The 142,879-nt window shown below is 38.3% G+C and overlaps 7 protein-coding genes across 13 annotated transcripts; 3 read left to right on the top strand and 4 right to left on the bottom strand.

Annotated features, from left to right (window-relative positions):
- Window positions 1-7,101: 7,101 nt before the first annotated feature.
- On the bottom strand, window positions 7,102-19,489 carry plekha3 (pleckstrin homology domain containing, family A (phosphoinositide binding specific) member 3). The gene is made up of 9 exons (XM_044136669.1): window positions 19,400-19,489; window positions 16,195-16,458; window positions 12,050-12,166; window positions 11,833-11,982; window positions 11,546-11,667; window positions 10,762-10,866; window positions 10,126-10,169; window positions 9,278-9,372; window positions 7,102-8,298 (listed from the first exon to the last, which is right to left on the bottom strand). The coding sequence occupies exons 2-9, from the start codon at window positions 16,247-16,249 to the stop codon at window positions 8,189-8,191; spliced, it is 798 nt and encodes a 265-aa protein (XP_043992604.1). The 5' UTR covers window positions 16,250-16,458; window positions 19,400-19,489; the 3' UTR covers window positions 7,102-8,188.
- LOC122842626 (kelch-like protein 10) lies at window positions 18,737-23,225 on the top strand. The gene is made up of 5 exons (XM_044136668.1): window positions 18,737-19,007; window positions 20,032-20,518; window positions 20,605-21,198; window positions 22,655-22,804; window positions 22,882-23,225. Exons 1-5 carry the CDS (start codon window positions 18,874-18,876, stop codon window positions 23,185-23,187), a joined length of 1,671 nt encoding a protein of 556 aa, XP_043992603.1. The 5' UTR covers window positions 18,737-18,873; the 3' UTR covers window positions 23,188-23,225.
- Window positions 23,226-26,769: 3,544 nt separating this feature from the next.
- On the bottom strand, window positions 26,770-52,259 carry LOC122842625 (pyridoxal kinase-like). Of its 2 annotated transcripts, XM_044136667.1 has the most exons (12): window positions 52,085-52,259; window positions 51,866-52,006; window positions 44,183-44,237; window positions 37,548-37,652; window positions 37,199-37,282; window positions 36,464-36,498; window positions 36,083-36,168; window positions 34,060-34,105; window positions 33,853-33,964; window positions 33,172-33,308; window positions 33,017-33,083; window positions 26,770-32,390 (listed from the first exon to the last, which is right to left on the bottom strand). In XM_044136667.1, exons 2-12 carry the CDS (start codon window positions 51,944-51,946, stop codon window positions 32,275-32,277), a joined length of 924 nt encoding a protein of 307 aa, XP_043992602.1. In that variant the 5' UTR covers window positions 51,947-52,006; window positions 52,085-52,259; the 3' UTR covers window positions 26,770-32,274. The 2 variants fall into 2 exon arrangements, with proteins under 2 accessions (XP_043992602.1, XP_043992600.1); XM_044136665.1 differs by having other exon boundaries at window positions 51,866-52,259.
- Window positions 52,260-57,059: 4,800 nt separating this feature from the next.
- Window positions 57,060-112,787, bottom strand: itsn1 (intersectin 1 (SH3 domain protein)). Of its 5 annotated transcripts, XM_044136664.1 has the most exons (46): window positions 112,603-112,787; window positions 106,433-106,492; window positions 105,707-105,799; window positions 105,482-105,545; window positions 104,471-104,631; window positions 103,801-103,998; window positions 103,400-103,478; window positions 101,798-101,898; window positions 101,652-101,715; window positions 101,430-101,567; window positions 101,247-101,341; window positions 100,494-100,633; window positions 100,250-100,372; window positions 99,099-99,248; window positions 96,813-96,953; window positions 95,801-95,888; window positions 95,204-95,343; window positions 91,967-92,050; window positions 87,743-87,873; window positions 87,370-87,647; window positions 85,767-85,933; window positions 83,453-83,697; window positions 83,192-83,366; window positions 83,013-83,099; window positions 80,596-80,774; window positions 79,686-79,765; window positions 79,434-79,606; window positions 79,280-79,325; window positions 78,900-79,021; window positions 78,186-78,309; window positions 77,555-77,749; window positions 68,201-68,322; window positions 66,721-66,827; window positions 66,519-66,620; window positions 66,356-66,437; window positions 65,978-66,076; window positions 65,781-65,864; window positions 64,899-64,982; window positions 63,874-64,005; window positions 63,497-63,577; window positions 62,738-62,859; window positions 62,164-62,246; window positions 61,995-62,078; window positions 61,760-61,824; window positions 60,841-60,949; window positions 57,060-60,736 (listed from the first exon to the last, which is right to left on the bottom strand). In XM_044136664.1, the coding sequence occupies exons 2-46, from the start codon at window positions 106,458-106,460 to the stop codon at window positions 60,588-60,590; spliced, it is 5,394 nt and encodes a 1,797-aa protein (XP_043992599.1). In that variant the 5' UTR covers window positions 106,461-106,492; window positions 112,603-112,787; the 3' UTR covers window positions 57,060-60,587. The 5 variants fall into 5 exon arrangements, with proteins under 5 accessions (XP_043992599.1, XP_043992595.1, XP_043992596.1 ...); XM_044136660.1 differs by lacking the exon at window positions 91,967-92,050 and having other exon boundaries at window positions 79,686-79,774; XM_044136661.1 differs by lacking the exon at window positions 91,967-92,050.
- A 673-nt stretch (window positions 112,788-113,460) lies between these two features.
- On the top strand, window positions 113,461-121,480 carry cryzl1 (crystallin, zeta (quinone reductase)-like 1). 2 transcript variants are annotated; one of them, XM_044136658.1, is made up of 13 exons: window positions 113,461-113,791; window positions 114,402-114,479; window positions 115,463-115,535; window positions 115,656-115,700; window positions 116,565-116,633; window positions 118,310-118,443; window positions 118,526-118,637; window positions 118,784-118,804; window positions 119,741-119,839; window positions 119,926-120,041; window positions 120,140-120,245; window positions 120,922-120,967; window positions 121,065-121,480. In XM_044136658.1, exons 1-13 carry the CDS (start codon window positions 113,726-113,728, stop codon window positions 121,159-121,161), a joined length of 1,062 nt encoding a protein of 353 aa, XP_043992593.1. In that variant the 5' UTR covers window positions 113,461-113,725; the 3' UTR covers window positions 121,162-121,480. The 2 variants fall into 2 exon arrangements, with proteins under 2 accessions (XP_043992593.1, XP_043992594.1); XM_044136659.1 differs by lacking the exon at window positions 118,784-118,804 and having other exon boundaries at window positions 113,467-113,791.
- A 143-nt stretch (window positions 121,481-121,623) lies between these two features.
- On the bottom strand, window positions 121,624-126,138 carry setd4 (SET domain containing 4). The gene is made up of 13 exons (XM_044136657.1): window positions 126,033-126,138; window positions 125,296-125,383; window positions 125,124-125,219; window positions 124,964-125,001; window positions 124,613-124,701; window positions 124,299-124,535; window positions 124,072-124,131; window positions 123,873-124,002; window positions 123,592-123,766; window positions 123,256-123,334; window positions 122,828-122,908; window positions 122,172-122,295; window positions 121,624-122,098 (listed from the first exon to the last, which is right to left on the bottom strand). The coding sequence occupies exons 2-13, from the start codon at window positions 125,369-125,371 to the stop codon at window positions 121,922-121,924; spliced, it is 1,362 nt and encodes a 453-aa protein (XP_043992592.1). The 5' UTR covers window positions 125,372-125,383; window positions 126,033-126,138; the 3' UTR covers window positions 121,624-121,921.
- Window positions 126,139-126,886: 748 nt separating this feature from the next.
- Window positions 126,887-133,713, top strand: cbr1 (carbonyl reductase 1). The gene is made up of 7 exons (XM_044136656.1): window positions 126,887-127,022; window positions 127,635-127,767; window positions 129,501-129,670; window positions 129,899-130,006; window positions 130,564-130,772; window positions 133,002-133,055; window positions 133,154-133,713. The coding sequence occupies exons 2-7, from the start codon at window positions 127,655-127,657 to the stop codon at window positions 133,325-133,327; spliced, it is 828 nt and encodes a 275-aa protein (XP_043992591.1). The 5' UTR covers window positions 126,887-127,022; window positions 127,635-127,654; the 3' UTR covers window positions 133,328-133,713.
- Window positions 133,714-142,879: the final 9,166 nt, after the last annotated feature.

The raw sequence follows: 142,879 nt of genomic DNA, 5'->3' as shown, positions 1-142,879 counted from the left end.
GGTGTGTGTTATTGAACTGTCTTTGGGACAGATACGGTTTATGGAACACTGAAATATAGTTTTGCATATCAAAGTCAGAACCAAGGTTATCTGTTAAACGACCTTTCCCAAAGTAAACATGTGAATCATCATTTGTACAACAGGTCAGTCGGCGTCCACATCCAGTGTTGTTGACAAAAACTAGGCAACGATTGGTGAAAGACAACGGGTGAAAGAACAGAGGAATAATGACTGAAACCAGGCCAGAAGCAGTGGAGGAAGATCCAAGAGTTGGGGTTGGTGTGTAGGATGAGGTAGGCAGCTGGACTAAAGAGTCTTTCTGTCCCATTCCAGCGGTCATCTTTTTCTTCAAGATGTCCTACCAGCCTAAAACCTTTACAGATTTCTGCTAATGAGCTAATATTTGCTTCAGGGGTGTTGAAGCAGAGGGGTGACCAAAACTCATCCCTCAAGGACTTGGGACCCCTGATACTCCCAACTCAGGTTGAGGAACTGTTGAATTGAGCTTTAGTTGAACATCTACAGCTAAAGTTCAACAAGTTGCCGTTACCATAGCTACCTTAGATACCAGGGCTTCCTTTCCAGGGCGAATCTATTTCTAATCCCGGGTACTGTTAACCATTTCCATCAGAGTCAATGAATGTCAACAAAAATATGTGAAGAACTCGAGTCACGGACGTTTCTGAAGGATAGAGTTACAGCTCAAATAAGCTCCTGCAGCTGTGACCAGTTCTTCCCTGAGCACAAATGACAACAAAGAAAATGGAGATAAGAGAAGAAACAGCATTGAGATAGATGGACATTTTCATGCTGGTATGATGGTGGTGAATGTTACCAAGTGGGAGAAAGTGGCTGCAATGCCTAACAGTTTATTTCTATATCATTTAATCCAATTGGAATCCAGTTTACTATAGAATTAACATTAAGTTCAGGAACAGAAATCAAGTTCAAGCCAGCCATTTTAAATAGTCTATTTTTAAAATTTATATAGATTTAATTTTATTTAAACGGACCGGTTCCCCTCACTGTGTCCACTTCAGTCCAGGATGTGTAGCAATCCCAGTAAATTCAGTCCCAGTTAGAACCTGAAAAGATTGACTCCAAGATTTTTGTCCAGTTTAATTTAATTCAAATCATTTTAATATAGTGCACTTTAATTTAACACGTCTGATTGTCGTTACCACCTTGTCTTTGGATGGTTGGGAGTTCTGGTGCCAACCTTTAGCAGTCACTGGGAGAGAGATGGAGTACAATATGACTGGGATTCTACCGTTTGTTCTTGGTCCGGTTGGAGTTTCAGGCAGAAAAAAAATGTCTTGCAGCATTTTATTATAAAATAAATCTAAAAAAGCCAGTTCCCATCTTTTCTCTGGTCTCTGACTCTCAGCTGTTCTGTGGTCGTTTTCTATCTTCTATCCCCTGCATTAGTTCAGAGATGTTTGCTGGCACCAGTAGTGGAAACCCTTTCTTTTCAGCAGACATCTGGGGAAGCTTAATAGTTACTGTAGGTGGAACAAGCTGCTCACAGATCACACAAAGAGCCTCTTGTTGCTTCCACTCTGCTGGAAATCATCCATTTCTGCTCAGTAAAGGTGATGCAGAAAAAAACTGCTCTGTTGTCTGCAGGAAACTAGCGCCTGTATTTTCCACTCATAATAGTCGATCTCCTCAGCATGGGGTGTGACGTCACACTCCGCCAAATATGATTTTGGTGCAACTGTATACTAATAGCATGTGAGGCATTAAAGCAAAGTGATGAGAGATTCTCTCAGCCTCTTCTTTTTCTAGTTTGATAAAAAGAAAAAAGACATAATGAAACCACATTGATTTGTCATTATCATCACATGATTAAAGAATAAAAACAGTTCTGTGGTAGTGCTGTGATTCCTCCAGGATGTTAAAGGAAATGTTTTTGCTGCTGGTGGAGCTCCGAAAACACCCAGGATTTACCAGCACTCATTTAAAGCCTGGAGCTCTGCTGGTTGTAGTGACCAAAACAAATTGAATTCAGAATCTCTTCTGGCCTGGAAAGCTTCACAAAACGACAGACAGAAGCTCTAAAGACACAACCAAAGAAAAGTCGCTTGTGGGAACAGGAAGAAGGGTTTAAAAATGTCTATTTCAGGGACATCCGTTCTGACTGGAAGAACAGAACATCACACACAACTTTAGTATTAATTGGTTAATCTTTATTTGTTCTCAACATGCTGCATTCACTGTAATCATGAAATGGTATTCCAAAGTCTGTTTGTGTGAAACTAAAGGGGCTTTGAAAACCCCCCCAAAACAAACAGGTGATCTGTAATGATGAAGAAGGTTTAGCCTAAATTGTTTTCTTAAAAGATGCTTTTTAAAGTGGATGAAGTGAACTTACCTCCCCCAAGTTTACCTTACAGGTGTTTTAATCCTGTGAAGATGCTTTTTACTCCAGGTATTAATTTCCCAGTGAAAACAAATGCATCATAAAAATCTATTTGAAGAAAAATTAAACCTAAAGCTGTTGAAGTTAAAGACACTGAAAATATTAAGAAGTTTGCTCCAAAAAAAAAAAAAAAACCCTCTTAGTGGGATCTGTGTCTGGTATCCATGGTGAGTGCAGTTTGAAATGTTCACGCCTCAGAAGCAGTGAGAAGCAGAAGAAGTTTATGAACATGAACATGACAGACAGTGGTGCATAACAGAGTTGGAATATTTTGAAGTCTTTACACGAGTTAAATATGCAGAGTTCTGAATCAGCTTCAAAAACTTTATTCAGACAATAAAAATCAGATGTGATACAACCACATGTCGCTCTGTGCAGCTCTTAAGGCAGCTCCTGATATTTGGCTAACATACCCAGGCTGTAATAAATACATAAAAGGAATTCAGGAGATGAATTACAGTTTTCTACTTTATAAATATATAAATCAAAAACCATTTACTTCAACTTTAGTCTGACATTGTGGAAACTGAGCCGAGTTAAAATCCACATTAAGAGGATTGTACTGATTATTTACCCAACAAATGTAAGAACTACAAGTAATTAGAATATTTCCTTTGGCTCCAAAATAAACACAGACGGATTAAACATTGCAATAAAAAAATCCCTAAGAATTAAGATTGTAACTCCAAGATGACTGGCTCATCTTGGAATACAATAGAACTTTCTCCTGATATGCATCTTCTATTTTCATACACACTCTTCACATGTTCAAACAAGATCTGGCTAAATCACATTAATGAAACCTGCTGGCATTAGCATCACTTAGCTGATGCTCTTATGAGTAAAATATGAAAATGCTGCTTCATCATGCTGTGACAAACAATGTTAGTCAGCAGCAGAAAATGAAGATTTTTAAATGTTTAAACTGATCTGATCACAGACTTGAATCTGTGATCAGATAGAAATTCAGTAGAAATCTTTCTACTGAATTTACAGAAACGTCCTGTAACAGAGAGCATCGTGAGGTTCCAGACACCAATATGATCATCAGAATAATCCACCACACTGGAAAGTTGTCACTTTAATCCACTTTCAGAGCCTCAACACTGACAGAATCACTTTAAAGTGAAAAACAACCACATTTACATACTTTATGTTGGAGAAGGTAATACATGGTTACTGAATACTTTCATTTTGCTTGTGGAAAAGTTACAAGCTGTGGTGAATTTGCATGGAGACATGCATATGACTTTAAAAAAAGAGGCTGATATTGAAGTGTTTGCCCACAAAAATATAAAAATACAACGGCTTCACATTTTGGCATGAGTTCAAATTTGAGAGTTTTCATGTTTATCCCATCAGATAGTCGTGTTTTTTTTATCGGTTTCCACATGATTTCTTTACAGGAGTGTAAAATGTGCATCTGTTGGTAACAAGCAGTAACGTTACAGCCGTCAGTCAGAGATCAAAAATCATAGTCACAGAAAAAAAACACCACACTTTTTTATTACTTCATGTTAAGTGCCACGACAGAAAATAAGCCATGAAGATGCAGCTTAAACATTCCACACCAAATCAATGCAGCAATGACCAACGATGGTGCAAAGGGCCTCCAGGACTGACCTGCTTCTACATCAAACAACCGTTTGAAACAGTTTAGGCTCCTGTGATCTACTGAGGATCACCAGAACGGATCACACCCTGCTTCATGTAGGGAGCACCGTCCTCTGAGAACCAGCTCAACTAACACATTGAAACCCACATTTTTCCCAGACATGAAAATATTAAAAGTCAGATGTCATTGATAGTCCTTTGAACTAATCAAGGAGAAATAATTTTAAAAATCTATGAAAAATCTATGAAGAAGTGTTTTATGATGATATGGTTTTCTTACTAAGATGAGCTAGAAGTGCTTTTTCCAAATAGAAAAGATCATAAAAGGTGAACATTGTTTCTTCACTTGAATATCTTTCCACAGCATTATTTTAGTGCAATATTTGTTTTGTAAAGTACAAATTTGACTATCTGTATATTCTAAACCAAGGGAAATTTGAGTGCTTGAGTGTTTATGCAGAATTATATAGAACTTCAGTCTGTTGTGTTATTTATCATGTTAACACAGATCATGAAGATAACATCTATAGTACAGGCCTTCATTTATAGTATTAAAAATCATGAACATCAGTCAGTCTCACTGTCATACAGTAATAAACTCAGTCCAGGGCTCTTCAACTCCAGGGACTGAGGGCCGGGGTCAGGGATCTTTTCCATCTGTCTCTGCTTCAATTCACCTGAACCAGGTGATTAGCAGAACTCTGGAGAACTGGACTGTATACTGAGGAGATGATCCATTTGATTCAGGTGTGTTGGACCAGAGACACACCTGAAAGTTACAGGATACTGGACCACAAGGCCAGTTGTTTGGCTCCTTCGACCATTTGGTGACTTTGCTATTCTTCAGTTTTGGGTTATTTCATCCCCTCCTTACTTTCCATCATCTTTCCTGAAGCACTCAATGTGCAATAAAGCTTTGAATTTCTCCCAGGCATGGGCAGTGCAAAAGCAACATCTCTGGAAAAGATTCCTGCATTGACTGACCAGTAAGTGTCTTGGTCACATCTTGAAGAGAAGTGTCCATCTGAGATCTATTTCCATGACCTACTGACTTTGTGCCAAACCTTTGCATAAGATTTATTGACCATGAGAAGGTCAGTAAATCGGTCGTCCCTCCTATGGAACATTTTTAAAATACTATCTAAAAGGTAAATGACCTGTACTTGGATAGTTCTTTATCAAATCCAAACACATTCACACACTGATAGTAGTAAGCTACTATGTTGTAGCTACAGCTTCCCTGGCAGTTTGACAGAAGTCATATCCTGGCACCACCAGGTCCTCTGACTACCACCGGCAGGCCTGGTGGGTGAACTGTCCTCTTGATCAAAACAACAATGTTTTGATCCTACCAACAGTCAGAGGACTGCCGGTGGTAGGATCAAAACATTGTTGTTTTGATCCTCTTGATCAAAACAACAATGACTGACGGACAACGTGGGGCTTCCAGCAGGAAACCCATAAATTACAAGATAAACTCCAACCTCCTAAGCTACAGTCATCCTATTTCCAGCTACACTTTTGAGATGGGCCACCAAGACTTCTTGGACCTGATCATGACTCTGTACCTTGAGGGGTTTTGGTCATGAAGGTCCACACCTCTCATGTGCTCATTGATCTATTTGACATCCTCTTTTCCCATGAACTGATCATATGGATTCAAAATCAGGCATGGATTATCCCTGTCTAAGCCACCACTACCAAAATCAGTAAGGATTCCATCTTTCTCATAACTACATTGTTGTATGCTTTTCTGTCCATCACTAAGTCCAACAGATCAAGAACCACAATCAAAATTAATCCTATAAAGGAAGAAGTTTGGAATTGGAAGAATATGGTATGTATTTAAATAAGAGTACCTTAGGTCAAATGTACTGTCCCACCAGTCACTATTGTGACCTTCAACATGTTCACACATCCTGCTCACACACCAAACCAAGTTTTGTAAGTTTAAAAGTGTATATCATAACTAGACACTTTAAAGATGATGTGCACCAAAAATCTATGTCATATGTTTATTTAAACATACATTGCTATCCTCTTCTTGGGGAGCTTTAGGGCAGTCTTCCTCTCGCCAAGGTGCAACCAAGATATAAACAGCTCTGGTCATTTGATAAGTTACTCTAAACATTTGATACTGTGTTATCTAAACACTCCAAACTTTCAATATTTGCTGAATATCAACTGAAAATTTAATCAGTAAGCTTTTTGGAGTCCTTGAAAGTGAAATTAATTTCTTGGTCAGTATTGTGACCGATGGGTTTAAATGGGCTAATCCTGACAATGGAGATCTGAGAGCCAATCACTGTTAGGATAGAGGAGCTATAAAAACAAAAAGAAGAAAAAATGGTTGTACAATTTAAGATGAAACCACAACCACATCATCATCAAAGATCTTCTATGTTCAGTTTCTGTTATTTATGTCCAGGATCATATTTTATAAGATACATATAGGTATCATTATAAACATACAGACGGGATGATGTGATTTATGAAGAATCCCTCACTATAATATATAATGACAAAATGTTTGGAACATTTTCTACATCTGCTGCGGTTTAGAGTTTACAGGAGCGATGTGGCTCATCTCCAGTAGTTAATGAGTAGAAGACATGAAGTGAAAGAGAAGAGTAACTTTGTCATTTAGGAAAGCAAAGGGTTTTCTCCCACCAGTCTGTTATTTTCATTTTTCCAACTGTTCTGATGAAGATGTGGACAGCAGTTTGCTGCTGAAGCTTCAGGGGTGGAAAGTATTGCTGCTCATTGTTCTGACAAAACTCAAACACTTCAACTCTGGTGCCACCTAGTGGTTGACGGATACTAAGACTCATCATGGAAGGCATCATACCTAATCACTGCAGTGACTTTAAACCCATTAAACTCCTGCTCTGTGTTTTGTCAGTTTGGTGACGTGACCTCTGGTATCTCAGTCTTATTAATCACATTTATGCATAACTTTCCATCTTGATTTATCTGCAGTTCAGTGTTTCCAAGAGTTCATCTTGGTTCTCATCCCTGTTTGATTTAGTTGATCTCTAAAAAATTAAATTGACTGTGACATCTGATTAAACCCGAATAACTGCAGATGTTGTTTATTGGAGTTGCAAACCTACATGTCCTTACAGCAGACTGCAGGTCGATGGAAGAAAATGACTTGAAATCATCAGTTTAAATCAGGTACACAAAAAAGCTGCACTGCTGGATACAAACAGTCGCGTTTGGAACAAACCTACAAACAAAATGACTTCCGGCTTTTGCAATCCAGTAAAAACATCCCAGTTAAAGTTTCACATCTAGACTCTGTAACATCAGAACAGTTAAAGACAGACTTACAGTAAACCAGCACCCACCAGTTCTACCACCTCTTCAACAAATCTGTTCCATTCATAAAAATAAACACAATCTCAGATTCATCATGGCCTCAGAGTGAGACTGGACTGGAATCCACCACTAAGATACAGTGAATGCAAAATACAAATACTACCAAAAAAAACTCTACCACATGTTCACATTGAAGCTGTCAGTAACAAGTCAGCTCCCTTCATCCAACTCCTCAGGACTGGAGCTGCTCATTCACAATGGAATTTGGGTGAATAATTGTAAACTGAGGTCAGTTTAAAGAAACATCCATCAGTTGTAGGATTCGCTTCATTGTAGCAATGAGCTGAAGCAGTCAGAAGAAGTGGCAGAGGCCAGTGGAGCAACGTCCGTTTGAATTAGTCAATGAGGTTGTTCTATAAGGAACAGCTTGAGATCAGAGCCGTCACAGATGGAGATGGAGTTCTACCGTCCAAAGAGACGCCACCATCAGAGCCACTAAAACGTCCCAACAGACAGATTTACATTCTGGGGTCTTTTTAAAGCAGTGCATGTCCAAAAACCAGCAATTCACAGTTCATCATGTTCACATAGAGCTGCCTGATACGACCAGCTGGGGTGGCACTGAAACCGGAGCCGGGTTTCTACCATTCATCTGGAACGGAGCGGCAGCACCACACCTCTCCAGAGTGGGAATGAACCACTGATAGAAAGAAACTGAATGACTCTGAAGTGCTCAGCTGGTTCTGTGGAGAAAACCCAGGAGGGACAATCCTAAAAATCCTAGACCAAGATGACCTTTCCTTCCTGTCCACCCAGTCGGGCGTCCGGTGTTCATATGGACAGGTCGGTGTCTGTGTCTGTGGGCGTGGTCTTCGGGCTCACGCTGCCTCCCCTCTCCTCCGGGATGGAGGATGAGTCGCCGTTCAGAGCCGGCAGCAAACCTGGAAAAACAGGAAAGGAGCTTGAAGATAAACGTCACACCAACCCAGAGATTTTCAGCCATAAATCTAACAGGAAACTCATCTGGCCAGAGAGCAAGACAGACGTCAGAGAGTATCGTTTTATAACCCAACTCTCCACATCTTCCTCCCTGACCTGTTGCCATGACGCTGTTTGTCCACTAACAAATGTCTGGCCAGAAACTGAATGCTCATGAAAACAACTGGAATTTATTCAGGAGCAACAGTACCTGAATATAGTGAACATGTGACTTTTCACATTTTTATTTGCAAATAGAAAATATGCCTGAATATCAGGAAACAAAACAATCACAATATATTTGCTGCACCTTACTGTCTGACCCCTAACCCTAACCCCACCTTACTGTCTGACAACTGCTAAATAAAGGCCTCTATTCTTCAAGAAGTTAGCTGTTTATATTCATGCTCTTATTTTGAAGTGGGTGAAGACTGTTTACGCAGCACTTCCTTTTCCTCTCCTCCAGTTCTCTTGTTTTCCCTCCTAATAACTTTATTTCAGACTTACAGCAACAACTAACCAAAAACACTAAGACATGAACTTAAATAGAATATCTAAAAACATTATTGATCATGTGTTAGAATTTGAATGGAAGTTAGAGCTTTAACATTAGCTTCTGCTAAACACCATGTTGGTGCAGCTCTTTAGTGTTGATAGTTGGTGTGTTAGCTAGCGGTGCTAAAAACTGGAAATAATGACAGCAAGTCAAAATACTGTGGCTCGATGTCAGAGAAACATTTCAAGCATTTTTCTTCATTAAGCAAACATTACTGGTCTGTCACATAAAATACAAACTAAATTTGCTGAAGCTTGTGGCTGTAATGTGACAAAACATAAAAAGGTTTGAGGGGTTTTAGTATTTCTCCTACTTCAACTTCCTGTTGTGGTTGTGTCTGTGGTACATAACTACTTTAAACATTCAGTAAAATGTCTGAGTCTTACGTTCAGCCTCGTAGACGGAGCTGTCGGAGGACGTCCGATGTCTGCGTGGAGCTGACCTCTGACCTCCACTCACATATTCCTTTAGTACACCCGACCTGGAGGGAGATAAAGTCTCTTTAACACACCTGATTCACCAGGCAGGATGGAACAAACTGAAGTAGTCTGACTCATTTGATTGCACTGGAGGGAAACCTGACTATATAAAAAGATACTTTCAGAAACTTTAAGTGCAAAAGTTAACTTTTGAAAAATGTATTTAAAAAACTGCTGGTGTGTTTCTATTAAAACACATAACATGTCTGAGGAGGTGGCTCTTCTCTCAACAACTGAGGTTCTGTTCATTTGAAAAATGTTTTCTTTAATACTAACCAAACAACAATGATTCATTGCAGCCTTTGTTACATTTTATTACATTTTCTACTAATTAATGCTGAACTCATGTCTGTCAACCTCTGCTAATAAAGACTTCTCTGTTTTCTGTAGTAAAAACCTCCACATGTTTTTTTTTATCATTTTGTGAAAATTCCTGAGTTGCTCCTGGTGAGAGGATTGAAGTTAATCTCATCAGGAATTTCACAGCTCAGAAAAACGTTGAAAATCACTTTGCTGCAGGAAGCAGCGAGGTGCAGCGCTACTGCCTCCTGGTGGTAGAAAACAACAAAACAAGCACATTGTTCCAGACCTGGAGATGTTTGGCCGTCACAGAGATCTGGATAAAAGTTTGAAGTTTTTTTATGCAACTGGTTGAATTTAATAAGAAAGAAGTTTCAACACATTTATTGATCAGCTTGTTTTTTTAGTCCTCCGTACTCTACACTGTGTTGCAGTAGGTTTACTGGTGAACTAACCTGTCAAAGCTGTATGTACCAGGGTGGCTGATGGAGCGCTTCATCTGCAGAGGGACAGAAACATTTATGATGCTGACATGATTAAAACCAGCCTGAAAAATTTTGTTTTTATAAATCGCACAATTTAACAGAAGAGCAGCTGGACAGGACATTTAATATTTGCAAGTTTTACTTTTTTTAGTTAAAAAATACCTTATGTATTCTAAAGGGGAAATTAATGTAATCGTAACTCATATCATCCAAGTAGCTTCCAAGGATTGTTGTGGATGGTGATGCTGTGGGCAGGAAGGATCTCCTGTAGCAGTCAGTCTCGCAACAAATCTTAAGAGGCCTCTGACTGAAGTCTGTTGCTGTTTGACATGCTAACAGCTCAATATCAGGGCAGCAGAGACAATACAGTAACATTTCCTGAATGACAAAATCAGTTCTTAGAACCTCTGCTAATCCACTTTCTTTGCTTTGCTGCTCCTTTTTATATCTGTCTGGACAAGCAGAGAAACTATGAATACCTTGTTGCCATAATAACACACCATAGCAGGTGTCTAAAAGTTGTTATGGTGCACAGCGTCCAAAACAAGAAAGAATAACTGTCCAAACATGCAGTGAACAACATAATGCATATGAAAACTAAATTACCCTTTCAGGAGGTCGGAGGTCAGGAGTCAAACTCTGGTTGGCTAGGCTCATACACTCCTCCAAAGTCCTGATGAACGTCTCACAGGTGGCACTGAGCAACGAGGCCTGAACAGAGTTAAACCAGCATATTTAACATCCACTGTTCAGGGAGAAGTTCTGCTCAGTTAAATCCATGATACGACACATCGGATACGGTACGACACGTCGGGATACGGTACGACACGTCGGGATACGGTACGACACGTCGGATAATCGGGATCTGATGCGACCGTCGGATCTGATGCGACACGTCGGGATCTGATGCGACCGTCGGATCTGATCACGACACGTCGGATACGGTACGACATGTTGGATAGGCCCATCACAGTAATTGTCCCAGAAGTTATTGCGGTAAACAATAATATTGTTACTTTGAGGCCATTTTTAAGTAACATATAGTAATGGCATAATAATGCAAGAACACATTTTCAAAGGTGAATAAACTTAATTTCTAAAGAACATTTAGCAGAATTTGGCTGAGACCAAAGCACCAGACTGAAGACTTGTCATCCAGTTTTTGGTAAAAAGAGCAAAAAAAACAATCTTGTAAATAGAAATGATCTAGCTGGTTTTAATTATAATGTGATTAATTGATTTATTGCGACAAGTTTAATGCCAAGAACAATTTCTTTAGTTTGAGGACAGAGATTCCAAATGTCTACTTTCCTCTCTACAACTAGCTTGCGGTCATTTCTGATCTACATTTAGGCCGGTTTAATTTTAACAGGTTGGGTTTTTTTTTTACCTCTGAAGTGGGCGGGGCTTCTGCATCTGCACTGTGCTGTGATTGGATCGTCTGGACTTGCTGGACAAGGAGGTCGCAGTACAGACGAAGTTCAGACATTTTGGTTTTCAGACAGTCTGAACCTGATAACACACACACACACACACACACACACACACACACGCACACACACACACACACACACACACACACACACACAAACACAAAGCGATTAAATATCAATCAGTAAATTTGTTTACAATAACAAAGCTTTATTGATCAAGTTAACTGATTACATGACAACGTACCTCTGTGTTTGTGGCTTTCCAGAGTTCCAGCTTTGGAGGATCCCAACGCCACCAGCCACTTCTGCCTCTCTGCGGCGTTAACGGCTCGCACGTAGAAATGCTGCTCACCGGGAATGATCAGCTCCAGGCGAGTCGAGTCTGTGGGATGGACTGAAACACGACGTGTGGTTGGAAACCTTTACCTTCACAGTGACGAGACCAGGCCAGGTAGACCAACCTTTAATGTCACACACGGACATCTTGATGGATCCCTTGCTGCCTTTCGCGACGTCATCCTCGCTGTCGTAGTACGAGATTACGCCATCTTCCAGGACGAACCAGCGCGGCTGCCAGCCTGCAGACACAAAACACACACTCACTCACTAGATTTCTGAAAAACGCTGACAATAAATTGACCACAACTTAGTGCAATAAACGATAATGTCATTTTGAGACTATTTTTAAATATCCAAAATAAACAAACAAAACAACAATTTAAGTGGATGATTTTGTTTCAAAAGTAAAAGTCAACTTAGACAAGGAAAACAGGAATAAGTGGAAACCAGACTTTGTACTGGTTGTCAAATGTTTGCAGCGTTTCTCAGAATGTCAACGTTTCATTAATATTAAAGGGCAGCATTTCTTTAACAACTGTTCACTAAATGGAAACCATTGAGCTCATTTTAACTTCTGATGTGATTCATTCATTTATAGCTTATTGCGACAGGCTTAACTGCAGATTTCTCTGCAGAACTGTCCATGTTTTCCAAACAGAAAAACTTAGGTTAATTTTGAAGGCAAAAATTATTCCAATAAAAAATATTGTTGTTTTGATTAATTAACTGATATAAAGATAGTAGCATAATAATGAAAGCTTGACCTGTCAAAGATTTCTAAACTTTAATTTTGTACACAACACTCCACACAGGAACTGGAAGACATTTTAAATATCCAAAATAAGAGTTAATAAAACAGATAGTAAAAACCACATACAACCAGAAACATAAATAAAGTGGATTATGATGCCTCGGAAAACAAAGTTGCTTTTCATTGCTTTTAATTTATTATGCGATTAATTGATTAAGTGCTTATTGCAAAGGGCTTACCTGTAAATCGTGTAAATAAAAGAGGTCACAGCCTTCACAGCCATTTGCAGCCGCTCTTATGTTGGATTTCTCCTTCTGCAGCTAATTTAGGATTACCAATCTGTCTTTGGAGCCACAGTTCATGGAAAATCGGCTAGAGGCCAAAAGTATTTGGCCTAGGATCAGCTTCTCTATTATTTTAATATTGCAGAAACTCTACATAAACGTCTTTGTTTCAGATACTTCCTGTAATCCTGAACAATCCGACCCAACATAAAACCCTGATTAAACAGAGGAGGATTTACAGTAAAAAAAACATTACATATACTTATACAGGGACAATACAGGAATCAGTAGCAGATTAGTTTTGAAGAAAAAAAAAATCCACCTGATCTTGTAAACCCTGACAATCTACCATTGTTATAGTTCAATGGAAGAAGAAACTTATCTGAAACAGACTGTATTATAACCAAACTGTTTATTCTAGAAGACAGAAAATCAAGAACATTCCCAAATGGGTGCATGGATGTTAAATTTCTCCCATAGTCATAACAAATCTATAAATGGGAGATCTGGAATCTGTGTGAAAAAGGAATTTATTCAGAAAACACAGCCTCTTGGAACCACAAGCTTGTCTGGATTTGAACTATTTTACAACACACAACAGCATGGTCCAGTCAAAGTTCTGACCAACATCTGGTTGCAAATTTTGTAGCAGGATCTTCACTAATGTTCTCCAATCACTGTGGCTGATATCAGTGAACATTCACATTTTCCACAGAAAAGCTGCTAGAGACAAACCATAACAAACTCACAGCTGGAGTGAAAACAAAATGTGACTCTACAAAGCATTGACTCAGCAGTAGCACACCACACTTTTCAGATTTTTATTTCTACTAAAATGTAACAATGCCACAATGTTCATTCACTTGACAACTATGCTCTTTAGTCTATCAAATAAAATCACCCAAATTACACTGAAGTTTGTGGATTTAATATAGCAAAATGTGGAAAAGTTCATGTGGTATGAATCCTTACAAAAGGGCAAAAATAAACCTCAGTCAATAGTTTTTACAGACAGATTTACACCTGCTTTGGTGACTGGAACTGATATAATATTGCTCATATTTGCCCAACATTACCATTTTTTTTCCAGTGCAGCTTCATGCTTTTTTGGTTTAAACCCTTATTATATAAAAGCTGTTACTCAAACCTCACTTAGCCAGTGACAAGCTATACAAATGCTAACGTTTACATTGCTAACATTCTATCTGTGGACAAAGTGTGAACTGTTATCCTCACGGGAAATGCGTTTTCCACTTGAAGGAACATCTTCCAGGACAGGATTAGCACCATTACCTTCATCAATATAACAAAAGCAACACATCTGCAGCACTTTGACATTGTTGTCTGTGTTTCTCTCAGAATCACCAAGTTGTCACATGAGTCAGAATTTGAAAGTATAAAGCAATAATAAAAAATCAACAAATCACAACATTTACATAATTTCCAGATGACAGAGTTCAACCTGTTTCCTGGGCCAGAATGCTGAGCATGTTGAAGATGTTTACCTGCTGCAGCACCCTGACTTTCACACAACCTGACAAGCTGCTGACAACTTACTGCTCTAGCTAACTTTTCTTTTCTTTTTTGTAGCAGCAAAAACAAAAAAACTTCAGAAACCTACAGATAATCATGTCCTGTGGATCAGGGTGTGGAAGCACGGTCTCATTGTCCACCATTGTTATTAATAGACAAGTTATGCTGCCATCATAAAGGTTAAATAGTGAACTCCTCACCTCCCGGTCCTGGGATCAGACTTTGTTTCTGCAACAGAATAGGACTCTGTAGCTATCCGCTGCTGTTTGTGTTTCTATTAAAAACAGATTTGGTTCACTAAGAGTCATATCTGTGCTTCTTAGTGAACCAAGAAACACTTGGTTCACTAAGAAACCAAGTGTTTCTTCGTGAAGTTTTAGAATAAGATTTGACATTAAAACAAAGTAACATTTGGAGAATTTAAAATGTTTGCATTCTCAACAATTTATTTTAAGCATATTAAGAAACACCTTCAAATGAACACTTAATATATGGTAAAGTTGAATAATTATTCATTATTTACTCTGAACTGTCACTATTCTATATAGATAAACAAAAATTTACTTCCTAAACAAACAACCATTTATCATAAACCCTGACTTGTTTTCATTTACTTTCTCCCTTCTGAAACCGATATTGCAGGTCTGAGTATTGGCTGATACTGATACTGATACTGACTCGATACAATACCAGCATGAATCATACATACTTGTAGTACCGTACTTATTCTTTAGTGTGGCACACTAGAAAAAGACCTGATCAAGTGATATTAATCTGAGATTTTAGATGCAGGCCAACGTAATAGATAGATACTCATTTGTGACTGATATCGGGTCAATTTTCAATATCAATACAGAATCAGGACACCCCAATCTGCTGCTATTTACCTCCAACATGTCCTGTAATTTATAGCACAGGTTCATTCAGGAACACACTTAAATTCAGTTAATGTGATTAAAATAAATATTTGTTATTTTTATCTTACTTGAATTATTAAGTAACTGCATTGGCTGAATAGTATAAGAACTGTATATGGGTGAACAGAAATAAACTGTTACAGGAACAATTAACAGAACCTAATGAACATTAAATATTACAAAAAATTTATTAAGCAACTAAATAAAGACATTTTTTAAAAATATTATTTTAAACCGGAGTGACTAAATTGTATTAAAATAGCATGAGTAATTATCACAAACTATTTCTGTTTCATGTAAACTTCAAGTCCTTCCAACTGTTAGCTGTTTATTTTTTAATTAATATTTCTCAACTAGACAATTAGTGTGGCTAAAAACGACAAAAAGATTTGATTAAAAAAAATTTATTTGTTACTTAAATATTTAGAGCCACACAGAAATGTGAAAAATATAGATTTGTTATACAGCAATACTAAATGAACTGTACAACTTTATGTAGGTAAATAGAAACTGTTCACCTGTAAATTTTACGTACATTATTTTAACATTTACGCTTATATGCATTGCTAAGTTATTCTAAATATCTTCATATTTATTCATTCGAAGTTATATTGTTTATATTATGTGTTTCTGCATCACTTAAAGAGGTATTCATGAATGTTAGCTACTTAAGAGTTTGAAAGGAAAATTTGTAACGTAATTAACATTAGCAAAAAATAAAATAAGATAAAAATGGTCTGAAATCAAATTACATTAAAAAACATATTAGCCACAGTCCTTACCTGTCATGTAATTAGTCCACTTGTATAAAATGCCCTCCATGACTTCTCCAAACATCGGGTTACAGAAAGTGGATGTTAGCTGGGAGCTAAAGCTGCTAGCTGGCTAATGGTCAGTGACTCGTTAGCAAACAGCGGCCATTCTCAGCTGCTGCTCTCCTCAGTAAGATAGAGAGACTTCCTGAAATCTGCCGATTGTTCGCCGGAGAAAATTAAGCCGAGATCAGTTTGTGCGGAGCTGTTCATCGTCTCTCAGCAGGGAGTCAGCTGATAGAGAAAAATGTCAACAAAACAGCAGATTATGTACGGAAAGCTGCGAGGGACAATTGTGCTTTCTAACTTTAAGGAACGGGTTAAAAACATACAAGGAACAAGCAATTAATTAACAAAGCACAAGTAAACTACACACTCAGTGTTTCCTTTTATTTAAAATTAAAGACATTTAGTTAGAAAAGTACTTTGACCTTAAATCACATTCAAGTCTTTGAAGTGATTTAAACTAAGACTTATTTTATTGTCATTGCACAAAGACACAAGTGAAATTGACAATAAAATGTCATCGCTTGGCCACCAGAGCACACACACGTGTGCCTATAATTACATGATATTAAAAAAAAATATATATTGCTAAATATATATAACTTAGAATTCTCAGGCAGTTTCAGTCAGTCTTAGTGATGGGATTGTTGAGCAATCCGTTAGCCAGTGGGAGACAGCTATTTCTGAGTCTGGTTGTTCTGCAGCGGATGCTATGGAATCTTCTGCCAGACGCCAACCGGATGAACAGACCATGGAGACGATGGGTGCAGTCAGAGAGGATCTGGTTTGCTCTGCCTAAGCAGTGTCTGTGGGCAGTGTTCTGGATAGAGGGGAGTGGATTCCCAATGATCCTCTCCGCTGTCTTCACCACTCTTCACAGAGACTTCCAGTCTGTGGTGGGTCGTTGGGTTGAGACCTCGTGAAGTTGACAATGATCTCTTTTGAGATGCTATAGCAGCAGAAGACCACACCGGGTACCACTCCTGTCAGCTAAGAACAGGAAACTGAGACTACAGTTCGCACACGCTCACCAAAATTGGATAGCAGAATATTGGACAAAACGTTGTCTGGTCTGATGAGTCTCGATTTCTGCTGCGACATTCAGATGGTAGGGTCAGAATTTGGCTTCAGCAACATGAAAGCATGGATCCATCCTGCCTTGTATCAACGGCTCAGGCTGCTGGTGCAATGGTGTGGGGGATTTTTTCCTGGCACACATTGGGTCAATTAGTACTAATTGAGCATCATGTCAAAGCCATAGCCTACCTAAGTATTGTTGCTGACCATGTCCATCCCTTTATGACCACAGTGTATCCATCCTCTGATGGCTACTTCCAGCAGGATAATGCGCCATGTCATAAAGCACCAATCATCTCAGACTGGTCTATTGAACACGACAATGAGTTCACTGAACTCGAATGGCCTCCACAGTCACCAGACCTCAATCTAATAGAGCATATTTGGGATGTGGTGGAACGAGAGATTCACATCAAGGATATTCAGCCAACAAATCTGCAGCAACTGCGTGAGGCTATCATGTCAACATGGACCAGACTCTCTGAGGAATGTTTCCAGTAACTTGTTGAATCTATGCCAAGAAGGATTAAGGCATTTCTGAAGGCAAAAGGGGGTCCACTGGGTGCTAGCAAGGTGTCCTTAATAAAGTGGCTGGTGAGTGTGTATATATTTATATAGACACTCACACACACCATTGATGTGCGTATAATAAATTCCCTCTGACCATGATTGAGGTCCAAAATCCAGTCTGGTAGGTGGTGGTAAATGCACGTTAAATTGGTTTACCATACACCAATAAAACACAAAAGAAGAAGAAGAACAAGTGGCATCGGGTCAAAGGAGAGAAGAACACAAGAGACTAGGAAATAAATCTAACACTAAAGAATAACTGACAACACTTTTTTTAAAGGGGTTGCTTTCAAAATTGCATTACAAGTCCAATAAAAGTGTCATTATGATACTTCATGACAACAGTCAGACATTCATAAAGACGCCTTCATGTTCATGACAGGTGTTATGTCATATTTATGACAGTGTCATATCAGTTTTATGCACACCCATTCAAATAAAGTGTTACCAACTAACTAGACTAATGAAACATAATTAAACGAGGGTAGCAAAAAATAACTATAAACAAGAAATAAACATAATTAGAAACACTAAGAACTGAACTGAAGGAAACCAGCAACAGGACAGATCTAATCAAACTGAGAAACACAAAATATCAACAATACTACAACTAAGAAAGGACTAAACAGAAGTAAAACAAAAACATAGCTAATCTAAATAAAATAGGAACTGAGAAACACAAACAAAAAAAACCCAACCAAAAACAGTTCTAATTTTTACACAACAGTATATTTAAGTATATTTAAATATACACAGAGAGTATATTTTATTCACTTCAATATACAAAGCTATGTTGATGATTGAAATAGTTTCTATAGAAAATATCATTTAAAAAGATACAACCCAGAGGTTCTGTTAAGAAGCAAATAGAAGAGTCATTCTTTACATAGAAACAGATAAAACTTGAAACTGAAAAAAGCCCATAGCAGCTTAAACTTGATATTTTTAATAAGACTACATTTTCATCCTTTAGAACTAATTCAAGGCTTTAGAGAAATGAGCACTGCATCTAATAACGTGTGGAAGGAGATGTTTCTGGAGGAAACACTGTGCGATGCTGTGATCAGAGTCAGAGATGCAGAGTTTAAAGTTCACAGGTTTGTTCTCTGCAACCCCAGTGCTTTCTTCAGGTAAATCATTCTATCTTAGCTATTTTCTCTTTAATTCCTGATCTCAGTATGGCATATTGTAAAATGGTTATGAGTAATGGTTGTGGTTATGGTTATGACAGGCACTAAATTGTGCTTTTGACATCTTTTGGGAAAGAAAAACTTGTCAGGTTAAAAATATAAACAGCCTTGCATTTCATAAAAGCTCCTTAAATTGTTCTACTGAAGCTGCAATAAGATTGGTTGATACAGCTCTGCTACTCTGGAGTTATTAAAAGAAGTTATTTCTGATCCATCTTATGGAATCAAATTCAAAAATACTTAATTGATCCAGAAAACAATCCATTAAATTCAGTAATCTTATCACACATATGCAATCATATCATATTAACCTTTCTGTTCAAATCATTTACCTGCCTGTTAAGTCGTTGACTCAGTATATTTTTTACATCTGTAACTTGACTTATTCTGGTTCCATTTGTCTAGTTAGAATGTCAATAAATGCATGGTTTCCATGGTGACGAGTGCAGTGACACTCTCCAGTAGCTTAGCTCACACCAAGCATCAGGTTTTGATATAAATGAAGGAAATCTAACATTCAGAAAGCTGAAAGGGCAAAATTACTGAAAGTTACCCTAAGTTTCTGTAGCCATTAAAGTTCATTTGGAGGTGAAAAAACAGTACAGTAACTCGTATAAGTATACCTTGTCATTCAATAACAGCATGCCATGTTACAGACCAACACAAAGTTGTGTAATTGTGAAATTTAAGAATTTTACATGGCTTTCAAGCTTTTGAAATGACTAAGATGAAAAAGGGGTCTTCCATAAAGCCCCCTTTACTCTTGTACTCTTAAATAAAATCCATTCCAACCAATAGAAGTGATCTAATTAGCAAATAGGGTCCACCTGTGTGTACTTAATCTCGGTAGAAATCTAACTGTTCCATGAAGGAAAGGTTTTTAAAGGTTCAACAATTTGTAAGTGCTGAATTTCACTGCTTCAGTGGCTTGACGTATGTTTCTTAAACCTCCAATCTCCCACAGAGACCTTTTCCTCAGTGATCAATCATCTGGGCAGCAAGTCTACAGCTTCCCCGACCTGTCACAAAATACCATGGAGCTCATTCTCGAGTATGCCTACACCTCCTCTGTTGTGGTGACGGAGGATAATGTGGTAGAACTGTTGGCTGCAGCAGACCGCTTTGCTGTCCCTGGCATCCTTCAGGCCTGCTGCGACTTCCTGCAGCAAACACTCTGCCCTAAAAACTGTATCAAGATCTGGAAGCTAGCAGATCACTACAAGATTCTTGACCTGAAGGAAGTGGCCTACTTGTACATCCTGCAACACTTTGAGGAGGTGGTGGAGTTCTGTGCTGACTTCCAGCAGCTCCCTGTTGAGGAGCTAGTGGAACTCATCAGGAAGAATGAGCTGAATGTGAGAAAGGAGACTTTTGTGTTTGAGGCCATCCTCCGCTGGGTCAAGTTTGCTCCTGAGGATCGTAAGGGATACATGGGGACACTTTTCACTCATGTAAGTGAATGTTGGGGCACTGATCTCCCCAAACCGTAGATATGCAATTGCTAGTGTCTACATAAAAATCTCCTGTCTTTATCCAGGTTCGCCTACTCCTAATACCCATTGATTACTTAGTCGAAACTATGTGCAAAGATAATCTGGTTAGAAACAATTTACAATGTGTAAACATGGTAATCAGTGCGATGAAGGTCCTCCATGGGTCCAACTTGGAGATGTCCCTTACCTCCACCCGTCTACCTTCTCATGTGCTGTTGGCCATTGGGGGCTTTGAAGACAATTATCCTTCTGACAAAATTGAGATGTACAATGTTCGAAAAGACTGCTGGAAGACAGTGTACAAAAATCCGGCACCATTCCCAGAATTCAGCGGCTGTGTTTACCTCAAAGGAAACATCTACTGTGTCGGAGGGTGCCACGCTGATCACTACTTGAGCAGCGTCATAAGGTTCAATCTCGCCACCCAAACTTGGAAAGAAGTGGGGACGATGCACAAAGCTCGATGCTACGTCAGTGTAGTGGTGCTCAATGACCAGATCTATGCAATGGGAGGCTGCAACAAGTATGATACCTTCAAAACTGCAGAACGGTTTAACCCTGACACCAATCAGTGGACCCTGATCGCACCGATGCATGAACACAGAGCTGATGCTGGGTCTGCAACACTTCACGGGAAGGTAAGTGGATTAAGTGTTCTTAGACCAGGTTTGGCCTCCTGTGGTTCTGAAAGGTCTTTTTAGCTAAAGAGTTGTCGAATCGTGAACGTTGACCTTAACCTCTAGAACGCGACGGACCCACCAGTGGGTCCAGCTGCCATGTGACCTCGGCTCGCTTAGGGTGTAAGAGGTCCTGAGTCAGATGTTGTTTTGGTTTATACAGTCATCTCCTGGACAAGTCTTCAATGCATTCTTGGGATAATTGTTTAGCTGGACAGTCCTGTAAAGGTTCATCACTGCTTCATGTTGTCTCCATTTGTACATAGTGGCTCTCACTGTGGTTCACTGGGATCCCGAAGCCTTAGAAATGGATTTCTAACATTTTCAGAAAGACAGAAATATTTAATTGACTTTGTTTCTCATCTGTTTATCAGGGCATGGTGCTTTACTTTTTGAGAACTGGTGGCCTTCCTCCGGTTCTGTTCAAGTCATTTCTTAATTCTCAGAATCTGGCAGTGCACTTCTTTTTGTATTTACTCAGATTATCTGTGTATAATGTTGAATATCAGAAGAAATCTAAGTTGGGCAAATACCTTTTCACTGAACTTTACCTCAGAGGTTGGAACTCTGTTCATTTCCAAATATGAAGAAATTGTAATTTTGAGAACTAAATGGAAAAAAATCAAATGGAATATATGGCGAATTTGGAATTCCAACTTGGAAAGTCTCAATTCTACATTCTAATTCACCGTGGCTACAACAGATAAAAAAGCCTACCCTGGACAGCTTGCCAGTCCATCGCAAGGCAATACAGAGACACACAGGACAAACAACCAGGTACACATTCACACCTATGAACAATTGAGAAAAAAGTACCTTTACCTTGACTGGTAGGTCCTAAAGCATGATCTAGTAGTCATGCTTTTGGAGTGTGGGAGAAAGCCAGAGTACCTGGATGCACAGAGAAAATTCCCATTATGCCAAGCTGAGAGTCACTGAGCTCCTAAAGGCAACTCATTTTTTCACAAATGTTTGTAGAAGCAGTTTTAATGACTGCATGCTGGATATATCCACCAGAGCTCAAGGAAGAGATAGCAACATGAACTCAGTGAGTTAGAGGGATGAATCTATAGTTTTAGCAATTTAGAATTTAGTGTGTGTTCTGGCCTGTTTGTTCTACCCGTGCATGCATGAGTTCTCTCCAGGTACTCTGGCTTTCTCCCACAGTCTTTACCTTGACCTACCAGTCGAGGTAAAGGTACTTTTTTTAAAAAATTATTCATAGGTGTGAATGTGAGCATGGTTGTTTGTCCCGTGTGTCTCTGTATTGCCTTGAAACTTTGTGCTTCTACCTCTATTAAAAACAAAGTCCAGCAAAAGTATAACTACTTTTGCTTCTGACATGATCAAATTGTAGAAATGGTACTAATGTAGGTATTGTCAAGAATGATTCCTGTTCTCCCTTATCAATTCTCAGGTGTACATATGCGGTGGATTCTTAATGGATGATGCATTATCTTCTTGTGAGTGCTACAACCCTAACACCAATCAGTGGACGCTTATCACACACATGGAAACCGCTCGAACAGCAGCAGGTGTCATTGCCTACAAAGACCAGCTCTATGTGGTAAAGAGAGCTAAAGAAACTTGTTCATGACTTGAGTTTGACTGTAATCCTACTCTAAATTCCAGTCTTTCTTCCAGCTTGGTGGGTACGACGGTAGAAGGCATGTATCAGAGGTTGCTGCTTATGACCCCTTGACCAAATGTTGGTGCATGCTGGACCCCATGATTCACCCCCGTAGCAACTTTGGGACTGTGGTGTTGGAGGACCAGATTTATGTAGTGGGAGGTTTCACAGACGATAATGACCAGTTGTGCTCTAAAGTGGAGCGCTATGACGGAAACACTAAGACATGGCAAGCTGTCCGGGACCTGGATTCTCCTCGTGGTGCTGTCAACTGCTGCGTCGTGGAGAGAATCCCTTATGCTGCTGCCTTTGTATCCTAAACACCAACTTATATATGTCAATAAATGCATTGATTTTATATCTTAGATATATTCTTGTTTACCAGGAAAATAAGGAGATTGCTATAAAAACTCCCTTCAGAATTACTTGCATACTGGTTGGTTATGTTTTTACTTCACATGCAATCTTTTCTGTTCTGGTACAGCCATAGTTCACCTTGAAGCAGAAACTGACTCATTTTGATGGCTTTCTGTTTACCTTTCTGATTAATCTTGATCATTTGGACTCGTGATCAACTTTTTTCTTTTTTCTAAACAAAAATCTGAGAAATGTTTGCATTTGGGTTCACGCTGCTTTCCTCAGACACCTGCAAATTTGATTCCACTGCAATTAACTGGTTCCACATCTCACCTGACAGAATTATCCTGCATGTAAAGTAATCTCAGCATGAATCCAGTTGTTCTTTGAGGTTTGTTGGAGAACACTGGTAAACAAATAGCATCATGAGATGATTACATAATAGATAAGATTAGAGAGGTTAGGTCATAAAACAATATCTTGGGTGGTAGAATCTTGTGTTTTACCACCTAAGACCAACTATTAGTCATCAAAAATGAATACCTATGGAATAAGAGAAGTCTCTTTAGACCCCAACTGGGTCCTTTTCTGGAATTCTGCACATTACCCTGAACACACCAAAAAGTCAAGGGGTATGAATACGTTTGTAAATCACATAATTATGAAACAAACTATACAATAATTACAAATGACAAACTTAAAGAACGCTATAAACTTTTCAGAAGTCTTATTCTCTCTTTATTGCATTAGAACATACATTTTTCATATGTATCTATATATATTTATATATATTATAAATGTGAATTTGTACACTACAATCTTTTATTGTAACATGTTAGAAAATACTCAAAATGCTCCAAAAACATAACACTAAAAACAGTTACCAAACAATGATTATTACATTTCTTTCATTTTTGTTTTGGCCACTGAGAACAGGGGGGAAAAATTACAGAGCTGCAACTGTTGATCCAGAGGAGAGAAGAGGAGAGGATCACAGGATGTGATATGTCACATTGATGTGGGAGCTTTTTACAACCCAAACAAGTGAGAGAGGACAGGTAGAGAGAGGGAAGAGATGAGGAAGGGGGGATGGATGAATATGGGTGCATGGGGTCATGATATTTTCCCCATCTGGTCTTGATATGTCTGAATCCAAGAAATGAATTAAAAAAAACCTTACTGCACAAAAAAAAAGTAATCTTGTTTTGCTAAAGCTGCTTTTTTTCTGGTAGCTCATTCAATGTTGACAATAGCGTATAGCAGTGAAGAGCCACAAACCCCATCCACTATTGACACAAATGAAGATATTAGGTCTGAATCTATTAAAGCAGAAAGAAAAGCAGCATCTATGGCTGTGTTTAAGGTACTGTTGTGCACCAGGGTTCCAGCACATTTTCAACCTCAACTTTCCAAACTTCAAAGTCAACTTTGAGGCCATTTTTGCTTTACATGTATAGAGAAACATTCACCAGACCACACTTAAAGATATATGTTTTTATTGCAGAAATGGGGACAGTCTTGTAATTCCACTTTTTTTTGTTGTTGGATTTAAAACAACAAACTTTATCAAATAATGTGTGGAAGATTTTTTTTCCAGCGTTTGTTACATCTCAGACAACTTGGACCTCAGAAACCACTGAAAATATGTTGAAGTAGAATTTGTTCATCTTTAAATACAATATTTTGAAACTAAGTCTAGGTCTGCAGCCCCGATTGCAGTTTTCTGGCTGATCACAATCTTTAAGGCCAGACATGCTACTTCCAATTTTAGCCGATATCAGATGCCAAGTAGGCAACAGTGGAGTGAATAGTGCTAACTATGCAAGATGTGACCTCTCAGCAGACCAGAAGGGTACAGCGGCTGATTTTCAGACCTCTGAAGAGGAAGATAAGATTAGTGGATTAGATCGGTTTCTCATGGAAGAATTGGCCCATCACCAATTTTCCAAGAATTTTTCCCATTTTTCAAGAAGATTTGGGCCTTTCTATTGATACCGATTTATCGTTCACCCCCAAAACACACACATACACTGACCATTAGGGTCACTTCAGAGACCAATTAACCTGAAAGTGATTGGACTGTGGGAGGAAGCTGGAGTACCCAGAGAAAATCCACACATGCATGAGAGAACATGCAGCTTCCATGCATGAAGTGCCATGGCCAGGATTTTAATTCAGGACCTTCTTGCTGGAAGGTAACAGCACTTTGAGTTCAAATTTGTTCAAAATTTCTGCCTAAGCCTACAAATTAAAACAATAATTTTAAAATTAAAACAAGAATATATGTAGACAGTAATAATTATTCTTGCAGAGGAGATAGTTGTTGCTTATCAGATTTAAATAAATATGAATATATAATGATATTTAATTACAAACAAACAAAGATAAACGGAGTATGGAAATATAAATGTCTTTCCATACTTATCTGGGGATTTTAGAAGAAAATTTCATCCTGCGCAGGAACCCCGTGTTTTATCTGCTCAAAAATGTCCAATTGGAGAAGTTTCTGAGACATTTTTACTACGTTTAAGAATAAGTGGAGAAAAATAGGTTGCACCACATAACTAAACAGTCATTATTTGGTTTCTTGGAACCACATTCCTTCAAGTTGTGTTATAGGATGGGCTATTGGAAGGTCAATAAGTTCATGTTTTCAAAGTTAGAGACACTTCAAAAAGTGCACCTCGTTTGTCAATAATCTCTTAACGAAGATGAACGTTTCTGAAACTAAAAATAACTAGCAGAGTGGAAACAAAGAGGAGGAAAAGGTAGGAACAGCAACTAATGGCCAAAAGCAAATATAAACAGCTCCCACTCATACACACTGGACCCTGTCTTCATAAGACTTTAATATAAACATGTAGGAACACTCACACACACAGACACAGAAGGCTGACAGGTTCTGATCCAGGAACAAGGTGGATGCAGAGATTCCTCACAGAACTGAGAGAGACGGTTAGCCAGAACCACAAAGACACAGCAGTCTGTTACTGACTGAACAACTAGTGCTACAGTGGCACAACATGACATCAAGAGAAACTACTGCAGTTTTAGAAAAATTTGTATTTTAATGTTGGTCAAGGAGCTGTTTGTTCCCCAGACCAGGTAAATATGATTTTGTTCTTAAAAATAAACACCTTACTTTACAAAAAGTAACAATAATGCATTCAAGTGATTAATAAAACCAGAATAAAAATGCCTTATTGTTAAAGAATTTAAACAATTTCATCCTTTTTAAAATTAAACAGTTAAGTTTATGAAAAAACAACAATAACAAGCGGGAACATTGTCCATTTAACACACAGGTGTCAAACCCCAGTCCTCAAGGGTCGCTCGCTGTCCTGCAGTTTTTAGATGTGCCTCAGGTACAAAACACTGGAATCAAATGGCTTAGTGTAGATCAGTTCTCCAGAGCCTTAATGACCTGATTATTCTATTCAGATGTGGTGCAGCAGCGACACATCTAAAAGTTGCAGGACAGCGGCCCTTGAGGACTGGAGTTTGACACCCCTGATTTAAAGCCATCTTTTACACAGCCAAGACTTTTTACTGAATTTCAGAAAATAAAAAATAAAAAATTTGATTCTTGAGTTCAATTTTCAAAGTTTTCCTTCATATGTTTATGACTTGAGAAGGGGTATTGTCTTTTAAAAGGACTACAATAAACAGTCCACTACATGGTACCTGCCAGCTTATTTACAGGTCATCTGCAAGTTAATATACTTATGTTACTTTAAGTGTAAGAACAATCCTTAAAGGGTACATATGGTACCAGCCTATTCCATATAATGGTACTTACAGGGTTCCTATTGGAGGTTATTACAGGATACCTCCTGGGTAAACACTGACTTCTTATTTGGTTCTCAAGAGCCCCTTCTCCACAACTGCAAGCTGGGTATTGCGCATATGACTGTTTTGATTGGAAGCACACTGTATTCATTGACTGGTCCTGTAAATTCCTCCTCGAACAACAACTTCTCAACCAATCCATGACAAGACTGTAGAAGTTGGCAAAGAGGACAAGTTGCAAATTGGTAATTCCATTGTAAAACCTTGAGGTTCCAACCTTTCTATCAATTGTAGCCAGAAACTGGCCGCCCATCGACAGTGGTCGATGCTCATCAGAGAATCGACAACTGCTCCTACACTGTCACGGTCCGCCCAAGTTCCCGTCCACAGAGTGAAGAACACACTGTCAAAGGAGACACACCCATCGGGGCTACAACTGAAGCAGACATTAACTGGCCAAAGGGAGACTTGACAATGGAAAAGAGGCTTTGGTTTGCCTAGTGTACCAATAGTACAGCTATCGTTCAACTGAAGTGTATCAGGTTCTTTTATGAGGCAATATGATTGTCTGTGCTTAGAATTTACCTGCAGCCTACTTAAAGAGCGCTTTCAGACTACATTTGGTCACAACTTGGGTGTATTTACAGGGTACATCAGGAGGTACGCCAGGAGGTGTACCCTGTAAGTACACCAGGGTTATGAGTATTTACTTACCACCCAGTTGCATCCTGTTCTTGTATACTATCAAGGTTGTATGCTAAAGAAATAGATGAGTTTGATTCATTCAATTCATTAGGTATTACTTTATGAATTAAACATACTATTTGTCCATATTCACTCCAACAACCACAAAGATCAAGATTTGTTTTAACTTATTCCCAGTCCATATAATAATCAAGAAACCCAGACTAACTTGGTGTTTCCATTATAACAAACACTCTCATGGCTCACAAATGTAACAGGTTTTAATGGAATATAAAACCTGAAGTACACCGTAGTTATGCATCCTCCAAGTACCCCTGTAGGAATCCTGTATGTACCAGACTATATATACATATATATATATATATATATATATATATATACATATATATATATAGTCTGGTATATATAGTTTCCCCAGACAGCAGGAAAAAGCTTTGCAGTTATATCTCCAAAATTTCTTCTCTTTAATAAAAGTCTTTTAAGAGTAAGGTAAATAATTGTGTTCACACTCCGCTCTTCTGGTGAAATTTCAGGGCCCAACAAACCTAAATTAAAGCCTGTTTTAAAGTTTAAAGTAACAAAGAAAAACAAAAAAACCACAGGACAGAACATCTTTCAGATTGTACCAAGAAGCATGAACTAAAAGAAAAAACTAACAAAATAAATAAATAAAAAATACTGACATTTAAGACAACTCATGCATACTTCCCTCCCCCCTCCACCTCTCTCTGAATGAGCAGGGCTGTGGTGTTATGATCTTAGCTTCCTAAGGCAGTATCACAGAACATTTCATAGAGACACAACAGCAGTACAGAATTACAAACCGGCCCAGAACCTTATATCCACTGGTGTGGGACTTTTCAAGAGCTTTCTAAAGTCTCTGCTTTTAAAAGCTTAACTCTAACACAAAAGAATTTACCACTCCTAAAAAAATTAGCTGTCTGATAAAATTTGAACAAGAAATTTTGGTCCTTACTCATTTTGCTACTGAATATTGATATATCACACTGATATTGATGCACTAAAACAAGGACAACTAAAGAAAATCTGCTTCAGGCTCTTGGGACAACTTGATTGTTCTTACTTGGGACTCACCCTATGCTCCTCTCCATCATGTTTCTGTTTCAAATTAATCAGAAATCTCTCATAATCGCTTGCTCAAAATCTACAACACTAGAAATGGATTATCCCACACTGCAGCTTGATGTCAGGAACAAGAAAACGTGGTTGGTGATGATAACTACCATTAGCTTTAGTTGTCAACATAAGGCGCTAAATTTTAAATGTACATGTCATATATAAAAGGAATAGGGACGCAGTGTTTTGCTACTAATTGTTAATACTACAACTAGATAAAAAGGTCTAAAGGTGTCACATTTCACAGGTTAGTAAAGAGTTCCAATTAAAAAAAAATGAGGGAGAGGGTAGTAGGCTTAACATGATGTAGATGTGCTGCAGAATTTAGTGCGTTCTGGCTCAATTAAAACAAACAAACAAAAAAAAAACCCACACCAACTCTCTAGAGCTAGAGCAGGTGTTTAAATTAGCTAATCAAGCACTGCTGTGTTCAGACGACCACTTATTATTCGCAAAATAAACATCAAAATTGAAAACATAATAATGTAACAGAGGAAATGTTCTGGACATGTGCTTTGGTGTTGAATCCTGATGCTCTTTTGGACCTGTTGTCAGTCAGTTGCTATGACAACAAGTCTGCGTATAGTGTAGTTGACATATAGAGCAAGGAAAATAAAAGAATACAAGTGGTTTTGAGTTCATCTCCAACAGTTTTTCTTTTGAAAAACTGCTGCCACATTGCGCATTGCACTGAATTAACAACTACATTTCCAGATTTCATTTAGTTAACAGAATTGTTCTACCGCGGCAACATGGCAATGGATGGCAAGTAAAAGAATGACCCTCCAGCATTGTGCGCATGAACAAAATTTCCTGAATAAGACACAACATGTCTATAGTCACTCCTCTCAACATTCACATCATCATCATCATCATCATCATAGTTATTATTATACCCACATTGTTTTCTGATGTGGATGTCTGTTTAGTTTTCTGAAATAGAACTCATTATGTGTGGACGACACCTCCTAAATTGACGTCTGGCTTTCTTCTGCAGCAGACAAGCAAAATAGCCACCCAGGAAACTCTGCAGACTCATTATATCTGCCTCATCTGAGCTGCTGCAGTGATTAACAGAGACACAGCTGATTGTTGTAGTCACACATCAATAATAAATAAGGAAGGGACGCCATTAAAGCGCCATTGTCAGTGGTTAAATCTAAAGAAAATACAAATTATTTCGGTCAAAATGTATGTATTTAGCTAAAGGCAGCATATCGAAGGTTAGGGTTGGATATAAGATATAAGGTTCTGGGTCAGAACTGGGCCGTTAAGTGGCCGACATGATATGGGGTGGTTATGGCACCATGGAAGCCGACTGGGTTGGAAACAGCTCTTGCCACCCAGTTTTCTCTTCATGAAATAAGCTCAACTTGACACTACGACTATCGGACATTAACTATGAAGTTACAATGACTTGACGTGTCCGGCTGTGCCACAACCAGCCCAGATGGTCTCTGCTTAGTGATATTGTTGTGCATCTGGTTTATAGTACAATAGCGTTAACACAATGGTCCAGCAGACAGATCAGATATCATACAGATGGTCCAATACAATTATAGTACAACATCTATACATCAACTATACATTGTGCAGTTTTTTTTCTTCTTTATGTTGAGGGTTAGACTTGGTCACCATTACGTCACTGCTGTAAGACTGGGGGAGAAGGGGTTAAAGTAAAAGGAAGACAGAGCCATAGCTAGAGTGATTAATCACTGTGGTCAGAGTCAGAGATCACCAGAGAGGTTCAGGGGTGTGTTTTGTGTTTGACTAAATGTGCGTGTGACTAACTTTTCAATTTTCATTAACATAGAAAGTTACAACAATCTTAAATCAAATTTCTTTTTCTCTGAGATTAATCAAAGAAATTTTCTTATTTTTTTCTAGCAAATGTCTGTAAGTAATCTCAGTATTTCTGAAGTTTTTGGTGGAAATTGACTCCTCTTTATTCCTATCTGCAATGAGTCTAATATGATATCTACATCAGTTTTTCTGTTTCTTTTTGTTTTTCTGCTCTGCCTTCTCAAACTCCCAGTCAGTCTTGGCAGATACCCCTGGTTCTGTGCCAGGTTCTGATTCTGCTGAAGGTTTCTTCCTGTTAAAGGTTAGTTTTCTCTCTCCACTGTCACAACATGCTTGGTCGATATGAAGGATTGTTACAAAGGTATTGGGACAATGCAAGAGATTGTCTACCGTCAGTCTGTCCGGGTAAAGTGAAGGCGGCAAGTCAATGACACAATACAATCTGCTGGGTCTCCTTAGACAGAAACATTTTAAGCTAATCTCAGTAATAAACTGAGCTTAATGAACTGTTTAATAACTGAGGTATATTGGAATCTATGTGTGATTGAAATGAAATTACTTTTCTACTCAAATGCAATTTACATAACATTGTGGTGAATTGGTTCTACATAAATAAAGTTCATTTATCTCAATGATTTTTGTTATCAAATGCTACAATAAATATAAAATTTTGTGGTGTTCACTGCATTGTGCATTATTAGAATGATAATCAACGTATAACTGATTAGAAAAAGTCTCATTTGTAGCACCTAGCAGTACCTTGCAAAGGTATGCATAAATACATACAGTGAATACTTTTGCAAGGCTTTGTGTATTATTTGTGCTTGTGTGATTAGCCTCCACATAAATGCAACACTGAGAGTGAGGTTCAATACTGCATCACTAGCTGTGTTTCCAATGACCATATAATTGCACAAGTTGACATTTTGAAAATAATTTGCTTAATGGAAAGACACCAATTAAAAAAAAACTCCACTTGTCTATGAAAGGTTTTGGCACTAGGATGAGGTGGTTTTTATGACCGTACCAAAATGTATTTATTTCACAAAACTGCAATGGAAAGTTTTTTGGCATCACTCAAATCAAATGATGAACAACTGTGTGTTGCAAATGACAAAAAAACAAAGAAGTATTTGAAGGATCATGGCATGTTATGTTTTCTAATGAACAAACTTATTTATTTGTGATTTTAAATGCGTTTCTCATTTAATGAACTGCAGAATTGTATTTTTTCTACATTAGCGGAATAGTTTTGTGGCCATTTGTAATGGAAACACAGCTACTGTCAGCATAAGCGGATACAGTCCACTCAGATCAAAGCTTCAGTCTATCCATGGCTCTGGTTCCAGAACAGGGTCGAGGCAAAACAACTTGGTAGTTACAGGTCGGGGTGGTTCTGGTTTAAACAGTTACGACACTGAGGACTTAAAGGGATAAAGGTCTCAGGATCACAGGAGGGAGGTGTTATGATACTAAAGTGTTTGAGAAGTCTGGATGATGACATGTTGAAGCTAAACGGCATTTTTAAATTTTTTTTTTACTGAGATACAGTATTTTAGAAGTCGATGGGGTGAAGAGGGCGGGGGAGTTAGTGTGAGTCTTATGGGATGTCAATGTTAGGATATGATGGTGGCCTCCGTTACTATAGCGGGATCTTCTATGTCGGCTTTACTTTGAACCATCCTGAGTTCCAGCTGAGGCGGACTGGGCCTCCGACCGGGACCTGCCAACTCTGAAGGAGAGATGGGGAAAGGAAGGGAGGGAGGCGAGGCAAAAGAGAAACAGATTTCACTGTGATGACGGGTTTCCATCAATGTATGATGGGAGCCCTGGGGCATATCCATAATAAACCCACAGTAACAACAAAAGCTCTTAATGCTAATTCTGCAGACTTTTATTGCTAAAAATACTTAGATAACATTCTATAAGTGGGTTTTATGTACTCCTAAATCAGGGTTTCTGGAGGTTTCATCAGACCATTATGACAACAGAAGTCAGCCGATGGCTGAGACGACATATTATCCAGCCAACTGGCAATAAATTTGAATTTACCCTTAATAAGCATGAAAAAGCTAACAAGCTGCTAAGACTCCATTGCTAGCTATATAGCGTGCAAAAGTATATTAGCTAGGGTGGCTAGGTTGTTAGCAAGGGTTGCTAGGTTGCTAGCTAGCTGGCAAGGGTATATTAGCAGTTAGTTACCAGTATCTAACAAAGCGCCTTCAGTCACAGTACACAGTGAAGACGTCTGTATGCGACTCAAAGTTTTGCTTAACAGTAAAGCCCAGCAAGAAACATAGCATATATGAGATTAAGTAGTCCTACCACAATAAAACTGAAGACTTGTGTATAACTTACCATGAGCATAAGATATGGTCCTCTTGATAACATGGTGCATCACTGAAAAAGTCTTTTCACAGGCCGTCTGAGAGAAACAGAAACAAATTATTCTCATTTGTAACTTGAAAGGAGTGAGTCTGAATGACTATGCATTTCCGTGTGTGTTTGTACACCTTTAGATCATTGGGGTGATGATGTGTCCATGCAAGCAGCATGGCTGCAAACAGATCTCCAGTTCCTACGAAGACGGCGTCCACTTTGGGGACTTCTATTCGAACTCTCTGTGTCGTCCTGCTTCCATCTGGACGAACTGAGCAGCAGAGGAGAGACAATGTACAGGACAGCGCCTCACAAAAGTATTTACACCTCTTGAGCTTTTTTACTATTCCACATCTCAAACATAAACTTTGATGAATATTCTTACAGTTTTTGTGACAGATACCAAGTAGAGCATAATTACGAGGAATTTCTTTTCAATTAGTAAATATACATTGTTCTACATTAAAATAAAGATTAGATTTTTTTCTACATTACTTGAAAAATAAAAATTTGAAAATTGGAGTGTGCCTTTGTTTGCAGTCCGCTTTACTCTGATACGCTTACACAATAAAATCTGAGTTTCTAAATGTACAAAGCTGATAATATACTGCGCAGTTAAACGTTGTTCCAAGTCAAATCTGAGCCACACTTCTCAGACGTTCATTAGTAAAACATTTTGAAAACTGTGAAACATTTTCCTCAAACTGTTGCCCAGCAAACTGTGGAGAAGTTCAAAGGGTGTGAGTATTTTTGAAAGCCATTGTAATTTCTACATGTTTGCAAATGCACACAATATAATATTATGTTCCACCCACCATGACGCTGGCTACCCAGTGAGACGAGGAAGCGGTCTCCCAGTCTGGGGGGAAGATCAGAGGAAGTAATAACGACTGTGTCTGGGCCCATAGCGTGTAGAAGGTCCATCACCTACAAAACAACACACAGAAGAAGAGTTCAGTTATGAATCAGAAACTCCTGCTCAGAAAAGAAAGTATATAGTTTAAGAAAGCTGGATCCACTACCTCCACAGCATCCTTCTGTGAGGTGATGTTTTTCCCTGTTAATAATCTAAAACAACAGAGTAGAAAGTTAGCCGAGTCCAAATAAAAAAGTAAAACAGCTGTTTCATGAACTAAATGTTGAGTTTTGATTAAAATGTTTTATGTAATTCAACTTTTTGAAACAAAGTTGTTTGAAGTGAAACTTGAAAGACCAACAGGGGGAGAATCGAGACAACAAAACTGGACCAGAAACATTTTCTGGGGATCTTCAGCTACATCCAACAAACGTCTGTTGCCACAACAACCAGAACAGGTTGTGGCAACCTTCTCATTTACTTAGATATACTTTTTAATGGTGAAACAGAAAGTACACCCTCCTTCAGGTGTAGTTTCACATTTCAGGACATAATTATGATCTGGACTTCCAGGTTTAAAATCAAACTACAGAAAAACAAAGTTCACTTTGGTTTTAGTCAGAAAATTAAGTCAAAATTAAATAGTTCTTGATGCAACACTAAGTGCACTCAGTGATTTAACAGCTTCTGGATGATGGTCAGTTAAATTAAGTAAAGGCCAGAGTGTTCCTTTTCTTTTCACCATGTTAACTTATGTAACCGCAGCTCAGACTACAAACCAATCCCGTACAATTAACACAATACATCATCAAATATATGAAAAATAATCTGATGATTTTAATTCCATCCAAATAAGGGACAGTGAAGCCCCATTGAAAGAGCACAGAAATACAAATATGTGTAGAGATTTTGTATGAATGTGCAAAAGGAAAAGATTCATAAAGCCTCCACATCTCTAAAGGTACTATATCTAACATTTAACTTAACTGCGCATTAAAAGATTAAATCTATGGTAAGAATTTATTTGACGGGTTGTGAATTAGACTGTCATGACACCGTCATAAACATGACATAACACCTGACAAACATTTTGAATAATGTCAACTTTGTATTAAAAGTGTCATGATTTACCGAATGACACTTTATGACAACAGTCATTAATATTCATATAGACTTACTTATGTTCTTGACAGGTGTTATGTCATGTTTATGACAGTGTCATGTCAGTCTTATTCACAACCTGTCAAATAAAGTGTTACCAAATGTATTTTAGAACAGTTACTATTCAAACTCCCAGCAGATTTACATGCATTATTTTTCATACAACCTTGACGTTTTGTTTTTGATACAAAAAAAGCAAACATTTTTGGAAAAAAAAAAATTGTTTTACTGTCCATTTGGAAAATGACAAGTTTAAAACAATTCATACTCTTCTCAGTAATTGGTAGAAAAATCTTTATTGACATGACTTTGCTCTCTGCAAGTTTCTACTGGAGTTTTGATTTATCAATTTTACTTTTTCTTTTTATTAGTATATTTTATTTTAAGTGTTCAAAGTTTAGAACATACAAATAAACAAAAAGGACCCAGATTCTCTGGTCAAAGAATTACGTAAACATTACAGTTAACAAAGAGTGCACACACAAAGCATATATATATATATATATATATATATATATATATATATATATATATATATATATATGTATATATATATATGTGTATATATATATGTATATATATACTCACACACATATAGAAATGCATGTTCACGCGATTTATAAATATTTCTTTGGTGATGAGGCTCCCAAAACTTTTGCTAACACCCTAATCTTAATTTTGTCATCCAAAAGAATCAGATTAACAGATTTCTTTGCTGTGCTCCAATTAAAATGAGAATGAAATTATGTGTGCACCGATTACAGTTTTCTTACCTATCCCCAAACTTTAAAAAGCCTGACCTGCCAATTTTGATTGCTTTACCTGACAATTTTTTTGTGTCTGAAAAGTCACTAAATATCGCGACAAAGTCACTAAGTAGGAAATCACGGCCAATTTATTGGTGCATCCCTAAATGAAATTAGCTCATGAGACAAGTTGAGTAATAACAGAGAGGATTCCATTTTTTTTATAACAAGATAGGAGTTTTAGTTCGAAACATACTGTTACATAAGAGGTAAAGCACTCACTCAGCCTCAAACTGGTTAGGAGTAATGATGTCTGCAACAGGAACAACCTTATTCTTGTAGACCGGATAAAGATTCTGAGGAACATACTGTGGAAAGAAACATACAAGTTAAAAACACTTTATCATTTAAAAACAGGCTGGCAACCATATGTCCTGAACTAGCATATGTTTACAAAGTATTAGATATAAACACTGTGAGGATTAAAATTCAACAATCCATTTAATGTTATTAAATGAACTAATAGTATTAGCAGCAACACTAGAAGATACATCAACAGCAAAATATACAGATCACAATAGACCAAAAAAATAAAAGCAACTTCTCCCACATATTCCAAACATAAACACCACTACTACTGCATTGAGATGCCTCTAATCTCACCATGGATCCATGATCACCAAGGACGGGGTCACATACTGAAAGGATAAACATACAGAGTCATGCATCCATCAGAGACCTGCACACCCTCTGAGAGCAACCGCATTAGATAAAACACAGCAGTGAGGGGAGGAATGAAGATCTGAACTCATCCAGAAATACGGAGCGCAAAAGAAGAGCCGTTTTAGAAAGATATGACAAAGAGAGAATTGGATGGCTCCTCTATAGCACAACAGCATGCTATCAGAGGAGAGGATGTTGTGCTCATAATTATTTGAGATTATGAGATGCTTCATTGGTGAAGATAGAAAGTGGACCTTTGGTGTAGAAAAGTGGCTTCACTGAATGAGGCTAAAGTAAATGAGAGTAGGAATCAGAACCAGCTCAGAAATACAGAAAGCTTCTGAAAAGTAATGGTGTACATAAGGAACAGAGAACGTGGGCATCAATGCACAACCCAATGACCATCCAAGATGAAAGCAAATATAGCAGCTGCAACATGGTGCATAATAGAAATATTTAGGTACTGATTTATTCAAGAGGTCAATGTTCTGGAAGAGCATTCCTATGATGATCGAATGAAACAAACACACGTAATACATATTTACTGGTTAAACACAATTGTATTAAATGCAAGTATCAGAATGTATGGTTATAATGAGAACCGTACGTTCTAGGAGAATCAGATTTCTTCTAGACATTTTATTTTTATTATTAAGAATGAAAAGTGTTGCTCACCATAAACCAGATTAGGATTGGCTCTCTTTAGCTCCTGAACAATGTCCACCACCATCTCTAAAAAAGACGTGTCTCTGGTATACCCTGAACACATCCCACACAACAAAAAGGACCAATGCATTTAGAAAGGCCTCTCAAAATATGCAACATCAAGATGGGACATTAAAACAGGAGAGAGGGGAAAAACAAAGATGAAATGCACAACTCTTCCAGAGGCACAATAAATCCTTAGTGTACCTCAAGGTAAGGTTGAATGAAAAACTATTTCGTCTAAGGATGAATTAGTAACTTATTTACAAATCACTACCAATGGACACACCACAGTAAAAGTAAAAAGACAAACATTCACCTGTTAATACATAGTCATATTGGTGTACGTTGTTCAGTTTGATTCCCTCATAAAGAACATGCAGCTCATCTGCCGTCAACACCTGACCTTTCCAGTGAGAATAACCTGTGAAAAGAACAAGGGATCAAATGGATTTATTAAGCTTCTTTAAACTGGATCGAGTCCATCCTACAATCTCCATGAGGAAACACCAACATTATTTCAAATTAGTTCGCCACTGAGTATGCCATCCTTCATATGCCATCCTTCATATCAATTTTATTATTCAAAGACTCATGAGTACTAATGGAAGCTTATAAAGTGCTGCCTGAAATGTGTTCAGATTCTTGCCAAAATCTGGGTGATGGCAGAGATCAGACCGTGATCTCCAGCTTTTACTGGAGAGGTCTACATCTGAGTGTGAAGTGGCCGGGATGAAAATCAGCCCCTCCAAATCCAAGAGGTGGAAAAGGCCAGAGTTATTTCTCTGGGTCGGTTACAAGGTCCTGCCCAAAGTGGAGGAGTTCAAGTATCTCAGGGTCATGTTTAGGAATGACCCCTGAGTAAGTGGATTGGTGTTGATTGGTGTGGCAATCAACACTAATCCACCTGTTGATTGCCAGACCAATCACCAGGTGGATTGATGTGGCATGTGCAGCAATGCGAACAATGTGCTTATCTGTCATGAAGAGAGAGCTGAGCAGAAAAGCAGGGCCCTTAATTTACCGGTCGAGCTACGTTCCTATCCTCATCTATGGTGACAAGCTCTAGATCAGTGGTGCCCAAAGGAGGTCCTCGAGGGCCGACAACCTACATGCTTTAGTTCTCTCCCTGGTTTAAAGAACCTGGATCAAATGATGGCTCGTTAGAAGGCCTAAGAAGAACATTGACATGCTGGAAAGGTTGTTTCTACCACCAGGGAGAGAACTAAAACATTCAGGATGCCGGCCCTTGAGGACCGACTTTGGGCACCCCTGCTCTAGATAGTGACAGAAAAAATGTGATTGCGGATATAAGCAGCTGAGCTGCCTCATTGGTTGGGTGGTCCAGATATATCCTACCAGAAGGAGACCCTAATAAAGACCCAGGACACGCAGGATGGACTATTTTTCTCAGCTTGCCTGAGAGCTCCTTGTACTTCTCCCAGAGTAGCTGGTCCAAGTGGTTAGGGAGAGGGAAGTCTGGTTTCTCTGCTTAAGGGCCCTGCTTGGTCAAACTGAACTGCTAAAATCAGTTGTCACTGTCATAGTTGCATGACAAAAATCAAGTCATTTTGTTTCCAGTCTCATATCATCCGGCCCTTTTTACTTTTTGTAAGAACCCCGATTTTAACTACCGTACTTTGGTTTCCCAGAGACCTGCATATCCTAACGTTTGAGCAATTTGGAGATCTACATTCTTCCTTCCAGCAAAGTATAATTTTCCACAAGAGGCCCAACAAAACCAAATTTTCATTAACAAAGAACCGGAGAGCAGAACATCAACTATTTAAAGCTTGGTGAGATCCTTTTGGTTAAAGTCAGAGCAGTAGGGAGGCACAACAGGCTAAGAATTATAATAACTCAGTGTTCCGGCAATGTAGGGCAAACATTATGAGGTTTTACTTCTAGCACGAGGCTAGTGTGACCAGTGTCTGTTCCAGTTCTTTGATGAATAAGACTTGCAGGTGCACAAGGACCTCAATACCTCAATACAATACCTACATATGCAGGTATTGTTGCCTCCATGCTCTCTCGTGCTTCAAACTTTTTTAGTCCAGAGCAGAGGTATCAACACACATATATGAAAAACTCACTGTGCACATGTTGGCGTCTGCTCAGATAAGGACATGGATTTGGATGTGGGAAAAAAAATCCTTCCACTAACACCTATGCTATCCCTATATGTAGCTTCTATCAGGGTCTGCGTTAACATGAGATATTGAATAAGTAGTCACACTTATGTGACACGGGCACCACCCAAACTGGGTTCATATGCAGGTGTCTGCGCATGACATGTTTGCTGCAGGGCGATGATGTCGCAGCTTCAGGTGAGTCACAGTCAAGTCACATGGTGATGGAAAATTTGGTTGCTAAGCAACAGGCCAGGAGAAAGCCAAAGGGGCTAAAAAAGACAGATGAGCATTCAGAGCACCCGAAAGAGAGAGAGAAAGAGAAAAATATTGATGGCAGGCTAACAGATAAGGACTGCCTCTGTCGTCATCAAATGTTGCTGTCGCAATTCCAACGCCTGCTGTTTGCTGCTGCGGCGCGTCACTCCCTCCATCTCCATGTGTCATTCCTTCTCCGTCTAATCGACAATGTAATCACCGTCGATTACGTTTCTCATTTAGGTTTCTTTTCTCTTGATCTCTGAAGCCTCTCATATTCCAAGCATCTACTTCAATATGTCACACCAAATTATACACTCTCCATGAAGAAATTGCAAATCATGGTTTCAAAGACAGAAGATCTGATTAAATCTGATTAAAGAGTCTGGCATCTTTATGTTAAGGTCACTCAAATTCACACAGAGGACAGATGACTTTTTCAGGCCTCATTTTCTCTATGTGAACCACAAAAAATAAAATAGCAATGTCATATTATTACATATTTGGTTGTTATAATCATCAGATTTATCAAAATCTGATGATTTTAATAATGGCATTGACAAAAATGTAATAATGTACTACTGATTGTTTCCAGGGTTATAATAGTTTTGGGTTATTCATTACATTTTAGTTTTATTTCATTGTGACTTGTTTGTCTAATTCAATTAGTTTCAATTAGGTTTTAGAGTGTGCCTATAAGTTTTTATTAGTTAAATATTGTTTAATTTTACCTTAATTTTTATGAAAGTAGTAGTTTCAGGTTTATCCTACTTTGACCTTCCTGAATTCCTACTACATTCCTAAAATCATCAAAGTGATTATGTATACATTGACTAAAGATATTGACTAAAGAATACTGAGCAGAAGATACCATTTTCAAAATATGTGTTTGAATATTGTTGAACAACAAACTGACTCCCAATCTTTGCTGTTGCCCTTTTGAAGACTAGCATAAATGCCACCACGAGGAATATGGAGTGTTGCAAATTGCCGACATCTGATATATACTGCTTGTGTGGGGAAAACTAAAATCTATTTCACATACATTCAAAAGACTAATAGTTTGTGAAGTATATCTATAATTTCAGTATGTTTTAGCTAGTTTTATAAACGCACAATATAGTTACAGTTAGTTACAGTTTTTCTCCATTAATAACTGTTATTAATTTCAGTTAAAAATGTTTTTTCAATTTCAGTTTTCATTATTTTGTTAGTTTTAATTTGTTAACAAAACAGTGCATGTTTCACAGTTGGTAACTGTTGTTTTATGGTGTAAACAAAGCACTGTGAATTGCCTCGCTGCTGAAATGTGCTATACAAATAAACGTGACAACGTGCAAAGGTAATAATATGTAATGTAATCAATTTTTAAACAATCAACTGTTTAATTCTCAAGTCAAGATTATCCCAAATAAGTTATGTTGATTGATGGTCATCTTTGTGATTATGAACTAAATGAAAAGAGGTCACAACAGAGAAATGGAGCTACAAACTCTACCTCTGCTTGCTTCATTCCTAGAGCTCACAGCAACACTACACAATTATGCTTACTCTCTGTTAGGCTACTTTACTAACATCGTTCCTGGTGACAACAGAAGTTTTAAATGAAGCAATAGGTCAGTATTTCTTGTCATTGCTGCTGCGATACGTTTTATTAATTATTGTAAAAAAAAAAAGAAAAACTTACTAAAATGTTAATTCTACTATGTTAATGTTATTTTTACTTTTGTTTTTTTCTACAACAGCATAAAATATTAGCAAATACAAATAGATTGCAGTTTAGTGGTGTAAATCACACTTCATTAAGTAAGTGGCATTCTGAAGAAACTTATTTCAAATAGGAATTTCTTTCAAAATCAGCATTTATGTTTGTAGCGCTATGAATGCTGAGCTATGCAGTAAAAAAATATAGGTAATATATAGTTTTTTAACTGTCATTTTTATCATTATCATAATAGGACTGCAAATTTTGGGGGGGATTCTGGATTATGTTTATTGTATCTTGGCACTAATGTTTATTTTTTACCAACACTCACTTTATTTTGTTAGTTTTCAAAAATAATGGCCCAAAACAATTTTTGCAAAAAGTGATTTGGGAAAATAAAAATAAAAAAAATCACTTGACAAAACAGATTTTGGCAATGTGATGATATCAAGGTCTTTGTAGTCAGCATTGATAAGATTAAAGAAATTCAAAAACATCTGGACATGTTTTGACTAATCTGAGACGAGATCATTTGATCATGGAACAAGGACTAGACGTTTACAATCTGTATATGCTCTGTGTTTCTCTGAGGGAACAGCTGAACAAACTACTTGTTTTCTTAGCCCACTGCTGGTTCATTCTTTTAGTTCTGCTGGGATGAATAACATCAGTTGAGCCCACCTATCAGTTCAAGAACACACAGTGCAGATTGTTCATTCAAAGGACTGGCAATTAGATCAAAACAAGTAAAGTGAGACAGACAGACAGACAGACAGACAGGATGAGCCATCCAACCATCATACATCAGTCAGCTTCTGAGGAATTAAACACAATTCCTGCCACAAGCCTGCCTGTTAAAGAGTCGAGACTTTCACTTTGTACATCGGTGGCAATATGCAATTAAGTAGCTCAAATGTTGTTGAAATCATATTTGTTTTTATGTTTCGGAAAAAAGCGTATTCCATCTCTACATCAACCTACAGAGTTTTTAGACTTATTCAACTTTAAAAATAATCCCAAAGTAATTAAAATATTGTTGTAATTTATTTTATCCAAAGTTTTTCAAAGTGTAAAAACATGTATATTTTGGTATGGATAACTTTCTATACATTTCAATCAATGAAGTTGATTTGTATAGCATGTTTTAGCAACAAGTTCAAAGTGCTTCACATCATTAAAACACAGGAATACAAAATCATTAAAAAAAAAACACCATGCAGTCAACAATTGAGTCAACAGTATGAGTCAGACCTTTCCTGACTCAAGGTTTCACCTTTACAGACTTTTTTTAAATGCTTAAAAAAGAAAAGCTCTGTATAAATATAAGGCAGATATTTCTATATCCTCCTGGCTTTAAATATGAAATAGGAAAGGTCGAAATGATGAAACTAGAATAGATTCAAGGAAACAAGAAAGAACACAAGAAAGGAAGGAAGAAACAAGGAAAAAGGAAAGAGGTACAGAAGGAATTGATGATAGAAAGGAAGAAGGGCACAAGGATACAAGAAAGTTCACCAGGACAGAATGAAAAACAGGAAGGAAGGTAAGAAGTAAGAACACAGAGATTCAAGGAAGGAATGAATGAAGAGCATGAGGGGAGGAAGAGCAGTTTTCTTTAACTACCATATTTGTATTTCAAGAACAATTTACTAATTTTTATACTGGATTTGGTGTTTGTGTAACAAAATAAACCCAAAAAAATCTTTCCAATTAGTAACAAGTCCTGGAGACTCTAGTCAATGTATATTTTCTGTAAAGTACGTCAAAACAAAATATCAGAGAATATTTAGAATTATGCCAGTCTAGCCTTTAACATTTTAACTCTAATAAATGCAAATTGTCAAGACTTCAAACATGAAATAGGTACATAAAACTCCACAAAGAACACAAGCTCAGGTGGCTTCTGAGCAGGAGCTGTGAAATTGACCCTGCAGGGTACAAAAAACCCACGAGCTCTTTAAAGGTGAACTGTACAGAAATAAGTTAACTATGTTTCACTAATAACAGAAATGTCTTCATTTTTTCTGGTAACAATTTTAATACCAACCTCAGTAAAATCATGTTTGTGGCATTAGAGATGCACCGATACCAATATTGAAAAAGAAATTTTAAAAAACAAAAAACCCATTTAGATCAGGTGTCGGTGACAATGTGCCCAATCCTTAACAGCAGATCTTTCAGCTTTCTGAACCATTTGAAAGAAGGCTTGTTGCAGTTTATCTTGGTCAAACATGTAAAAATAGTCAACTTGTTGTTTTCGCCAGTTTTAGTTACTTTATATTTAACATTAGCTGTTATACTCCTAATTGCTCTGAACAAATTAAAGTTGTTTTTACATGACTGACCAAGCTTGTGAAGCTATTGGTGTGTTTCAGTGTGTGCTACTGGTGCAGAGTTATCAATAAATATGTAATTTAGTTCATTTAAGTCTGTTTCTAGGAAAAAAAAACTCTTTTTCAGTTTCAGTCAGTTCAGCGATGTTTTTCTGTGTTAGACCGTAATCGGCCGATACTAAACCTCACATAGTGGTTTCAGTTTAGGAAGTGAAAGTAATAGTGACTATTACGCCTCACTTTAAGAGGTGCCACATCCACAGTTTTCTGCCACATGTAACATGTTGCATGTATGCCAAAAAATTTTGTTTTGTTTTTTGGCAAAAAATGTGAGCGAATTAGAAACTCCACTCCTTCCTGTTCTCCACCCCCCGGCTTCAGGGTGGCCCCCTGCTTCAGCAGCAGCCACCTCTGTTAATACTCTAAAATCTCATCACGACTTCAGCAGCACTGACTGACTCATGCACACCCACACAATCCATCTATACCATACACTCCCAAAACATCCCCTCAGAAAGACGGTCAGAACCTGTGTGGTTGGAGAACTGCACCGAGTTGATGGAGTCCACCTCAAATCCTAAAACCTGCACACAAAGACACAAGAAGAAGAGAATCAGAGCAGAAACAAAATGTCTACAGTAATAAACATTTCTGGGTTGATATAAGTAATAGTTTGGAGACATTTTAGCATCACAAACCCAAATGTAACCTTTACCCTTTTTCATTATTTACTTTTATAGCCTCTAAGCTTCACCATCACCTCACTGTCTGTAATTTTTGCAGCACTCAGGTGTGGGTATTTATAGCTGAACACGCAGAAAGCCCAGTGCCCTGGAACTGCTAAGAGAGAACCAACTCTAGATGAAAAAAGGAATACTACTGCACAGATAATTCTGTGAAACAAACTAAAAGAAAGGGAGATTTCAAAAAACATGACAATCCAACTGTAACATTCATGCAGAAATCTACAGAGCAGATAAAGAAAAAAAAAATGCAGTTGGTGTCTTTTCGGAGTGGAAAGAGGCAGCCTCACGGCTCATCCATATGCGCAGTCCGTCACTATCTGAACAGCTTTGTTTAATTGGACTAAAGCAGGCGGAATGAATGGGCTCTTTGTTCTTTTCAATTCACTGTGACTTTCATAGAGGAAACACCCTTGTAAACCCCCAGCACCCCTACCAGTCAGAACAAGCCTCCAAATTAACTTTGACCTTGGAGGGACGTCTGTATGCTCCTGAGAGCGCAGCGCGTGCTTTCTGCAAGGTAACCTGCTGGATGGGCACCACCAGCGTGTAACTTTCAACAAACATGTGAGGTGCTGAACAAATACATGAAGCTGTAGGTAAAACTTTCACAAAAAAGGCTGAACTGTGGATTTGACTGAGTTTTTTTTCTTTTTTTTTTGTGGTGATCGTTTAGTTAATATCTAAGAAGGACTTATGGAGAAGGAGACAACAGATTTTAAAGCATTAAGTTCTGGTAGCGGAAGAATCAATATTTCAGTATCAATCCGCCCATCACTAACGGCAACGCCAGAGATGGTTTAACTGCACTAATTAATGTTAATTCAGTTGGATTAGCCTAGCTAAGTGATTATTGACTGTACTTTTTATAGGATTGACTTTTGGCAAATTCTCTAATCTCAGTTGGACATGGATGAAGATGGAAGACCTTTTTTGTGTATAGATCCTACAACTGTGGTACTGAGAGGTAAGCTTAATTTGTAGTTGTCTGTCTTTGTAGGATAAGCTAATTCTGAAGCTATTTAGCATGTAATGGTATGCCAATTTTAAAAAAGAGCGGGTTAAAGAGCTGCTCTTGTGAATATGAGCTCTGTACAGTCATTAACCACAATAGCTATTTCTTAAAAATAATATCGACACAAGTTTTTGGTAGCTACAGTGTTTTTTACATAGCTAAAGTGGTTTCTCATTCGTAGCTTTTGATTTGGAAATGGCTAAAGGGCAATTCCGCCTAATATTTCCCTAATATTAGGCTTGAGGATGTTGCCTCTTAGCAAAGGAAGAGAAAGGAAGAGATCATGGGGTCCTCAGAAGTTCTAATGCCCTCCAATGCCTGATTATTATTATTTTATTTTTTTTACATTCTTTTTATGTCTGACGCTGTTGACAAAAACCTGGGACAAATTTCAATGGCGCTAGAAAATATCTAAAAATTATTTATAATTCAAATTATTGATACTTTTATAATTATTTATTTGAATACTTATACTTAATTGTCATAATATATTATCTTAGTATTCTTTTAATTGTTTTAAACTATTATAATATATTGAGTTCTGCTCCAGGACAAGGATTTTAAAGACACCATCCACCTACTACAATGTTTAAAATAAATAATATTCAGTAAACACCAGGAAAACATACATTGTTGTGCTCACATGGCCCAGGTTAGTTTAGTCAGGTATTTTTAAAAAAATTATATTTTGTGTATATTTTATACAAATTTTGTGCTTTATCCATAGGACCTCTTTTGTCCCTCTTCTCAAGAATCATTGAAAAGTAAATATCTGTACTGATAATGCAAATATTGAAGTTGCAACAAAAGGAGTAGAGGAAGATAAGTTTATGCTTCTACCTACCTCCTTTTCAAACAAATAAATATGCATCATGGTGTATAAGTGTGAACATATTTGAAATAAACAAATAAGCAATCCGCAATTGGAACAAAAAAACCCTCTGTTGAGTCACCCATGGTGGAAATCATCTCTACTTTCTCAGATTTTCTGTTTAGTTTATCCCCAGCAGCTCAGCTCTGTCTTCATCTTTGCGTCATCAGGAGTAATCCTGTGGCGGCCAATCAGAGCGTGTCTTCCTCACCTTCCGTCTCCGTTATGACAGCACGGAGAGAGGGATGCCCAGCACGCTTGAGGACATCATCATCATCATCCTCCCCTTCTCTCTTACACCAGCTGAATCACGGCCATTACTCTGAAAGCTGAGCAGCCTCTTCACTGACCTGACACTTGTTTTTTTAATCAAAATTCCCCACAGTGCCATATTTGACCTAATTCCTTTACTTTTACCACTGTGGACGAGAATATGTGGCAAGGAAGACCATTTGGATATATTTGGACAGTTGTATTACATACGTCTACACATGTTAAATTATTTTCTCGTGAACATTAGTTGAGAATAGTGTGCCGCAGCACATAAAAATTAACCTGAAGTATGACTCTAGCTGTTAATGTTGAAACAGCACAATTTCACAATTGCTGTGTTTCCACAAAATAGATACACAATTAAAATCAGGAGTTTGTTCACGCGATGAGTCATTAAAAGAAAAAAAAACATGCCGCTCTGCCTCCATCATCCTTCTGCGACTTCCTGTCGTCTCTTTATTCATTTCCACCAGTAGGAACATCCAGATGTTGATCCCGTGACTCGTGAGATGCAAAAACAATTTCTATTGCAGTTTTGTGAAATACACCAATAGCCTTATAGCCAAAAAGCCACCTCATCCTAGAGCAAACCTTTTTTTTTCATAACAGCCGTGTTTCTATAGGTTGCGTTTCCTTGTGACTGCTTGTAGCAGATGAGATCAGCACCAGACTCTTCAAGAATAATCAGATATCAACAATGGAAGGATAGAATTCAGTAGACTGCTTTCCATTTAGCGTGTTCTATTTGAAGCTAAATTAATATTTTGAGCAAATTGTACAACCACTTGCCAACTGTATTCCTTATTAAAATTATTAATTACAAATTTAGCTACTTCTTCAGGTGTTACTGGAAATGTTTGGAGACTCATGACAGCACTTATTGGTGTTCCCCAGATACAGCACTCAGAGAAAAGACAGACTCGCTTTGTCTGCATCCCGACTGCCAATGAACACAGGCGTAAGGCCACTACTGACCAATCCCTGACAGTCAAGGTCGAATACAGAAATGATCTTGCCTTTGTCCTAAATAAATTACTGCATTTCTATTGTATATTTTGATCTATTCAGGTTGTTAATGCAGTCTGTACTAAAAAAAACATTTAAATAATTATTGTACTGTAACTTTGTGTAAGTTTCTAAGTAGAGACACACCAATGTAAAAATTTAGCACAATATCAGTGTCAAATTGCTAACCACACCATTACTTCTCTGCTTCAGTTAAACTCCCCACAATCCTTTACTGTCCCACCATCACTGTCACATGACCAATCTTCTTCGCCAGAAAAATGGCAGCAAGATGGAAATATATATTTTATTTAGCAGACTGATACCATCCAGTCTGTTCACCCTTGTGCCTAGCGGGTCTGGGACGGGTGCTGGTGCCTATCTCCAGCAAGACATTTCAGATGAGAGGCGGGGTCTCCCTGGACAGGTCACCAGTCTGTCGCAGGGCAACACAGAGACAAACATAACCGGACCAATGTTCAAATACTGATGTCACTGTGCTACTACTACACCACGCAATGCACCTTTTTGCTTCCAACTTATTGAATAATCAGTTTTAAATACTCACAATATCAGTATTGCCCAAAATAATCCTAATAGTTTTTTCAGAATCCAGCAGCCCTATTATGCAAGGTTGAAACGATTGCAGTTTTCTGGCTGATCGCAGAAAGACCAATCTTTATAAAGTCCAACCTGCCGGTTACGATTTTGGCCAATTACAATTTCTTTTTTTATCTGAAGTGTTGATAAATACAGCAAGAAGTCACTGAGTTGGCAACAGTGGTGTGACTGTTGTTAACTGCAATCAAGCAGACATGAGCTGGTGGTCCAGTCAGTCAGTCAGTCAGTCAGTCAGTCAGTCAGTCAGTCAGTCAGTCAGTCAGTCAGTCAGTCAAACCTCTCTCACAGTAGATCAGATGAGGACAGTCGCTGATTTTTATACCTTTGTGGAGGTAGATACTATCAGGGTATAAAATCAGCTTCATAATCACCTGATTATGGGTGATCGGCCAATCACCCATAATTAAGGAAATCTGAGTCGATTTATCGGTGGACACCTACTAAACATGTGCTACCTAGCATTCAAGAAAACATGAGTTTTAGGAAGGTATCTGAATGTTTGGAGCTTGATATATTTAAGGTTGACCTGCATAAACTCCTGCTGGGTATAAATGAATGTCCTGCAAGTTCAAGAACTTCAATATGAATGAACTAATTGGGACAATGTTCCCAATATTACTATAGACTATAAAATACTGATGAAATGTAGTGTATTGGACTAACAAATGCTCAAACTAAACTGATTCGGATCAGGGACAAAAGGGATCCTGATTGGCCGATCCCATTAGAATGCTAATAAGATAAGCTAATGGAGCTTTTCAAACATTATAAAGCAAATCATCCTCATTGTACATAGCTTGTTGTTTTGTTCTTGTAACATCCAAACTGATTCTATTAGAATGAACTGGGAATTTTGATTATAATATCCATAAAAGTGGAGTTGTAGAGCTTGCAGAGTAGAAGTACATTGACTGTGACCTGGCTGAGTCGAGGCCCTGCTCCTCTGCATTACTTTACCATTAAGGTGGTACAAATGAGCCTTAATAGGGCATAGTGCTTAAAGATTACTGACTACACTGAACTCTGATGACAAGCATCAAAGCAGAACAGCCATTAAGAGAAGCACCAAATAAATCCTGGTGTGCCGCAGGCTAAAAATAAACCTGGGCCACTACTCACCACGAGCACCATGATGGAGTTCATAGTGTAAGCTCCTCACACCGACCTCCACCAGCCACCGCAGAGCCTGTATCATCAGGGTAATTATTACTAATGCACAGACACTTAGTGTAATCCTACTGTCAACAATGGACGTCGTAAAGGAGACATGATGGCAACGCTCATTGCCAGAAGGAGCTAATATTCTTAATGTCCTCTCACATATTGTATCAATTGCCTCATTTAGACAGCGCTTATTATGATTCTTAGTAAGACACTGGAAAGAAACGCCCTGAGCAAAACTTTTATTACTGTTTATGTAAGTAATGAGCCAACAGCAAAAGTTAGAAGAGTTTGCAAGACTTCAAAATTAAACAATCACTTGTTCATTCAGGGGCTTTTTTGTTTGTTTTATGAGGTTTGGATCTTTTTCAAATTAATAGACTGCCCAATAAAGTAGATCACTGAACCACTGAAATTAAGACTATTCAGATATAAAAAGACAGAATGAAATTTTAAAAATGTCAAACACTAGCATAACTACTGGAAAAGGTTGTGAGCTAGGGATTTTTCCATGATTCGGCCTTCTGATAAATCAGCTCTAATTTGCCTATTTATTATTATTATTTATGGAATTTCTCATTGAAATCAATGAGAAATTATGCCAATGGACCCGAGTGAAGTTGGTCCCTCAAACCTTCTTCAAATTAAATTAGTGTCAAATGCTTGTTCCGAAAAATGTTTTTATTTATGCTGTCATTGATTTAAAGACATTAATAAATGTTTGCAGAGGACATCAAAAGTCAATCAGCCCTTCCACATTTACAAAATCAAATGTATTCAGTGACAAACATTTTAGCTACACAAACAGACACAATTAATTAACATAAATAGTGTTTGAATTTGTTAATGTGGAGCAGGCTGATCTTTGGTAACCTCTGGAAACTTCTTTTGTAAAATCTCACAACTTATAATGGCAAAAAAATTAATAAATTGCTGCACAAACCAACAGAAATGTGTGACGTCAACTTTATTTAATTTGAAGTAGGTGAGGTGAGCCATCTTCACTCAGGTACTTTGTTGCTAAATTTAACAACTTTTCAGACAATGGGATCAGTGCACCCAAACTGTGAAAACCTTCAGATGAGTGGTTTCAACTGCATTCCTCAAGGACCAGAGTCCTTCAACTTGTGTCTCTTGTCCTACACACTTTAATTGAATGGCTAAACGCTCTCATTAGCATCTACAAGGCTCTGATAATGAGAGAATATTGGATCCACGTGTGTTGACGCAGAGAGACATCTAAAAGCTGCAGGACACTGGTTCTCAAGAACTGCAGTTTGAGACCACCACTCTAGAATTTATTCTGTTTGACAGTTTTTACAACTACTTGGATACTATGCTTCTGTCTACGTGTGTTTGTATTCAGTCCCCAAGTCAAATCCAGCTAAGTTTTTTCTAAAAAATGTCTTGCATTCTTCTAGAATTTCCAAGTTTTTTTCTTCTTATTTTTTCCTATCTACATCCTAATATACCGGTCGAATTAAACTGTTGTAAGAGTATGAAGGAATAGTTTTAAGGACCTTGGTGTACCTTGATAAAGATAACTACCTTACACCAGATAATAGCAACTTGGAGTGAGCCCTGTTAAATGTACAACGCTACAACATTGTAAGAAAAGTCACAACTATGAAGAACAGTAAATGATTGCATAGGAAATAAATGTAATCTTTGAAAATCAGCATTGTGTTGGTGTACCACGAATAGAATTTCATGTAAAGTTCATCTTCCCTAATGCTGATTGATATTAATGTTTCAATAATGCAATAGTTATTAAATCCTATTTTTTGTATTTAAATTGCTTACTGTTCCTGTTACACACGTACCCTCGTGATTTCTACAGAGCAGTCTACATTTCAGTCATTTATCTCAGCTCCACTCTGATCGTACTATTTGTTCCGTCGCTTTGGTGAATGAAAAGCGTCGGTTTTGAGGTGACGGACAACGAGACCTCCCAGAACATCATGATGACTCAATTATCAGGGATCCTCAATGACAAGTGTCGTGCCTCGAACCCGCAAGAGAAATGACATGACTTTCATGTCATTTGGTCCCCGATACGCATTCATCCACAAGCGTGACCTTAATAAACGTTTTTCACATGAAAGTATATCAGAGAGGCGGAGGATTTGGTGAAAGGAGGGACTAAATGCGCCAGGACACAACATTTTACGCAACACCTGTCTTCAAGGGTTAACCTTTATATTTAGAATATTAAAATGGTCTGACTAGCAATTAACAGAGTAGTAAAATGAAGTTTTAATTGACAAACGCTTACAAATAAAAACACATTATAACAGCTTGGAAGAGGTTATTAATTCTATTTATGTGAACTTACTAGAACGTTAACGTATATCTATTGCAAATGTATAGAAATTTGTTCTGTTTTTTGCTAGATAGTTGGAAGACAGAAACACAGGAAGTCAGGAACGTACTGTGTTAATTGGCATCTCAGACAGGGTCGTGTTCGTGACGGGTGTTGTGTCGCCCGCTGTCCGATAATGAGTGTATGCAGTTTGCATTTACCTGTAACGGGAAAGAGGCGCTCTTGTTGCCCACGTATCCCCGGACTACATGGCTCTGTATGGACAGAACACGGCATTCCATGGCGGCTCCCGGTCAGCCGAGGGGAAATGTAGATAATCCCTTATTCAAAGACAACCACGTCTACACATAACAACACGAGAAAACACCGCTTTAACTCTATAACAACAGAGAAGAACCCTCGTTAGCTAGCTTTCTAACCTCTCACACAGATGTGACGGAGAGCGCGTGCGGCGGCGACTGTAGTGATGTGTGTGTATGAATGAGGGAGAGAGCGCGGGCGAATGAGCGCACACAAACAGTTATTACGACCCTTAACGTTACTGTTACCGGTAACGCCGCTGTTTGTGGCTCATTTTCATGTGAATCCTTAAAGGGAACAGCGAGTTACAGACAAACAGGGTCGCACCTAACAAGGACATACATTAAAAATGCAAGCGCACCGGCTTTACGTGCAGGCAGTCTCTGTGACCACCTAACCAGGATGACGTCAGCACTGTACTGGATTTAAATCAATGCAAATTTCAATCATTTTCTCTTTAGCTACATTATTTTCCCCCAGTTGTATATATCCAAATCATTCAATACAATATCTAGCAATGACTTTTGTTTTAAATAGGCCTAAAATAGGATGTATTTTTTTATTGTATTTTTGGTGATGTGTTTTCTGTGTTGTGACTCACACCATTTCACTGGCAGAGTCGTGACTGAGGAGAGATTTGACTTGGTAAAGGCTTTTTATGTCACCACATTGCACAGCACAGCCGGAGCTGGTTTAGCACATCCACAGGCATACAGTACAGTGGCAGTAAATGGTTGGCGGTGAAAGCATAACGTGTTTTATTAATCCCCTGAATATGTCTGAGTTTCAAATAAAAAAACAAAACAAAAAAACAACAACCACCAGGAGGCCTCCTAAAGTTTATGTTCCAACTTGGAAAGTTAAAGACTCTTCACAAAGCCCAATTTATCAATTTGTCTGCATTAGGGTTTCTGTTTATATCAGTTTAGAAATTTTGGAATAAGTGAAGAAAAATTAACTCACCTTTGAAGTAAACTTCATTTCTTCCACTAATTTTCCCCTCTATTGTTGAGTTTATAGTTGTTAAACCTAAAAACAACAAATTGCTAAAAATTGGCTTCCAAGCTGACAATGTAGTAGAGGGAATTTTTATGTTTTGTTTGTATCTGGACCCATGTAGGTTCTGTTTTTGAATATAAAACAACCCATATATGCCCAAACTTATAGTTTTGAGCTTTGATAACCATTATTATGTTTGCAAAATACCAAAGCAATTAAGAGCTAGACAAAAACTTAAGTTGGAATGTCACAAATGAAAGATAAAGTAAATATAAATCAGTGTAGAAAGCAAAACAAAGATCTAACCTTCACAAATTCATAATCTAATTTGTTTCATAACATGATAGTATGATAAAGTGGAAACTAAATATCTTTCCACAATTAGTAAATCCTTAAATTCTATATGTTTCAAGACTGAGGAGGAAACCTTTTTCTGTGAACCAAATATTTGTTTACTAAAAAATTATGAGCTGGAGGAGTTCTGAGTGACAATGTTACGACTGGCTCAAGGTCATAACAAAAACAGGAGACCATGCAGTAATTAAAGTGCATAAAAAGGAATATTTATTAACAAAAACAACAATGGATTGTGGATGTCAGTATTAGTGGTGTAATGCAAATGCTTGGATGTGGTGTATGAGTGCATATGGAAGTGTTGAAGTGCAAAAACAAAGACAAACTCAAATGTGCAAAAGAAAGGGAGCTGAGGCCTGGCAACAAAACATCACAAGCATAAAGAGGCAGAGTGGACGCTGAAGGCGACCCAGAAGGTGCAGACGGCCAGGTTTAAATGATCTGTGCTCCAAATGAACACACCAGCAGCACCTGTAAAGGGGAGGAGCACAAAGACAGACAACAAGACACCTGCAACCGAGCCCATAAGGCCCAGGGCCGTAACAGACTAATAAATCTATGTGGAACATAAAGAAGAAGCCCAAAGAATATAATTCCTGTCCCTTATGTTTTCTTCATGCACACATCTCATGAATGTTAAACATGTTCAGTTTTCTTTTGATTGTAGAGGTTTGGATTTAACCGGCCCAATAGATCAATCTGCCTGTTGGTCCTGTGAGGATACTTGGCAGTTTTTGGAGACTTCTTTTAGTTTCTTGCGGGCTGCTTTCTGTGTGAACCTGGTATGAATGGCAACAACTGGGAATTTTAACAGACAATTATAAAAAAAGTTTTTATGACTGTTATACTGTACTTGTTGACATCTAGATTTCAGTTCAGACATGTCCAAGTGCTGGCCATCTTGTCCGTTCGCTGTTATTTTATTTATTTATTTATTTTTTTGTTTCAAATATATCCCTCTGCCACAAAACAAAAAAACATATCAACAAAGCAGTCATTTATTCCAATTGATAAATCATATCTAAAGCATGGGGTCACATAAAGGGATCAGAAGCAAAAATAATGAAAGGATGCTGTAATATGAAGTGTTCAGAAAATGATTAAATCTAGGATTTGAGAATTTTTAAGACAATTTATCTATATTGTTTATGAAAATCATAACTACCAAGATAAATAAGCTGATATGCAATGGTTTAAGCATCATCACAGGTGCTAAATAGTTTATTTGTGGTCACAACCAACATTACAGCATCTTACTAAAAAGAGAAATGGATGGAAGATTCTTCCCTTCATTATACTTAAACTATGAATGGTTGTACATGAAGTAACAAATTTCCCCTACATACATACATATATATATATATATATATATATATATATATATATATATATATATATATATATATATATATATATATATATATATATATATATATATATATATAGTGTTTCCAGCATGTGGCAGCTGCCAGGCTCTGCAGACCAGAGGGGTCAAAGGGCCAGGGAGAGCATGAAAAGAAGTAATGAAGCCAAGCACAAGGCGGTTCTGCTGACAGCTCCACCTGCTGCTCAATGAGGCATTAAGCAGAAAATAGCAGGCTTTTTCTACCCCAAGTGCTGCTCTGTTGAGCTCTTTATTGCACGTGATAATAAAACAGCCAGAAATATGTTTCAAACAAATGAGACTAAGGTAAATGGGTTCATTGATATGCTTAGTACATAGACTATTTAAAATGTTAGATTTTTTTTATTTTATTTGAATGAACACCACATATTTCTTGATGGTTAATCACTTAAAAAATGTAACAGAGCTGCAAATTGTGGAGATAAAATCCCATTCCAAAATCTCCACAGGATTGGATTATAAGGATCCTGGAGAATGAAGTCTCATTTCAGTGTTGAGGCAGAGCAGAACTACCGTACATACACAGGGATACATTCACTACATGGCATATTCAATAAATAAGAAGCAAATGTATGTCTTTTTACCAAGTGGGCATTCCTTTTTTTTCACCCCCTCCAGCAGATCTTTTGTGGGCTCTAGTGTCCCTTATATGACAGTAGGCTGACAGGAAGGGGGGAAGACACGCGGCAAATGTCAGTTGGGTCTGGGAATTGAACCCTTGACAGCCATGTTGAGGACTCAAGGCCTCCAAATGTGGGTTGCGCTAACCCCTACGCCACCACAGCACGCCCCAAGTGGACATTCCTATTGTTTTCACCACATCTTAGTTTTGTTTAAAGCTACATTTCTATCACCATTAGAAACGGACTAAAAAGAAACAATTTAACAAAAATACTCATTTAAAAATTCTAACTTAATATCTATAAAAGTCCATTTAGGTTTAGTTTTGCATACTGCAATAAACCAATTTCTTTATTTGTTGAGTTCTAAAAACCAACACTGGCTTGGTTGAATAAAAGCTTTCCTCATTTCAGCTTTGCTCTCACTCAGTGCATGTTGTTGACGTAACTTCTGGGTTAATCACACACAATTTTCTGGGTCAGACTGTCACAGCATCACCATCCTTATAAAGTATTCACACCCTCTAAAAAGATATTGCTTTCTTACTGTAACACTACAGTACACATAGTTAATAATTCTTTTAAGATATGAACTATAAACAGCAACATGTTTTTTTCTTTTAAAGGGGCATTATTTAAAAGAAATAAATAATGGCACTATATGCCTGTCTAGGCATATAGTGTTATTTTATAGTACAGTCAAGTAACTGTGTTACTTTCAGATGTTTAAAAAAATGCTAAATATATCAAATATGACTTAAAAGAAATCATACTTTGTAATCTAATGCCTTGAAATTGGGCCTCTGTCTTTTTAAGAAGCTCCTGCTCTTTCTGAAACTCCACATTCAGAAAGTCATTGTTAGATGGCTCTTCTATTAACTCTTTAGCAACGTTTTTCCAGGTGTTCCATTGAGAAGTATCTACTATAATGAGCTCAGCAGATGTACAGTTCCACCAGGTGTTTGCTAATTTCTGCTGGCTAGTCTGAAGGAGCTGAGTGGGAGAATCAAGGGAGGGTAGGGTGGAGGGGAGCTGCTCCTCACAGAGGAGCCCCACCTCCAGCAGAGGAGCTGCAGAACCTGCAGCTCTGAGGAGACAAAGTCCACTCAAGCATTATTTGGCACAGCTGAATGGTTGCCATGAAGAATAAAAAAATTTCTCAAACATGCATGAAAGAATCCAGGCAACAATACAGGTATGTTTTGGATGAGGGAATAATATAACATGATGTAAAGATAAAAAAAAGAAAAAAAAAACTTGATACTGTCCCTTTAATTTCAATTCTTGAGAACTCTTGTATGTGTACTCGCTTATAGAAATACAATAGTACACATATGACAGTGTGGCGAGTACAAGTACTCAGATAATTGTTTACCAGTTCTCAAATATTTGTCAGAACTGGTACACATAGTTCATGTTCTGGAGGCTAGTGAAATTGCCAAGTTAACCCTTTTCCTTCAGACAAAAAGAAGCTTCATCTAACCGATAGACTATAAAAGTGTTTAATGTAATGATGCACAAGTATCAGGTGCTGGCAAAATAAAAGTTTAACTGTTACACTGGCTTACCTTCATTGTTGCTCATCAATACTCACCAAAATATGGAAACAAACTTAACATCTCCCTAAAACTACTCGGATAGTTTATGAAATGCTGTAGTTGCTGCATTTCCTTTAAAACTTCCCACATTCAAACTCCATAAAACAATGAGCTTCAGTCTTGGTCCAAATGAATTTTATTCTGAACATTGAAAGACAAATACATACATCATCTTCTACAGTGATAATTAACAACAGGCTTGTTGTTATCGCTCCTCATATATTAACTCTCAGGTAACAGCAGTATTATTCACAACCTGGAAGGTAGACGGTAAGAACGGGCTCAAACTGGACTGGGTTAGTTTCAGTACGGAGTGAAGGGAAGAGAAAGAGAGGGAACAAATCGTCGTTACTGGTTTTGTCTGCCACAAACACCAACATTCGTTCACATTTTTCAACATACTTAAGCTGCTGATTAGACAGTGGCTGGTCACTAAGCTGTTTTGTCATTTATTATTCAGAATATTATTGTAACTGTGGCTTTAAATTAAAAGCACTAGTCAGATTTACTAGTCAGGCAAAGTAACTAGCTAACTAAGTATCTACAACTTCACTGTTGTCAGTTGCCCCACCAGCTAATGTAGCTGCCATTTTGAATACTCAAGAGCATTAAACTTGGATAAGATAAAATTCTAATTGTTTTAAACTCAGACACCATGTTAGTGATATGCTAAAAGTGAATTGGTTTAATTAAAATGAAGCATTTTTTTGTATAAGGCCAAGAAGTGTTAGCATGTTCATGTAAAGGCACGAGCACTGTGTAGTACTTTCTTTTCTTTTTCTTTTTTTTCTTTTAACAGGCCCATCTTCCACAAATTACAAGCTTTGATCTGAAACAATGGAAGAATTGGTTAAAATAAATCAGACATTACAGAATTTATTAGCTTTTGTTCTGCCCATTTCACACAGGCTACATGTAGCTCTTCAGAAAACCAAATTCCTTGCTAAGTAAGTTGCAGCTCAGTTTTCTAAGATTTATTCTTGATAACTGTTTGGCCAAAGTTATTATTTTGTAAGATGAACTTAAAAACCCCTGAAAAATCTAACCAAATATATAACTGGCATGTAGCTCTTTACCATTCCTCACCACACGTCAGACAGAAATTACACATAGCCATGTTTTTGATCACTGAAACCATACTTTAAAAGTTTAAGCTTACAGAAATTTTTACAGCAACTTATCAACAAATTTTGTCTTGCTATAATACATCTCAGTGATGTAGCACAGTTGGAAATACCCAAACAATAATTTGGTGATAGAATGGGTGAAGCAGACTTTTGTCATAAATATAAGCAAACAAAGATCAACTGTGGGGTTCCTCAAGGCTCCGTTCTTGGACCACTTTTTAGTTCATATCCATCTGATTCCCCACGTTTAGTTTTTCTATATCTGTGCTTCAATAGATGCCACTCACAGTATCTCAGCATTGTTACTGTATGACTTTGATACTTGGGCAACATGTTTTTCCATGTTTCTGTGGTATTTAATTAGGTACTTTTAGTGGGACATTTTCTAAACATGTCAATATTTGAAATGAATTCAATGGGCTGCTACCCCTGTGACCCGACCCCGGATGAGCAGATGAAGATGGATGGATGGTCAATTGATTACTTTGCTTGCTTAACTAATTGATCGCTTTGATTAAAGGAGTCTATAATCTTGTTTTGTTTAGAATGTACTTTTACTGTTGCTGCATTAAAATGAACAACTTGATATGTATTAAATGTGTGCAAACAGAAACATAGTGCCAAACATGAACAGTTGTTTTTTTTTAACTTCACAAATCTTAACTTTGTCACTCCAACAGTAGAAGCTTACTGCTGGAATGCTGGTTAATATTTTATCTGGTTGGTGTTTATTTTGGTGATACATTTTTCCACTGTCTTGCTGTTAAAGTGGGTCTTTTAAAATATTTCAAAGAAAACCACTGATGATTCTGAGCATTGGGCACCACAACGTCATCTTTTCAATAAGTTAGTGCAACCCTGGAGTTATACTAACAGACCCTAACCCTATCCTATAGAGATATCAGCAGAGGTATAAATACTGAGGTGAAACAGATCTGACTGAATGTTTTATCCTCCAGGCAAACTTTCTGACTGACTACTCAAAATGGCTGCTGGGTGACATATCAACTTGGATCATTTTCTGCTGAAAAATTGGGAACAGTGTCTGTTTTCAAAGTGCTAGGAGTGCTGATGTATATTAAAATGGTTTCTGTATTGAAGCTTCTGTAGGGTTAAGGACTGGAACTGGGAATATGTTTGATGGAGCTTCTTTAAAAAGCCCTGAACCACAGGGACCTCCATTTTGTTTATTTTCTTCCCCCTCTCCCTGCATAGTAATGACAACCGTGACAGCTTAACACTGCAGCAACATGTCAGAGCTGAGATGCGCAACAGAAAATAAAAGTTAAGACATTCTTTTTCACAGTACCTTGATTGAAATCAGCTTTTGTACCAGTTCACTGCATTGACTGTAACTCCGACACATTGACATGTCTGTAAGTCGGTCATTTACATTGAATACCTATCATATACTTGCTTAAAATCTGTTATTTTGTTTTCTTTTGCAGCTTATTAGCGTGGTTTTCAATACACCTGTACATATTAAGCACTTTCTGGGAAAATGTGGCAAGTGTTCAGTTGAGGTTAAAAACCAAACTGTCAAGATCCCTTTTTAAGTTCTATAGCTCTTTGCTGAAAGCTTTGAAAAATTGATTAAGAGTTTGAGAAGCTGTTCAGTGCCTTTAAATGTCACCTACCTGACTTGAACTTTTCTAGTCATACACACCCGATCTTGCACACACTCAGTCACACACAGCGGTTACGTTTGGAGGGACATAAAAAAAAGGAGGGATTGTCACTGGAGTTTCTCTAAGACTGTCTGGATAAAAGCAGAAGAGGCGGAAACAGCAACAACCCGTCTGAGTCCGGAGTTGGACCCCACAGAACTGGGACCGGAGCAGGCTGGGATTAACTGGACCAGAAAGGGGGCACTGGGATTTTCATTATTTTGCTGGTACTATGTATTCACAGCAAAAAAAACAAAAAAAATCTCATTAATATTAAGGAAAAAGACTTAAAAAGAGCTGCTATTTCTTGCTGAAAAGTTACTTAGAAATTAGTTTAGTCTTATTTCGATATCTGCATTAGAAAGCAGAACAAAAATACTATAGTTTGTGTTTTTGCAGAGTTCTAAGTTAACATAGGCAACCTCACTTCCTGCTTTCTGTTAAATATTTGCAATTTGTGTCAATCCCAGATATGTAGCTGAGGTTTTCTTATTGTTTGAAAATGTTCTCCATCTGATCCCTAGTAAGCCCTCTTATTGGTAATTTCTCCCAAATAATGGGAAAAAAAAGGAAAATAAAATAAAACTGACATGGCATTTAAGGTTGTTGTTAAAGAGGATGATATTTAGTTACTTAATGTTCCTGACTTTACCCGGGGTTTTCTTACAGAGCAAATCCTGCTGTTAACATATTAATCTCCCTAAACATTAACAGCCAGAACACACAATGAGTAACCCCAGCCCGTTCCAGGCCTCTGGTCCAGTTTATTCCAGTCCAGCTGCTCTGTCCCCTTTTCCGTTTCTCTGAGTTCATTCCTGGGCCAGTCCCATCTGGTCCAACCTGCCGCTCGTTTCACGGCTCTTCAAACAGCTGCAGGTCCAGCCTAACGACAATCTCCCCAGTAGGAACCTCATGAAGCAGCAGCCTCTTCGTGATTGGTCCTTTGGAGCCCTGGTCCTTCTTTATCTCGGCCAATCGGATCTCAGTCCTGCCGAGGAAGTCTGCGGAGACAAGACGTGGTCAGTCAAGGGGCGTTTTGTCCCTCTGTGTGGGACAAAGAGTAACGCTGCGTGCTTTAGAATCGTGGACTGAATGCGTCACACACCGTCAGGTGAGAACTGGTCTCGTTCAAACACAGTGATGCAGAGGACGTCCTGTTCAAGGTCCTTAATAAAAAACTGACAATTGGAATTCCACTTGGGATTCAAAGTGTCCTGCAAACAAAGAAAACAACTCAGATGAACTTTGAATTCACATTCTCTAAAACCCACACTGGTTGGTTAGGCAGGGCAGTAACTCCGTATCCTCTGAGGTGTTTAATGAACACATTCAATTCAAATTCAAACAAAAAAACACTTTATTGATCCCAAAGACAAATTAAATAATATTACAGGGACCCTGGGGACTATATTTAACAGTATGTGTATTGATGGATTCTATTCCATTATATCTATGCATGTATTGCATACACACTTTTTTCACCACTGCTCAGAGTAAAAAATAAACATTTAAAGGATTTGAATACTGAGAATCTTAATCGACATGAAGCTGAATTATAAATATAACCTCTTAAGGGTAAAACATTATTTTAGGAGTCTAAAATCTATGGCCCTGTCACAGACAATAAAACATATATAATACAAAAGCAGAATTGTTTTTCAGTTGACAAATATGCACCACTTTCACAACTCCAATAGAAAATAGTGAAATTGGTTCATATAAAACGTGGATATGAATAGAAACACTTCAAACATTCCTGAGTGATTTACTTTGTTCATTATTAATGTTAAAACATCAACATTAATAAACCAAGTTTTAACCATGTTATAAAATGGATTGTTTTTACTTTCACATTTTTAGAGTTGCTTATGATTAGAAGTGAGTTGGACACAACATATTTGATTTGTAGTTGTTTGATGATTTGACAAAATGTAATATTTATTACTCATTTCATAATTGTTTTTACTATGTAAAAACACAATGTAAACAATGGAAGAAAATGCTTACAGTCACTCCTCTCCTACCTGTACTGTCTTTGTGATATGGCACTGAGAGCCCATGGTGACTTCACAGTAAGGGTTGCTTTTACCTTGAAACACAGACAATGTTGCTGCTGATTATTGTGCATAAAACCAGTTGAGAGAAGCTACTGATTAGCTTCATTAGATTATCATATTAAATCATGATGCTTTGAATAAAAAAAACAATACCACAGATTTATTTGTCAAAAGGTTGACCTTCAACGGCCTCTTTACGTACCATGGGTGCGACAGGGTTTGAGCTCGATGCCCTCCACGATGTTAACCATCAGCCTGCCGATCCCGGTCGCCCTCTGAGAACGGACTGAGACGAGGAGTGGACAGGTCAGCCGTCAGCCGGAGGGGTTTTAATGAAACCACAGAAATCAGCCTGAGAGAGCCCAGCTTACCTAAATACGCTTTCTCCCTCTTCTTCTTCTCCGTCTCAATGAAAAGCTCTGAGGCAGCCTTAATTTTCTGAACCCACGCCGTCCTGTAAGGAGATGAACACAAAGGCAAAAAGTTGGATTATTTAATTTAAGGAATACGCTCTCAGTTGGCTTTCCAATGATATTATAACTTTTCTTATATTTGCATTTGTCATTGTGGTTTTGTTTTCTCTCTTTTTGTAACTTGTGTTATCTCTATGCTTCTCCTCTCCTTTCTTTTTAATCCTTTACCCCACTTTTCTCCATTTCTTTTCTCTCTTTCTTCTTTGTCTCTGTGTACATTACATCTGAAATAAACCCAAAATAAGTCTCTAAAAAAGTAAGAAGAGCATCATGGGAGACCTGTAACACTCCAGTCAATGTGATGGGCCTCACCTCGACACTCACACAATTCTGAGTGTCAAACTGCAGGACAGGACACGTAAAAGAAATAAAATAATGGTAATAATCATGAAGAAATAAGATGATGAACGGATGACCAGCTTATAAAAACAAACATCTGAAGCTCTCGTCTGGGTTGAGTGTTTTCTGTTACCGTTCGTTGATGCTTTCAGCTCGGAGGGTGTAAACTCGGTCTATGTGTGAGATGTGAAACAGAGGCTCATCCCCTGATGGATCTGTTGGCAGCTTTACTAACACTTCGTTCAGAAAGATCGGCTGAAAGAAACAAGAAGATCCAGTTGGAAATGAGGGTGGGGGATAAATGCTACATATTGTTGCATTTATCTTGATAAATTCCTTATCATGATAAGACTTTAATTTATCGGTGTCACATATTCCAGTTAATAATCTTTAAAAACCACTGAAACTGTCCATATTATCGAGATTGATAGTTTTACTATTTTCTCCATTTTTTTTGTTCAATCAGAGCAGCAGTATACATCAATACATTTGAAAATATGATTAAATATGGTTACTATGTGCAGTTTAGTCAAACAAATCACACTTCATTACATGACGGATGTCCTAAAGAAGTGCATTACAAATAAAATGGGGAAGTTTTTTTAGTTTTTGTTTGTAGGGCTGATTACTGAGTCATGCAGTCACAGAGCTAACAAAGAAGTAATAGTTCTTATAGTCACTATTCATGTTATCACAACAGTACCAGTAAATATTGTGATCAATTTTAAGTCCATATCACACATCAATGAGGGTTTCCCCTCTGTTGAAAACTACACTCGTGTTTTCTTACACTAATAGGGTAAAGTTCATTAAAGTTGAAGAAAAAAAGAAGGTAAGATTTTTATTTTCTTCTGTTAAATGAGAGCACAGGTATGTTTGGCAGTCTTCTCACCGTTTTGTACATGCGGTACTGCAGGTGGGTCTTCGAGGAGAAGACTTTGTCAGAACCTGAGGAGCCCAGAGGTTTGGTGACCTGTTTGAGGAAGGGAAAAAAAGTTTACATTTGTGGAAGTGTGTCATGAATCCAGAAACATACTGCAACAGACGAGGAGCTGCAGACGTTTTCAGTTAACTGTCAAAACAGACGTACACAAATTTCCATTTTTGAGGATGTTAATCATTTCCAATATACATTTTTTTAAATCTGGTGGAATGGCGCCATCTACAGCTTAGACCTCAAGAGCTGTAGGAGCATGTACATTTTTTTAAATAATCAATTTTCTGGAGACATAATTCAGCTGAGCCACAGGTTCTTACAGGAAGACTGACCTGTGTGAGCAGCAGGAAGTCGTTGAACAGGAAGCCGTAGAGCTCCTTGCTGCTCTTCGCTTTGAACAGCTTCCCGCTGTGGAGGAACTTCCTGGGTCCCAGACAGTTGGTGACCGAGTTGAACACCAGTTGCTAAAAAGAACAGAGAAGTTTATTTGAAATAAACAAATTAAATGATCATACAAGTGTTAATGTGATGGTGTTAAAAGTTTTGCTCTACAAAGTCTCTGGTACTTTTTATTCTATTCAAAAACATCACAAAATTGAAAGTATACTTCAAAAAGTTTTACACCACATACATATTAACAGTAAATGGATCTCAGTGCTGCTTCAGACACAGTGAGAAATAAGATTTTGATTGAATGGAGAAAGTACATTGTGATAAACTGGGTCACACCAGGCAGGAATACTTTGTCATTCAGAAATAATTAAGGACAAAAGATTAATGCTTTCATCTTGGTCAATTGACAAAAATAATTGCTTTATTATTACTTTGTACCTGCATGTTTGCAGGACACCCAAAAACCCACAATGAACAACAAACTCATTTCTAAAACAATCTGACAGGATGCTGGGAAAGACGACCGTTGTGTTCAGGTTGTGCTGAAAGGAGTCAGCCTATCAGAGAAGCTGTTCAGGCCTGAAACAGCATCTCCATGGCGAACATGTAGCAAATGACCTCAACACTAATGCCAGCGTCCACAGTCCACGTTTCGAAATAAATAATTTTTCTAATAAATGATTCATTTAAGCAAACTAAGATCATATGTGGGACGCCTCAAGGTTCTTTTCTCACACCAGTTTTTATTGGATATATAATTCTGTCCCCTCCATCACATTATTACATTTCTTCCCATATATATTCTGATGACAGTATATGTTGTGGCTGCCTAAAGTTGTGTATATGTGTATCTTTAAATTTTCTCTGTATAATATGTCAATAAAGCCATTCAGAAAAGCTTGCCTTGTCTTGAGTGTTTCACCTCTTATTAATCTTAAAAAAGCGGTTGTGGTTGATACTGCACCTCTGACAGGCCCTCACACTGAACGTGAGCCTGAATCCACTCCAGCCGGTCAGAGTTCTCCTTCTCTCTGACGCCTTCATTCACCTGAGAACACACAACAACACACACTCAACACACACTCAACTCGTCATGCACATCCAAGTACATTTTCTATCAAGATTAACTTTGCTTACAATCATGTTCGAGTAAAAAAACTAAAAACCTTGAAAGCATGAAACAGTTAAATCACAACTGGAGTTACAAGTAGTTTTTTTAAGAACAATAGCCAATTTGATACATTTACAGTATGATTTTAATTTTTTTTACTTTTGTGATTTAATGGTTAAATCACAAGATGTTGATGTAACTTTCAATATTTTGATAACTACGTTCTTGCAATGCACTTAAACTCTCATGAATAAAACACTCATTTAGATGCTGCCATTCACTGTAGCACTATTTTACACAATCTTCACACAACTGGATCATTTACGGTAAGTATCTTAGTGACAGACATTGGGACACATAAGGGTGTGTATCAGTACCGGTGCTGGTCAGAACCTTAATATGGATAGAATTGGATTTTTTAAATGCTTTTAAATCTCTGGTTAGGATGCTGGTCTCTATTTCACTCTGTTCAGGCTGGTGATTTCTTGATTAGCCACTTTATGAATCATTGATATTGGGTATTCTGTATTAACGTTGTCACTTTTTGTCAACTTTTGTCTGCCTTGTGTTTACTTTCCAGACACTTTTATCTTTTACACATATAAAACTATTGCGAACTACAGCCTGATCATAGTTCAAAAGCATATATGTCCAAAAATTAATGATAGATCCAGTCATAACTGATTTTCCGGTCCACTGCAGGCGGCTGCCTCAGTGTGCGTTTCCAGTTTTCACCTGTGAGCAGAGCTCCTCTGCTTTCTCCAGCGCTGCTTTCAGATGGCTGTGGTCTGGATGAGACTCTGGAGTGTTTTCTAAGGTCTGCAATCAGAAACGGTTCAAAACAATTCAGACTCGGATTAAAAGGCGGAAACAAATCGTCTCTGCAAATCCGGAATTTTCACGAGAATTTTATGTGCTCTAATGGTACAAACGTTTTTGATGATGAGAGGGTAGCGTGTGACTCTCTGCATTGGCTTGAGAAGGAAACTGGACAGAGGCATCCCTTTGCACCTGGGATCCATGGCTAACCTCTGATGGAAACACAAAACATCAGAATTCATTGTTTTAGATGCAATTTCCCCCACAAAAATGTTTTTAATACAATTTTGAAGACTTTTGAAGTTATTTCATGTTTAAAGGGGCAGTGCTGTGTTTTCCAGGCTCACAGTGACATTTTATAGGACAATCAAGTAACTATGTGAACTTCAGTTGTTAAAAATTGCTATGTACATCAAATATAACTTAAAAGAAATCGAAATCCTTGAAATCTTTGTGAAACTCCGCCTTCAGGAAGTGATCAGAGTTCTTACCTTGAGGAAGTCTTTGATCTCAGGATTGTCATCTGTCTTCTGTTGAATCAGTGTGGCCCCGTTCAGCTGACATGAACAGAACCTGCAAAAAAACAAGATGGCTGCTCCACTACAAGAAGCAGGACAAAAACTCCTACGGACGGAAAGCGATCCACTTCCTAACCTGATGTACGGCTGCATGTGAGGCAGCTGGTTGGTCAGGATGTCGCCGATCATCTTCACAGGCATCCGATCGCCCGACATCTTCTTCCTCACCCTGAGAGCCCTGCAAGGAAACCCCGAGTCAGCACATCTGTAGAAACTACAAGAGGCGTTTATCTAGACTTTTGTTTAATAGTGTTTATTACAGATTCTTTTTCCCTCACTTCAGAAGTTTGATGTTGCACATGATGAGCTCCTTCCAGTTCACAAAGATCATGGCCACTTCCTTCTCCGTCAGCAGCTCACACTCCAGCAGAGGCTTATGGAAGATCTACACCAACAGAGATGAAGTGACGTTTAGTGCAAGGCAGATTTCAAAGAGAGCAAACTGTTTTATGGCGTTTGATATCAATTTACAGCAAATGTCTGAACACTGATTCATGCTGAATATTAAATGTTTGCAGCGTTTCTCAAAATTCTGACTTTCTAATATTAAATTAGAGCATTTCTAACAGCTGTCCAAATGGAAATTATTGAGCTCATTTTAATTGATCAAGTAATGAATTAATTTATTGTTTACTGAGCTCGGCTTTCAGTTTGCTACGGTTGAAGACGATGTTTTCTCAAACTGCATACGGCTGTTCTAAATAAATATTTCTGAGCAGAATTCAGTGTGATGTTTAACAAAATGAGTTTTGTTTTGTTTTTCTCTGAAGAGTTTTTGTGGCACTAGTGACTCGTATTTTTGTGACAGTAGGCAGACAGGAAGGAGGGTGAGGAGAAGACATGCAGCGAAGGTCACCGGGACCGGGAGTTGAACCCACGACGTCCACATCGAGGACTCAGGCCTCCAAATGTGGGGCGTGCTAACACCCTGCGCCACCACAGCACACCCCAACAAAATGAATTATAAGATCAGATATTTTGTTCATGCAAGAATTTAAATTCTTCTGACTTACAGCAATTTTAACCTGATAATGTGAGTGAAAACAACAGAATTGTGTTCTTGTTTAACATCTAGGCAGTTTTCTTGCATAATGTGAAATAATTCTTTGATTTAAATTGCAGTATTAAATTATAGCAACCCACTGTTGAAGATGGATGAGCTGTTAGTACTCATCTCTTGTTAAATTAACTTGAGGAACTTTAGTCTCTGAGTTTAATCTTCAAGAACATTATTTTTCAAGTTAGAGTATGAGAATTATTTATTGTACTGCATAAAAGTGAAGTAGAAGGAAAATCATATGTCTACATTTATATTCACCCCCTCAACTCTTAGTCCCCTAAATAAAATCTGGAGCAACAGATTTGGAAATGACCTAATTAAACAGATTCTTGGTGTAATTTAATCTTTTTTAGCCTACGCAAAATTTATGGTGAAAAAAAAAAAAAAACACACTTGAACACTACTTATCATAATGTTGAAAATGTTCCAAAATTACATTTAAAAAAAAAATAATCGTCTTATTCTTGATTTCTCAGCTAAAATAGAGCAACACATGGTCAACAGCATTAGAGGTAAAACGAGGCATTTTCAGAGCCACATTTCTTAAATGGGAAAAAATATTGGAGACAATATCAGAACTGTCCCAAATGAAAAGAAAAACTTAATAGTGAGCTGATCTTGTTAATAACATAGAAAAAAACCCCACAGTGTCGTTGCAGGTGACCTCTAGGTGTGGCCTGATGAACCCTCATGGTTACCTCGGTGACGAGCTGCAGATCGTTGACGTAGTTCTCCTCTGTGACGATCAGCTCGTGGATGTAGCCCTGTCTCTTCCTCTCCATCGGACTCAGCATGTCCAGCAGGTGGAGGTCGGCGCACCCTGAAGGTCAAATATCACCGAAGAAAAAAAAACAACAACACACCACCGTCACCCTGGCTTTTCTCAGCAGGAACGGCGCTACATCCACTAAACATAAAAAAAAAAAAAAGAAAACCATTTTAGTTCATACATACCTGGAGTGGCATCTCAGTCAAATGTGACACTGTCAATATGAAGCTCTGTTCACTACGTTTACTACAGTGGAGTTTTGTTCTGCGATAAGGACGGCCTGCACTCATGTGTGTGTGTGTGTGTGTGTGTGTGTGCGTGTGTGTGTGTGTGTGTGTGTGGGACAGTGGATGACTTATTGTTGAAGGGAGCTGCTGCGCTGATTCAGCCAGATGAGAAGTCACAGAATGAGCTGTGCTTCAGACAACAGGCTGAACCGATGAGAAAACTACATGGACACAAACAGCTTTAACACAAAAAAAGAAAGATGGTTTTGTTTAGACCATCTCCTTACAAACAGCTGGTGCAACTTTTTCCATAAAACCTTATTGCTGAGATGGAAATATTGAATATTATTAGCTGGGAACTAGGTTTATTAGAAACCAAAAGCAAAAAGTCAGAAATGGTTCATAATTATCACAAGTCATACCACTATTGCAAAATTCACAGATATCATGACATAGATGTTTTCCTAATATTGTGCAGTTCTAGTCAAGAGTTTTAAGGTTATTGTCAAAACAACAGAGGAAACATGAGAAAAGGAATAAATTTAATTAGTTTTGTTTGCTTTAATAATGATTTCCCCATTGACTTTACTAAGAAGGGTTCAAACCATTTTGACATGTTAATTTTGGAAAAATATTTGCTTCTTTTTATGGTCTTGTCTTTAAGAACATGCACACTTGCAGAAGAGATTGCTAATATGCAATCTGCTCTGTTTCCTCAGGTTTTTGCATTATGAACTGAACTTTACATTAATGTTTGATAAATAAGATGAAAGTGGATTATGTGTAGAACAGCTGACTAATGACTAATCGTGATTTATCGATTGCTGAAGTAATTGTCAACTAATTTAGTGATGAATTCAATTTTATTCGATTAACAGTCGGAATATTTGATAGAATAATCAATTATTAAAATAATTGTTAGTTGCAGCCCTAATGTGAATGATTGAATTAAATACTTTTTACAGAGACGCCATGTGCTGTGAACTGGCTCTGTGTGGATAAAGTTGACTACATTCTGGGAGACTCCTCAGTTAGAAACAAACGTGTTGGTTCAACAAAGATTACTTGAAATGTACTTTTGCCGGAGGTCTGAATAGTTTTTGGTTTGACTGTATATAAAATGAACTAAAGTTCCTGGTTAAGATTCTAAGCAAAAGGATTGAATAGTTTTGGAATGCACCGTAGAGACAAGAAGTATTGCTTATTTTATTACTCAGTACTCAATATGAGAAGTATCTTTATGAAATGAATATTTTGTCGAGTTTTTATAATTTAGGTCAATTTATTACACTATATGGACATTTTAAAAAGCTTTTTTTTAGAACAGATGTGTAATAATGTGAATAACAAGGCCAGTTGTCTGCAGTCCATCTTACAGTATTTAATCATCAGAACAAGCAGGTTTCACTGTTTCATGAAGACCTCCACTCATAAAAACAATTCAATAAACACCATCATTCTGTACACTTTGTTCACTCATTCAAGTCTCCGGTTTCCACCCAGTTTATTGGTTTCCATAAAAACTGCTCATTTATGCATTATTTTTCGATCAAGCACACATTCATTCGTACATGCACTCACTGCCACCTTTCTAATTACATTTGGCTTTCTTAAACCATCACTTTAGCTATACTTATCCATATAAAGGATAGCACATTACAGTTTATTAATTATGAATCAAAAAGATCTCATTTATTTATTTATATTTTTTAACTAAGCAGACTAAACCAGAGTCACGCAGTAACTCAAAGCTTAGTTAAGGTTTTTCTTCCAATAAAGCCACTTTGACACATCATAAACGTTTATTCTACAAATAAAGAACTATAAATTCAAACCCTTCTGACCTGTAGTATTTTGAATTTTAGAATGATTTCAATAAATGGCGATGGAGACAAATGTAACTGCAGAGGTTGGGACACAATTGATTTTAGCCGTCATATCCTCAACCAAACCGGAGTGGAGGGGCGTGGCTCTGGTTTAGTTGGCTCCTTTCTCTAAACTCATGAGCTCCGTCTGTCAAGCCTTGATCATCAGTAACCAACAGGTAAAAAAAAAAAAAAAAACAATTAAAAAAGGTGAATGTAAATGAGACAAGTTCCCAAAACAAACAAGTCCAGTTTGCTAAACCCCCCAATGATCTTAACTCATCGACCAATCAGAGAGCTTGACTTTCAATACTGACTCAATGAGGAACAATGAGATTCAAGAAGGCTCATAATGCTAATAGATTATTGCTTGCTGTATAAAAATGTATTTGTATTTCTATAATCATTTCATTCATTTGTTTCTGAGGGTAAACATTAAAATCACAATACTGTCATCTGAATAAACAACAACAAATAACCCTAATACAAACAAGAAATGGCAGTCCCTCTAACACTAGTCTGTTGCTATGTAAAAACACAAAACAAAAAAAAGGTTCATGTCTTGACTGTAACGGGTAATACACTGTAAATAATCTGTCTCAAGTAAAAGCCAGGCAGTGCTGTCTCCCTGTGCATTGGCTGATTCAGTAAAATGACACTAAAACGTGACGCTTTCAGGATGGAATGAGGTGTGGGAAAAATGATCCACTTGGAACAAACTGATTTCACTGTGGAGATGCACCGAGAAATCTGCCTGCGAATGGAAATGAATGGAACTGAATGGAACTGAATGGAATTGGCTGATTTTCAGCTGGTCAAGTGACCAGTTGATCGACTGGTTGCAAACTCAAAACTCCAGGTTTTATATAGACAATTGGTGAATGGATCTTCTAAAGTCTACCAGGTTGTCATTAACAACTTCCACAGCCTTTGGTGTGGAAGTTGTTAATGAGAAAAGATGACTAAGTTTCAGTCCTTGTGAAATGTTTTAAAGTTAATTCAGGAAACTGCTTTTAATTACAGGAAACCGCAACTTTGAGGTTTTGATTATGCCACTCTGTCACCTGTTTCACCTGTTGGTACGTGTTTATTTGTTTTATACCAAGTTTTTCAGGTACACAAATGTGCAATTTGACTCAGGAAGTCAAGTCACTCCTGACTTTGGGATGTTTTGTCAAACTGGTAAAAAAACAACAACATATGGTTTATGCAAGATACTAGATTTCTCAGGAAATTTTAGAGTTAATTCCAACCATGCTGATACGAAAGTAAAACCCTGTTTTACAACTTCTGGTCTCCCACACATAGCATGACGTTGCATTTGCCACTTGTACTACAAGTACTGATCGCCCATGTCAGCAAAGCTAGATAAATATAGCTCTTAAAGAGGAATTGAAAAAGTCTACAATCAGTAGAAAGTCAGATATAGGAAATTAACCACAAATTTCTGATCGGTGCATCTCTACTGGAAAAATGTTTTTTTTTTTTGTTTTGTTTTTTTCAGGCTTGTGTGTCACTGATGTATTAGTAAAACAATCCTGTTTCTTTAAAATCTCAGATGGGTGAAATGATTGTGCATGGCTAAATCATGTTTTCATTCAATGCAAAAGGAGCTCAAAGTTGAGAAAACGTGTTTTACCAAGCATCAAACAGCACCTGCTTGGTAAGAAACAATAGCACAAAGCATTTTGACTTACTTTTTTTTTTTTTTTTTTTAGAAAATGGGGTTAACACCTTTTTCACCAAGTGAAAAACAGGATAAATATAACTGTGACACTATGTGTGTGTGTATGTTAATATTAATGTGCTACTTGGTTTAACCAGGGCAAGAGGAACAATGTTTACTCCTCCAACAAACAAAACCCCAGAAATAAGATGGATTCCTATGTGCAAACACAATAACTTGGGTAAGAATCTTAAAAAGTCAGATGTCTTCTTTCACTGGAATGATTTGGACATCTGAAAGCAGCCGCAGCACAACCACTGCACCCCTAAAAGGGTTAGTATCAAATCCACCTGCATGTCATCACCGTGTCCTTATCTTGGTCTAGCTCATTATTGCGTGAATGTCTCCCATCGACATAGCAACAGACAAAACAATAATAATGTAAACAAAACATCAAACATTAATGGATCATCTGAAGTTAATACACAGTCAGAATGGTAAGGTTTTACACATTAAAACATATCTGCTGTGAGTTGTGTGTGGCTGTGTTCCGTGTATCAGCTTGTTTTGTGTAATGTGGTTGCAGAGGAACTTCAGCTCCACTCCGGCTGCTCGTCCCCTTTCCTGCAGCACTGCAGTCAGATTTAAGGGGATAGTTCAGCAATTTCTAAGACAGGAAAGAATTGAATCTTTTATTTGCAATAAATAACTCGTCTTAATTTAGTACAAAACCAGATCAGTTGATATTGGGAGCCTACAGTTAGTACGAGATGGGTTAAGACCTAAATGATTTATTTTATGAGCTTTTATGCCAGTCATTTTTGATTTGGATGGTTGCTCACATAAAGCCAAGTGATTATTTACACACAAAAAGGAAGGTAGGAGGAAGTGTGCCACCAATGATCTTCCTGTGGAAACACAAACCGTAACCTGCGGAAATATGTGCCTCACGTTTAAATAAACATAATTTTATTGATTTTTAAGATGAATTACTTTTACATTAAGCACGGAATGTTTTCCATTTTCTTGTGGTTTCTGTTTGTGCATAAATAAATACTCAATGCAAACAACATATAAAGGCTCATAAAATGAACTTGTTTTAACTTGTTTTCAGCCTCCAGGATCAACTTCCTAATTCATACTAAACAAAGACTGTGAGAAAACTGATGTAGTGGATGTAAGATATTACCAGACTATAGTGTTTTAACAGAATTGGAATTCTCAACTATCCCTTTAACCGTCTGCTGCCATCTGTACTTCTCTTCTCCCTTTGAGCAGGGTGGGGAGGGGAGGAAGAAAGAGGCAAGAGAAGAGGAAGGGAATCTTTGGCATTGAGGAGAGGAGACAGTTTAACTCTGAGACTTGTCCTCCAGCAGATAGTGGGTCTTTCTGTGAAGCTGTGGGAGGGGTAGGGAGGGGCAAGTTAGTGAGGGAGGGGAGCCAGCACCTTTGTCTGACATGTGACTAAAGCGATGGAAGCAGGGTCAAAACAAAACAAACAAACAAAAAAAAAGATAAGAATGAGCTGAGTGAATAACTAATGACTAAATCTCCCATAAAGCCACAAAATGACCCACTATCCACTATCCACCCTGCTGCCACAAGGCTCTGTGTGTGTGTGTGCGTGGGTGTGTGTGTGTGTGTGACTATGAGCGTGCGTGTGTGTATACAGTCACTGTGATCCAGTAAAGACTTGTTCATTAGTCCAATCTTAAAAAGGGGAGGAGCTCAACAAGTTCTCCTCCTCTTCTCCCTTCATTCCCAATCGAAACCTCTAGCCAGATGAACCAGAAAGAGATGAAAAGCAAGAAAGGAAGAGGAGGAGCAGGAGGAGTGCTGACTACTGATCTCCCTTCCTGGTGAAGCGTGCCGTTTGGAGAGTTTGGCCAAGTCCGGTCAGAACCATGCATAGACAAAGAGTTCAGGGTGTGTTCGTTTTTTAACATTACAGTCTGTCTGTGTGTCTGCCTGTCTCTGGCTTCTACAGGTGGAGAGGCGCCATGTCCGGGTCATGTGACCTCTCGCTGCTGTCCCATTGGTAGAGTGGCCTAGTGGGCGTGGCCTAGTGGGTCTCTTTGAGGGCTTTGAGGAGAGGGGGGTTCTGGGTAATGATATGATCCTAGAGAGAGGACGACAACAACAACATCAACAAAAAAAACCCAACTAAACAAACCAAAAAAAAAACAAACAACAACAACAAGAAACAACAACAAGAACAACGTCTGGTTGGTTGCTAGGTGGGTGGAGCGTGCAGCAAGACAGAGAGAGTGTGGAGGTGCGCCGAGACATGGGACAAGACCAGAGCATCTAAAGCAACAGCAACACACAGCTAACACACCATTTATGGTTTTATTCTTTCTGTAAAATTCAATAAGTGATTTTCTCATCACAGAGCAGCTGAATTTGATTAGATTACACTCCGGTGGACTCTATTCAGTCATTAGTAGTCATCAGGGAACCTCTGAAGGCCTTTGGTTTCACTTAGAGAAAAGGGGGCTGAATACCTTTTGCACTAGGGCAATAATTCCTCAAATGATTCGAATAATTTGATTAAAATTCCTTGAGGAAAATTATCTGGCTTGAAGCTTAGTTAAATTATTTTTTACCATTTAGCACACCGTATTATAGCCAAGTGATTATTTGACTTGCGCAATGTTCTCACTTCTGCCAATAAATTGTTGATGAATGCAAAGTGCTAGCAGCAGAACATCCAATTTTCAAGTTCGATTTGGGGTATCTGGGGAGATTTTATTGAATCCTCAAAATGACTGGCATCATGGAATATGACAGCCTCTTAATTTTTACAAGTAGCGCAAAAAAACTGAACACAGCAGGCGGCTGTGCTGTAGCTGATGCCTAGCGTAAATGTAGCTTTACGGGAAAACCAGAAAATAAATTTCCTACTATCCCAGTCTCACTAAATGTGTTTGGGAGCGCACAGTGACGGTACTTAGCTGGTAGATGCTTCTGAGTGTAACGTAGGAGCCAAATGCAAAAGGACACAAAAGCCATAAATGTCTGGGCAAAGTGAGTGTTCATCTACTAACTTGACTGAAGATGAATACATAAACTAAAAACTGGAGTATAGACATTTTTATAAGTGTCTGTGAGACTGCTGCTTTTCTATTAAATCCAATATGAGTTCAGATTATTGAACAACAAGCAATACTGGCAGATTGCTGACCTCCCAAAGCTAAGAAAATTTGGTTCTGATTTATTGGTGCACCAACAAATCAGATTAGACAAATCCATCTCATCAGATTGTGAAGTACACTATTATATTTGTTAGCACCCCCAAAAGAAAAAAAAAAATGAAAAAACTACAAATACATTTATTAATTTTGGGTGAGGTATTGTCTTCTAAAACATGTTTAAAATATATGTACTATATACTGCTTACTGTGGTCCAAGTCAGTGGAGGATGTTAACTTGTAACTTTGTTCTGGTGGTTCAGTTTCTTTTCAAACAGAGAAAACTCCTAACGAACCAAAACCTGTTACTACACACCAGGTGAAGATGTTGAGTCAGATGAGTGTGTGGGTGGGAGAACCAAATATAAATACAGTGCGAAGATGATGTGTTCAGAGTGTGGATAAAATGCAGAACATTTTGTCATATTAGTTTGTCAGGACTATTTCTTTTCAAATTATCTGAACAGGAACTGAACAAATTTGAAAATACATCTTCAAAGTTGGATGGAGCTTTGTGAGTTACAAAAAAGAAGCATCTTTATTATTTTTTAGTCTGTTTATGCTACCAAGGAACAGGAATAATGTTTATGCTATTATAAGGCAGTGTCATTATAGGGGTGTTATTGAACAGGGTGGAGCACCTTTATATGAAGTGTGGGCGAATGACAGGAGGAGAGCTCCACCTAATCAATTTTCTTTATTTCATTTTTTTCACATTCAGTCACTAGTGGCCATTATAAGACAGTAATTCCATAAGAGATGAGAAGGAAAGAGGAGTGAAACATGGGGTAAAGGTCGCACAGTGGTTTTTTTCAGGGTATTTGCAAATCAGCAAGTTTAATTGATATCATTTCCAGGCATTTTTAATGCCCCCTTGAGTGACATTTAAAACCAAAAAAAGTAAATAAAATAAAAACAAAGGGAATGGCTGGTGGATTCTGCTTTATTACAATCGAGCCCAGCAACAACAGTGACATTTCTGGGGTTTGTTTGTGGCTCTTGGCAGCAGCTTTGTGTTTCTTACACTGCATATGTAAGAAACTCATATGTAGCTGAAAAGTTTTTATTATATGGGTTTGCAGCAGAAGTGAGCCAGTGTCGAAAAAAAAACTTTGTTCAGCCAACTGGCAATAACTTTGCACTTACCCACGATAGACAAAAAAATGGTAGCCAGCTAGCTATCAAGCATAAATTAGCAGCTAGTTAGCGGTAGCCTGAACCGCCTCGTGTCAAAGAATCCAACATAAGATGTTTGCATGTGACTGAATCTGTTGCATGACAGAAAAGTCTTGCCACCAAAACTAAAAAATAAAAAATTGATATGCGAGATTAAACAGTCCTGCCACAACAAAATTTAAGACCTCTGACTAATACATTTAAGGCTAACTTACATTTGTTAAAGTTTTTAAGATACATTAAGATCGTAGTTTTTAATTTACATAATTTGTATATGTATGACTTCAATGCATGTGTCGTTTGATGATTGGACATGACACAAATCAGTTTGTGATTGGGGACAATAAAGTTACCATTGAAGTGGGAAAATGAACCAGAGTTTGTAGTAAACACATTGAACAACTCGGGTGCGAAAGCACTAAGATTAGATTATTCAGCAACTAACACCCACCCAGTTGGGTCTGGGGAGAAACAAAGAATGAAGCCGTCGTAAAACCTCATGCCAACTGTTGTGTATGGTGAGGGATCTGTGAGGCTTGTCAACATGGGATTTTCATTTTGCTCCCAACAGAATGAATTAAAGATCAAGTCCTCTGGATTAATCAATATGAGAAAAGATTCATTTATTTTTCTACAAATTCCACAGAGGGTGCCAGCAAATTTACATTTGCCAGTCCCCGTGTTTAGCTTTTTTTATTTTCTTTTTACTGTATTGTGATGTTTCTGTTGCGCTGTAGAAACTCTTACATTTATGGTGGATCATACTGAAGGAAACCATGCAGAGAGGAAAAAAGAGGTGCATACACTGGTGCATGCAAATTAACACACATCTACATGCAAATACACAGCATACAAACACACACAGACACCACCCAGAGGTGGTGCATGATGGGGAGGTTATCAAAGAGGCCCAAGGAGTGTGAAGGTGAAAGGTGAAACCAGCCCGGGGTCAAAAAGACTGACAGAGAGGGACAGCATCTCCACACCTGGCTCTGGGTGTGTGTGTGTGGGTATGTGTGTGTGTGTTGGTGTGCCGGCGTGTGTCTGTGTGTTTGTGTTACACAGAATAGATTCCGACTGAACGTTAGTCTGCTCATCATAGCGCACACTGCCGGTGGAATCCACGCTACAGGTGGGGTCGTGTGTGCGCATACTCACACTGCGTGCTTGGGTCTGTGTCTGTCGTCAATTTGACGTAGTTGCTAGGAAACAGGCCTTCCCTCCCGTTCAGTTCTCCTTTCCACCAATCACAGTCGTCCTTGTTGAGCACGTTGATCACCTGGCCCTTTAGGAAGGCTAGCTCGTCGTCGTTCTGGGCCACGTAGTCATACATGCCGATCACCTGACACAGAGCTTCATAAAAACAGAAAAGACGGACCAGACATCAACATTTTCAATTTGACACAAAATCTCAAACCAAAAATGACTTAAAAAACAAACATTTCTCTTCTTTTATCTGCCCAGATTCACCTTTATTTTAATTGACCTCTACCCTAGCCCAGGTATCTTTGTACCTTCCACAGTGACTACAGGGTTTTTTCAGGTTTCACCAACTCAAATGTAAGAATTTTCAAGACCTTTTTAATACCATTACTAATAAAATTTAAGACCTGTATTGTGATAAAAATGTACAAATGAGAAATTTAGAAATTTTCCCTTAACCATGATGATAGACATAAAAAAATCTAGCTAACTAGCAAGGGCACATTAGCAGCTAGTGAGAGGTCGCCTCAACCACTTATGAGAAGTGAGGTCCACAAAGACAGATGTAAATGTGTGACGTGCATACCTGTGCTGGCAGGAGCCAGTTTAGGAGGGGTGGGCTCTGTGGGAGTGGTCTTGCTGGTGCTGGGACTCAGAAGCTTCACATAATTGGCTGGAAACCAACCAATCTGCCGCTTTTTCCCCCGAGCCTTCGTCATGAGAAACAGAGAACGACAGCAGACATCAGCTCAACACCAACACTGAGCTGTTACTTCTGAACATCCTTCAGAGCAGTGGTCCCCAACCACCGGGCCGTGGCCCGGTACCAGTATGAATATGAGGCTTTTTAAAATTGTGTGGACATTTTTAGTAATTTTGGTAAAAAATTATAAAGGAACTGGCCAATGTTTGTAAATACAGATAAGAACAAATGCAGGTTTTTAACAATTTTTATTTCTTTTCCTGCAATATTTGCACTGAAATTCCACAAGGAATGACACAAATATCTGTTTTATCTTTATTTTAAATCTTAAAAATTTAAATAAAATGCTGGTTCTTTAAAAATTAGAAGAAATGTCCTAAGGTAGATATCTGCCTAAAAAGTTGCTTTTTCTCAAAAGCTCATGTGGCCTTATTTTAATGAATTTAAGATATTTTATGGCCTTAATTTTAGATAAATGAAACAGAGACTTTTAAGGATGTGCGGGCATCCTGTTTACAGCTCCAATAAACATGTTTATGTTATCTTTGTTAATGCAACCTGATGGACATTTGTCCAGGTTGGACAGTGCTGGTGTACCTGCAGCTCCCCCTCCCACCAGCCCCCAGGATTCTTCTTCCTGATGAGGATGAGCTGTCCCGGTGCTAATGTCAGCTGCTCTGCGCCCGTTGCAGTGTAAGCAGCGATCACCTGAGCGATCTCTAAAAGAGGGAAAAGGAAGGAAGGAAGATGATGTTTTTCTTTTACCTTTAAGAATATTAAAGTTTGACTAAAAGCAGAAATCAGCATTTTGCAAACGCTCTAATTTAAATGACTAAAAGATGTGAAACAAGTTATAATATTAAGTGGACACCAGCCGAACAAATGATACACATAGATTGGATTAGATTTAGTAATCTAAGACAAGTCTGTTTTATTAGAACAAAGAGTCCAGTTATGAATAAAAAAATAAATCTCACCTGGTTTCTTCCCCAGACTTCCTGTCTTCCCTGCTGGTCCCAGGGACTGAAAAAGGGAAATTAATTAAAAATAATAAATAAATCAAATAAAATCCTGCAAATATTCCCAAATTATAATTTTAGCCCAGACTAAATCTGAAACAAAGGTTTCAACCTCTGGCACTGAGTCACGTGGTTTGACGTAGTTGGACGGAAAGACTCCAGTCTTTCCCCCCACCATGCCCGTCCACCAATCCCCTTCTTTCCTGGTCACCACGACGATGTCTCCTTGCTGGAAACTAAGGTCCCCCTGTTCATTGCTCTCATAGGTGTACATGGCCACATATTCTGGAGAAAAGCATGAGGAAAAAGTCACCACTCTCTCTAGAGAAAGTCAGGAAACGATAAACGCTCTTTATAGAGTTACCTTCTCCAGATTCGGAAGGTTTTGCCGGAGAGGATGAAGGTCGTTTCCCATTGGGTGGACTCTCCGATATTCCAGCTTCACTAGGGGACATGAGGGCAAACAAAACGAAATGATTCAAAATATTTAGGTGTAAATATTTAAAAGTTAAATAATTTCTATATAAGGAATGGCATGTTGTCATCTTGACAGGCTGATTTCCAAAGATCCAGCACAGTTTTCCATATTTCGGCAAACACTTCCAGATCTGACAAAAACAAAATGCAGCCGGATGCAGTCTGGTTAAGGTGGTGTTCACCAAACATCTTCTGTCTTTAACAATTTTTTAAAACTAAAAAAATCTGAAGGCCCTCTGTCATTCTGAGCACTTACAATTCACACTCCTGACCACTTGGTGCAGAAGAGCAAAGTAATCTTCACTTGGAGAAATGTTCCCTGATTTCAAAACACTGGCTGAAGTGCCTCTTGTAAATCCAGTCTCCATTGTTGCAGCAGAGTGCAGATGCAGCGTTCAGATCGACATCAACTTGAGATGTTTGATTAACCACAAATTGCCACACAATTCACGTCCATGCAGAAGTTGTGAGACTGTGTTCAGACCACAGCAGGTTGTTCATGATTTAAGTATCATTTAATTTGATTTTTTTTATGTCTAGTTCCCGGGGCCACCTGTATTAATTTTCTTCATGTGTGATGGCATAATGTGGTAAAACAGATTATGATGGGATTTATACAAAAAAGAAAAAAAAGAAGAAGAAAAAAAGGTCAAGTATAACCTCTGAGCACAACATGAATTTAAGATAAAAATTCCCCTTTTTTGGACATCACTGACTTGGATCAAACATTATTTCATTGTCATCGATATGTTGCCATTCTGAGAGGACTGTGGTGTGACAGGCTCTTTTAAACTTACTTAGTGTTTTTGCTGCGGACTGCAGCAGCAGCAGCAGCAGCAGCAGCAGCAGCAGCAGCAGAGGGAATCGTCATGTTGGCTGAGATGAGCTTGACGTAACTTTTGGGGAACCAGCCTCTTTGTCCGTTCTGAAGCTCACCTAACCACCACATGTCCTGCTGCTCCAGCACTGTTATGATCTGCATCAGAAACAACGTTACCGCTTTCAGACCAACTACTTCATCCACGAGTCCACAGTTCATTGCATTTCATTTTTTATTTCATTCACTCAATAAATATGAGTACTTCTTGGAACAAATAAAAGAAATCATTTATGATTTTCACATTTCTTTTAAATGCAGAATTAGCTCGCTGTCAAGGTTGTTCCATAAACTGAGACCTTTAACTGAAATGCATCTTTCTGTCATCGTCTGTCTGAATCTAAATGTTTGGAAAATCTTAGTTCCTTTTAAGTGGTATTTGCTGTTTCTTTTCATAAATCTGTTCAAAATATTGTTTGATAAAACATTATTATGTGCTTTGTACATACATTTTAAACTTTTGTACTCTCTATTCATTCAATTTTAATAATTTTAAATGTATAAACATTGGGTTTGCTTGATATCTGTGTCCACTTCCACTCTGTTCTGTAAAAGAAAAATCTCATCTATTTATGTTTTCCAGATACTGCTCCACATTTCCACATAATACGTCATACATGGAAGAATCAGTGAATTATGCAGAGGATAGAAGGCCTTTTTGTTTACTAATTCATTTACCTTAGTTATAACAGGAATCTTTTTAGATATTTTAACTTTTATATAATTTGTATAAGATTTTTATGACAAATGTTCATCATTGAGGACCCCCAACACTTAATATCGTTTGTTCTTTGTATCTCAACTACTTCAATATGTAATTGTGCATCAACATTTTTATAGCAATAAAATATGATAAACTTAGTGTTACTGGTCGTAATCTGATAATCTTGTACTGTCAAACTATTTTTTAATTTTTCCGAATTAATTTCCAATTGGGATCCTCAGATCAGGCTTTTTGCTGCCAATTCCGATATTGATCATCCATGAGGGCCGATCACCGATACTGACCATCCAGATTGGCTGTTAATTTTTCACTTTGGGTATAAATGCTACTACGTAATCTGACAAACTGGAAAAATGAAAACTACCTAATTTAGACAGAAAACATGCAAAATACTTGCAAAGACAATGCAGCAAGTATTGCTGCAAGTATTCAGTCAAAATGACAACTGGAAAACCTGCAATCAGTGAAACAATATAACACTAAGGCTCTCCGTGGCCTAAAACTATACATTAAGTCAAATAACTCTTACAACACTGCCTGTATCAAACAATGTCAAATACAAAAGTAAACATTCACTTCAAGTTAAACGCAGGTTGCATTAAAGTAAACAATCTTGTTGCTAAGTCGAAACTGCCTGTTAGCAACGCCAGCTGTATGGTGCTGGTTCAGATTGGTTGTTTCTGGACGAGCGGTGTAATTCTGCAGAACTCAGGGAGTTTTCATCATGTTAGGACAGCGAACGTATTAGAACATAGGTAAAAACATTTTTTGTTAATTTACATGCTGCAGCTTTCAGGAGACATTCAATGTCATCTCAGTAGCGCAGCGGCGGTTCAGCAGTGAGATGGGAACCCTGCGTTTTCCACTCTTGGTTATCTAACCCGATGACTTAAATTATTTTTCAGGTTATTTGCTTAGCTTTCTGACCGTCATGCTCAACTGGATGAGAATGGAGCGCTGATTTACCTGCTGTCTGATCACCCCAGTGACTTTTTTCTGCAGTGTGATTCAATGTAGCCATAGTCTGTCAGGTGCTTGTTTTTTTAAATGTCATATTAGATTCATTGTGTTGATGCATTTTGATGTGCTTCACCCTGAAGATATTTTTTTCACCGCAAGACACAAACTCCACTCCATCACTCTCTGAGCACTAAAGTCCCATATGACATTCTTAGGATTTGCTGCCGTGTGAAGGAAAGGGGGAGATACGCTGCACACTGGCTTCTGAGGGTTGTAAAGTACGAGATGTAGGTGATCGATTTTTGTGATTGGCAATAAGAGAGAGTTATTGGCGATCACCGATCATACTCATTTTCACGGTAATTGGCTGATTATGATCGGTGGCCGATCGATCGGGACATCATCATCATCATCATCACTAATGAATAGAATAAGATTATAATCCACAAATAAGATACACGTAAGAAATTTAGAAAACATACTAATATTGTTAACATACATAAGAAAAAGCAGAGGTCCAATGATTAATTCTTGTGGTTCTCCTCAACTGATACCTTGTACAGCAGATTTTCTGTTATCTTCTACAAACTGTTTTCTGTCTTTCAGGTATTGTAAACATGGGACTGAACAGCGACCACTAGATGGACTGCTACCTCATTTTTGTTGAAGTTGAGGTGGTTGTCCTTCTTGGCTCTCCAAGGATACAAGGCCTGGGCCTGAAGTCCCTCCACCTTCTCCCCCTAAAAAGAAAACATAACAGAGGTAGGATTGCAGCATATTACAACTATCTGTCTTTGCATAGCGACTGATTCATTTGATCCTTTTTACATACCTGTCCTAGTACAGGAGAAGGTGAGGAGCCTGTCGTCATTGTGGCAGGCGTGAAGGCGGAGCGTTGCCGTAACTGTGCCGATGGAACGCTGAGAGACGGATTCTGATTGGCTGAGGAGGTAGGCCAGGCGTCCCATCCCTCACTGTCCGACTGGCTCGCTGTGCTGGACGGCCAACTGAAACAAAGGAATCGGACGATGAGCCTACAGCGCAAAACTGTCGACACATTTAGGAGTCGGGAGGTAATGTGAGTCTGACTTACGTGGTGCTGAAGTCGGCCCAGTTGCTGTTAGCAGAAGATGTTGAGGTGGAGGTGTGTCCGGAGGCTGAAGGGGGAGTGGCCATTGGCTGCTGGGTCAATGGGGGTGTGGCCGAAGACGAAGGCCGCAAGCTGACTGGTGCTTCGCTTTCAGGTATCCGCTCTGCATAATTAGCTGGGAACCAACCGGTCCTGCCTCTGAGCTCACCCCCCAGCCACCCAGGCTCCCCAGTTTGAGACTCATCCACCTATCAGAACACAGAGGAAATGTTACAAAAAGGTCTACTGACACAGAGGTAGCTCTAAATACTACTGACAACTCTTCAAAGGGACAATGAACAACAAAAACAAAGCTTTGCCAGTGAGACCATCTGTCACAGTGAGCAAAGTTATTAAATACTAGAAAAATGGATGAGAAAAAAAAGTGAGGTGCAGTAATCCATTTGTTGGTTAATATTCCACCAGGTGTTCATTATATTCAGCAACTTCCTTGACCAAATTACAATAAAATAGTTGCAGAGCAACTATTTTATTGTAATTTGCATAATTAGGAGAAAGCTGTGTTTCTAGACGAAACTCTTAGAGTGTTTTCACACCTGACAGTCCGGTGGACTCGGCTGGATTAGGAACCAAAACTGCAACATTTTTTGCATTTTCAGCTGGTGCGGTTCACTTTCACTGAACTGTGTCAAACAATCCAAACTAACTGAGCACCACCTGTGGGGGCGCTGCACCAATAACCTCTGAAGGAAGCCGCAGGAAAACCTCTGAAGAAGACATGAAAGCAACTTCCATCTTTACAAACTAGAAATAAAAATTTTAGCAGTTGCAGATTCTGCATTTTTTCTTTTTAGCATTTGACTCTTGGTTCTATTTACCCAGAATGCCCTGCACTACAGTGAGTTTCCAGCTTAAAAGCAGCTCCCGGTCTGCTTGGCGTTCTCATATACATTTGAACCGCACCAGATTTAACTTTTATCAAACTGAGACAGAGGATTTTAGGGTGGACCAGTTTGCTTTGTTTGGTCCACATCTGAGTTCTATTACACATTCACACCTCCCCAGACAAACCAGACTTTCAAAGCAGACAAACTAGAGTTGGATTAAAGCAGACTAAATGTGGCTGGTGTGAATGCACCCTTAATAACATGTAGGCCTGCAGGCACTCTGGCTTAGCTGTAACTCAGATTCACATTTGAAGAAAAGAAATAATAAAACATCTTAAGTTCAACTTCTCAGAGCAGAATTCCAGTAAGCAGATTTTTTTTCATTTTCCGAACCAGACTTGCATTGTCAACAGATTTAATGACCTGCTTATGAAGTGATCCCACATCTCTGAATGTACCACCAGGTTTTTGCAAATTGCTGCTGGTTAGTCTGAAGAAGCTGAGGGGGAGAGCTGTGAGAAAGGGCTGCTCTGTTAGATTGAAGCTCATAAGCTTGGAAACTGCAGCTTTTCTCAAACATGAATGGAAGTTTAACGTTAACACTCCAGGTTTGATTTTGATTAGAGAATAACATAGCATGATGTAAAGCTCAGAGAAGTAAATTTTATATGATACTGCCCCTTTAAAAGAGACACAACTGTATTTATTAAAACACACACATAACTACAAGTCCTTTTGGTTGTGAAGTGCTCCATATCTAAGGAATGCTCACACAGATTATAAAAATACAAGAGGTCTGGCAGCATTTTGGCTGCCTATGAAAAGTATTCACCCCTTTGGATATATTTCCCCTTTTCTTAGTTTTACAAATCATTTATGGTTCACAAAATTTGGCTCTTGTGACGAAAAAAAAGACAGAATTACCAAAACAATGTCGGTAATTCTTTTGATAAATTTTACCAAAAGCACCGAAGAAAAACAGAAAACCCAAATTCAGTTGATTTTGATTGATTTGTCAAAGAAATCAAATGCTTGAACATTCAATACTTTTCACAGGCAGTGGACATCTATCTGTGATGACTTTGTGAAAAACAAAGTCAATTACATTCATCCACTGGTAAATGGAAAAACATCTAGATGGCATGAGATGAACCAATGGCAGCAAGCGTTTTATTTTGTTTTTGGCTTGTGATTGGTGGAAGCACAAAACACTGCACTGGGCGGGGCCGGGGGGACGAGGGGCAAGGACTTACCCATTCCCCCTTCACCTTCAGTATGCACAGCAGAGGAGAGAGGAAAAAGTTAATACAAGCAACCCGTCTTTCACACACAAGCACACTGCAGGAGGAAGCCCAAGAAACCGAAACAGAACGTGTGTTGAAAGCACTCTTTAAAGCTTCTTACTGAGGTGAATGGGTCAAAGTACGCACCATGATGACATCACCAGGCTGGATGCTGATCTCATCGTGACTACGAGCATCGAACGGATAAAGAGCCCTGTAGTAGACCACCTTCACTGGCTTCTGCTGATTTTGTTGCTCGAAGCCACTGGCAGAAGCTTTCTGGTCAAACAGATTTGGGCCAGGAGCCTTGTCTACTGTAGAGAGATCAGAGAAACAGAAGTATAACAAACTCAGGCTGCTTGTGATAAAAATAATAATAATACACATGATGTACCATGCTGAAGGTGACACTGTCTAAGTCTATGGACGTAGACCAAGCTGGGTGCCACTTTTCAGAACTCAGTACATAAAAGCCCACTTGGCCTTTATCAAAGCTCAACTGGGGAAAGTCGAAGACGACTACTGCTCTTCTGTTTTATGGTCAAATGAAAATAAATGTAATTGTTTCCAGTGTTCTGTTTAGTGCAAAAACACTAAAGTTGATGGGAGTATTTTTCAGCCAATGTGGCAAAAAAATCTAATTAAAGTAGTACAAAGTGTGGAAATAAGACTATATAAAGGTTTTATCATTAGGCAGAGATACTTGGTCTTGAGAAAAACGGTGTAACAGAGTCAGGTTTGTAGGCCTTTTCGCACTCATTCCAACCTTTTCTGATCTTCCCACATCTTCTCCACAGGATTGAGATGTTTTGGTGATGGCCACACCAAAACATTGGCTTTGTGGTCATTAAAGCACCTTGTCTTTGTGCTCAGGGTTATTGTCCATTTGGAAGACCAATCCGTACCAGAGATTTTACTTGATGCTGCCACCCTCATACTTGACAGTTAGGATGGTATGAGCATCCAAATGGAACACTGCTCATTATATGTCTCTTTCCTGAGTGGTACCATGTTTGGACATTCCCATCATGTCTATACTGATGTAGAATAGTTTGAAGAGATAAACACTGCACCTTCACGCATCCATAAATTGTTTCCAAGGGTGAACCAGAATTGCTCAGCTGCACAATTCTCTTCCTGATATCCTGGCTGATTTCTTTTGACTTTCTTATTGTGTCAATCAAGAAATGAGTATGTTTAAGGAGTGACCTTAAAATACATCCATACTGATCCAAAGGGTTCTGTTCCTCATGTCTGTCAAATGACTGCATGACATCCTCTGCGTGTCATGATGTGCTGCAGAAACCCGTTAGACATTCATTTACATCAGGTATGCAGTAGCAAGAAGACACCTAACAAGAATTGCGTTGAATTTAAAATCCAAAACACTTTCGATAGTGATTCAGGGTTGGGAGCCACTGAGATAATCTGTCATAAGCCATGAGATCATCATCTGGACTGTCCTTCATTGTTTGAAGAGACAGTCATCAATCTGTATATGAACTTCTAAATTTGAAGACATTAATAAACACATTTCTGACATTCTCTCTTTAATGTGTGTCTCTTTAATTCTAACAAACCTAAAACTAGAGAACTTGGCCTGATTTAACGTCAGACAGAAATAAAGGTGAATGCGTCTTTTTAGTCGTAAAAAGTCTGGTTTCAATTGGATGAACAGATATTACCACTTTCCACTTGATTCCAACTGCATATTGGATCAAGATCCCAATCAGCAGCAGCTGTAACCCACCTGCTGAAACCCAGGGGTCAGCTGGCTGGCTGAACAGCTTGTTCAGTTTGTCCTGCATGTCCTTCTTTCCTCTGCTCTCCACGTCCTTCTCTTCCACTGAGCCGGCCCCCTTCCTGCCCTCCTCTTCCTCCTCCATCCCTCTCCTCTTCCTCTCCTCTTCCTCCTGAGTGACTCTGTTTAGCCAGGCATGTGACGCAGACACGGAGGTGGGGCTAGGAACTTTAGGGGCAGAGCTTCCCGTTTCTCCCCGCCAGGCCACTCCTTCCTTTGACGATGACCTGGATGTTGGCAAGAATAAGGTGCAAAGAAGGTCGGATTATTTACCAAAAAAACATTACAAACGCCAACATTTCAGTATTTCTTCCCGTCTTACCCGCCCTCCTGCAGCTCGGCAGACTTCCTTTCGATTGCCGTTTGCATGTAAGGTTGGGAGAGTGACTGAGGGCCTCCCTCCAACTCCTTCTGCTTCTGCCTCTGTTGCCGGCTGTGAATCTCCCGCAGTTCCTGCAAAGCATCGTGGCGTACAGGAAAGGAACAGCGATGAGGGCGAAGTGGGGTCAGAGGGTCGGTGGCTACGGGTTACAGTCCACAGCTAAACAACAACACCGGCAGCGGCGGCACATTTCGCATTAGTCGGGTGATCAAGACAAGCTCCGCCCCCTTCCAATAATCGGAGCAGCACAATATTTTGGCGTGTTTCCAATAAAAGGAAACAAGGAACCAATATAAAAAAATTTTTTAAATAAATGTTAAAAACAAAATCACAACCTTTTCATCCATTTCAGTCTTCTAGTAATGTATGTTTTGTTGTCTATACAAAGTGAGGTGGAGCGTTTCCACAGTCTTTCTAAAGAGCTATAATTTTCTTTGTCCAAAATTGTTGAAATTTTAGATTCGTCTTCATTTGATTTATTCCTTGTGATTTGTTTTAGTGGTGAAAAAATATGGCTGGGAGAAGACCTAAAGGCAAAAAATAACATATTGGTATAGGAGTTTCAGACAAACTGTAACTGCAGAAATCTGTTCTTGGTCTTCTTTCTCATGTTTTTTTCAGCTGCTCATTTTAGTGAGAATAAGCATTTCATCAATGCTTATGATAAAATGATCAAATTTGCTAATTTAAAATTAGTTCAACAATTACCATTTTGGTGACTAACATTTTTTGAAGACTAATTTTGTTTACAAGAAACATCATAATCCATTTTTAAATTAGTCATTTAATTTCCTCTTTGGGTCAGTAAAGTGTTTTTGAATTTAAATTGAATGCAATTCTTGTTTCAGTTGTGTGTGGTTTTGAATTCCATTTTGTGTTTATTCTTGGATATTAGAAATAACTTCCAGTTCCAGTGTTAGTGTTTACAAAATCAGTGTTTATTGGTCTTCCAGAGGGCAAACTTGAATTATTATATGAATTATCATATTTTTTGAAAATGGACTCAAAACAACATTATTATTTATTGCAATAATTACTGGGAACATATGTTAGTCAGCAAAATTTGCTTGTTAACTAGAAAAATTTGCAATACAGTGAACTTTAAAACTTTAGAACTTTAAAAAAATACAAATATGAAGTATATTTTCATATGTTGGTTTTACATTTTTAGTGCTTCATATGATCCGCTTTCCTAAATTTGGAATTTCAAAAAAATTGCAAAATGTTTAGATGTCTTTTTACTAGACTGGCAGAGCAGCAACTGGCTGTTGCGACTACCAATCCCAAAGCAGTGTGTGCTGCTGAAGGCGGAGCTTGCACAAAGGACTCTCTTGTGTTGACATACTGGGTTATAAGGAGTGAATGGATAAAAGAAGGCTAACAGAGGGTGGAAAAGGAATGAGTGCGCTGAGATAAACATGGGCAGTTCTGTGTACCCATGACAACCATCTGTGCCGTTAGAAACCACTCTGTCGCTTAAAACAGTGCAATGTGGATGCTGTGTTCTAGCCAGTCGACCAATGTGAGGAGGACACTTCAAGGGACAATCAAACAAATAAGAGGGAAGAGATAGAGAACTTTGAGGAGACAGAAAAGTCCAAACAACCTGGAAAAGGAAGTGAAAGAGACGCTGGAGAACAGACACACACACACACACACACACACACACACACCCACAGACATTCGCTCACATTAAACCTGCTTATTTTAAACCTAACACAACTCTCCCAGCTCCCCGTCAGGTTGAAACAACGATAGTTAAGGCAGGACTACAGTGATGTGAGGTAAAGTAGCCTTGCATATCAAAGAACGCCATAAAAATGTCAACAGTGTTAGATAGAGATGCACCGAGACACAATTGGACAATTTTCAGCTTGGCAGATCAGCGCAGGTTTCAACAACAACAACAATGCTATGGTATGAAAGTTGTCATGAAGCAAATTGTTATAGTTAGCAATTTTCAGTATGAGGTTTTTCAAATGTCTATGTTAGTATGCTGCCTAGTCATTCTGGTTAAGACAGGACACTTTGATAGGTTTTGCTCATTCCACTCTGCTGCTGTTTTTTACTTTTGGAGTGTTCTGCTCCTCTTTAAATCTGTGTGGTCTCATAATTTGAAAGATGGTTTCTTCTACCTCTTCTTGGATTTGGGGCCATAGTTCAGATATTATTCGAGCTTTGGGATGATAATCAGCTGCTTCCAGTTGTAAAAATGTCTTGTTGCCACAGTTATGCATCAAAATAACTGCCTTAAAGTAAAAAATCAAAAGCAAAAATCCTTCCAGATGCACAGCACTCAAAACCAGATGGAATAATAGTTCAAACATGCAATGCCTCAATTTGAAAAATAATAAAACTTATGAACAAAAATTGACAAAAAGAACAAATCAGAACTACAGTAACAGAGCTACTCCAATTCTAAAATAATGTTGGTACAAGAGCAAACTGAGCTGCAGCAAACCTTAGCATGTTGCAGGCTAGGTTCTGTTTCTGCTACTGGCTACCTGATATGGAAAATAAGTGGTGTAGCAATATTAACAGACATTTCTACATCTCAGGCTTAAATTAGAACTTATGTTATCTTGGGGAATCGATACTGAATCAGCAAAAATTTGTATCGGAAGCTGTGTAAAAATGTCTGATCAGTGCATCTCTACTGTTAACTACAAGAACAAAACTAGCTAGCTGGATAAGCAGGTAGCTAAACAACACAATGCGAGGGAAAGAAAGGATTTTAAAAAACAAGTAAAAGCAATAAAGAAGAAGATATAGAAAGAGATCAAAGAGAAGACAGAAAGACAGAAAATAGAAGATTATGAGAAGGAGAGGATGGGTGGTTACATGGACCTTTATAGCGCAGGCTAATCAAGTCAGACAAACTGACGGCTGATAACTCCTGCAGCTGTCCCTGCTCTTTGTGCTGAAACACACACACACACACACCCATGCACACAACAGGCAATACACACAAACACAGAAGATATATCTCTCAGCCTTTCAATAATTTTGTTCATAATTTGGTCATTTAAAGAATAAAAGTGAACCTTTGTCAGTTTGTTACTATCTGAGCTCTTTGTAAACACGCTAGCATTAGCAACCAATAAGTTAAACATACTCCAGTAATATAAAGTGTTTAATATTAGACATATTAAAGGCAAAAAGAGCTTTGAGGGTTTAAATTCCTTCAACCACAATTGATCATATTTGCCTTCTAAGTCCTAATTTATTCCAAATGGCAGCTGCTTTGTAAAGCTATGATGGTGATGATTCACTGTGATGAACAACGCATATTAACAAAAGCTGGTTTAGTCAGTGTTATGCAAACAAGCAAGATGCCGGCACTGTTTAATTTATTTAATTGTTCTGCTACGATGCTGCTCATATTATAAAACTTCTTCTTTTTATGTAAATGGAAGCTTATTTTAAAACAAAGTAAAGATTCCAGGAAAAATATGCTTTCAGTGGTGTGCCTCAAAAATCTAATACATATCCAAGTTTGTTCCTTTTAGCTTTATTTCAAGATTATTTGATGTTGAATTAGCAGTAGTGAGCACTACTAGCTAAAATCATTAGTTGTGCCAATCCTAAAACACTAATCAAACAATAGTTCTGCTAATATTAAAGCATTAACTGATATTTAGTTGTAATTGTAGTTTCAAAAAATTTATTTGCTTTAATGAAAACACACCAATTTTGAAAAACATCACACTAAAAACATTTTTATTTTGATGAAAAATTTTTCATGCTTGGATGAGATGCTTTTTCGGCTGTATCCAACATGACAGGAAGTGGTAGAAGGATGATGGCACGGCATGTTTTTTTAATGACTAACTGTGTGAACACACTTATTCACATGTTTCATATTTAATGAAATTGTGAAACTGTGTTTCTTCGATATTAGTGGACTACTGACAAAGTTTTGCACACATTTATAACAGAAACGCAGCTAGTGCCGTGAACTTAGGTTAATCTCAACCATCAACACACAAAAAGCCTTTCAGGGTTCTGCTTCTTGGTTGTTAAAGTCAAAAGCTGGTTAGTCACCTGGTAAGTGTCCAATTCAAACACAAAGAAACTGACCTTAGCGGTACCTCCAGTTACATAACCACTAAGTACATCCCAACTGCAGTACCACCCCATTCCAGCTGTGGCAGTGTGCTCTACCTGTCTCCCTTTCTCTTGGCGGTGAAGCTGGCGTCGCAGGGCTTCTATCCTGGCACAGTGGTTGGCATAGAACTCACACAGACACTGGCATGGGAGCAAAAGGCCAGTGTGGGAGGTAAATGAAAGGAGTAGAAAATATAGGAGGGATTTAATAAGTGGGTTGAACAAATAATAACAGGGAGAAAACGGATGGGAGGAATGTAGGTTGAGGAAGCAGAAACAAAATAAAAACGAGTACAGCCAGGAGCAAAAATAAAAACAACAACAAACAAACAGGTACAGAAGCAGAGCAGATGTAGAGTCCCAGGAGTTACAGAGGCACAGCAGTGACCAAGGAAGATTTAGGTAGTTATGGCGGTATGGAGGGGAGGTAGAGGGAAGTAAAGTCAAATATTGTTCACACCTCAGTGGTGTTTGTCTCGCTACTGTAAAGAACTACACAACCGAGACTGCTTCGAACTGCCAGGAACTGCTTTATTACTTTCTGTTTTACCTCTACTGACGCTTCTGTTATGGTGGCTTCGCTACATAAATCCTGAGCCACGTTGATTAGATTAGTTGTTAGAAAATTAGTTTATAATTGTCTCTATGGTAGCTGCTCTTCTGCCTTCCTCCAGGTCCTGAGTGTTCCCATCTGCTTCTGGCTATGACACACAACAAGACTGAGTCTGCACCCTCTGACCTCTCCCAGGGACCTAGATAAGATAAGATAAAATAAAATAAAGACTAACTGGCTCTGGAGTATCATGGTGTGTTAGAGCCATTGTAGACAAAAAAGGAGTGAATTTTGTCCAAAAAAATAAAAATCAGAAAGTTTGAGATTAATCTGAGCAAGTTCCTTGAAAGAATTGGGAGATTTCTGAGCACCAAAAGTTGAACATTTGTTAATAAAAAATAAATAAATAAATAAATAAATTTATAATTAATCTCATATTTTTTTTAAGAAATTTGAAATTCAGAAAATATTTGACTTCTGGAAATTTTGACCTAGACATTTCCCCTTGTTTGTAGAACAATTCTGAGATGAATCTCAAAAATATTTGAGTTTTTCAGTGGAAATTTACTCCTTTTTGTGGACTTTCCTTTTTTTTTCTAAATAAGTTTTGAGATTAGTCTAAAATTTTCAAGCAATTTTTTGACTTTTCAAGCTCAGAAATTTTCATTTTCTTTTTACCAGAAGTATACTATTTAAAAAAAAAAAAATCTTTCTACAATGCTCCTAAGTCGTCATACTGAAGAAATCTAATCTTTTGCTGTCTAAATCTTCAGTGCCCATAAACTTCTTCATGAATGATAAATTGACATCCAACAGCATATTATTGTGAAACAGAAGCAAAATGACAGTAAATATGTTGCATACATATGAAGGAAACTTGTTAAGACGCAGAAAAATTCAATTCAAAAATATTTTTCTCGAAGTCTAAATTAAAAGTCATAACTGATATCATCCAAATAGCTTCAATTAGTTATTGTGGATGGTTGTGATGTGGGCTGGAAGGATCTCCAGTTGCATGTTAACACCTCGATATCAGAGATTATATTCAATAGTAACATGCCCTGGATGACATCGTCATTTCTCTTTAAATATACATCTGACTGTATGGTTAGAATGACAAACAGAAAAATATTTCAGGTTTTATTTTAGGTTTTGGGATGACAATCAGAACCCTGTTATAAAACATGAAATTGAAAAAAAAAAAAAAAAAAAAAACCCATCTTGCCATGGTTACACATCATAGCAGCTGTCAAACAGCAAAAAAAAAAAAAAAAAAAAAAGCCTGTCGCAATAAACAATTAATCAAATTAATAAATTAAAATCAGCTCAACAATTTCCTTTTGGTGGACTAATATCCTGAAAGGCCATTTCATTTAAAGACTTCATGATCCATTTTAATTACGGCTTCGGTTACATGTGGCCTTTATTTATTGTTTTTGTTTGCTTTTGGATATTTAATACACCTTCCAGTTCCAGTGCTAGGTGTTTTTTACACCTAAAATCAAAGTTTATTGGTCTTTGAGAGGGTGAACTAGTATTATTGGGGCCATTATCATTACGTTGCTTGACAATGGTCTCAAAATAACATTATCTTTTATCACAATAATTTCTGGGACAATTTATTGTCCAGCAAAATTTGTTATTGTGGCAGGCTGAGGCAAAAATCCTTTCAGCTGCACAGCTTTCCAAATCCAAAGGAAATAAATGATCAAATGTGCCAAAAGAGGTTGGTACAGAAGTAAAAAAAAAAAAAAAAGAATTCAACTTGCTGTCACTATTAGCAGCATAATTCTAAAAAGTAATTTTCCTTCCACTTCACACTTATGCCCTACTTCATGATGGTCTATCTCACAAATCCAAAGAATTTACGGTAACGTTTATAAGTGTAACGGGAGAAAATGTGACAACCGACACGGTCTATAACTACACTGTCACTAACCACTTGTTTGCTTCCATAATCTGGTGCCAAAAACACAACAATTAAAAGTGGCAGCGGCAGCAATACAACATCCATATGAACAGAAATGCACCAAAGCACAATTCACCAATAAACAAAGTACAACCAAGCTTTGAGATGAATGCTATGGACATTATTATAGAATTAATTTAGGAATGCAAAGTGTCAGTAAGCATTTCATTGGTTCATTTTCTCTACAACTGAGTTTATGAATAAACTTTACAGTGAATATACCATTATCTTGTTTATGTAAAAGACATTTTTCCTCTTAAGCATGAAATCGGTGCCAATAATAAAAATTTTAATGTCTGGTCTTTAAAATTGTTGTTTTGAAGCATTACTAAGGATTTTTAAAATGTCTGGAACAGTATGAATAATCTATGACAATATTATATAAATGTTATTCTTTTAAAATGAACACCATTTAGTGTTTTCTAAATAGTTTATTGATCCAGTTCCAGCCTTGCCAATCAAGCTGTCTTCAATATTGTTAAAGAGCGCAGACTGATTGGAGCAGTTTTACTCATATGGGTTGAAATCCTATTTGTGGGGTTTGATCTTGATTAAAACACATCAACATTATTGCATTATAAACTTTGTGGACTATCTACACTTAGGCATGTTTTGGTTTTGTAGCAGAGATTTCTTCAGCAACTCCAGCTTAAAGCTGCATCCCAATTTATTCAGCCTATCCCTCAAACAGTAAACTTTGTTACATATTTATGTCGTGTAGTTATGTTTTCTTTGTCTTGTGATGCGCTCTAGAAACGCATTGCTTCATTACCTTCAGCTGTGTGTTGAAGGCGTCTATTTCCAACAGTTTAGCTCTGGTCTCTCTCTCCACTGAATCCAGCTGCTCTTTGAGCTGCTGCCTGCTACTCTCCTTTTGTTCAATGGCTTTCTGCAGCGATGACAGGCTGTCACCTAAAAACACACACACGTGCACACACACAGAGTAGATGATGTTAGTTAAATAAGCTCAGGCAGTAGGATAACTCCTAGTTTCTTAGGAATTACTATGAAATTCAGGAAAAATGATCAGAATCTTGGCTTCTGCTGTAAAACAAACTATTTTATTTCTGATATAGTACAAGACTTTCCAGAGCGCAGAACTTTTTCTAACATCATGGGAAAATTTAGAAAGATGGAAAGAAAGAAACAAACCAAAAAAGTGAGAGAGAAATAAAGGAAATGAAGAAAGAGAGAAAAAAATGTAAAACAAAAGGGAGAAAAAGAAATGGAGAAAAAGGAAAGAGCAAGAAAGAAAATATTTTCTAATACATTTCTAAACTCTGGTGATGTTCTAGTTTATTATTCTGAATAAAACACTTGAGTCCTATTCTTTTCCAGACAGAAACTGTGCTGTATGTGTTTGACTCACGGTGCAAACTGTTCTGCTGGACCTGCTTTAACTGCTCATTCAGATTCTGCTTGTCAGGAATGAGCCTCCCCAGCCACTGTTGAGAGTCCTGCATACCACAGAAAAACATCAACTAGTACACACCTTACACCTCTACTTTAACTTACAACTAGGGTGGTTGTAAACAAATATTTTAGTAATCGAGTATTCTATCAATTATTCTTACAATTAATCAAGTAATCAGATACATTTTTTTTGATAAAATAAAATATTGGTAAATCTAACATACATACAAGAGTATGTATGTTAGATTGGACTGATGTTGGACATTCAACATCAGTCCAATTCTTCATATTTGAGCATCTCTACTATTACTGTTCTGTATTTTAGAAAATTTGTGAACCTAAATAAGTTTTACAAAAATCTGAAATTATATTCAATTTAATAATAAAGAGGCAGTCTCACAAATACGCCTAGAAAGATGTCTATACTCCAGGTTTTAGTTTATGTTTTAATCTTCAATTAATCTACCTTACTCAGACATTTATAGCTTTTGTGTCCACGTTAGCAACGGGATTTTGTCACACACAGAAACATCTACCAGCCATGTAGCGCCACAATGAGCTCCACCACCCATTTGTTGAGACCAGGATGATATGAAATTTATTTTGCGGTTCAGCCGTAAAACTACATTTACGTTAATCATCAACTACAGCGCAATTGGCCGCAGTGTTCAGTTTATCCTGTATAAATACTCCTCATTATTTGTATTGCCGCACAGCGCAATAATGACTCGGCCGGAACACGGTGCGCTAATTAACAAAACATAATTTAACAAACCTTCAAGGCAGATAAATTTTCCTCAAGGAATTTTAATAATCAAGGTATTTAAATCATTCAAGGAATCGTTAGAGTCCTAATTCTCCTAACACTGAAGATTACAAAAACACAACAACACCCAAAGGTGTGCAACTAACAGAGTTAGATAAATGAGATAGCAAAGAATGTCTGTGTGTGTGTTGGGTTTACGTACCTGAAGCTGCTGCTGAAGCTGTGTGATTTCTGCGATGCGTGTCTCTCTCGTCTGATTGGTCTGCTCCATCTCTCTCCGCTGAGTTGAAAGACGAAACCGAACATCCTTCAATTTACCTTCCAGCTGGTTCTTCTTATCATTCTGGAGAACAGGAAAACACGTATTGTTCAATTTATTCTATTTATCCGTTAGCAAAAAAAAAAAAAAAGAATTCGCATCTGTCCATTAAGTGAATATGAGGAAAAGAATCTCGTGCTCTGTTAAAGGACCAGTATTATGCATTTTCCGGGCACTTTATAGAACAATCAAGGAACTATGTTACCTTCAGTTATAAAAATTCCCAACTTGATAGATAGATAAACAGACAGACATCTATAGATCTGTCTATAGATATATGTCTATAGATGTAGATCAATAGATCTATATCTATAGATATAGATCAATAGATCTATATCTATATATATTCAGCAACAATACTCAGGTAGGCTGTGGCTTTGACATGATGCTCAATTAGTACTAATGGACCCAATATGTGCTAGAAAAAAATCCCCCACACCGTTGCACCAGCAGCCTGAGCCGTTGATACAAGGCAGGATGGATCCATGCTTTCATATTGTTGAAGCCAAATTCTGACCCTACCATCTGAATGTCGCAGCAGAAATCGAGACTCATCAGACCAGACAACGTTTTGTCCAATATTCTGCTATCCAATTTTAGTGAGCGTGTGCGAACTGTAGTCTCATCCTCTTCAAGGTTTGACGTGTTGTGCGTTCTGAGATGCTCTTCTGCATACCTTAGTTGTAGCAAGTGGTTTTTGAGTTACTGTTGCCGTTCTATCAGCTTGAACCAGTCTGGTCATTCTCCTCTGATCTCTGGCATCAATAAGGCCTTTGCTCCCACAGAACTGCCACTCAATGGATATTTTCTCTTTTTCAGACCCTTCTCTGAAGACCCTAGAGATGGTTGTGCGAGAAAATCCCAGTAGATCAGCAGTTTCTGAGGTAAGATCAGTTGGATTTGTCTGATCCATTCTGATTAACTTTAATTAGAGGCCCGAGGCTGAATTAAACCCAGCATATTATTTTTAATGACGATTTTACTGCTTCCTTCCACCATTGGAGTACGCACTGCAACTTCTCCCGTTTTTAGCTTTTGTACACCCTCCCACGGTTTTGAGAGGCAGGATCAATTGAACCCGTCTAAAAAAAAAAAAAAAAGCATGCTCTTTTACAGTCAAATATGGAAAATATTCCGTTAACACGACCCCTGTGTATATATATCCATCAAATATGACTTAAAAGAAATATGACTTTGTAAATTAACACCTTGAAATTGGGCCTCTGTTTCTTTCAGAAACTCCTGCTCTTTCTTAAACTTCGCCTTCAGGAAATCATCACAAAATTGCTCCTCTATTAATGTTCTGTGCAACGCCGGTAAAAACACTGTTGCACAGAGAAGTAGCTCATATAATGAGCTCAGCAGATATGCAGTTCCACCAGGTGTCTGCTAATTGCTGCTAGCTAGTCTAAAGGAGCTGAGTGGGAGAGTCATAGAGATGCTCTGTGAGGTGAAACTCAGAAACTGCAGCTCTGAGGAAGATATGCATCTCAAAGGTGGAGATATGGCCACCCAGGCATTTTGCACAGCTGAATGGTTGCCCTGGATCCATCCGTCTACTTTCTATACACCCTTTGCCCCTAATGGGGTCAGGAGGGTTGCTGGTGCCTATCCCCAGCCAACGTTCCGGGCGAGAGGCGGGGTCACCCTGAACAGGTCGTCAGTCTGTCGCAGGGCAACACAGAAAACAGACAGGACAAACAACCATTCACACACACACTCACACATAGGGAGAATTTAGAGAGCCCAATTAACCTGACAGTCAAGTTTTTGGACTGTGGGACGAAACCGAAGAACCCGGAGAGAACCCACCATACACAGGGACAACATGCAAACTCCATGCAGAAAGACCCCGGGCCGGGAATCGAACCCAGGACCTTCTTGCTACAAGGCAACAGCTCTACCAACTGCACCACTGTGCCGTTGTCAGCCGTTGCCATGGATATTAAAGGATTTCTCAAAAATGCATGAAAGAATCAAGGCAACACTCCAGGTATGTTTTTGATGAGGGAATAACATCATTTTTCCTTTTACATCATAACATGATGTAAAACTCAAAAAAGTCAATTTTACATAACACTGCTCCTTTAAGTACAGTGGAGGACTTGTGATGCTTCCAGTCAAAGTGTGTGTGGAGTGTGTGTTTTGCGACAGGTTATTTTGAATTACCAAAGCCTCCAGTTCAAACTCCAGCGTCTTCTTCCGGGCTTTGAGCAGCACTATACTTTCTTGTTCTCGGTTTCTTTGCGTTAGGAGCTCCTGGCGACGCTGGCGCTCCCACTCCAACTGACGCTGGCGCTCCAGTTCCCGCTTAGCTGCCTGGAACAGAGACAGGCGCCAAAGAATCACAACACAGAGCTACACATGAACAGAACACAGTGATTAGAAGCAACAAGGCAGGTTGATGTTTGAGCTTATTTACAGCAGACACAGAGATTCAAAGCTACATATGCACTGATTTGATATTAATAATCTGTTCCTGTCTCGATTTGAAAAAAAAAAAATTGTTGACTGGTTATTAATTTGTCCGATACAATACTGCACATCTATTCAGTCTAATTCTATGGCTTGTACTTTGAGCAACATCATGTTGCTCAAAGTACAAGTACAATAAACAGCATGTTGTTTATTTTACATTATATTTAGATTTTCTAATTGCATTTCTGAACCCTTTGAAAGGTTTGTTACAGTTTGCTTTTACATCTTCGACCAACGTAGTCAACCTGTTGTTTTTGTCAACTTCAGTTTCTTTATTATTTTACATTGGGTTTTATATTTCTAATTGCTGTGTGTTGTTTAAAGTTGGGTTCTACATATGTAATAAAATACACATGTAGAAATGTGTAATAAAATACATTTAAATAAGAAATGTTTTCAGAACACTTTTTCTGTATCGGATCAGTATCGACCAATACTAAACCAGTATCGGTTCTGGAAGTGAAAACAGACACCGGAGCAATGCATTCGTACTCTATACAGGTGGTAGAGAGTTTTAGAAATACAGGTGCAGCATCTTCACTTCAGATATAGAAATCTAGAGGTGCCAATATTTCAATGTCTAGCGATTTCGATTCAGACGCTAATTGTCTATTCAAACGAGATTCTGGTTAATGTGACTGTAAATATTTATTTAATACTGAGGTAGAGTGGACGCGTAATGCAATGTGAGGTACACTTGGAAATAGAAGTGGCAAAGACGTACAACTTAAACATATTTTGAAATGGATTTTTGCACATTTTGAATCTATTTAAGATTTCCAAGACTAGGAATTGCAATCCTTTAAATAAAATCTCTAGAATGCTCCTCCTCCTCTCTCTACCTCTCTCCTTTCTATCTCCTTGCGCCGTTCTTCTTCTCTTTGCCTCTCCATCTCTCGCTGCCTCTCCAGCTGCTTCTCCAGCTCCTGTTGTCGCCTCCTCTCCTGTTCCAGACGCTCACGCTCCTGAAGTACCGAGATGCAAATGTAACCAGGCAGATAACAGGGTTTTTGTTACTACCATTGAAACATTTATAGAAGTAGATAACTTCTGTAAATGTTATAGATGATATAGAAATAAGGGTACCTTCCTCTCCTGTTCCTCCCTCTCCAGTGCTGCCAGACGCTCCTGCTCTTTCCTCTGCTGCTCCTGGAGAGCCTGGCGTCTTTTCTCCAGCTCCAGGTTTCCTCTTTCAAAGTTCTCCCTCTTCTTGTCCTCAAATGTCACTGTGGAGGGGTGGAATATATAAACATACCCACTGTTAATGGCTAAAACATTGAAAAATGTGAACAGAAAAAGCATTCGTTTAGATTTAATATTAATAGGAAATCGGCTAAGAGTTATACAGAAATGCAGAAAAATTAATTTACGTTTTTATAACAACACAAACCATGCGGTATTTTAATATTGTGCAAGAAGAAACTTCCAGAAGAAAGAAGATTAAACTTCTACAGATATAGTGCTCTCAAAACTATCAACAACCCCTGAACTGCTTCAAAAACCTTCCCACAGGATGATCGCCACCACCATGCGTCACCGTGGCAACAGCGTTTTTTTAGATAATGTGCAGTGTTAAGTGCTAGGCCAAACAGCACATTCAGGACAAGCAGGACTTCTTTTGGCTATATTTGCACTTTTTAATGCAGATAGGTTAAGCATCAATATGTAGCTCATGCAGAAAGTGGAGCATTTGGTTTGTTTACCTTTACTGAGCAAGGTTCAAAGAATATTTAAGGAAATCATTATGACAATTCTCGGCTGGTATGGTAGCAGAAGCTACATTTCTGCTACCATACTAGAAATCTAGCTGGTATGGTATGGAGATGGAACAAACGCCACCTGGTAGTTTCTTCTCCTGGTTGCTCTCGTTCTCTTCCTCAGTCTCCTCCGGGACGCTCTTCTGGTCTGACTGGACGCTGTCACTCCGTACACGCCTTTGACACACGCACACACACACACATATGTTCATCTGATTGGCTGTTCATCTTCAGTTCACCAAACAGACAACGGTGGGATAGATACCTGAAGGTTGGCGGGAGGTAATCTGCTGGTAACACTGGAGGCAGTGGTAACCCTGACATGGCCATGTCTATGAGGTGCATAGCCAAGATGAACTCCTCCGCTGTTAGCTTCCCATCCTGATCAATGTCTGACAGACTCCTGAAGGAGATCATAATCCAAGTGAATTTCACATGTTTGCTCTTTTCCTTTTAGCTAATAAATGGCTGAATTCAATGCACTGACCAGATCGTGGCTAACTGGCTCTGAGGAAGGCTGGATTGCATCAGAATAGTGCGAGCCTGGGGTCCTGAATTAGAAATCCATGTCAGTAGTTTAGAGAAAGGCGTTGAAATTTCAATAAAAAAACTGTTAAGAGTACGTGAACGCACCGGTGAGGTATCCGCTCATCATCTTATCATGGGAGTTAAAAAGCTGCCTGTACTTTAGTCTGGAGGACTGAGGAACTGCCCAATCACAGGGAGGCTGAGTACTGGGAGAAGATTGAAACATGAAAGATGTAATGATTACTGTGCTGTGCCGTTTCTTTTTATAGCTACAGATGCATCTCAATACATTAAAATACCATTGAAAAGTTATTATATTACAATAATTCAATACAAATAGTATCCTTAAACACACTGAGATCTTTTAAGTGCTTATTTAAGTTCATTTACATCAAGGCTCTGCAACTTGTGGCTCTTTGGATCTTCCACAGTGGCTCGCAAACTTCCTCATTCACTATGAGCTTTGAAATTCCACACCACATTCATGGCTTAGGATTAGTTGCTGTGCGCTTGCACAGTGTGAAGGAAAGAGGAGATGATCGGTTTTGGTGATCAGCAACAAGAGACAGTGACTGGCGATCACATGAGATATCTATATATCTATACTATACTTACTTATACAGTAAGTAAATATATATTTACTTACTATGTATACATATATATATTTGTGGACTTGGAGAAGGCATTCCTCCGTGTCCCTCGGGGTTCTCCATGAGTATGGGGTACTGGGCCCTTTGATACGGGCTGATGGGTCCCTGTATGACCAGTGTCAGAGTCTGGGCTGCATTGCAGGGCTCGTTTCCGGTGAAGATGTTGAGGGGATACATTTTGGTGGCCTTAGGATTGCATCTCTGCTTTTTACAGATGATGTTGTCCTATTGGCTTCATCAGGTCGTGATCTACAGCTTTCACTGCAGCTGTTCGTAGGCAAGTATGAAGCGGCCGGGTTGAGGATCCGTGCCTCCAAATCCGAGGTCATTGTCTTGAGCCGGAAAAAGGTAGTGCCTTCGCCGCGTCAGGGAGGATGTCCTGCCCCAAGTGGAGCAGTTCAAATATTCCAGGGTCTTGTTCATGAATGAGGGAAAAATGGAATGAGAGATCCACAGATTGGTGCAGCATCAGCAGTGAAGCAGGCGGTGTACTGGTCTGTCTGACTATGTTTCTCGACTGGCCTTGGAACGCCTTGAGATTCCCACGGAGGAGCTGGGCAGAGGGAAGTCTGGGCCTCCCTTCTTAGGCTGCTACCCCCGCATCCCGGAAGAAGATGGAGATATATCTTTTTTTTTTTTTTTTTTTTTTAGGATCATGTAATATTTGTGGACCTAAACTGTTTTATTTAGCTGGACTGAATACAAAATGGCTCTTTCAATTACAAATGTTACAAATTCTAAATCCCATTAAAAAATACAATTATATTTCATAAGACCAATGAATAAAATACTTTTTTTAAGGCAGAAATTTTGTCCTGCTGAAACCATTATGTACAAAATATGCCCCGCACTGGTCAGATTTTTTTTTGCAGAAATTCCTGCATCGATGTAGCGTAGCATGGTGGACTTTAAATATACTTTGGTAAGTGTAGGTAGGACTGCTGGAAATAAACACCATAAAAAGTTTGTTTATTACTGAACTACACAACCTGTTCAATGATATTCCTATGTTTTGAGATTAACCTGAAAAGAAGAAAGTAATGGACTGTTAACCTACCCTGCAGCATCAAACGAGGAGCCCTTCTGCAGCTTGGTGCTGGAACGATTGAATGAAGCGGTCTTGTTCACAGAGGGAGCTGAGAGAGAAATCCAAGAACAATTGTGACTTAAAAAAAATCAAAACACACTGCTTTAGGAAGAGACTGAAAATGCTAAAGCAGTGCATTTTCAAGGTTTTTCTGCACAAACTCTGATTAATTCAAGTAAGTTGCGGTGAACAGATTGCATGTTTCTTGCCAATTACCAGCTAATTGTTTTTTGCTGGTTTGCCTTATAAAACCAATTATAATGCCTTACAATCGGTCTTATAAGCCATTAAGCCTTATAAAAGGTTTAATGCCTTTTATAAAACTATAAAAAGCATGAAACAATAAAACAAACAGCTTTCTTCTGTTTTACCTGAGAGGGGGAAGCCTGAGATGGGCGGCATCATAGCAGTGGGAGGAGCTCCGTTGGCGATGGGTGGAGGAAGGGGTGGAGGAGCAGAAGAGACGAGAGGAGGAGACACCCCAACAGGAAGAGGAGGAAGAGGAAGCGGGGGCACCACTGGGAGGGGGGCTGGAATGGGAGTCGGAATGGGTGCCATAGGGGGCATGCCTGGGAGAAAACACAGCAGCTCATGTGATTACTTTAATGACAAAAAAATATTTACACATAAATGTTAAAGTATTTGTTACCATAGCAAAGGACAAAAAGACTATTATTAACAGTGAATTCACATTTTTGACTCTCTAAACATGCAAACAATGAAAGGCAAAAACATTGGGAACATCGTCTGCTGGACATGTGTCTTTGAGTGGGATGATTTTATCCCATTTACATTGGCTATATGACGTAAACATTGACCAAGCTGTGCCATTTGTAACAAACAGGAAAATTCAACGGCAACAGCCACTCTTCAAACCAAAGAGGGCAGCACAGGGAAGGTTTTGGGCCAAACACGTTTACTTTAAAACCTCACAATTTGCACAGTAAAGACTGAATTTATACAACTTATCTGCAAATAAATAATGTTGGTTTGCGGTTTAGTTAAACTATATAAAGTAAAATCTTTCCATGTGTGTCTCACCAAAGCTGGCCTGTGGGGGTAAGGAAAGCAGTGGCTGCTTCATGCTGGGAGGAAGCGTTGGTGGCAGAGAGTGACCCTGGAGCTTCAGTTTGATGAGTTTCATGGCAATGGAGAACTCGTGGATATCCATTCGGCCATCGCTGTTCATATCAGCCAAAGCCCTGTACATTCAGAAGAAACACAATTACTCCAATACAAACATAATAACTCTTCAAATCTCTTATAACTTGGGGTGGAGAAGAAAAACTAGAAAAAAAATCTGCTAAGCTGCTAGCTAAAATCTGTTAATAAGCTTTATGATGTAAAAGATTCACTCCATTCAGAGATAATAAATCCGCCAAAAAATTAAGGCAAAAGTTACTGAAGATTGAATGACTGAACTCAGATATTTGAACCTATTACAGAAGCCTTTAAAAGGACAGGATTATGTTTTTTTCCAGGCACCTGGTGCCATTTTGTAGCATAATCAAGTAACTATTTTACATTCACATGTTATAAAAAAGCTATCATATATGACTTAAAAGAAATTTGACTTCATAATTTAATATCTTGAAATTGGGTCTCTGTCTCTTTAAGAAGCTCCTTTCTGAAACTCTGCCTTCAGGAAGTCATCACAACATGGCTCCTCTATTAACCCTTTAAGGTTTTAATCAGCGTTTCACTGAGAAGTAGTTCCAATAATGAGCTCAGCAGATGCCCAGTTCCACCAGGTGTTTGCTAATTGCTGCTGGCTAGTCTGAAGGATTTTTCAAACATACATGAAAAATTCAAGACAACACTCCAGATGTGTTTTTGATGAGGGAATGACATTATAACATGATTATTTAATGATTCCAGATTCTAATGTTACTTATTAGCATTACTATTGTTTATTAAATATTACAACTGCGACAAAGCTAACTCTAAGAGCTGCTATTCTAAGCAGCCTTTGAAACAAGAAATTCATTGTTTGATTTTGCAATGATCTGTCAAAGTGTTAGCTAAGAGCTTCCTTTGGGTTTTGTGACTCACCATATTTGGGCCAGGATGGGCGGGGGCAGCCCTGACTGAAGAAAAAAGTTTTTAGCCTGGTCACCTAACGGTGAACAGAAAGTAAATGTGAGACAAAAGCAAGCAAAAGATGAAAAAAAATCCCAAAACAATTCCTGTAAATCAGCTGGGAAATATCAGTAAAGGAAATTTACGACTTCTTTAATACACCTTCAAGACGTCCGGATGTGATGGACAGTTCGTTACCTGTTATGTAACCCCCAGCAGACGGAGCGAGGCCGTGAAACTGCTGATCATGTTTGGCTCTTTCATCCGGAGTGATCAGAAACACGTCTTGTCCTAACACACCCATGCGACACACACACACACACACACACACACACACACGATTAGAGTCTGAGAGGGCAGTGCAATGCCAGAGAAAAGGCTGGAATGTGAGAAATGTGTGAGTCAGAAGTTTTAGTTCTTGTTCAGTAAAACATTAGTCTCACACCAGAATTCAGCCACTTTAAGTGCTGCTCTTAAACCCCAACTTCCTGTATAATTTTTCATTTTTGACCCACATGTTTAGAGATTCATGTTGAGTCAATTTTAGAAAACAAAAAAGGAAATAACTAACTAGAGTTCACATTCCACATCCAGAGCATTCGAACTATTCCTTCAATAGCTTCACTGGTTTTGTTACTCTAAGCCGACTCAGATGTGTTTTAAAGATGAACAGTGACTCTGTTTATGGTCGAACAAATCAAACACAGAGGTTTAGAAATACTGCTGTCTGTTTTCGTCCCAATCTGACCCTCCGAGTTAAAGTGAAAGACTAAACCTGGCAGAAGTTCAGAAAATATTTCAAAGAAAAATGACTCTACAAGTAGTTATGGCGAAGTCTATAACTTCCTCCGCATACTTTTGAAAATTCAGTCCTCATTCATACCCCCTTACAATGCCCCAGGTCATATTTACACACATACCGACCTGTGAAAGCAGTCGAGAACTGTGCCATGGTTCACTCAGTCTTCAGCAAATACACAACGCCTAGAACAACAAAACAACATTTTTTGAAAAATGTGAAAATATAATGCAATTCCAACAATTCATTAGTACAGGACATGGGGCGCTTTACAGAGTCAAAGTATATTGAGATTTCAAAACATTGTAATTTCAAAACTATAGAAAGTGTGGTAATGTCTTTGACGCAGCTTAAAGTCCCTCTACTGAGATGTCAGAGAGGAGACTGGAGTTGTGATTTTTGCAAAAGTCTATGTATCAAAATCAACAAATATCCATGAATAAATGTTGTAAATATCATTATTATTATTAAACTCATTTAATTATGTTATCATATATGATCCTATCCCCCAATCTGATCTACCTTAGTAAAGGCTAAAAATCAACTACTGTCTTCTTCTGTTGTGAAAGAGTTTAGGCTGTCAGGCACTACCACCAGCTCACATCTGCACGTCTGCAGTTACTAACTTAGTTAGTATTCTGTTAAAAGTACCAGAAAGCACCCGCTGGTAATCAGAATGAGGTGCTGATGCAGCTTTTAAACTCAGTCAGGAGAAGTCCTTTTTTCAGCATCACTGTAGAGTTCATTTTCCACTCGGAGGTCTTTTTTCTGCTTCAGTTGGGAATTTCTCTTTAGTGCTCTTGCTTGTGTGTCAACAGAGCAGAAACCCTCTTTTTGTGCCACACTGCCTCATATGCTCATGCTCGAAACTGCTCTGCTTCACATTTACAAATGTGGAATGATTTACGGTACATCTGACAGAAAGGCATGAGGACACAAATTTACCACTGCTGGTCAATGGAAACCTCCATTAGAGCCTTTCTGTTGGATGAAGCAAAGACTAGAGACTTGAATATTTTGAAGTAAACCATCCTTCAACCCTTACAGTGCATCTGTATAACCAGCTAATCAGATCCAGGCTTGCCTTCTTCCACTTGAAGCAGAGCAGCAACGTTGCAACAGGCCGTGGCTTTTATAGAGTTTTACAAGGAAAACAACACTCAGCTAATGACAGCATTATCAGTTTGCCTCTAATGGTGTCTGAGCAATTTGAGTTGCACAATCGTCATGACAACATGAGTGTGTGCAATATCATAAATTGCTTGGAAGCCTATCCCGTGTAACATTTGTATATCTCCTTATAAAAGCAATTCTATTGCCATTTCCGGACTCGCATGGCATGTTATAGGGCAGGATGGGAGAGAAGGTGACAGTTTCTTCTGGCCCTCTTGGGGGTGAATAGCGGGGTGTCCTTATGCTCCCCATTATCATCCGAGTGGGGGGACAAAGTAACCAAAGGAACTAGGTCAGAGAGCTACAGAGCACCTCACACAGACACATTAGCTCCTGCTTTTTCTCAGAAACTGAGCAGCTGAGCAATGACAGGCCACCGCCTTACTGGGAAGAACTGGAGATAGGAGTAATCCTCCAATCACATAAAGCCTTTATTTACCAAACATCATTAAGAAAGTTATGTAGTGCTCAAGTTTGTTAAATTTCACCAACAATGTGTTCAACATCTAGTGAGACGTCAAGCCAAATCTCTTTCCAAAGAACTGAGCTCCTTGTGGAACAACTTGACTTTTACGCAATACCTGACAGAAGCATGACCGCTCATTTTCTGCTTGTGCAGCAGTAGAAAAACTGAAAGATACGGAAATTACTCAGTAAAAAAAGATGCTGAGATATTTACTTCTTTACTCGACAAAAGTCGAGTAAAGAAAGTTATGTTCATACTCTATATGTAAAATAAGGGAGTAGAAAAACACGGTGATGGCTGAGAGACTTAACTTCCTGCAAGATGACAAAATGAAATGAGTTTCGTCAAAGTATTTTGATGCACTGACGTGGTCCAGTCAAAGCCCATTTGTAGAAATGCTTAAAAATTGCTGTTTGTAGATGCTTTCTATCCAATCTGACAGAACTTGCAGAGAAGAATTAGTCCCAATTGATTATATCATCTGCTTAGACTTTCTTTTAATGTACTGCTAAGGAACTATATGTATAAATTTATGTGCTGTTTCGATGTGTCAAAAAACTTAATAGTAAGAGCCCTGTCAACTTTACAGGGTTTTGCTTGTAAAGCATTGAACAGGGAATGAGCACCAATAACACCACCGGCGCCTCTGCTTGATTTCTGAAGTTTACGTTGGAACAGATCGCGCACGCTTCCTTTCACTCAAACTGGCTCACCTTTATCTACATTTATATCAACCCCCTGTGAGAACTGTTTCTTGGAGAATCTATCAAGGCATGAGCCAAGTTTAAAAGTCACCACTTTTACTCTGCCAGCAAAGGTCAATGTGCGAACTGCAAATATAGATATGCATTTAGAGGTGTGCGTTGAGTGTGCAATGAGGATGATATATCTTTGTGAACAAAGCATTATGTGTGGCATCTGCGTTTAGGTCTCAACACACTGACTGTGTGTATGCTGACAAAGTTTGAATTCTCTGTCAGACTGTGCATGAGTGGACCAGTGGTTCAGCCCATGGAAGAGCTTTTGGGTTCGCCTTGTAGTCCCTAGTTTTCAAATAATCAAATAATAATCAAATAATCGACAAGATCAATCGACTTTCTATTACCACATGTCTACTAGAAGGCTTAACGCTCTGTTTCCCCTGAGCACCTTGTATTTGTGGGATTAGTCTGTATAATCAGAGCAAAGGGATGTTACTGCATCGTAGGTCTGTTGTGTACACACAGTTGTCAGAACAGGACACAAAATAATTAGCTTACACAGGATGTATTTGTTGACTGTTTCTTACACAGATGGCTTATTTATAACACTGCTGGTATATTAACACCTGCATGACTACACTCGGTTTTTCACACTAAACTCTCCGCTGCTCTGAGACAACAACACAAAGCGGTTCAACCCACCCCATGACCTGCTTCATCACCCATCCTCAGCCCCACAGGAAGCTGATGATGGCACTAAGGGTGTAACTGTTTCAGACAAAAAAGAAGAAAATGAGAGTAAGTATGTGATCCAGACATGCACTGCCAGCACTCTTCATCCTTCTCAGGCATCAAAACAACATTTTTGATCAGAAATAACCAAAATAAAAGCCAAAAAAAGTGTGCAGATTAAGAAAAGGAATAGAAATACACTGGACGTCAAATGACGACTGACAAACACACACATAAGGCTAATGACATGACAGCAGCCATGACAGAAGCACAACTGCTTCACCTCAGGCATAGTTCACACATAGCTGAATATCTTTGAAAACAAATACCTTTTTATGTAATTTGGCCTTACAGCCACATGAAAACTCAGTTTAATATCATTAAAAATGATTATTTATACAAACTCAGACACAAGTGGTCTGAGTTTTTATCTACAGACCACTTTGTGGTCTCTGCTTTAAAAATTAAAAGGAAGAAATCATCAGCAAATGTGGATGTTTCAGGTTCGATGAAAAACACATTTATTATAGAATGTGTTACAGAATAATGAGCCAATTGTTGTCATGTTCTAGTACTATCAAATAATATCATCAAAGAAAAGACACTTTGATCGTTTCAGGCTTAATTCATGGATGTATCTAAAAACAATGGGATTAAAATCCAATAAATGTCGGTCAACTGCCTTGCTAAACCCATCAGTGAAAAGTCAAAGCAACCACAAGAAGTCAGATTTCAGGAGAACAATGTGAAAACTACTTCAAAAAGATAAAGAAGAGCAATTGTCATGACCGCAGAACAACTTCAGTTAAGCAAGAATTAGGAAGGCATCATTTAGAGAGTTTTCCCTTATTAGCCAAAGGATTTTTCTCATCTTTATACAGAGGAAAATTCAAAATACCAGATTAAAAAGCAAGAAACTACCTCACTGTGTTCTGTTATTTTTTTTTTATTTCTTTTTTTCTCCAACATTTTAAACTGTGTAGCTCTCTTTTCCAGTTTTTAGTGAAAATGTTGTGTTTATACTTCAATTTCTTTGAATTTCAGTGTTTATTTGGGCTTTTAATTTGTATTTCCTTCTTTACCACCAACCATCATGATATGAAGCATGACTCCATACCAGTCATGCTGGGTTATGAAGTTCCCTTTTAAGCCAGGATGTGCATGATGGGTTGTCCCCGCCCTTGTGACGATATGAATATTGCAACACCGCCAAGATGATAACCAAAAGCTGCTTTCAATCATAATTATACAGGCACCTTTACCTTGGATGAAGTGCACTCTACGTGACTTATCTGAAAGTGGATAGATCACAGCATTTTGGAAAACCTGTTATTGTGAAGACAATAACAGGGTTTCTGTACGTTTCACCAGCTCAACATTAAAATATTGTAAGATCACCATGAAAACATTTCAGACATGTATCGCAACAGAAATCTACAAAAGAAAACCACCAATAAATCAGTTGGGTTTGCCAACAGAAGTGAGTCAATGATCAAGACAGACATCGCCCAGCCAACTGGTGATAAATTTGCACTTACCCATAAGAGAGTAAAAAAGCTAGCCAGTTATTAGCAGATAGTTAGCAGTAGATACAATCACCTTGAGAGACCGAACGAAGGGAATACGTCTGCATCCAACTAAAAGATTTGGGTAGCAGTAAAGTCCCACAAGAAAAATTAAAACCTCACAAAATATACGAGCTTAACTAGTCCTCAAAACCTGTGGTTAACATATTTAAGACTAACTTCTTTTTTTTCAATGAATTTATGAAATTTTAAGGCATTAATATTAGATACATGAATTTCAGACTTCAAGGATGAATGAGTAATGTGAGTTACAAACTTTAGTTCCATTTAATTTTAATCCAGGATTTATAAGTTTCTATGAACTTATCTGATATGAACAGGGGAGTTCAATCTCGGTTCAGAAATTCTGGGAATATCTCCACAGAGACCCCTCATGCTTCATTACACATAATAAAGACGCGTTACACATAATGTAAAGTGTCTTTGAGAACCTTTTGAGGGTTGAAAAGTGCCATATAAATCTGATGTCATTTCACTTCATTTCAATAAAGATGCCAAGTGTGTTATAAATGTAGTCTGAAAGCTATTCTCATCATATAATAGTTAAAATAAGATGATGAAGAGCGTTTGAAATTGAATTTTTTTTCTTCATTTTGCAAAACAGCAGCAACTGTCCCTCACACACACAGTGTAATGTTGCTTCTACTCTTAATATAAATAATGGCTGTTTATAGCAGGATGCATATGTGCATATTTTGAAAGCTACTCATAACTTCTAAAATTATTATTCTTAAAAGAGAAAGAGGAATGACCTACAAAGTTCTAATCGGTACATTTCTAATTTTGTGTGGCAATAGTTATAATTTTTTTAAAAATATATCAACAGCAATGTAGTGCTGAAGCAGTGCTTTACATTGTAAACTCTTTGTCCCACGTCTAGTTGATTGGGACCCTGTCACCCTGCCCCCAACCTTCAACAGAACTGTCAGCATCCGCGTTACCATGGAGACCAGCTCTGACCGACTCCGCTTTGTAAGCCTCCTATCCCCCATGAACCTGATGAAGTTACACATCGGTGAGGCTTAAAGGGAGTGTACCCAGCTCTCTTGTTAGGGGGAGCGTTTACAGTACCAGAACGGATTCTCGCTTCCTCTTTTCCATTCAGTTCGATTCTCAAATGGTCTTAAGCCCCTATAATAGCTTTTTTGGTTTTAAGAAGGTTTTCGGAGCTTTCCTTGGATTTGACAGCTGAGACTAACGTCATTATTTATGTTTGCGAACGGATTAGTACAGACAATATATCTTCTGAAAAAATCCACACATTTTCCCTCTTAAGTAGGGTAACGTGGTCAGCTTATGAGACTACTGGGACCGAGCATTATCGAGCCAGAGGTTAGCCATCAGTAACTCCGGTCAGTGTTACGGGGGTCACAGAGGAGATGCAGTGATTTTACATTAGCATTGTGGCTAATTCCATGACTGTGAGCGCGTTACAATCTTGTTCTCGTCGTAACATACATCAGGCACGGCCTAAAATAGCGAATATGACAATTTAGCGTTTAAACTAGTAAACTACTCCTTGTAGTAAACGAGAAACTGACCAACCGACCGTTATCAGTAGAATTAGCATGCAGGCTAAGCTCAGCCCGCTGAGGGACATTCTTTCACATCAGCCACTCTCTACTGTCTCTACTTACCTCATAGTTCAGCTTCCATCCTTAAAAGCTCTAGAAAGTAACTCTCTGTGTGTCTGTGTAACCATAAATTGAGATGTATTCTCCCAAAATGAGGCGGTTTATCACCAAAAGCCTTTCCGGTGATTCTCCCGTGGTTCAGAAATCCCGACCGAGTGAGGGATAGCTGGAAAATGGGGTAACGCCATGCAAATATCGCGAGACTTTGTTGATTTTTGGGTTTTGGCAGGTATTAAACGATATCGCGAGAGCCTTGGCTTCGCCTGAACCATATAGTAAAACAAGGGGATTAGAAGCGCTGCTTAAGTCCGTCATTTCCTAAACAAAACCCAGAAAAATATATTTTTTACGCATACGGAAACAAAATTACATTTTTAAGAAGGCTTGGTATGTTTTAGTTTATTTTTCGGCCTAATAAGACATGTTGATTTTCGGATGTCAATGCGATGTCAAGTTTTATATATGTAGTAGTACATACGACGTACCATGTAATACAGACGAGCCGAATTAGATTATTCTGTGTAAATTCGCAAATTTATTAACTGATACTTGGAATAAAAAAGTGGAGAGAATTTAATAATTGGACTTGTAATTGTACTATTTCAATTATAACACATTGGTCACATTCACCATTGATCAGTTATTGAATGCATTTGATTTCCTGTGCCTGGTGAGTACCAATATATTCATAATGTTGAGGTAGTGTGGTTGAAGTTAGTCTATCTTCTGATTCACACATATGATGATCTGCAGCCAAATGTCACTTATAGTTATTAAGCTGGGGTGAAAATTGTCTGTCTTTACAATGCACATTATGGAAAGGTTCGAATTGTATAAAAATAAATAGTTCTACAGTTTCAAAACTGTGGGAAATATTTTTTAGGTTTATTAATAGCTTATGAAAGGTTCCTGGAAGTTTAAAATGCATAAATAACTTGTACTTGTTGCGTTCTCCGGTAGAGGGAGGTGTTGTCATTTCTTTAGTTTGCACCGTAATAGAAGAAGAGATCAGCTGATCAAATCAAACAGGACTTGAAAAACAGCATCTGTGCTTTCTTCTTGTGATTTATATAAAACTGGAGGGTTTTGATCTACGTTTCTGTTCATGAATTAAATTCTTGGCGACATGAAAGGTTTATATGGACGAGCTGCAGAGGGCAACGCTGAGCCCAAGTTTGTTATTCAGGAAACGGTGAGTTGGGCTTTAAATTATTAATAATCCAGATCTCAATGCACTAAAAAGCTTTGGTTGTTCCCGTTCCTTCTAACCAATGGTCCTGGTGGTGGGAGCATCATGGTGTGGGGTTGTTTTGCATTTGGGTGAAAAATCATGTAAAACAAAAAAGCTAAGCAATCAAAACAAATATTACTGCCACATTTGCTGAGAAAGTTAAATGCAAATGATTAAATTAACACTGTAAAACTTGTAAAACTAGCATTTGTTATTGTACCAATATTTAAACTCATGAGCGGATTGATACTAGAAGCTTGTTAATGGCTACTGCAACTTGATGAGGAATATTAAACCAAATACTACTGGGATGTATGTATATTTTTCACTGTATAAAATCACTATAAATTGAAGTTATGGCTCCTAATTTATTTTTAATTTTAGTAAAATTCTGCTTGCTGCAGTATTATTTCAATTTAATCTGTAAAAAGAAGAAAAAAAAGGTTGATATGCCCAAATTAAGTTTTACACCCCCTGGTGAGTGTATGTAGACTCACCAGGCACTGGCACTGTAGGATAAACGGGTATCACAGCAAGCATCTTTAACTGGCCTGTTTCGGTTTTTCTCCAGACTCTCCCAGATGTTTTAGGCAGCCATCAGGTCAGAGTGAAGGTCAAAGCATGTGGACTCAGCCCTCTAGACTTCAAGGTAAAAAAATAAATAAAACTAAATTATAAGGTACTGGATGAGAAGCTACTGTAAGTTTTGTGGAAACTTGCTTGTTCATAAATGTTTGTTCTCTCCAAGTGCACACACCTCCATACCAGACTGCATCCCTTGCCGAGAGCATGGAATGCAGTTTAAATGTTATTGTGTTTTGGAATCATATTTTGCCAAAGAAATATAGGGGAAACAAAACATAAGGATGATTCTGTCACGATTTGCTGTATCAGTGGTGGAGGATAGATGCAGTGGACCCAGGTTGTAGAGTAAATGATGCTTTTAATGGTGATCATATTGAACAGAGATCCAGGCAGCACAAGTGAGCAATGAGGCAGGAAAACTCAGACACTGGAACAGGACACACAACTAGAGACTCATTTGTTGTGAGTCTCACCAGCAAGTCTAGTGACTCACTAGTGCCAGTATATGTGAATATACTGGTGGTGTATTCATACTGTATATGAATACAGTATGAATACTGTATTCATACTGTATGAATCTGCTGGCAGAGAGCAGGTGACACAGGTGGGGTTAAATACACAAGGAGTAATCAGAGTAACTGGAAACAATCTAGGGGTAGCCGTGGCAACACAGAGACTCAATAAAAAACTCCCCACAAAATCCAAAGCCTCACAGATTCATTCCGACTTCACTCACTGAAATACAGTGAAAAGTGGTTGATCCCATATAGATTTCTGTTTTTCCTTTTTTGTCATGCTTAAATGTTTCTAATCATAAAACAAATGTTAATATTGAGTAAAGATTAGCTGAGCAAATGCAAAAACCAATTTTGAAATGATTTCATTCATCATTAGGAGAAAGACAAAAAAGTAAGTGACACTGCTTTGTATCCCTTTGGTGCCTAATAGATGTCAATTACTTTTGTTTTTCTACATTTTTTTTATTACTCTTTGCCCATTAATGGCTGAATTAATCAGCAGTAAAGTTACTTATCTGTGTTCCTCAAGTTGATTCAGGAAGTGGGGATCCAGAGGGATTTCATCCCTGTTGGCAGAGAGGTGGCAGGCGTCGTCCTTCAAGGTATCAAACTGTGTTTACTGAGCAAATCTGACATTATACACAAACACACACATTTGTATGGTCTGAGGGAGCTTTCTGTCCATGAATTTAACTGTTCAGTCTGTGGTTTTTTCCCCATAGTTGGACCCAAAGTGACTTTCTTTCAGCCAGAGGACGAGGTTGTAGGTGAGAAATGCTTTTAAATAAAACTTGGCCTGTCAAAGTTGGGTGAGGAATAAAAGGGAAAATGATAGCATAGGATTTTGTTGTACTTTATTTAGGAAAAAATGCACACTTTTGTTGTTCTATTGTTTGTTTATAATGATACTATGTTATTAAAATATTTTGTAGTCAACTATAACTTTGTCCATCATCTGTCCAAGGTTTTAACAAAAATAATTAAATGGGAGTAAAACCATGTTAGCGCTACTGGCACTGTATTCACTTCATATCGAATCAGATCTAAAATGTGCAGTATTGTACATCACTACTGATTTGAATTCAAAGTAATGCGGTTTGGTCAGGGGTTAACTGGGTTAAAAGGGAATCAAAAGCAGATTATATGGAAATGGTCAAGTATTTGACTCCTCCCACATTTAGTTCCTATCCAAAGACTGTTTTATTCTCAATTAAGCGATAAAAATAACATTTGTTTATGTAAACGTTTAATAGATAATTGAAGAAATTAAATACTTTAATTCATAATGATTCTGTGTCATCTGAATATTTGTGATGCCTTTATAGAAGATTGCTGCTGCTCCAGTTCTTCATGTTGAGGATTCAGTTTTCCACAAATCCTTTTTATGTTCAGCTTATATACTTTAGTTTTTATACATTTTTATTGCCTATGGTTATATTTTTATTATTAATACTTAACACCTTGAATAGCATAGCTTGTCAACTAATAAGCAATCTTCCCATGGGGATCAAAAAATTATATTCTATTCTAAGAACAAAATACATTTTTGTTTTAGTTTCCTATGTAGTATTGTGGTTTTTGTTTTTTGACTTTACTTTTTAGTCATAATGTTTCCTCCTTTCATTCTCCAGGAATTCTTCCTCTGGACTCATCTTGTTCTGGACTCTGTGAAGTCATTGACATAGATGAGTACTATATAGGTAAATGCACTAATGAACTTTTTTTTATTTTTTTTTTACTTTAAATCTGCGATATGGAGTCAGAAGACCACAAGCTGAAAGGCAAAGGCTTTTAAAGGCGGCCAGATAAATGGATGTTATGAAACGGCTCCTCTTCCATCTTTCATTGGCGCTCTTGGTGCTTTAAAATCTAAAGTGAAGCTCAGCTGGCTGTTTGACAGAAGACTGAAAGCACCTCGAGTCCAGAGACTCCATCCGGTCTGAGACATCAGATATTATAACCCAAGCACTTCCAGAAAAAGTACCTGAGAAAGGGTGTTGGTAAATGGAACATTTACTATTGTGGAAATTCTACCTGTTATTAACATCCAGAAATCCTAATGCTTGTCATAAAACAGTACCTTGGAAGGTATTAGCATGCTTTGAACTTTTTCACATTGTGTCACAAAACAACTAAAACTTTCAGTGCTTTTTTAATTTGGATTTTATGTGATAGACCAACATAAATTACTGCATTATTATCGAATGCATATGGATAAGGACACTCAGACACTTCTGAATCAGTGGTGGGCACACTTCTGCTAATGTGCAGTGTAGGTGAAGCTAATTTTTTTTGTTTAGCGCTTTTGCTAATTTTGAAACTGTTTAGCACACTAAACTTCCCCTAAATATTTTTTTTTCCTGAATAAATTCTAAAGTGCTTGGTTGTTTTACAAACTTTTAGTTGAGTAAAGCTGGACATCAGTGTTTATGTTTTGGATATCGTCTGTTAAGAATTTTTCAAGTAGTCATTTATATTCATTCTCATACTTTGAAGCACTTTAGCCTTGGTGTCTGCTAAATACTGTGTTGGTAGAGCACTTTAGCATTAGCTTCTACTAATTACTGCACTGGTATAGGGTTTTAACCCAGCTTTCACGGAATACCATGTTTGTTTAGCACTGTTGCGCCAGCTTCTGTTTGTTGGCATATAGCTTTAGGGTTAGTACAACAAATTTTTATGGTTAATAGTTTTTGGTTAGCAGAACTTAACTCTTTAGTTAGCAGTGATCACTACTGTCCTAATTAAACCTCTTTCCCTTCAGAATCCACCAAAGTGGTAACTAGAGTCCAATTTAATCTTTATATAAACCCAGCTATTCTTTATGAAGACCCAGGAACAAATCTCAATCCAATATTCAAAACTGGAAAGAGTATGTATGTATGTCCAAGGCCCACCAGAGCCCCCCAAAGCACCAAACTAACATGAGAAAATGTATATATATGTTTAAAATAACATTTATAATACAAACTAAATAACATGACACAGGGCAATCAGCTGATATTACTTTCACATGGTTAAAAGTTTATGACAGTTAAACACCACTCTGCATTTCTAAATCCACATTTATTTTTTCAGTTTTGATACTCCTAAAATCAATAACCAAAATAACACCAATATGATGTCAACTAATTACAAATGCTAATGATAGCTGGTCTGTTACACACATAGAGTAACTCAGGACTGATGAAGCATCTGGTGTTAACATGATGTAACACCAGATTTCCTTCTGCTTTAAAATGATCTGCTTTCTCATGTTCAGCCACATGTTCTCATGTTCCTGATATGATTGAGGATATAAAAAAAAATGTTTAAGCGATGTGAGTACCTTAGCAAAGCACGGTAAAATCTGCATATTTTTGTTTGTTCTCTGCAGTTCAAAAGCCAGAGAAGCTCAGCTCTTTGTGTGTGGCGGGAGCTCTGCGTGACGGCGTCTGTGCCTACACTGCCCTACACACACATGCCCGCATGGCAGCTGGACACACACTCCTGGTGATGGACGGGTCCAGCGTACGTACAGTCAGTCTGAGTTTGGACTGCGTTGTCGGGGCGGTATGGTTTAGTAACAATCTCATCTCCTGTAATTGTGAAGCCTTTCGGCCTCATGTGCGTCCAGCTGGCCTGTTACCACGGAGTCAAGGTTCTCACCACGTCACACTCGCCGCAGAAACAGGCCTTCCTGGAGCAGCTTCGGCCCAGCGTAGGTTGGTATCCCCCACCGTGTTGACGACTGTACCTCCTGTCTTTTACTTCACCTTCCTGTCGCTGTCAACTGCTGATTTTATTCCTTCACTTTCAAGCTGTCTATTTGCTTCCTTCACTTCTTTTCTCTCCTTCATATTTTCCTTAGGCATTCAGGATCCTTTAGTAGGTGAGATATTTTTCTGTCTTTTGTTTTAAAACCCTACAAGTTCCAAAGATTAGAATTTTGTAAAATAGTTCAATAGTTTTTGCTTATTTTTAGAAAGTTAAACTTTTATGTTAACATAGAAGTTTGTTCTATGTAACGGACTGAAATGTTTCAGTCCGTTATTTAATGTAATTTTGATGTTTATTGCAGTTTTCCCTGCTGCTTCTTTTCCTACCAAACCTTTTCCTTCCACTTAACTTTCCATGAATACGCTTAGTTACAGAACTGTGTGACTATCCAGATTCTTTGGCATTTACATTGATCAAGTCAACAATCTTCACTATCTAAAAAGGCTTTTTAAAATTATCATTATATAACATTACAATTTTCCAAAACAATGAATTTGGAGTTTTTATTTTTCTAAGTCATCAAAATTATGTCAAATAAAGGCTTGAAATGTTTCACTTTATTTAAAATTTGTGTTTCATTTTCTGAAATAAGGAACAAAAATATTGACGGTTTTCAGAATATCCAAATGTTTCCCAGTTGCACATGCATGCCTGCTTCTCTACAGGATTGCTAATGCCTTTTGTTAATGTCTTCTGACACGTTAACTTGTTTTATTTTCAACAAGTTAGTTGTTGAAAATGCCTAATAATTATTTTATGTATGAAGCCCAAAGATGGAAATGTGCTAAATGTAAATTTTGCTGCCACCCTGTGGAGAGAATCAGATTCTGAATGCAGGTAAACTTTTATAGCCAAAAGATTATTATTCTTTTTCAGACAAACCTGCTTTTTTCATACTTAAATGTACTATAATCTAACAATAATGCAGGAAAATGATGCAAACGTTATCAAAATGTTTAGGTACGACTGTAGGATATAGAGAATGCTGAACTGTACAATCAGTCAGCGTGGTTCAGTGTTTTATGCGGTTCTGTTTTTGTTTACACAGCCAGAGTCATTCCGGTGCATAACGGATCATCGGACCTGCTGTCGATGGTTCTGGAGGAGACGGGAGGACTGGGAGTGGATATAGTTGTGGATTCTGGAGGTGAGCTGAACATACACTTCAGGATGACCATGTTTTTGTTTAAAATATGATTTTAATAATGAAACATAGGCCTTTTTTCTTTAAAGTTTGTCTCCACGGAGACGAAGAGGAGGAGGATAAGAAATTACTCCCCCATAAGCATGACATCATCAGTGTGCTCGGAGTGGGAGGGCACTGGGTCACCTCCCACAAAAACCTGCAGGTTACAGGCTTACAGTCAAATCCAGGCAGCTTTTGTTAGTTTAGACTTTAAAGTTCCACATAAACATGTTAGTTATGAAATGTTTGTTCTGTCTGCAGTTGGATCCTCCAGACTGCAGGTTACTGCATTTAAAATCTGCCTCCGTGTCTTTCCTCAACCCTGAGGTCTGGACGACCTCATCGGCTCAGCAAGGACGGTACCTCCGTATCCTGTCCTCACATCTACAGCCTCTGCTCATCATCTGCATTCATCTCATAACTTTTAATGATTCATTTGAACCATTCTTTTATAATACATCCAAATTATATAGACATTTACAAGGAATAGTAGTTGAAACTTAAGGGGATTATGATGGATAGACCAGCTTTAAGTAATGATTTGAAGGTAGGTAGAGAGTCAGACTTCCTGTTGTTCCAATGGAGGCAGAATATACTGCAGGTCTTACAGAGGCATAGAGGTACATCCAGGAAGGACGCTATTGCTGTTTCCACCTCACTAGCTTCCTGCACTAACTTGCATTCCTTATCAGAAATTCTGCTAACCTGAACAGGATTAAATAACATGTCGCTTTTTGCCAATGTTTTTTTTAGTTATCTGCTCTAGTATGTACTGTATGCTTTCATACCTTTGTAGGGGGTGTTATAGAAAGTTTAACCCGTTAAAGTTAAAAAGGATAATTGGCTTCACAAGTTTGATTTTAGTGTGGATTTTATCTAAAAAGCTAAGTCCTGTTTGAAAAGCAAAGAGATTGAATTTCTCGTGAAAGCATTCCACCCTCAGAAAGCTATTCAACTGAATTCTTAAAGGCCCAAAATTAATAATTAGCACATGTAAATGTCTGACTTGGGTTGTACATAAAGTCTTTAACAGCTGTTCTTAGATATTCTAAAAGACATTGTGGAGAAGATGTCAGCTGGAGTTCTCAGGTAACTTTGAAAAACATGCCGTTTGTGTTTTATCCCAATATATAAGATCTCAGAAAACATTGACTGACGTTCAACATCTGGCTTCTCTTTCCTGCAGACCTCAGACAGAGGAAGCTGTTCCTCTCTATGAAGCCACAGTTGCCATGGAGACTGTCCAGCGTCATCCCAAGAAAAAGGCCGTCGTTCAGCTCTAGGCGAGAATAAAAAACCTCATTCGGTTCTGGGTCCAAATCCTTTACCTACTTCACAGTGGGAATGAAGTTGTTTGAAGATTACACTGACGTCTAAAAGCTCTTTTTTCCAGAGTCGACATTTCAGTGAACTGCACAATGTTTGAACCCATTAAGACAGCAGTATTTCAGGATTTCTCCACATGGAAATTAATTTAAAAAAATAATCATTATCAAATCAATGTTCTTTTTAACCAATTCCAAGAAAGAAATGCATCTTTTGTTCTGGATATTTGTTTAAACTATGTTGGTGACATAATAAAATTGCATGTGAGGAATTAGAGGTAGTGTCTGCTCTAGAAAATTGTTTGTTTACGTTTTATTTAAAATTTTATTTAAAAAATGTTCGAGGCATATGAATACTTTTTATAGGCACTTTCAAAGAATTTCTGATACCTTGTGATGGAGCTCCACAGATGGAATCTGATGTTTCTTCTTTGGGGTGCACCGTTAAATTGGTCCATTTTGGTAGCTTGGCGACCTGCTGATCTCTACATGAGAAACTGATCTTATCCACATCCACAAAACCTGATTTTCAGACAAATCAGAATTGGCAGGTCAGGATTTTGTTAAGATCTATTTTCATCCAGAAAACTGCAATTGGTGCACTACTACTTCTTATAATCTTTGGATCAAACCAGCACTTTTAATGTCTTTTTAGCAGCTTTGTGGGCAGGAAGAAGTATGATACAGCAGCTGTGTGAACAGAAGACCGTTTACAGCGTCAGCTCATCGCTCCAACGTTTGCTTTACATGAGGACGTCTCTTTTTCTAGAGTCACAGAGTCTTTTAGAGCTGTAACACAGCTCTCTAAGATCCACCTCTCCTCCTGGCGCAATTCCCTCACAACCTCCAGCTGCTCTCTGACTGGCCCCCCACACTGACCCAGAAGCTGGGAGATCTAAAAACAGAAAGATGAAACATTTCAGTCCTATTTTTTTCCAGGAAATACTTTGATCTGTGTTTATGTGCACCTTATCCAGAGCAATCTGTGTATCTTTCAGCAGCTGTTGACATAAAGTCCTGGCTGTCTGGCTGCTTCTCACTTCTGTCTTTTCATCAACAGCCTGACCGAGCAGCGCTGGCCTCCACAGGTGGCTGAAAAACACAAAAATAACCAAAACCTATCACACAAGCTGGGTCAAGAAGAAAGCTGATCAAGTGTGATTGAAAGACCACATTTACTGGGACAGATTTTCTGTGGGTTCCATCAACTCAAATTTAAGATTTTTTAAGACTCTTATGAATGAAAATTAAGACTTATGTTGCAAAAAACCTCTACTTAGCCATGGTAGAGGCAAAACATCTGAGTGGCTTTTTTAACCATGACTTGTGCAGGACAGCCAGATAGCTTCTTGATTCCATCACTGGCAAGTGAAACCTAGCTATCACTAACTATAAATATATAGCAAAGGTATATTATCAGCTAGTTACCAGTAGTTGCAACCACTTTGAGTCACAGAAAGCAATGGAGATGTCTGTGAGCATATTGAAGGCCAAATTCATTTCTAAAAATTAGTTTAGGACATTTCAAGTCATTAATTTTAGATACAGAAATGTAAGATTTTATAGGAATGCACCAACACCCCGTGGGGTGACGTTTGTTTGGCAGATGAAAATGTCATCATACTACAGTGTTTGTGGCAGAGACAGCAGTCTGACAGCCACCATCAGCCTCCAACTGGGACCTTCACTGGACACGGTGAGATTCCTGTCAGGAAGGACGAGAAATAAATGAAAGTTTGTTAAATAAAAAAGAATCTTTTAATATCTGCTTCTTCAAAGTTTACTGTCTGAATAGGTTATTTAGGGTTCAGTCTTATTGTTTCTGTGCAAAATGTAATATTTTTGTGTACATTTGTTTAGCGTGGCAATATTTAATCTAAAACCTTAACAGTGCTGCTCCACCCACTTTGGTGGAATTCTTTTAAAAAATTGTCAGCGTTGGTGTTTTGCTTTCATAGGAGCGTGAGTTATTGTTTTTCATAAAACAATGTAAACCAGTTAAACAAGTTAATGTAGCAATGAAACATGGGAACGTTTATGGCACAGACTTACTCAAGGAAATGATTCTCTCTGAGGAACTTCATCTTCTGATCCAAACTCTTCTCACCTCTTAAAATGTCACACAGTAAGTCTGAGGAACCACAGTAAAAGATGATCATTTTTATGATAAAAATCCAAAATTTATTCCATTAAAAACTTTTACTTTAATTATATGTATTAAGATATTATTATAACATTGTCTTAGCAGTCCACAAAACTAGTAGGGGTGCACCGATTGTACTTTTCCAACTGATCACTTACTTTTTGGCTGATACTGATGTTTTTGTCTACAAAGTCAAACACTGCCTTTGACTACACCCAGACTTTCTACTGATGTTTACGACTTACTGGGTTCCACATATATGACGCTATGTGGATTGTTCATGGCAACGAATCCGTACTCCAAAAGCAGGCGCTGGTTGTCATGGGAACCATAGTTTATGAATGCCTGCTCATAGCGCGGTGTACCACAGACACTCCTGATTTCATAGCATTTTGTCTGTTCATTAAAACCCGCTTTTACCTGGTGGGAAAAGATGATACAAACCCAACTATGAATATGGTTCAGATGGAAAAAGAGTATCGACACAAAATCAAAAGCGATTTCATGTTGAAAATGTCCTAGTTGCCTGGACATCAGGGCGGTGGTTGAGGAGGTCCAGGAAGGGAGCTAAAGCGTAAGTATCAGGTCCAGATAGGAAGCAGCTGGACGGCCGGGACATGAAGACAGAGCGAGTGTTTACGCTGCACCACGCCCACCTGCGGGAGCCAGAACAGCTGAAATAACAGACTGAACCAGGTTTGGTGACCATCAGTGTGTTTGTGTACCTCAGAGCTTCATATGTCAGCACATCTTCTGTGGGTCGGCTCAGAACTGGCTGCAGAGTCCTGTACAGATCAGCAAACAGATGTTTGCAAAACCACTCTTACTCCTTTAACTGTCACATTTTAACACGCTACAACTACAGATATTTTACTGGGATGTCAGGTATAGACCAACACACACTGCGAAATCAAGCATCCCAAAGCTGAACAGAAAACGAAGCTCAACTCGCCTGAAAAACTCCTGATTGGAGGAGTGCATCTCACGCACCGCCTCCCTCTGCTCTAAGCCCCGCCTCCTAACGCCGGCCGGCAGGACGTCTACCACGTCGTCTGAGAAATACGCGGGACAGGCATAGGAGTTGGGCAGCACGTTGATGTACGGGAACCAATCAGAGGCCTCCCCACGCTGGCGCTCACACACCAGGAAAACACAAAGCGCCAAGAGAGGAGAAAGGCGGGGTTTCCAACTACAGACAAGATAAAGATTCAAATTGCAAATAAAATCCCCCCATTTATGACAAAGTTACCAATTTTGCATCTTTACCTCTTGATGTACTCTCCCAGGTAGCTATTGAGAACGGTGGAAGTTGTGAGTAGACAGGATTCTGGCAGAGAAACAACCAGCTCCCCTGGCTGATGAGCAACATTTTAATTGTGTCAGTTTTTGTCCTCCACACTAATCAGCTGATTTTTGAAGGCAACTGTTTGTTTAGGAGGCTGAAGAAAAAGAAGCCATGTATCGTTTTTCTTCTACTTGACAATTAGAACATATTTCGTCTCAGTCTATCTTCAAAAACTCCCCATCTTAAGGTTGTACCATGAAAACATGTGAAATTGTTCTAGATTATTTAAATTGGAAGGAAATTATAGTATTACAAACACATTAAAATAGTACCATTATAGTTTGGAGAGTCTGCAGTCCTCTGCCTGTGTCTGAATGAAAACAAACACAAACTGTCAGGCTGCATCATTGTAAACAAGAGGGAAATACATTTTTGAAGCTCTCCTTTAAATATGTAAAATGAAATAAAACTTCATCCAACAGCCAGGCATACCAGAGAAGAGAGCAGGCTGCAGCAGCGTGGAGCTGAATCCTCTCCGGTGGAGAAACCTCATCAGCCTGATGTACTGCGGCTGATGACTTAGAGAAACTGGAACATCAGAGGGAAATGAAGAGTGTTTCTCTTTCTGTGGTGAATCAGTTTACTGCAGTGACTCTTTTCCTACCTGAACGGACGGATTGTTCACGTTTCCGTTTCCTCTTTCTCACAGTTCTTCCAACTCTGCCACTGCGACCTTTCATGGCTTCCACCAGCTCAAGTGAAGAATAAGCAAGATAATTACATTTTAAAATTACACTAATGTTCATCATATTTCAAAAGAGCAAAAAAAGTCTCACACTTTTCTGTCTGACAGGTCAGTGTGTGCAGACAGAAAATGAATGCGACTCAGAACCAAATAACAAAACTGTCCTGCTGAATGTAATGCTACCAAACATTATGTCTACTCTTTCAGATTAACATCGTATTTAAGAAATCTCCTCTTATTATCCAAACTGAGGTTGTTTTATTCACATCATATAAAGACAACATTCTTTCTAGGACGAAATAATGAGTATTATGATATGTTTATTACATCACTTTTTAAATGTTCCAAGAATTATACTTACTTTCTGATTACTCTTAACAATTACATTTGTTTTTGCTGCCTTTGGGTCTATTAAAGATATATTAAAGTATGTTTCATTAGTCTGCGCTAATATTTAATGTGACTTGATTAAGTTGTATGGGATTTCCATGTTAAGCTATGAGACACAAAAACAACACCACATATAATTGGAGCTCAAATTTCTAAATGAAAACCGTCTCCGTTTGTGTTGGTTTATAACCTATCATACAGACACTAACAGCTAGAGTTCATAAATGCAGTTAAATTAATTGAGTTTCCATTAATAAAACACTTACTGGTCAAGAAACAATGTTGGACTTTCTATCCATGCTTTGCTAGGTTCTTTGGCTCTTTATTTTTCTGGGTATGCGTGGTAAAGCTGCGCAGTACGGCTGGCCACCATCAGCGCCGACACACGGTCTTATGGTTAAAATGCGGACGCTCAGGCGCTTTGGACCAAACAGAACCCTAAAATAATTTTCTCCACGATTTTAGGTAATTATTGTTAAAAAAAAAAAGGTGCTTGATTGGATTTTACAATATATAATTAATGATGTAGAGTCTTGAATTGAAAGAAACAGCTTCCATATGAATGTATTTTTGTCTAATTGTTTTTTATTTTTATTTTTCTATATCAAATTAAATGTACAGTTTAATAAAAAAGCTGCAAAAACTGTTCTGTTTGTCTGAGCTGGATGAAACAGTCACTGCTTCCATCAGACACAATTTATTGTTCTAATGAATTGGTTAGCTAGAAATATTTTTGAAAATTAGAAAGACTGGGCTCACTCTAATGTCTGATTAGTTTGTCTTAAATTCCACTTTTTTCCGGAAGATAGTCATTAGATATCAAATAGCTCAAATGAAATGATTGGAGAGGTGTTTCTGTTTATTTTTTTTATTTTACTTTTTATAACAAACATGCAACAAATAGACCTATTTTCCTTAGGTAGGCTTTTTGCTTTTACACATCAGGCGTACCACAATTTCCGGTGCTCAAGCAGAAGGGGGCGCTGTGAGAATAATCAACTTTTTAAGGGTTGTTATTTTGTACAGTCTTGTGCACAAGTCGTGTATCATGTGCGGTTGAACTAGGTGGTGTTTGACTTGTGAATAAATTAGAAATATATATTTTGAAACCACCTCGTTCCAGACATCATATATTTCCTGTTTATTACTTCCGCTTCCTGTGGAGCTCCACCTGACTCTGGACGCTTCCTGGTTCCAGTTTGGTATTTTTACTGCTTCATGCAGTTTCTCCTCCAGCTTCTTCTACACAAGTTGAAGTAAGGAGCCTTCAATAAACTTCATTCGTTATTGAGATTTTTTGTAATGTCTATGCATTGTTTGCTTTAGGTAAAGTTGCCTAAAGCACTTTCACTTTTGCTCACATGCAAAAAGTGAAAGTCATTATTATGTAACAAGTAGCAGACGCGAAATCTTCAGGTTTACCCCTCTCACCCTCTCAGTCTGTCGCCAGGTTTAAAGTGAAATGTTGTGATTATGACCTAATTTGAGCTTCTTTTAAATGCTTGTATTTTGTACTGCTTGCGGTATATTGAATTATTTTCACGGGGTAATGCCGCCATCTGCTGTGAGGTTGTATTGTGGAATCTGTATTTGGAAATGTATAGCAATGGAACATAATAATAATAATTTTTATTATCATTACTATTAGCCCTTATCCCTAAGTGGGCTCCGTACTGTTTACAATTTGCTCACAATCTTTGATCTTATGAGCATTGTGAGACTTGTTGCTTTCATCAAAATGTCAGCACCTTCTCTCCTTCTTGCTCCTAGCACCTTCTTCTTGGAGAGCGTTTTTGAAAAATGGAATTTAATTTGTAGGTGTGTGTTTGTTAATGTGTAGCTTGTTCATTCTTGGACTTTGTGCGCAGATCTCTCTCCCACCACAGTCATGTCAACCAAGGTCGCCATTGTCACTGGAAGTAACAAAGGCATTGGGTTTGCCATCGTCAGATCACTCTGCAAGCAGTTCCAGGGGGACGTTTACATCACTTCCAGAGATGTGTAGGTAGCTCACCCAGCAACACCTGAACAGGAATAAACTGTTTCTCTTAAAGTTTATTTTCATTTCACCTCTTTGAATTCTGTTGCTTTCTCCACTCTAATTGTTCACAATCATAAATGAGTAAGGAACTTCAGTAAAAGATGTTGTTAGAGGTTTAGTGTTGAAATTTTATTGAATTTTTTAAAATTATTTTTGGGCAAGTGTTGAGTCCTCCTGTCAAATTTCACCAGGTGAAACCAAAGAGTAAGCACTGAGGAAAAACAAATGAAAGAATCTAAGTGAAGGACTAATTTAGTTTTAATTACTGCTTATACATTTTATGATAATTGGGTTGTAGTTTCATCCACCCATCCATCCATTTTCTAACACCCTTGTCCCTAGTGGGGACAGGAGTTGTAGTTTCATAGTTTTTTTTTTTTTAATTTATTGTTTGTTTTAATAATTTTTAAAAATTAATTGACAACATTTGGGTAGTTAAGTCATATAAATCTTGTTCGTGTAACCTTTGTTTGTTTTAGCAGGAGAACTTGAGCATTGACCAGGGACAACAGAGGAAAAACAGCCTTTTGTTTTTCCTCTGGCACATTTACAGAAATGTCCATTAATGTGCATTATTCCTACCGAATAATTTCAAATTAAATTACATAGTATCGATTAGGGCTGCACCCTGCCATGCCATGGACTGTCAACCTGGTCAGGGTGACCCCGCCTCTCGCCCGAACTGTAGGGACAAGGGTGTACAGAAAATGGATGGATAATTAGGGCTGCGCCAATTGCAGTTTTGACCGATACTGCTTTTTTTCTCCCTTTTTATTGTCTGAAAAGTCACTAAATTTAGCAACAAAGTCACCAAATTGGCAGTAGGGTGACTATTGTTAACGATGGTAGCCACTGGAGGACAGTAGCTAATTCTCTGACCTTTGTAGAGGTAGATAAGATCGGTTTCCTCATGTAAATATTGACTGATCTCCCAAAAATCAATTATTGGCCGATACTTGCATATGAATCCGATCTTATCCACTGATCTTATCTACCGCTGCAAAGTTCTTAAAATTAATCACTGCCCTTTTTTTTCCTGCTCTGCACAGTGGCACAGTTGATAGAGCTGTTGCCTTGTAGCAAGAAGGTCCTGGGTTCGATTCCCAGCCGGGGGTCTTTCTGCATGGAGTTTGCATGTTCTCTCTGTGCCTGCGTGGGTTCTCTCCGGGTTCTCCGGCTTCCTCCCACAGTCCAAAAACATGACTGTCAGGTTAATTGGTCTCTCTAAATTCTCCCTAGGTGTGAGTGTGTGTGTGAATGGTTGTTTGTCCTGTCTGTTTTCTGTGTTGCCCTGCGACAGACTGGCGACTTGTCCAGGGTGAACCCACCTCTCACCCGGAACGTTAGCTGGGGATAGGCACCAGCAACCCTCCCGACCCCATTAGGGACGAAGGGTGATTAGAAAATGGATGGATGGATGGAATAGTCAACCAACACTGGCTTTCTAGCTATATTAAGTGAATTTTCAAATGGCCAAACTTGGAATTGGCAGGTCAGGTTTCTTAAAGATTGGTAATCGGCGATAAGTCAGAAATCTGCAATCAATGCATCCCTAACCGCTGGCATTAATTACTTGAAAGGTTGTGTATGTAAAACCCTTGTCACCAGGTGTAAGTTGAGATCTGTCTGTTTAGCAGCTAAACGTGTAGATAATTACATTTTTGACCGTAAAATAAATTGAAATGTTTTGCAGTGGTCGAGGTCAGGCGGCCGTAGAGTCTCTGGCCTCAGAGGGGCTGAAGCCGCTGTTTCACCAGCTGGACATCAATGACCTGGACAGCATTAAAACAGCTGCTACTTTCTTCAAGGAGAAGTACGGAGGAGTGGACATCCTCATCAATAACGCCGGGATAGCTTTCAAAGGTAGCTTTGGAACAATGCAGATCAAATGTCTGTGATTTAAACTCACGTGGAAACATACCTGTAGTTACTCCAAAGGTAAATCACGTGTGGTAAAAACAACAAATGAATTTATATCTGTGTAATACACAAAAGTAATTGATTTATTTTCCAATCAGGCTTATAATAATGGTCTGTTTTTGCTTTTTGAATTGATTCATACCTGACTCTAATATCATATTGACTCTTTAGTGGCTGACACGACTCCGTTTGGGACTCAGGCTGAGGTCACTTTGAAGACCAACTTCTTCGCCACCAAAGACATGTTGACTCACTTCATGCCTCTTGTCAAAGCTGGAGGTACAGAGTCAAATCTCGTTCCATTTTAATACGAGTTTCTGATCATCCTGTCAATAATTTGGTGAAAAAAAAAAATCCAAAATATTTTTGGGAAACTTTTCATATTTGATTTTGAAGATGTAAATCAAATTAACTCTTTAATCAGTTAAACTGAAGAAAAATATTTAAATAAATAAGAGGGGGAAAAAACTAAACAAATATATATATATATATTTTAGATTCTAAAAACATTCTCTTCTGCTTTTGTCATCTGGTTTCAGCTGAGATTCTCTAAGTCATTACTATTTTACCTTTAAATAGACTGTAGAGAAAGTGGACAGGCATGAAATATCTATAAATGAAACAATACATTTAAAATAATTAAATAAAATATAGCATATAGAGTTTCTCAAGGGGCCGTTCCTGGCCCGTCATGGTAATATTGATATTGTCTACCATGGGGTTTTCAGAATCTTGCCATGATATTTTTGATGATGTATTTATTCACTGTGTGAACATAGATATCTTACACTATGTTTATGCTGTGCATAGTTTTTGATGTCCTCTCTGTTTCTTAGGTCGTGTTGTGAACGTTTCCAGCTTTGTTGGCTCCCGTACTCTGAACCAGTGCAGTCCAGAACTCCAGCAGCGTTTCCGTAGCGACGACATCACAGAGGACGAGCTGGCGGTACTGATGCAGCGATTCGTTGACGCAGCCAAGAAGGGCGAACACAAGCAAGATGGCTGGCCGGATACGGCCTACGGAGTGTCGAAAACTGGACTGACGGTAGGATGTACAGAGCTGTGAAATGGCATTCATCATTTGATAGAGATTTCATATTTAAATGTTACAGATCATGAAATAAATTTTAATATCCAACTAGTATGACCTGAGTGGTTACATGGAACCAGTTTTAAGATAGTTTTGCTTCTTAAAGGAGAACTGCGAGCTGAATATTTTCTGAATATTTGTATTGCTATGTAGAACAAAGGATCTACAGTTTAGAATCTACTTCCGTCAAGCTGGACCTCAGTCCATAGGGAACGCTGTTCCAAAAAGCTTCTCCCTGTTTTCACGTTGCGATGGAAAAGACAACTTAGCCTCTCCCTGGGCTGCCACCTTATCATGGTGGAGGGGTTTGAGTGCCCCAGTGATCCTGGGAGCTCTGCTGTCTGGGGCTTCATGCCCCTGGTAGGGTCACCCAAGGCAGACAAGTCCTAGGTGAGGGACCAGACAAAGTGCAGCCCGAAGACCCCAATGATGAATGTAAACTTTGGACTTCGTGTTCCCTCGCCCGGACGCGGGTCACCGGGGCCCCATTCTGGAGCCAGGCCTGGAGGTGGGGCACGATGGCAAACACCTGGTGGCCGGGCGTTTACCCATGGAGCCCGGCCGGGCTCAGCCTGAAGAGGAACCATGGGTCCCCCCTTCCATGGGCCCACCACCCATGAGAGGGGCCAAAGGTGTCGGGTGCAATGTGTGATGGGTGGCGGCTGAGGGAGGGGATCCTGGCGGTCCGATCCTCAGTTGGAGAAGCTAGCTCTTGGGACGTGGAATGTCATCTCTCTGGTGGGGAAGGAGCCGGAGCTAGTATGTCATTTATTAAGCTAGTTATTTATTTCTGTATTTATTCGTGGTTATGGCAGGTTTGGTGTTCCGTAGTCCTTAAGTGATGGAACACTTAAGCATCCACTTAAACCAGTCAATTACTGTCAACTGTTTCAGGTTCTTGGATCTATGCGAGCTATCCTTATTCTGCTTAGCAGCACAGAACAGGAACATTTAGTTTATATACTGCAGAAATAGAACAAACTTAGAATCCAGGGAAACTCATCTAGAGAAACTACTCACTACCTTAGGTCAACATTTATGACCATCTACTTTATAGAATCAAACGTGGAGAACCAGCACTTTTATTACTTTAGACTAATACTTGGCTTATTATTATCCATAGAAACTCCTTCTAGCTTATAAATGATGGAGTACATATACTTAAAATAGGAGCATTGACTATTGAAAAGAGCAAACTTAGAATCTAGAGCAGGGGCGGGCTCTCCTGGTCCTGGAGGGCCAGTGTCCAACACACCTGAATCCAACAGCTGAATCACCTCCTAAGAACAGTCAGGTTCTCCAGAGCAGTGTTTCCCAACCCTGGTCCTCAAGGCACACTGTCCTACATGTTTTAGAGCAGGGGTGTCAAACTCCAGGCCTCGAGGGCCGCTGTCCTGCAGTTTTTAGATGTGCCACAGCTACAAAATACTGGAATGAAATGGCTTAATTACCTCCTCCTTGTGTAGATCAGTTTTCCAGAGCCTTAATGACCTAATTATTATATTCAGGTGTGGTGCAGCAGAGGCACATCTAAAAGCTGCAGGGCAGTGGCCCTTGAGGACTGGAGTTTGACACCTGTGTTTTAGAGGTTTCCCTGCTTTAATGTACCTGATTCAACTGATTGCAGTTCAACAAACGCCTGTTAATCAGTCATCAATTGAAATCAGCTGCACTGAAGCAAGGAAATACCTAAAACATGCAGGGCAGTGTGCCTTGAGGACCAGGGTTGGGAAACACTGCTCCAGAGTTCTGCTGATGACATCATTATTTGACTCAGGTGTGTTGAAGTAGAGACACATCTAGAGGTTGCAGGAGACCGGCCCTCCAGGACCAAGAGTGCCCACCCCTGATCTAGAGAAACTACATTAGATGAATATTATCAAAACAAGAATTCAGAGAAACCCCTACTGGTTTATAAATCACGAATTATTTATTCTTAAATATGGGGTTATACTTTTTGTTTTGTTTTTTTCTTTTTTTGCTCTTTCCTTTGCTTTGTTGTTTTGTTGCATTTCCTTCTAATTCACACAAAGCACTTTGAATTGGCCTTTTGCAGAACATGTGCTACAAAAATAAAATTACCTTACATTACTTTTCGGATTATTAGTAGGTTTAGAGTTCTGTTCATAAACAATAAAGAGTTAAATTCTCTGTCTGAGGCGTTTCTGTTCTGTGTGCCTTCAGACGCTGTCCATGATCCTGGCTCGTCGTCTGTCTAAGGAGAGACCAAATGACGGGGTATCTCACTTTGACTTTATTTTTTTTAGAATCATTTCTATTCTGTGTTTAGGAAAGTCAAACTGCTAGCATGAATCTTGTGTTTTACCGTAACTCAGATTTTGCTCAATGCCTGCTGCCCTGGATGGGTGCGCACAGACATGGCCGGTCCGAAAGCCCCCAAGTCTCCAGACGAGGGCGCCGTCACGCCGGTGTACCTGGCTCTGCTTCCGGCAGGAGCAGCTGAACCCCACGGGAAGTTCGTCTCTGAGAAGGAAGTTCAGCCGTGGTGAAAAACCTGTAGGCAGCTCATGTTTAAAACCCAAACACTAGTCTAATAAGGACACATTTTTTTGCTATTTACATATTTTGGCAACATTATCATCCAGGAATCTAATAATGAATCTTTTATAATAAATAACGCTCTTCTGTAGGTCATTTGTCAAAAGGGCTTTATTGCTTTAATGATCAAACCAATGAGATGTTTTTTGTGCCTGTTACTTTAAATGCCTTCAGTATTTGAATGTTTAAAGTGCTGACCAAGTTTATTTTTGCCTTTGATTATTATTTCTCACTGTTACTACATTGGAAAATTTCCAGTTACCTTAATGTGATGAAGTTACTTGTTCTAAAATAAAAGTGAAAATATTTCTCTAAAATAAAATATTTTTTTTCTTAACTGCATTGATTTATTAAATTTTTTTTAAACAACTCTTGATCAAAAATACTAATAAAGTGACAAACAAAATAACTATGGGTTTCTGACTGTAGTTATTTTGTATTGGGTCGATCAGATCCAATTCATGCTCTTGCACGTACAGCCAATCAGCATCAAGGAAGAGAAGTGTTACTCTTAGATTAGCTGCTTTGCAAACGCCAGCAAATGGAATGCCAAGTTGCCCTGGTACATACATATCGTCCTAAACTGCATTTCTTTAAAAAGGCACAAAAACCTTTCTTATCACATCTATTCGATCTCACTAACATTATTAAGCTATTTATCCTCACATTTTTATGGCACTCTTCCTGTTGTTTTTCACATTATTTATGTGGCCGAATGTTTGTGCTGTCACGTCTGGGCTCAAACATTTACCTGCAGGAACTGTGTTAGACCGACTTATTCTCGTGTGTGGAGGGGCAGCAGGAATGAGCGAGAGCCAAGCAAACGGTGTGTGCTTGAAGTATTGTCTGAAAATGACACCTGAGTGAAGTTGGCCCCCCCACCTTCTTCAAATCAGACAGAATTGATGTCAAACGTTTGTGCAGCAAAAATGTTGGTTTGTGCCACCATCATTTTAAAGATATAAAGAAATGTTTCTAGAAGTCATCAAAGGCTGGTTGACCTTTTGACCTTTAACCTTTCATTAATATCTTCAAAGCCAAAGCAGCACAAACGATACTTTTTGCTGCACAAACGTGTGTTTCCAGAAATCTAGATGTTGATACTGATTACCAGCATGGCTGACCTGAGATCAGCTAACCAGTGGTGGAGAAAATACTCAAAATATTTACTTAAGTAAAAGTACATATACACATTCGAAAATGTACTCTAGTAAAAGTAAAAGTACCACATTAACATTTTTACTTGAGTAAAAGTAAAAAAGTACTGGCTTTTAAAAATACTTAAGTATTAAAAGTACTTGCTGAATGTATTACCTAATCGATAATACAATACCATTAATTGTGCCTATCATATTTAATTGCAATACATCAGAAATGTGCCATTTTAACGAACCATGGATAAAGCATGTTTTTATTGTGTTTACTCTCTGAAACATAGTTTAGACTTAGATATGTGATTCTATGCTTCATCATTTCAGGGATGGAAACATCTCGTCTCCTTCATATCATGAACTTATCTTTTTTTGCCAGTAATATTCTTAAATGCTGTGTTTCATGCCAAAGACAAATATGTCTGACGAAACAACCTCATTCAGATGCAGTCATACTGTTTCTGGTTAAAGTCTTGTAAATCATCTCTGCTCCATCCATTCTCCCGTTGAGTCAGTACCCCAGCAGATTGTGAGCCAGCGTGGTGCTGATGTACATTACGTGTGACAGTGGGAGTTGTAGTCTTGTCAGACAAGAGTAAAGCTCCGATTACCTTGTAGATAAAAACTAATCCGTTGCGTGGGAGCAGCGTGGAGATGGCCAGAGACAGAGGGGAAAGATAATCCTCTAATCTCTGCTGTCTGCCAGAGGAATTTTCCTCTCACTCCCTTTGATGATCATAATGACCACCACTGCCATTGTTTGGAAGCCTGAACGGGCAATATAATTACTTTATTGATCCTGCAGTTGGGAATTCCCTCAGTGGAAAATTCACAAGTGATACAACTAATACAGTCATCAATAACAACTTTGATTACGTGCAGCACACTATTAGGGCGGACAGCAGGCCTCTTTTCTCTGTAATTCATCTATCTGACCAAACGTTTATATATTTTTAATATACATATGATTCCAACTGAATAGAACAATAATTTACCAGAAACTTTGCGCAACAATAATCTGATCATGTGCTCAGTTTGTGAGATTTAGTGGATTTTTTTTTTCAACCACCAGAGACATTACAGTGCTGCCTGACAGCACTAATGAAAGTCACTAATGATATCCACATGGCCTCAGATAGGGAATTTATTTCTGTTCTTTTCTTCTCAGTGATGCTTCTTGATATAGTTGATCATATTGTTCTCTTAGAAAGGCTTGCAGTGATCCAGGGAACACAACATGGTTGTTTTCCCGTTAACTGATGGATTCAATTAAAAGGCTTCTTGTAAAGTAACACAAAGTTTTCAGTTTATATGCTTCCAATTGGTAAAGTCATCAAACAGCATGGGATACATTTTCACTGTTATGCTTATGATACTCAACTTTATTTGTTCATAAGTCTTGCTGAATCCAATCAATTATGCATATTACAGGGATCTTGCAGACATTAAAATCTTGATTATCCAAAATTTTTGGTTTTTAAATTCTGACAAGACGAAAGTTCTTGTCTTTGGAGAACAGTTTTGAAAATTAAATGGTAACACTTTATTTGAAGACTAACATGACACTGTCATAAACATGACATAACACAACTTGGGAACGTTTTTATCCTGTCTTTTTTTAATTTCCTGTAGCATATAGCTGGCTACATGCTAGCAGTATGCTAACAGAGCTAGGTTATCTGGTATTTTAAATGTGTTATTTCCTAACAAGTTTTTATTATTTTCATGACAAGAAAATTGTGATTGCTTTTTTTCAGCTTCTGTTGAGAGTTTTAATGTTCCTTAGCCACCAGGGCCTGAAGCCCTGTCTAGCTTTTAAAGCAGACTTATACACAGCAAAGTATAAAGTCACTATAGAAGAGCGCCGTATGACCTGACTTCTGGTTAAAAAGCAGATATATTTTCAGAAACAGACATATTTACTAAACCCATATTTACTTTTATCAAAGTTACAAACTGCACATATTGCAAAGAAAGCCTTCTGGGAAACATTTAGCCTACATCAAGTTTTCTAAACTATGAACATGTGATGCAGCTGAAGTTCATTAACCTAATTTGCCTATCAATGACTAACCTGTGTAATAAGTAACTTTTCACTTGCTTTATATCCCGGTTCATTAGAATGTAACACATAAATGATGATTCAAAAGTGCAATAATAAATTATTTATTATCCAATAGCAATATTGTGTTGATTCCCAGATTGCAGAAAATTCTCATTTAGCTTCACACTGTAGTTTATGCTCTTTAATAAGCTGCACACCCCCCTCTGATTGACTTTTTGACCATTTGGAAAAGACCGCAGGGCATAAAATCCACTTATGGGTAAAATTTACTACTACAAAATGAACAGATTAATTTGCAAATTCCTCATAAAAGATTTATTCACTGGAGACGACATCTTGACTTTAGCTGACAGTTTTTGATAACTAACCTATCAGGATTTCTGATTAACGACTTAGAAAACCTTTAGCAATAAGTAAATTATTAATAGGGAAGCTAGTTCTTTGAATTGAATATTTTAGAAAAGCCTATTTTCCTTTGGAAGTTTTACAACATCAAGGCACAGAGAGCACACAAAAATCATTTCAAAATCTTAACACATGAGCAGGAAAAATGGTTTTTTGTGAGCAAATTCTTGTCTTTTTTTATAGATAAATTCAAGGAAATTTACTCTTGAATTTGAGGTTTTAGGGACCAAATCCAGACCAACATTTCTCCTCCTTTGTTATCCAAAACGTAATTCTGCAAAATGTGACAGAATACAGTGACTTGCAGAAATATCAGTATCACTTAAACACTTTCAGATAACCAAAAATTCCAATACAAGATAGTGCATAGCTGTAAAATGAAATGGAAGTAGTAGGAGGAGGATAAGTATAAAACTTTGGTCTTGATATGCTACATATGGAGTAAAATGGGAAATTGTTTGGAGCGAAATACAGGGCAATCCTGGAAGAAAACATGTTAGCTGCCTTTACAAAAAGCTGAATTTTACATAAAATCAAGAAAATTCTGGCCGACCCTGACCATCCTCTTCATGAAACTGTCATACAACTGTTCAGTCAGAGGCTTCATCAGATTTACTGAAATACAGACAGCTACGGGAGGTCTTTCCAGGCCATCACCATCTACAATAACTCTTTGAAGAACCTTCAGTAATATGAATTACAGCAACATTTAATTTCCATTTTGGATCAACAAGGTATTTTTGAGTTGAGTTGAATTAAAACATGAGCAAAGCTGCTACAGTCTCCCAAAAGACTTGCAGCTGTAAGTTCAGCGAAAGGTTTTTCTACAAAGTATGAAGCCATGGGGGGTACAAATGAATGATGAACACAAATGCATAATACAGTTTGCATAATTTCATTTGTTAAAAAATTAGAAAAATCCTGTCTTCTTTTCCTTCTACTTCATAAACATGCATTGTATTAGTTGGTCTTCCACACAAAATTCCCAGTAGTTGAACTATAGTTTGAGGCTGTACCATGGGAAAAAGTGAAAAATGTTTGAATTGTGAATTTATACTTAAAGAGCACATATGTAATATGCTGTAAAGCTATTACCTAATTTCTCTTATATAGATTATAACACTTTATAGCATCCCTTGCTTGCTTTAAAGGCACCTGGTCTGAAAGTAGTTCATGCATATATATTTCAACATTCTTGTGTGTAAAAAAAAGTGATCTTAAAGTCTCTAATTACCAAGAGCTGTGATAAAAAAAGAGGCTTCTAAAGTGAGTATGCTAATTGGAACAGGACAAATTATGTAATGTTACAAGAACTAAATTGAGATTTCAGGGACCAAATAAGATCCAGATTTTTTTTCTCCCCTCTGTTAGGTAACCTGAGTTTATTTTTGGAGGCTGTCTGAACTAATCAGAAAGTCTCAGATGCTGAGAATGAAAAACTCAGCTGGAGTCGCTCTTCAGAATGTTTCCAAGGCAGGAAATTGGACCAGAGGTTCCCATGAATGTATATTCTAACAGGATTTTACAGATCTAAAGGCAAAGGTTGCCATGATCACTGACTGCACCTGGCTTGTAGGCCACAGCATAAAACACACTGCTGAAGACTTCAAGTCTTTTTTTGTTGATAATATCTATGGCCAAACATTATTTCATCTAATTCAGAAATTTTTGTTTATTTATGATCCATTAAAACTTACAACATTTTTTCTCACATCTGAATAGTCTTGCATTTAAATCTAATAAATCTCATCAGATCAAAAAGTGAAAAGTTCCCCCTCAAATCCCCTACAACCCATTTCAACCAAACACAAACTTATAGTTCGCAGAATGCAGATTTCTATGTCCTTTTTGACTCTCTTAAGTAAATCTATCTTGTAAAATATTAGATAATTAGCAACAATGTAGAGAGAACTAATGTGATCTTGGACTACATGCAGGTGGATTTGTTTTGCCATTAGTCATTCGTAGTTGCTGGCATAGCTTTAAGAATAATGACTGCTATGAGTGTGTAAAACAACTAGCTTTATACATCAAGCACAAGAATTTTAGATTTTGTGAGTGAAAAATAAAGCCTTTAAGCTAGCTGTTGGACATAAGGGAGACCACAGCAGTGCATCAGAAATAGTATGTTGTAAAACTTGGTGTTTAGTAGCATTTCAGCAGGATGGTAATGGATCATCTCCAACTTCATATAAATGATAAGAAGAATTTAATTAATTTGTTTCAAAAGTAAGAAAGTGGAAGGAGAAACAAATTTAAGACCAGTTGAAAAATGGAAAGAGTTTACAGTTTGATCACTTTCTGGCCTAATTTTTGAACAATCATCTCAACATAAATGTGAAATTGAGGTCAATTTTATGGATTCAGGTTAGTCCAAGTCATTCACAAAAGTGGTCAGCTTCACCTGAGTTGGTGTTATTGACCTTCCCATCCTTCAAAATAAGCAGTGTTGTTCATTAAGGATGTCTTCGCATCTGATTGCCTGGTAGAGCTGGTGCAATTGGGGACAAAACTTCAACATTTGATATATATTCAGATGGTGTGGTTCACTTTCACACGGCATTGTGTGAAATGCCCTTTGGGGAACTTGTAGCCCCAACCCTCAACTCGCTAAAACCACAAAACCTCTGAAGAAGACACCAAAGGCAACTTTTTTTTCATCAAATGTAAAGCAAAATGGAATGATGTGAAATTTTAGAGGTTGTAGGATTTCTCTTTTGTCTTTGGTATTTCTCCAGCTAGCGACTTTTTGGTTTACATCAGAACTTCATTGTATATTCACAACTCCACATATGAACTGGAATTTTCTAGACCAGTGGTCCCCAACCACCGGGCCGCAGACCAGTACCGGTCCGTAGACCAATGGGTACCGGGCCGCGCAAGAAATAATTAAATATGTCCGTTCTATGTATAGAGTCTGGAGGAGCTTTTATTTTGAAAATCCTAAACCGGATGCTGTCAGTTACGTCTTGCCTGCCAACATGCAGCAGAATAAGTAAGAAACAACGTCATCGGTCTCGGTCGATCCTTACGGCGTGGGCTCCCCTCACCCCCCTTTTCCCCGGTCCACTTTGCGAACGGTTGACCAGTCCACTCTACTAAAAAGGTTGGGGACCACTGTTCTAGACAAAATAAAGTTTACTAAACAGACATGTTGGTGGACATGATTGCACCCTAAGAGGCAGTAATGCTGCAGTTTGTAAATGCACAGGGATCAATGCAATATTTTGTTTATTTGTGGTCCCCACATTTATCCACAGGGGAAAGTAGCTGATCTTCCCACACATTTGTTTCAGAAATAGACAAACCAAGCATTATTTTCTGCTTCTCCCACTGCTGTTGAGTAATGCCTGCTTTGTGTTATGGCCCCACTCTTTGACTGAATTCTAAGTCAGCCATGTTTCTGGTGAGTCCATCGTTCTCCATAACTGAAGTAAGTTAGCCTATTCAAGAGAATCAGCCACGTTTGCGGGATGTTTGCTGAATCTGCTAACTCGAGTCAATGAAGTGGCTCAACCAAATTGTCAGAGTCTGCAGCATTTTCATTTGCTAACATGCGTTGTGTGCTTAGAGGCAGCCAGCCTTAGGACTCATGTGATCAATGTTGTTGGAAACTTCAGACCCAGGCTTTCTGATTCACCATGACTACATTTTGGAGCCAACCAACTCTAATGTGAACAAGACAAAGAAGTTTTTTGTGAGGCAGGAGTATGTCAAAGACTATAGAAGAAGACTTCAATAGTGAAGCAGCAGTACAAATACTGTTCACCTAGACAACTGACAGACGCAACAGTAAAGACACATCTAAAGAGCAGGTGGGAAAGGGCAGATTGTTTTTCTTCAGGAAGTACTTCAGATCCACTATTAGTCTTTTGTGAAGAGTTCAGTCTCTATGTAGTAATCTGTTGAGGCAGCAGCATCAGAACCAGTGACCTAAAATGTGGAACAAGCCGATAAAAGTGTGACTCTGATTTAGGGACTACTGTAGAACCTCAGGAGGTACTTGTGTAAAATACCTCTTCTTCATTATATGAATAACATAATGGACAACCTGAGCATCCCCTGAACTAGACAGTAACTCAGCCACAGTGTCATTTAAATTACCTTCAAAATTACTAAACTGTAACTGTAGTGAGTTGAATTTAACATACATTTCTACTAATTTGTTTTCAATTGTCAGCATTGTCCAAATCGTGAGGTAATGTTGCAATGTTACTGCTTACCACTAGATGGCAGTAAAGCAGTACCCTACATCTCCTGCTCTTCACTGCACCTGCCCAGCATTTTAATGCCTCTCCCTGCTACATCTGGTGTCTCCACAGGATCTTCCTGCTTACTCAATTCCCTCTCGCTGTTAACTGAAGTCAAATTTGACAAACAAAACTGTCCTTATTAAGCCAGTGGTGGCTTCAACTAAAAGAGGCAATCTCAGATTGGTGTTTTTAAAATGACCTTTACTGGAGCTGAATGTCCTTGCAAGCTGCAAAAATGTTGGAATCAGAGTCATTGTAGTTCAGCTGCCATTTTAAAACCAAGCATTCCTGTTTGGTGGTTGAATTTAGCTCATACTAAGCTAAGGTGAAGGGTTAGAAATTAAATGTCAGATTAAATGTCATGCTTAAATGTCAGAGAAGAAGTCGAAGCCCTCAAATGTAAGACAACACTTGCTTTTGTACTATTTTGTCCCGGGTGCCTTCGGATAAATGTGCCCACGTAGTGAGTTTTCTCTTACAGTGACACAAACATGACATCAAAGTCAGAAGTGAGTGAATAAATGCTGAACTGAAATGATCTGGCAGCCCCCTCAGGGAGCCTGCTTGTCCTCTCCAGAGACCTGTACTAACAGGACTTGCTTCTTATTCAGCTGCTTTGTAAGCAAAGGGAAACCATGCTGACATCAGACAGACCTGAGCTGCTTCAGAGTCCCAAAATGAAAGGAGGAAAAAAAAATTACAACATCAGCAGGGGACACACTTCAGTGTGAAACACACAACAGGGAGGAAGCTTTTTTGGATTGAATCTGTTCAAACTTGACGAAGAGTATAAGAAATAGCGACACTTGGTGGACAAACGGAGAACTGCCTGACTCTGGTGTTGAGTCAAGACTTATAGATAGACTATACCTGCACCAACCACTAACAAAACAATACATTGTTTCCCTACACTGTAAAACCTAACAGTACATTTTAATAACAGAAATAAGTAGAAATAACATTAATTTACTAAAAGCTTGTGGCAAATCATTTCTGTCAATTAATTACAGTGAGACCCATTTAGCGTTTGTAAAAATGATGAACACACATTGCGGCAATGGAAGCATGGCTTTTAATAGCTGGTTTTCAAGCTATGCTGGTGCATTATCCGCAAAAGACCGAGAAGCCGACTTTTAAAAATTAACTTTAGCAAATATCAATCGGTTCCCAGATCTGTGGACAGTTACTGAATTGGGCAGAGAGAGGCTGTGCAGAGACAGAGTTGGGATAAAACAAGTTTAAGTTAATCTAAGCTTAGTCCATGTAAAAAAAAGTTACAGGAGTAGTATTTCAAAATAGAACCACTTAAAGTGCACTTTACATCCCAAACTGGACTCTGCTTGGTCTGTTTTTTTCTCCCATTCTAATACAATCCCGCCATCTTTAATTCTGTATCCACTGGCTGGATTTAATGATGATCAGTGCTGCCCTCTTCTGGATGGCAAAAAACTACAATTCAAAGAAGTTACAAGTGGACATTTTTAGATTGGAACAAATTTTATACTAATAAACTATTAAATTGACAAACAATTAATTGTTTGCATCCCTAATTCAAATTCAAAGTTTCTATTTATTGTACAATCTGCTTGATGGCAAAACAAAAATAATTTGCAGGATTCTGCTGCATAG

This window comes from Gambusia affinis, linkage group LG13 (genome assembly GCF_019740435.1).
Source record: "Gambusia affinis linkage group LG13, SWU_Gaff_1.0, whole genome shotgun sequence".
Classification (NCBI taxonomy): domain Eukaryota; kingdom Metazoa; phylum Chordata; class Actinopteri; order Cyprinodontiformes; family Poeciliidae; genus Gambusia; species Gambusia affinis.
This window is presented reverse-complemented; position numbering and strand designations above follow the sequence as displayed.

Bases quoted from the DNA above. Each gene is read 5' to 3' on its own strand.
- plekha3 (XM_044136669.1), bottom strand. From the start codon at position 16,249: ATGTTTGGAGAAGTCATGGAGGGCATTTTATACAAGTGGACTAATTAC. The intron at 11,983-12,049 runs GTTGGTCTACCT...GTCGTGTTTCAG, and splicing joins GTCCGTGTGTGACATTAAAG to TCCATCCCACAGACTCGACT. The intron at 8,299-9,277 runs GTAAGACTCAGA...CTGTTTTTCCAG, and splicing joins CTCCGTCTACGAGGCTGAAC to GTTTGCTGCCGGCTCTGAAC.
- LOC122842626 (XM_044136668.1), top strand. From the start codon at position 18,874: ATGAGCACTGCATCTAATAACGTGTGGAAGGAGATGTTTCTGGAGGAA. The intron at 21,199-22,654 runs GTAAGTGGATTA...ATCAATTCTCAG, and splicing joins CTGCAACACTTCACGGGAAG to GTGTACATATGCGGTGGATT. The intron at 22,805-22,881 runs GTAAAGAGAGCT...TCTTTCTTCCAG, and splicing joins ACAAAGACCAGCTCTATGTG to CTTGGTGGGTACGACGGTAG.
- LOC122842625 (XM_044136665.1), bottom strand. From the start codon at position 51,946: ATGGAATGCCGTGTTCTGTCCATACAGAGCCATGTAGTCCGGGGATAC. The intron at 33,084-33,171 runs GTGTACAAACAC...TGTTTCTCTCAG, and splicing joins ATCACCCCAATGATCTAAAG to ACGGCCTGTGAAAAGACTTT. The intron at 32,391-33,016 runs GTAAGTTATACA...TCTCTCCTTCAG, and splicing joins GACCATATCTTATGCTCATG to AGTTGGCAGGTCCCGGTCGG.
- itsn1 (XM_044136664.1), bottom strand. From the start codon at position 106,460: ATGGCACAGTTCTCGACTGCTTTCACAG. The intron at 101,342-101,429 runs GTATCTATCCCA...CGTGTGTCAAAG, and splicing joins TACCTCCCGCCAACCTTCAG to GCGTGTACGGAGTGACAGCG. The intron at 64,983-65,780 runs GTGAAAACTGGA...GTGTGTTCTCAG, and splicing joins CAGAGGAGCTCTGCTCACAG to GTGAATGAAGGCGTCAGAGA.
- cryzl1 (XM_044136658.1), top strand. From the start codon at position 113,726: ATGAAAGGTTTATATGGACGAGCTGCAGAGGGCAACGCTGAGCCCAAG. The intron at 113,792-114,401 runs GTGAGTTGGGCT...GTTTTTCTCCAG, and splicing joins AGTTTGTTATTCAGGAAACG to ACTCTCCCAGATGTTTTAGG. The intron at 114,480-115,462 runs GTAAAAAAATAA...GTGTTCCTCAAG, and splicing joins TCAGCCCTCTAGACTTCAAG to TTGATTCAGGAAGTGGGGAT.
- setd4 (XM_044136657.1), bottom strand. From the start codon at position 125,371: ATGAAAGGTCGCAGTGGCAGAGTTGGAAGAACTGTGAGAAAGAGGAAA. The intron at 125,220-125,295 runs GTAGGAAAAGAG...CTGATGTTCCAG, and splicing joins TGAACAATCCGTCCGTTCAG to TTTCTCTAAGTCATCAGCCG. The intron at 124,536-124,612 runs GTAAAGATGCAA...TCTTGTCTGTAG, and splicing joins CTGGGAGAGTACATCAAGAG to TTGGAAACCCCGCCTTTCTC.
- cbr1 (XM_044136656.1), top strand. From the start codon at position 127,655: ATGTCAACCAAGGTCGCCATTGTCACTGGAAGTAACAAAGGCATTGGG. The intron at 130,007-130,563 runs GTACAGAGTCAA...TCTGTTTCTTAG, and splicing joins GCCTCTTGTCAAAGCTGGAG to GTCGTGTTGTGAACGTTTCC. The intron at 130,773-133,001 runs GTAGGATGTACA...GTGTGCCTTCAG, and splicing joins TGTCGAAAACTGGACTGACG to ACGCTGTCCATGATCCTGGC.